Below are 144,179 nucleotides of genomic sequence, written 5' to 3'. Positions count from 1 at the left end.
TGTTCCTTATGTTGTAACTACGATCCCCTTCCCTTTCATGAATGTGACCTACCGCATTAGACTATTTACCGGATTTATTATCACATAAGCAACACGACGGATGCCACATGTGGAGCAGGATCTGCTTACCCTTCCGGAGCACCTGAGATCACCCCTAGTCTTTGGTGGGGTTCGTGTTGTTTATTCTTTAGTTTTATATGTTGTGTCATGAGTACTATTATTTAATTGTCTGTTGGTCTTTTTTTCATTTTTAGCCATGGCGTTTTCAGTTTATTTTCGATTTATAAGTTTTACTGTCCCTTTTGGAATCTTTCGACCCCTCTTTTGTAGCTGTGAATCCATTACGAAATTTTTGAGGATTTCCCCCCTTTTTTAAACTAAAAAGATTAGAAGTATTTAGCAAAATTCACAACTGACGGTACCTATTTGATGTCACAGTAATCTTGTGTATTAACCAACCTGTTCTTCGTTTCCTTGATAGGCCTACATTGCTCACTGATTGAAATTATGCTACTCCCACGATGCAGATATCTCCCCTCTATTTTTATCTATCTTAAATACAACAAATCTAAATACCCCCTTTTAGATTTTTCAATTGTTTAAGAATCAATCTGTGCAATCCGACCATTGGAATTTCATCACAGTTTAGTTGACCGAATGACAAACCCATCAAATTAATACATGTTTTATCAGCCAAAGACATTTTAATGAATGAATGGAAGAACTGAACCAGAAGATAGATAAACTTAACGTTCTATATTTATTTTGTCCTTTTTTCAAAAACTAAAATGATACCAAACATGCAATTTCAAAAACAAAAACTGCTCATTTTTAAATGTCATAGATTACATAACAATTCACACGATCTGTCAGTTTTCTCCCACACTTCTTTCCACGTCATAAACAACATTATGATAAATCTAGAATTAACCCAATAAGTATCCGAAAAATATTGCTAAATCTGATGTAAGAATTCTTTGTTTGGAGGGATTATTGTTGAAAATTATATTGTCATGTAGAATGAAACAAATCACCCATTGAACGTTAATTTTACGTCTTTTATTAAACGTGGTAACACGATAACGTAACCGGAAACGACCAATCAGAATTAACAACCTATCAGAATAATTTGTACTCCTACCTGATTCTCATACGTATTTCGAAAATTGATTAAAAGAGCATTTTAGTTGTATCTGAAATATGGATAATTTTACAAATTATTTCGGTTATTTCAATTTAACACATAGCCAAAGAAAGTATTTAGAGGAATAATAAGTTCTTTACAGCTGACCAGTACGTACTGTCGAAACCACAGAATTGAAAAAAAGAACATGTTCGTTTTGAGCTAAGGCTCCGTGTTTAAGACCGTATTTTGACCTGTTATGGTTTAATGTTTGAGTGGAGAGTTGTCTTATTGGCACTCATACCACGTCTTCTTATATCTATGTATCATGATAACAAAAGAAACCTACGAATCTACACATGTGCCACTTAAAGTTATTTTTATGAACCTGATAACACGCATATGTCAAATTTAAGTATCACAATTCAAACACTACTAATCCATAGGAATATCAAACTATCAGAAGCGATTACAACCACCTGAAATGAGTTCTTTCTCCGACACGGAATCACCTTATTATTTTGAACCATATGGAGGCCATGTAAAACAATGATTTGAGAGCATTTGATCCGTGTTGAGGGCCTCACTGTGGTTTTGAGATAACGAACAACAAGAAAAGCGTTGTTTATTTGCTTTTTGTAATTTTGGTGGTCATTTACCTTTCTGATGTCATGGGTGGATATCCATGGAGTTCCGTATTTTGGGGAATTTACTTTTACATTGATTGTTACATAAGACTTTCCGAATGAGCTATCTCAATACTAGTAGTTCTAGACAACTTTCTTATACGGTAATTTAAAAATATACTTTGAAAATATAATATTCAACAAAGATATACATGTAAATGAGAACTTGACGTGTATCTAGATTAGTTGGAGATAGTCAAGAAATAAACAATAAGAATATAACACGGCTGATAAAAAAATCAAACAAACATACATTGATATTAAAAACAAAAACGCTAACAAAAGATTTTTAGTTTATTGTATATACAGTATCTAGTATTCACTTTATCCTCTAATGATACTGATGAGTCTTATTTAGACGAAGCGCACGTCTGGCGTATTAAATAAGAATCCTGGTACCTTTGATAACTTTTTACACCACTGGGTCGATGCCATTGCTCGTGGACGTATCGTCCCCGAAGGTATCACCAGCCCAGTAGTCAGCACTTCGGTGTTGACATGAATATTAATTATATGGTCATTTTAGTAAACCTGTTGATAAAACTTTTGATTAAAAAAAAAAATGTATTTTCTTATCCAAGAAATAGATTACCTCAGCCGTATATGTCACTTCATTTTGGAATCTTGGGTACTTAATGCTCTTCAACTTTGTATTTGTTTGGCTTTTTAACTAGTTTGATTTGAGCGTTACTGGTGAATCTGATGTAGACGAAACGCGCGTCTGGCGTATAAAATTATAATCCTTGTACCTTTGATTACTATTATCCTCAATGAACAAATAAGTTAAATATATAGACTGGGGTATACAAAAAGGAAACAAAACACTGTTGAAACCTCCTATGTCCGAATCGTCCCCTCAGTATCACCAACACCAGAAAAGCTTTCCAGAAACAAAAATCCGATAGCTTGATGCGTTCATACCGAGTCCCGTCAAAAGTCCTACAACAAAATTAATGTAATAGCACACAAACGAATAAATGGAAAACGACAAATTAAAAAAGATAAAGATTGAAAACTTCAGCATCTAGAAACGATAAGTCGTAATTTCTTCTATTATTTGTCAAGTAGACATTGAATAATTATCATTTAGGTCTTGAAACTTTCCAATGAACTTTTGGGGAAAAGGACGAGACACCTTTTGTCAAAACTATGGCTAACCAATCGTTGCTCAGATGCTGAGGACGTTCTACAGAGTCTTAGTAGCAGAAGATAGCTCTTGAATATCATATAATATAAAAAAAGAAGATGTGGTATGATTGCCAATGAGACAACTATCCACAAAAGACCAAAATGACACAAAGATTAACAATTATAGGTCACTGTACGGCCTAGTTGAGAATACTTCGTACGTGGTTGAAGTTGGTCTATATATTGCTGTTAAGGTGAGGAAATCTATAAATTCAAATCTGAAATCGTCTCGTTTGTCATATATGATGGTACTGAACTGAAATTCGAGATATATATCTAGAAATGAGACAAAAGATGTTGTATCATTGGCTATTTTAATCTCTTGTTCAGGAGTACAAAATATATATTAATGACACCCTCTCGGAAAAGTTTGTATTGTTAATGGAAATAACGTTATCAATATACTTTTTCACAGGGTTTTGTGAAATTAAAGAATCAAATTTCTTGGATTAACTTTTTAACAAGGATCTGAAAAACTCCGATTCATATAAAAAAAATTAGCTGCGGAACCGTAGCTCTTAGGTCCTTATGTTATTTTTTGACTATTTGCGGACCGCAAATAGTCAAAAAATAACATAAGGACCTAAGAGCTACGGTTCCGCAGCTAATGAAAAATAAGAAAAGGTCAGCCAGCAGAGCTGCATTAATTATCAAGAATACAAATATGATTAGAATTTGTGTATTTAAAAGGTTCAGAAAGAAATCCTGACAACTGGGCCTGCTGGAAAATTCTACTCTCAAATTCAACCAATATGGTGACAATGACAAACTACTGCATACAGATCACTATAGTTCTTCGGTAAAGCATGTTTTATTTTCGAGTTAATTTGAACAAGGTATGCCATGGAGGAAAGCAGTGTTAATCATTTCTTTTCATATGGTATGATGGTGTAAAGAATAGAAAACTCAAAGGCTTTATGAACAGCGCATAACCAATGTTTAGATATACTCATCATAGATACCAGGACTAATTTTATATACACGTTACGTTTCGTCTACGAAAGACTCATCAGTAACGCTCGAAAAAGAAGCCAAATAAAGTACGAAGTTGAAGAGCATTGAGATCATAAACTCCTCAAAGTGTTGCAAATACAGCTAAGGTAATCTATGCCTTAGGTAGAGGCAAATGAAAGCAACAGTAGAATGCAAGTGTTCAAAAGTCATAAATCGATGGGGAAAAAAACAGGGGTAACAAACTAAAACCGAGGGAACACATCGATTATAAGAGGAAAACATAGAATCAACAGGGACACCAAAGTGCAACAAAAAACAATCACCAATCTATAAAGAAATCAACTATATTTGATACCAACTGCCATATTCAGTTAGTTTTATCAAATTCACGGAGAGCCATTTATAATGTTTCCTCCTCATAACACAGTCGATGCGTACGGAGCACACTCCTGTGTATGAAGTCAGTATATAGTGAACATGCACGAGCATAACGTATCAATTGAAATGTGTACACATCATATGAATGAGCAGGAAAATGGGAAATTGATACTAAAAATATTTGAGAAGTTAAAATCACCCGTCTGTCATAGATTCAAGTGTGACTTCGTCCATTTCTATTGTGGAAAAGATCAAGGTATTGGTAACCTGTACCCCTATTTTTGCCATTTTTACTCTTTGAGTATGTTTGTTTTGTTCACACATCGTTGACAATGTAATGGAATTTGATGCGACTGTCATATAAGTGAGAGGTTTAGCTAGCTATAAAACCAGGTTCAATCCACCATTTTCTACATTAGAAAATGCCTGTACCAAGTCAGGAATATGACAGTTGTTATTTATTCGTTTGATGTGTTTGGACTTTTGATTTTGCCTTTTGATTTTGGACTTTCCTTTTTGAATTTTCCTCGGAGTTCAGTATTTTTGTGTTTTTACTTTTCACTTGTATGTCAGTCGAATCAAATTCCATTATACTGAAAAAGATATGTGAACAAAACAAAAGACGTAATAGGTGTAAATGATAAAAAAAATCAAGGCGTACAGCAGTCAACATTGTGTCATAATCTTAAGCACCATAAAACAAACAAATATGCACCAAAGAAACACAAAAAGGCATATATACATAGCACATCAGCAAAAAAGGCAGACAATAATAGACAAATTTCCACAATAGCACAATAACAGGATGACGGAATGAGTACCGAGCCATGTCTTATGTATCAAAGAAACACAAAGGTCAAAAAGGCAAAGCAACTAAACAAAAATGAAAGACAAGATTACAAAAATTACCATAGAACAATAACACGATTACGGGCTGTATAAGTTCAGAGTCATGTCAAATGGATATATTAACAAAAACAGACTGAACAGTAAAAGTAATATTCATAAAGACAAATAAAAGAATACTATAAAACGTTTTAAAGATGATAAACAACGTCAATACACATAAATTAAACTTCAAGACTATCGTGTATTATTTGTGAAGTTGATACGAAATATTTATCAACATGGTCTTGGTACCTTCCGATGAATTCTTTGTTTTAGAAAAAGGACGAAAGTTCTTTGACATACCCCTGGTTCTTAAACTTTTTGATCAGACGCTGGTGACGTTTTACAAAGTTTACGTAGGAGCTGCGTACTTTTGAATACAGAATAAGTTGTGAAATATATATCCCATATGCAGGTGAAGTTGGTATATTTCTAATAAGGTGGGAGAATTGATACTTAAAGGAATAAAATGGTTTCTTTTGTCATAGAATCTGGTACTAAGATGACTATGTATGTCGAATTCGAGGTACAAGTCAAGGCAGAGAAAGCCGTGTTTGTTGGTTCTTTTCTTTTTTTTAGTTCTGAGGGATATATTGTTTGAACCCAATCAGACATTTTCGGATAGTTAATGGAAAGAACATCATCAATATACTAGTATGTAAATGTGAAATCAAATGATCAAGTTTCTTTGATCTTCTTGTTTTTGGCAAGTGTTTGAAGGAACTTCGAATCATAGAGTTAGACAAGGAGAGGCACACAAATCGTTTACATATGAATGACGACAATCTGTTGAAAAAGACTACCTCCAAATTCAACATATAGGTTGTCAATAAGAAACTCCAGCATACTGATCAATTGTTCCTCTGGTATCTAATACAAACAAGGTTAGTCATCAGATTTGGTGTTCAATGATTCAATAGTATCCTTAAGTTCCTTAATTTCGAGTACACTGGGATATAAGAGTTGCAATTACTGACTGAAATATAGGTTATTCAATGATAGGACATCATCAATGTATCCGAAAGTAAAATTAAAGAACTTTGTAAGGTGATTTTTCTTTTTTGTCTATAAGAATATAAGAATATAAGAATATTTATATTCTGAATGAATTCTGCTTTAAACAAGTGCTAAAACAAGTCGGCAAGAAGGGGTGCATATGTAGCACCAATTGGAATACCGACTATCTGTTGAAATATCAATCCTCAAGACTCTACAAATATATTTTTGATTAAAAGTCCAGCATTTTGATAATATCTTCACTGTATTTTCTTAAACATAATCAGTGTGGTATTGCACAAAATAAGAATTATTATAATTAAAAAACAAGAACTTTGTATCTACAATTCCCCTTTTTATAGAAAAATCTCTGTTTAATGGGATGGTGAAGTCGATATTGAGATTGAGCATGGGGTAGAGTAGTGCAACGCGTAGAAAAATCGAAGGTATTAATGTTGCTGCAAACTTGCCGAGATTGTGAACTGAGATTGAGCAGTAGATCTTTATTTCTCTAATACCTCTTTCACTGTGGACAAACATATAGTTAATCTAATGAACAATTACTTGTAAGATATACCGGAAATGTACCACTGTCTTCTATGACCATAACATCCATATCATGATATGACATCGGTGCACACACCAAGTGTGATGATATTCTGTTTGAATAAAATTAACGGTACCAATTTTTTTTTTGCACCAGATGCGCATTTCGACAAAACATGTCTCTTCAGTGATGCTCGTGGCCAAAATATTTGAAATCCAAAGCTTATAAAAAAGATGAAGAGCTATAATCCAAAAGGTCCAAAAAGTATAGCCAAATCCGTTAAAGGAATCAGAGCTTTGCATGAATGAGATACATTCCTTAATTTATAATAAATTCTAATATTTTGTAACAGCAAATTTTAATAACACAAAAAATCCGTATTTTCATTCCAGTACCGAAGTACTTGCTACTGGGCTGGTGATACCCTCGGGGACTAATAGTCCACCAGCAGAGGCATCGACCCAGTGGTAGTAATAAAATTAACGGTATCAATTTTCTTGCACCAGATGCGCATTTTGACAATACATGTCTCTTCAGTGATGCTCGTGGCCAAAATGTTTGAAATCCAAAGCTTATAAAAAAGATGAAAAGCTATAATCCAAAAGCTCCAAAAAATATAGCCAAATTCGTGAGAGAAGTTGTGCAAACGCATGTTCCTGAACTAGTCTGCAGCAGGAACACTGCAAACACGTGTTGCTGAACTAATATCATACGGGAACACTGGAACCACGTGTTTCTGCACTAACATAATACAGGAACACTGAAAACACGTGTTTCTGCACAAGCATCATACAGGAACACTGTAAACACGTGTTTCTGCACAAGCATCATACAGGAACACTGCAAACACGTGTTTCTGCACTAACATCATATAGGAACACTGCAAACACGTGTGATTGCTCTAAAATCATACATCAACACTGCAAACACGTGTTTCTGTACGAACACATGGTGGAAGTCCCTAATCAAATGGCATAATTAAAAGCTTAAACATACCAAACGAATGGAGAACAACTGTCACATTACTGACTTGCAAACACGTGTTTTTGGACTAACATCCTACAGAAACATCTAAAACACTTTTTTCTGGACTAACCTTCACCAGAAACACGAGAATCACGTGGTCTGTGACTAGAATTCACAAAGAACACTGCAAACACCAGCTTCTAATCTAACTTTTACGACGAACACTATAAACACATGGTTATGGACACACCTTCATCAGGAACATTTCAAACACATTATGATGGAGCAACGTTCATCATTAACCCTGCAAAAAGTTATTAAGGAGCAACCTTCATAAAGAACATTGTTTCTGTAAGTTAACAACCGTCAACAGGAACACTTATCCATTATCACATACGGACTGAATGTATAATTACAATTAAAAGCCATCATAAACTATTTAGCCAATGATAAGAAACCATACAAATTTCAATAAAGAAAGCAATCCTTGTCCAATTCGTTTTAGAGATCACCAAGATAATGGAGTGTTTAATGTCGTCTAAGCTGAATGAAATAGAGCCAACTTGTTTGTTAGGAGTGAAATAGGATTCATACTCACTCATCCAAAGAGAAGAATGACATAAATTCCAGCTAAAAATGAATAATCATGATAAGTTATCGAAAGGGACAATGTGTGCTTGAAAGAGTAATCAAATTAATCGATAGGATCAATGTCAGATCGGTGGAATAATCAAATAAATCAGTTGGGTCAATATCTGATCGATACAGTAATCAAAATTATCCATAGGTTGAATATTTAATCGATGTAATAATCAAAGTCATCGCTATGGTCAATATCTGATCGATAGAGTAATCAGTGTTATCGTTAAAGTGAATATATGATCGTTCGAATAACCTACGTAATCGATAGGGCTAATATATGATCGAAAGAGTTATCAATAAAATCACTACAGTCAATATCTTATCGATAGAATAATCAAAGTAATGACTATAGTAAACAACTGATCGATAGAGTTTTAAATGTAATCGCTAGGGTAAATGACTGATCGAAAGATTAATCAAAGAAATTGTTAAACCCAATTTCTGATCAATAGAATAATACAAAAAATCACTAGTGTTAATATATGATCGAAACAGTAACTTCAGTAATAGCTAGAGTCCTACTTTGGTCGATACAGTATTCATAGTTATAGGCATGATCAATACCTGATCGGTAGAGTAATCAAAATTATTACTAGGTTGAATATTTAATCGATGTAATAATCAAAGTCATCGCTTTGGTCAATATCTGATCGATTGAGTAATCAATGCTATCGTTAAAGTGAATATATGATCGATCGAATTACCTAAGTAATTAATAGGGTTAATATATGATCGAAACAGTAACTGCAGTAATAGCTAGAGTCCTACATTGGTCAATAAAGTATTCATAGTTATCGGCATGATCAATACCTGATCGGTAAAGTAATCAACGTAACCGTTAACATCAATATCTGATCGATGGAGTAATCAAAGTAATCACCAGGGTCAATAGCTGATCCATAGAGAATTCAAGGTAATTATATTGATAAGTATTCCCAATCTATTGATTGAAATAAAAGAAAGTGAGTTGAAAGTTATAAGTGGCAATACAAATGGCAATGATAACTGATCTGCACAATATATTTATGCTGTTGTGTTATACCAATAATGTTTGGTAGATTCCATATACGATATTAGAGTAAATGGCATGAGATATCATATTTAATGGCTGAAGCAAGATATTTGGATTCTTTAATAGCACCGACCAAAATCTAACCAAAGTACAATTTAAGCAGAAACAAACATAAAGTACCAGTTGAAGATTTGGACAAACATATACAAAAGCATACGCGCTAAATAAAAGAAAGCAAATTCATGTTAGTAATACGTAAGCATACGGAAAAAACTTCTTAGGCATGTCGAAGTACCATAATTCAGTATATTTATATATTAACTAAATGAAGGTGCATTAAGTGGAAAAAGGTAAATCATATTTATGGGCCAAATTTGCCAATTTTATCTGATAATGTGTCTAACCTTACAAAACTAAAATATTCTAAAATCTTCACTTAGCCATTAAAACATATATAACTTTGTAATTTTAAAAACATAAAAGTGTCACTTAAAAATTAAACGTTCTGTGAAGTTACATACTGAAGCATACCTTCATCCTATGATACATTTAATTATTATATATGATAGACTGATTTAATGTTTCAAACTTGAAATATCATTAGTCTATATCATAAATGTCGCCTTTGACCTTATAAGGAAATCAGCTGAAATTTTTTTATTCTACGGAGAAAATTATCATCTTTTATATAATTTTGATTCTAGGTTTAGATAAAAGTAGCATCAATTGACGAGTCATATTGGAAAGTTTAATTCTATGAAGTCTCTTTACTTTTCAAATGTTGACTGTCTGCGTTTTCAGTGAAATATCCAATATGCAGATGAACATAGCAATGATATTGTATAATTATTAATTATATCTTTTTCACTTTACTGTAATTGCTGGTGAATTCTCAGTAGAATATCATTCTGACAGAAGGCAATGTTTTGACATTGCATGATAGTATGACGTTTATTGTCATTATCTATATCTGATAAAAGAATTTGGCTGCATCCAATTTTGACTATGATCGTTCCTTATTAATGTTGACTAAAATAATTATTTTCAATATATTTCCTGTCATAATAGAATAAATGTTACTCATCGTTTGCTTGTTCACTAACCCCGCTCTCTGAAGCGGAGGTATACAGCGATTGCAATTGTGTTTGTCAGTTGCTGTTCGTTTGACCTTTCCTAAATGCATTGACTCGTGTTTCCACACTAGAATGAAAAAAAAGAGTTGAAGCTGCGTCCTTATATGTATTCATTACAACGCTCACCAGAATTCTCTATACCATAGTGCACCGTGGAATAGAATATGGTCAATGTGGTCGTCTTCAAACAGACAGTCAAACCCTTATCAAATTGTGTCGTCTGTTCGGGATGTACAAGTACGCAGTCACGTCCGGATAGAATGGCGACGTTGGGGTTCCGTATGTTGCCTGTTCGAGGCAAAACTGCTGTCACATTCCAATGAAATTACTGCCACGGGACGTAAAGCAACCAACAAGCAATCAAAGTAATCAGAACTTACAACTCTTATATTGTCAATTTCCTTTAGGCAAATCATGGACTTTGGCAGTTTATTTAGGGTGTCATTTTTGTATTCATTTATACTAAACCCTTTATTAGAATGTATTAAACCCTACACCATATAATGTTAGTGTTTTTCTCTTATTTTGTCTATACCTTATTTATTTTTTAGTTTCCCATAGCAAATAATCGACACGAGCGAGAGCTTTTCTAACAGTGTCCTAGTTATATTTTATATTAAGAAATGCTCAGTCAGCACTATGTAACCGAAACTTGTTCCCAGACAAATTAAAGTTATGACGGAGCAAAATTCATTAAAACAAATGGCAAAATATAGAATCTTGTAAAAGCAGACGGACAATTATAGAAAAAAATACAACAGCAAAATATATTTACGACATCATCCACACCGAGGATGTCCAAGCCAACAACCAATAACAATATAGATGCCATGCTTATTTACATGTCAATCTGGATCACAGGTTAATAACAATTTCCTTCTTTGATTACTCCAACTGATTACCTTCCAAACTGAGATATCGGTTACTAAATTACCGGAAGTGTAAGCATGCTTAATTTATCTTTGTAATAATTACGTCATGTTTATGCCAACTCGGACTTTTTTGACGTAGTTGTCAGAAAAGCATGTTTCTGTGTTTTAGAACATGTATATTTACTGATTACTTTCAATCTAAACTGATCAATTTGTAAAATGGCATTTAGATTTCGTACAGTTTTAAGATGACATTTACAATTACAGGGTGTGTTGCTTATTATCAAGAAAAGTAATTTGTTTAATTGGAAAATGAGAGAAAAATATTGACCGCGGAATGGTTAACCAATTTACCTTCTCAAGGGGAACTGAGACCTTTATTTTCGTTTCTTTTTTTTCAATGTGGGGAATAAAGGGGCCATGAATCATTATTAACTATTTTAATTGCATTTTATAGTTGTAAGTTAATTGTCATTACTGCACACTTATTGTATCATACATAAAAAGCAGTTGGTAAACATGGAGTCTCCAAATCATTTTGTTTTTGTTTTAATTAGAATGAAATTATGGATGTTCGTTGCTATTTTTCAAAATAACAAGCTTTTTTAAACACTGTAATAGATTAATTGTAAATTGATAAAGGAACCTAAAAAAACGAAACAATAAGGGGTACATGCGCTTGTTTTAGCGTATAAGCCATTGAAAATTTGGCGGGAATTGATTCTCTCTAGATTTTCCTTCAATTTAAAAAAATAAATAAAAAAATAACAAGAACTTTGTTAAAGTTAAAAATACAGCATTAAAACTATATGTATTGATATTAAGAAAAAAGTAGGGGTTTGTGGGTAAAATTTTGAAATAGCCATACTTAGAAAATAAAGGGCTGCGCTTTAGCGCATGATACGCCCGTTGCTCTTTTAACTTGTTTTTTATGCTTTAAATGAATTTATATGATCAACTAGAAATAGTGTGAGCCCTATCAAATACCCCCCCCCCCCCCCCAAATAATAAATAAAAATGCACAAAAAATTGGCACTATTAAGGCTACCTCAAATTTAACTAAGTTTGTTGTCTTAATTTATGTCAATAGATATAAACAATTTATCAAAGTTGCATAAAATTGAGCTTATGTCAATAGATATAAACAATTTATCAAAGTTGCATAAAATTTGTGAAAGTGTTAGTTATTGTCCCAAAATTTCAAAATCCCCCTTATAAGCATTAAAATTCATACCACGGAAATGTAAAATCTGAAATTTATAAAAATTGAAAGGGAGCTTAGACCAATAGATATAAACAATTCACCAAAGTTTCATGGACATTGGTGAAAGCCTTTTTGAGTTATTGTCCGAAGTGTTGAAAATCCCCCTTTTTATGAATAAAGCCCCATAAATCGAGAACTTAAAATCTGAAATTAAAAAAAAAACGAAAGGTAGCTTACGTCAATAGATATAAACAATTCACTTAATTAAGTTTCATGGAAATTGGTGAAAGTGTTTTTGAATTATTGTACGAAGTGTGGACGACGGACGGACGGACGGACGGACAGACGGACGAACAGACGGACGGACAACGGTATACCATAATACGACCCGTCTAAAAAACGACGGGCGTATAAATCAAGAGGATTCTGTATATCTGGAAAAACTCAAAAGTCAGAGAAGCGAACATCCTTGATTTTATATATTAATCATTGTCGAGCAATCCATAATCTTAGATTGACATCAAGTGGGTTTTTCAAGAATATGAAATTGTTCTGATTCATTCATTGGACGTTTTTGTTCATCTTGTTCATTCTTTTTTTTGTACTGTATCAGTGTGTGTTTCCGCGGAACACAATTTTGCCATTGTACATGTTACCGCAATTAATGTGTATATTACGCGTTGGTCATTTTTCTAAATCAACGAATGGATTTCGACGAAGATTTAATTTCTGTGTCATTTGTTCTCTTGTAAAGAGTTGTCTATGTTCCTTACGTCGTAACTACAATCCCCTTCCCTTTCATGAATGTGACCTACCGAATTAGACTATTTACCGGATTTGTTATCACATAAGCAACACGACTGGTGCCACATGTGGAGCAGGACCTGCTCACCCTTCTGGAGCACCTGAGATCACCCCTAGGTTTTGGTGGGGTTCGTGTTGTTTATACTTTAGTTTTCTATGTTGTGTCATGTGTACTATTGTTTGTCTTTTTGTCTTTTTCGTTTTTAGCCATGGCGTTGTCAGTTTGTTTAAGATTTATGAGTTTGGCTGTCCCTTTGGTATCTTTCGTCCCTCTTTTGTCTCGTTTGCGATCATATAACATCCTCTTTTTTTAAATTCTGGCAATGGCACTCGTGTAAATTTTATTTCATGTGAATGAATCCTTGACATTCTTTGCGTAGTAACATGTACATTTTACACTCCATTATTTAATGGGATATGCTTCCGCATTCCAGATAACTAGACAGCCTTTACTTTCTAGTCCATTTTATTTCGGGATTGGCTTCCGGATGTCATATCTCTAGACAGAAAGTCATTTAAAGATAATCAAAATAATGAAAGTCAAAATTTCACTAATTCATACATTAGAAAAAGAACAAGTTGTAGTTGGTGGAGTTCGTGTTGCTGAGTCTTTGTTTTATGTTGCCGTGTCTTATGTACTATTGTTTGTGTTTTGTGTTTTTTTTCCATTTTTAACCATGGTGATTCCCGTTTTTATTTTTGATTAATGAGTTTGTATATCCCTTTGGTATCTTTTGCCCCTATCTAAGAAAACATTATAAGTCACAGAAACACAAAACTAATGATAAGAAACAAAACAAAAAGAAATTGTGCTTTGGAACGGAAGTCACATCTTTCAATGCATTCATAATGACTTGTGTCTTAAAAGTCAAAGTAAATGTGTTTTTTTTTGGTTTTTTTTTTACATAATTGGTAAAAGACAACTCATGTAAGAGAAGAAGACTGATAAATTAAGTAAATACATATTCAGCTATTCAACGGACAGTATTTAATTATCAGTTCAATGCAGGGTGGTGACCATTAACAGAACACAAACTACACAAAAAGAGAAATTTGTAAAAGGAAAAAAAACAGAAACTTTGATGTTTGTTGGCCATTTTAGTGTTCATTCTATACAAATAGATGTCAACAAAGCTACGATGACCTATATCGTTGTTAATTTCTGTGTCATGTTGTCTTCTTGGTTTTTTATTTACCTTTTTTGATTCGAGCGGCACTGGAGAGTCTTTTTTAGACGAAGCGCGTGTCTGACATACACAATTTAAAAAGTGTAATAAAACATATTTAGTTCAAGTGTACTTCAAACAAGCCTAGCATAAGAAAGATGGAGACGAATCATATTCGATAATAATCTGATAGATAGATTGATTGATTGTTGTTTGCTTGCTTAACGTCTGGTGATGTATATTTCAACTACATTCAGGATGTGAGTACACAAATGGTATGTTCTGCAAAGACAAAGTAGGGCCGACTAGAATGAGGGACAGAAAACCTTGCTGCCACTGAGAAATGACCAGGACAATGAGCATAAATTTTACTTTGTAACATTAAGCGACCAATGCAGCCCCCGTAATCAGTGAGTTCGATAAAGAGCGCGATAAACATTATTTTCGGTGGAATTGGATCAAAAGATACAAATTTTCTCAAACATTTGTAATTATCCAAGGAGATACTCTATTAAATTGTTTGATTTGGTGAAAATTTAAATTTGACGCCGACTTATTCGTCATGGTCAATTTGTCTGCACCGCAATACATATAGAGACTGCATCATTGTATAGTCCGCTGTACAGTGTTAATCATTCCAAAAGTACTATAATAGTCCTTACTATCTCAAATTACCCACAAGCTGCTTTTATCGTATACTATTCCAGCGAACGATAAAAGTACTACTATACAAATGTTTTACTTTGTCGCCTCAGTTCTACTTTGTATAAAGTATTGTCGCCTGCTACTTTGAATTATTGTATATTTTCCTTTTAATCTACGCTTCACATAAACCTTGGGCATCACCAAGCTTCCGTCATAAAAGTAATTTGTTTAATGTGTACGTATTTGCGTATTATTTTCGGATTTATTTGATTGTAGCGAACTTTTGAACTTTTCTTCATACGGCGGTTTTCTTTTTAAAATTTAAATAACAGATTAGCAATCTAAATACTATCTCGAAACTTTCAAGAGTTACACTTTTAACTCTAGATTTAACGAACACTCAAGATTACCACTTTAACTTAAAGTTCGACTTTGACTCGAGAATTATGACACTTACGTTAATTTGAACTCGATTTGATTTATAGATAAATACAAACTTTATTCTCATAACACAAAAGATTACAAAGAATATTTACATATTAAAAAAATAAAAGTTGTTATGTATTAGCCATTATAAATTATTATATAGTATGGGTTTTACTCATTGTTGAAGGCAATCGTCAAGTGTCCTATCGTTGTTTACACTAGATCCGTGTCTTTTCATATCTGGTCCTAAGCCGTCCCGTTGGCAATCATACCACATTTACTACGAAAACTTTTAGGAATGTTGGTTCTAACTGCTCTTAACTTTGTACTTTATTTTGCGTTTTTAACATTTTTGATTCGAGCGTAACTGATGAGTCTTTTGCAGACGAAACGCGCGTCTGGCGCATATACTAAATTTAGTCCTGGTATCTATGATGAGTTTTTTTATGTTCATACTAATTAAACTCAATGGTCGGACACATTTCTTTATGTTTTCCCATAATGTTGTTTTACGTCCGATTTTTTTCATGATTGGTTTTCACCTTCGTCTTTTCCTTCTTTTTTCTTACCATTAACCTATGCATTTGCTGGCGTGAATGCATTTTGTTAACACGGAATACCACAAAGTACTTAGAGATTTAAAGAGAAATGTTCCTGTTTATCAGACACTTCAAATGGTAATTGATCTACGGTGATTGAGATCCTATCAAAATTATTTCTTGATTCTTAAAAGTGATTTTTATATTGAATTATGCAACTATCATCTAAAGTTGAATGGAGCAATTTTGAAAACGAAATCAGTAGATTTATCAACCAATCTTAGACATTGATCAGTAAAAATGTACTGAAATGCTCATTTTGAACAAAAAATTATTTTTTCAAGTACTAAAATCAAAAGAAGAAAGATGCAGACAAAGAAAGACGTTATGGTTAACTATCTCTCTCCATGGATAGAAGATTAACTTGAAACGAGATATTAATGTTAACTTATTCTATGTGATTAAAACATTCACTTAGAAAGAGTCCAAAAAAAGGGAAACAAACAATTATAATGTGCATGCGTCCGAAACAAATTTCTGAATTTGCCCTAATCAGGAACTCAAAAAACCGAATGATTGAAATACAAGACTGAGAATATATAAAAACCAGAACATTTGAAAGTTATATGACCAAAAGACTTAAAATAATAGCCAAACTCCAACCAAGATGTACTTTGGTAATAATTTCTAACTTCAGAACGTTCACTTGACTATTAGTAAAAATAATTTCAAACCAATCTATCCGAAACGAGAATAGAGTTGCTTTTGATGATTAATAATTTATATGTGAGCGTCATGTATCATAGTTTTATATAACCTTTTCTTACATTTAAATGAATGTACACATAGGCGCGTTAGTGAAACTCCTTGGAGCCAGAAAGGAAGTAGTTATTGGTTAATGATAACATTATTTGTTAAATATTTGCAGTGTCACAGTTCGCTTAAGGAAATTAAATTTGTAGTGCATCATTAAATAATCAATTGCCCAAAACTGTTTTATATGGTCTAATGTCTCCTCTATGCTTTTGAATTATTGCGTTTCATTTAATGTGTAGAGCAGACGTCCAAATTCGATCCGAGTGCATTAGCCTTATAATAAGCAATGAATTTCAAGTATTTCTGTACGTAAATATAGTACGAACCGCGATAACAAAATTAAAATTTTTGAACAAGAAAAGATTCTGTGGAACATTAAAACTGTCGTAAGAATGTATTCATCAATGAAATATTTGTTCCGTTTTATTGTTCCGAGGATCGATTTTCGATCGACCAGTCAACTCTATATTGTGCATCATCTTTGATCTATTGAATCGCTAAGTCATTTAGTGTCGTAACGAAACATTAAAATATCTCTTATATCAGAAATATCTTCATTATAACTATCTTGACTAAACATAGGCGAATCTTAACGTTGAAAGCTAAGTCAATAAAACGTTATATTAATGTATTTTAAATGTTTCACAAACCGTTGTGGAATTGGGAATTAAATACTTAGGTAGGTCATTAAAATAGCGGTGACATTTGTTCCTTAAGATGGCGGTGTAGGCGGGTTCCAGTCCTTTTGTTTATGGTGAATTGTTCTATGATTTGTAAATGATGAGTCAATTGCAAACGGAACATGCATTGAGATAATTGAGTTTAAACACCTGCAAGTTTGGATTCCTAAAAAAAATATGCATTTCCTAAGTAACCACAGAACTTCCAGTATTTGTAGTCAACATTTGGTTTCTATACTAATGTCTTCCTATTCAGTTCTGTGGAGTGCCAAAGTACACAAGACAAATATGGTCATAGCAAAGAATTCAATAATATAGCTGTTTATCATATTTGTTTTATTTGATCGTTTTCTACATAAATTAGTCTTCTTGTTTACATTGTTTTACATTTGTTATTCCGTGGTCTTTTAATGTTTACTATGTTGTATTGTCTTTGCTCTTTTACATGGCTATGCTATGACCTACAGTTGTTAACTTCTACAACATAAGCAACACGACGGTTGCCACATGTGGAGCAGGATCTGCTTACCCTGTCGGAGCAACTGAGATCAACTCTAGTTTTTGGTGGGGTTCGTGTTGTTTATTCTTCAGTTTTCTATGTTGTGTCATGTGTACTATTGTTTGTCTTTTTGTCTATTTCATTTTTAGCCATGGCGTTGTCAGTTCGTTTTAGATTTATGAGTTTAACTGTCCCTTTGGTATCTTTCGGCCCTCTTTTCTACCTCATTTGGTCTCTTGTGGATAGTAAATGTTGTCGCATTGGCAATGATGCAGTCTTCATGTTTTATACCTCAATCTAACGACTTTATTATCTTCCATTAAAATACCTTAAACATCTGTATCTAACATCGGTAAAATCGTATGTTCCCTTTTTAGTATTGACCTATCAGACGACATCAAGTTCGTTTCCAAGGAAACATAAAATAACATACTGGAACGACTTAAGTGTTCTGTTATTGGCTGATCTTTTGGCTGTCACCTGTTCCTGGTCATAAATCTGACATATTTATGAAAACCGAAATCGTGAAATAATTTTCATTTATTTTTGACACCACTTGAATACTCAGCATGATCCGTGTTTAACCTTCGATATTGGGTTTTTGCCTTATTATGTGATTGATGGCTGTAAACAAGACAGTTTGTCACAAACTTTTGTAAACATAGAAAGGAAGTAAAGTTCTCATAAATTAAGGTCGATTTAAGCGTTGATCTTATATTAAAATCTGGTAAAAGGAGATCTGTTATTAACTTGAGGAATCTTGTTTAGCCATTTTAACTGTTATTTTATGTGTCTTCAATCTATGTTGTAATGTGACACTATATTGTTTTGAGTGAGGGTGAATGTTGGTTCCTATTAAAACGTTTGAATCCGCTGTATTTGTTAACATCTGCATGACATAAGGTAGGAGGAACATGATGCTCAGTGATCGCTTGTTGATGCTGTTCAAAAGTATTTCTTCTGCGGTTTTTTTTACATAAATAAGACCGTTGGTTTTCCGGTTTGAATGATTTTACACTAGCCATTTTTGGGGCCCATTAAAACTTGCTGATTGGTGGGAGTCCATGATTTGTGTTGAAGACCGTAATTTGACCGAAAATGGTTTACTATTACAAATTGTAAATTGGATTGAGAGTTGTTTCGTTGGTTTCATTGGCACTTATACCACATCTTCTTATATCAATCAACAAAGAAACTAACACTAAACTATGTTTTAACTATAGAGTGATCATTTGTGTTTGTAGATCCTGAGGATGGTGGTACGAATACAAGATTTAAGTATACACTGTATGCCCGTGAATCCATAAAAGTTATTATCTTAAATAAGACAAAAATTGTACAAATGTTTTACCACCAGTGGCAAATAGTTCACGCATACTCATAACAATATTTGAATTCCAAGAAGGGAAGTTGAAATCAGCCCTTTATATTTAAATTGACGGACGCCAACAGGAGTTGATTGCATTGACCGTTATTGAATATTCGTTTCACGGATTATGGCGGATATGTTCCAAGAGTCGTAACTATAATCCCTTCCATTTCCTCCCGATTGTGACCCTACCCATCTTCGCTAGCCAAGGGTTACGATCCACTCCCGCTCTCTTCTGAAGGCTAGCGAAGATGGACCCTACCGAATTATACTTGTAACCGGGTTTAAACTCACACGAAAAACTCGGTGTGTGCTACGTGTGGAGCTTACTCTGTTTATCCTTCTTTAGCATATGAGATCGGCCAAATGTAAAAAAAAAATTAACGAAAAATAAATATTTTACACATCAACAAACGACAACCACTGAATTACAGGATCTTGACTTGGGACAGGCACATACATACAGAATGTGGCGGGGTTAAACATGTAATTGCCAGCCCCCCCCCCCCCCCCCCCCAAAAAAAAAAACCCAACATCCCTTACCTGGAACAGTGGTGTGATATTAAAACATAATAACGAATTATAAAAAACAGCTAAGGAAAACTTAACTCATCAGATGGATGAATAGAAATACATGTGAATAACAAAAACACACGGTAGACGTGGCCGGGTACTTGTATATCCCAACAACATTACAAAAAGACACTAAGCACTGATAATAATTTAATTTAACAAAAGATAATTTTTTTTTTATATATATTCAGTATCCTTTAATGTCCAGTGGAAAAAATATTTCTGACTAAGCCGGTGAATGATATACACACACACAAACAGTATTACAATGAAGTCGGATAAGGTGAAGGAAACATTTTTGGACGATTGTTATCTGTTTAAGTAACGTCCAGTGGGAAACATATTATGCATGTGCACCACGTAACAACTAAATAATACAGCAAATAGGTGTTTTATTTTACTTTCAGCGGGAACATGGGGCAACTATTCCTATATCAACATGAGGCATTGAATTCATCGTCCTAGCTATTCCGGCAAGACGTGGCTGCGTGTTTATACATCCCGCACACCAAGACGGACTTTTTGTTTTATCTTGGATTTTAATGCCAAGTGTTCAAGGATGATAAATCAAATATTATAGTGTAAACCATTATAATTTACATTATAACATACATTTTTTGGTCCCTTATATTATTATCTATTGTTGTGTTTTTTCTAATTCTCATGGTGATATGTTTTGCGTTTAATTTTGTAAAAATTCAGTTCGGGAATTTAAGAAATAACTTGTTGTTATTTTTTATTAATCCCTATTTCTTTCTCTTGGAAATATTTTAAACTACTCGATCGTGTCACGAGGTATAACGGAATCTATACAGACGTGGTTAATTAATTTGTCTACCTAGTATGCAGAAACAATTACTTTGGATTATGCCCCCTGCTTAATAATACATGTACTGATTTTTAGATAATGTATCAACACAATATAATTATTCTCATTTATTAATTATATAGATAATCATTAGTGTCATCTTGTTCTGACATATATTTGTGTGTAAAAAAATGGTGTCTGTATATAACTAAACTTTGCTAATCTATATGGGATAATTGAGTAGTCTCACAGCAAAAACGCAACACAACAATACATATATCCCTGCATTAAAGTTCGTATTTGAAATTTGATATTTTGAATTGTTTAAAACATTAAGCTGACTTAGAATGACTGTGAATGAATCCCCATTTGAAATTCACAAGATCACGGTGTAATTTGTTTTCATGTTTGTCTTATTCCGTTAAATCTGAAAGTTCCATAACACAAGAAAGTTTTTAATTTTTTGAGATATGAAATAATTTGAATTCAAAGTATTTTTGACTGGTAGTTTTACATTTATTTATTTTTTCGGATGCCACACAAAATATCCTAAGCTCCTATTTTCATTCTAATGTTCTGCTCCAAATGCTGCTGGTGATATTTGCTTTTATAACTTTGCATAGTGACTATTGCAAACATGTGCAAATGCATTGACACGAATTGTGTCATTTGCATAGAACTTGGGACTGTATTTCAAAACACTCAAATGATATTATAAAGTTCTCAACTAATTTTGTTTAAGATTTGAAGCTACATGTAGCTGTCTACATTACCAAGGCGGTGGCATATATTAGTATAAATCATTAAAACAAATTCTTGTTTTTCGTATTAATGGACTTTCACACTTATTCAAATTTGTATCACCTCTGCAGGTGATTAAATACATGCACTGTATATCACAATAACAACAATTGTTTCGAAATAAATAAGCTTAAGAGCTTACCACATGCACTTATGAATGGATCGTTATTTTAATTTTTGAGTACTACTTTAACAAGCTGAATAAGTGCATATAATTTGAAAAAAGAGAGCATTGCTCTGTTGAGCTATTGTATTTTATTTTTCTTTGATCTGTGTTTTGAAAACACCAAAGGTGCATGCGCCCAAAATAAATTTTGAGTACTCTTCTAATGAAATTGAGTTGTGATTTCCCTTTCTGGAGTGTGGCCATAACGTTAGCTAGAGGCATTAGCGCGGTAATCTTTATAATTTGATTAACCCATTCATGAGTATTGATAATTAAATTGTTTATTAATTAATATTGTGATTTTAATAACAATCACACAATATAAGAAATCAACATATGTTCTTTTGTTTGTTTCTTTAATCAATGTCTTTTTCTCACCTTTAATTAAACCAATTAATTAATTTACACCTGTTAGGTACTTTTACATGTACATGAAAATTTCTTCCATGGGAAAATATGTAAATATGAAAAATTAGAAAAAAATGTTTACTCTTAATTTTGTTTAACAATTGTAAATAAGTGATGTCATCATGAAATAAACAGTTGTTACTTGGTGTTTTAGTTGTTGTTCCCTCCCCAAAACCCCTCTGATATCAACCGGTCTGATATCAACAATTAAAAGAGATAAATCCAAACAAAATTAACAAATCAGTTGAAATCTATACAGAAAATATAAAAGATGAAATACCAAGTTTGCTCAAAATGTCGCGGCTGAATTTCTACATCCATCAATAAATACATCAAGGTTAAAGAACTGGAATTTCGGCAACCAAGACTTCATTCTCCAGTACAAAGGTTTTGCATTGGAGAAAACAGTACAATTTTAAGCATTTAATATCCAATTCTTTAGATTAACATTAAAGACGGAAAACGTTTTTAAGTAACAGAAGATTTATTATATTACCTTTATTGATAAATGCATAATAATTATAATTTACATTCTAAATGCACGCATCTCTGCGACCCCGATACCCCCTTCACGTACAAATAAGGGAATTTCTTCGACAAGAGAAGTCTTTCGGATATACTTTGTTTGACATGCATCTCCAACACGTAAAAACAATGTTTTTTTGTTAAAATTTCGAGTCGATCTTGTTCTAGTCTAGACGTCAAAAGAGTGAAATTTGCAGTCATTATCAAGTCAGAAAAACTTGCCACTGAACTGTTGACTACCTCAGGCATAGATTACCTTAGCTGTATTTGGAAACACTTTTAGGAATTTTGGATCTCAATGCTCTTCACCTTCGTACTTTATGTGACTTTTTTTTTTAAAACTTTTTTGGATTCGAGCGTCACTGATGAGTCATTTGTAGACGAAACGCGCGTCTGGCGTATATATAAAATTTAGTCCTGCATGGTATCTATGATGAGTTTATTTACTGTATCATAAACAGTCTAATTTGATCAAATGAAATTTTAAAATGACTGTCATCTTCTGATGTTGTCCATTCTCTCTAATAATACCTGCCTGTTACATTTCTTATGTATATATTACCATAATTATCAACATAAAAAAAATCGTTTATAAATTTCGGTCGAATATACATTTACATGCATGCTTGAATTATTTTCAAGTCTCAGTATTTTACAAATTCTTAAATCTAGTTTACAATATAACCTATTAACTCCCAGTCTTTCAGCAGCTGGGGAGAATTTCAAAGAATGAACCCAAGCGAAGTCAAAAGAAAAAGTTTTTTCCATAAAATTCATAATTTCAAATTAAATTTAAAATGGTTGAGATTTCTAAACATCACACAGTTTATTTGCACATTATGTAGTACGGGGCTATTAATCACGAACGACAACTCGGCATGAGTTCTATGAAGACTTAAATTTATTTTTAAAGATGTCGCGCTGAGACGTTTTATGTTTACTAAAAATGTATTTAATAAGATTGAGATAGTTCACGGAGGGCCATCGGATAACTTTTAAAAACGAAGTAGCATGGATGTTTAAAATTTTGTATTTTAAATTACTGCTTGTACTTGACTCATAGCCTAAGGCTTTCCAAGGTCTAGCTTCACGTCTACTTGCGAGTAGTATTGGTTGATTTATTGTTGCTTGCTTGAGGTCCAGTGACAAATATTTCACGCATATTTATGACGTGTTCAAGTAACAAATAATACTGGTACATGTATGTTCTGCAAGGTCGACCGTGGTGAAAGACAGAACATTTAAACCACCATTGAAAATAAGGGTATTATAAGGGGCTGGACACAATGTTTATTTTTCACCCAGAAATCTTGGAACTTAAACAAAACAAGGCATCATATTTAAAGTCTCCGTTTTGGATGGACGTGGCTTTGTATTTATACATCCCACACATCCAAATAGATACATTTTATATACCTCCACTTTAAAGAAGAGTATTACAACGGACTGGACGCAAACATTATTTTTTATGCTGAGAGCTTGGAACTGAAACAATACAAGGCATCATATTTAACGTCTCCATTTTGGATGGACGTGGCTGTGTACTTATATACATCCCGCACATCCAAATGTATTTTTTCGTCATCAACATTATGACATGCTATACATATAGAGAAAAAGAAGGGAAGAAATGAAGAAGATGTAATATGGGTTTATACATCTATGCTTTGAGAGAGAACACATTTATTCTTATTCTATCAAAATGACAATATTTTTTTTACACCCAAACCTCTGATTTCTACCACAAAATTTTACGGGGTGACATAATCATTTCGAATCGTGAATTATTTGAAAATAAGAGTTAGGAGGTACATGACCGTCGAGCCTTTTTCTTGAATGTAAACACAGATGACAATATTGTTTATAATCAATTCAACAGGGCTCGTGATGTTTAAATAAAACCTTTGTACAAAGTTTACTGCATATTTGTACAACTCTTAGATTATCTTTAGTCAAAATTTGACAAATCGGAAAATAATTACAAACTTTCGATGAAGCAATACAAAAATCTAGTTTTAGGAAATAGGTCGTACCCTGTGATATCTTTTCGTCAGAGGATGATCAGAGTACGATTTTGTAGTTTCAAACTACATTAGGCTTTGGAGAAATCTTTAAGGTGTATATGACAAGGTTTTCGATTTCTAGAAGTCGACACTCATCATTGACATATGCAGATATAAAGAAGTGTAGTAGAAACAACGTTCGATCTGGGAACATTATATATCTATCAAAGTATGTTTCCCTGGTTATATATGAACACTCTGAATATCAGAATGTAGTTCTAGCAGAGACATATAAATGTGTATATATGTCTCTGGTTGTAGTGTGTAACAAAAATGATTCAAACTATAGGCGTAGACATGGAAAAAAACCTCGTTAGCCGTCTATCGAACCTCCTCAGACAAACACTCGATTTTCTACTGTAGTTTATTTTTTCATATTTGCAATCAAGATTACAGATGGGGAATTGAAAAACATATAATAGTAATAGTTATTATAATTACAATAACATACGATGAATTCGTGTGATCTTAAAAGAAAAATTGGTTATTTACTCTGCAGATCATATCAAGAAAAATCACAAAACGAATAGTCTAGCATCCAAGTAATATATAATCAATTTATTTGTGGTACATTTTGATGTAGATCAGGAGAAAATACATATTTTGATATACATATTGATATATAGGAGAAGTGCTGCTTAAATGTTATAACCACAAATTGTTTAGATCGGGATCTAGGATATAAATTCTTTACACGAAATGGAAGGAATTATAGTGCAAATCATGTGATGTGTAAATGGTGATTTCACTTTTTATGTCATTATCTCAGACACCTAGAAATAAATTATTTTCGCATAAAATTCCTTTGTTTTGCATAAAAGAATTTTTGAGTGTTTCACATCGGGTCAAATGTATATAACGGATTGGACTCTAGGAATAGACAGTTGATATTGACACAGTCCATAATCTATATTTTGTATACACTATTAATTAAATTGGATGTTTTTAAGAAATCAAATGGATGTAAAATATAACACATTAAACATATTGAATATTTAAATAACTTTGTTTGAATGTGCGAATATTAACACAACGTGCTTGCCTCTGAATGAAAAATTCAATATAAATTTGCTATGCAAATATAACTGAAATGAATGCTAACTTTGTTGAGATCGATTTTAAAGGGATTAATATAAATAAGAACACTAAAGAAAGTGTTTCTAAATATACAATGTCGATTTTTCTCCATCACAAAAATGAAATAGTTGTTTATGATATGATAACGTTGTTTCATTCTAAATTTTAACAGACGTAATTTAAAATGTCATGCAATTCTCATAATTGATATTGTTTCTGGTGTACAATTATGAGATAAAAATCTGTCATTCATTCATATTTCTATAAATATTCACGGAAACTGTTTATCTAATTGTAAATCTATTGTATAATTACATTTTTACATCGACTTCTTAATTGTACTTTTACTCAATTTGTCGACATCCATTACCGGCCAACCATGACGGTGATTGTTTTCCGGTTGAGTTGAGCCAATCACGGGTCAATATTTTGTCAAGTGGGCGGAGCGATTGAGTAAAGAGGACGAGCAATCAAAACGATTATGTGATAAAGTATGTCCTTACTTTTTCTTTCATTCATAGTATACGATATCCTCAGTGAAATAGTTATTTATTTTTGTCAAATCGTCCGTGCTATTTCAGGAAACGTGTTGGTTATATAATCCTGAAACACAATATGTGATGAAAAAGAAGTAAAACTTCAATAGCGGAATAAGTGTATTTATTCGAAAATATAGCGATGGAAAACTATATAAATCACACAACTTTATCGAACTGAAAATGTGAAACTTGCAGGCTTTAACACAGAAACACTTAGATAGAAATAAGCTTTGGTATATGGAACTTGTGTAAATTGTGAAGAATATACTTCGTATGAAGAAACGTGATTCTTATTAAAAGTGCCAAAAGGATGACCCGTTTGGATATGAACACTATTTCTTCAGGATTTTGTATTCTGTTACAGTTTTTAACGTTTGTTGGTGGAATACAGTGGCTGTAAGTATTATGTTTTTGTATAATTTTCCAATAATGTTTTGAAACAATTTAAAGGTACTGTGGCTGCTGCACTTTTTATAAAAGTATTCCAATATATAACTTATACAACTTTATGTAGCATCCAGGAAGAAGCTGAACTGCAAATTCTTCGGGCATCTATATACATGTACGTTCCAGTTTCGAAGAAATCAGCATACATTTGACTGAAACAATGTTAGCTGAAATGCAAATAAGTTTAAGCATAGAAGTGTTAAATACTTACTAGCTTATATCTGCATTCCACAACTTATCTGAAATGATTATATACAAGCTGACATACAATTGATACTTTAATCTTTCAGGCATTAAAATTGAAATCTCTACCCCTACAGCTTTAAGCCACAAACTTAGATTTTATTGACAAGTTTTGCTCAGTTGTGAATAAAGAGGTGGTTAAAGCTTACAAATACCACAGAAAAACAGGTACACATTCGTATCTACTAAAACAAATATCATTTATTAAGAACGAAAGCTAGCCAGGATAAGAGATGTAGATATCAGTTTCTTGATTAATAACGGTTGACTTTGATATATTTTTATTCAGATAGTGTACATAGGGGTCAGGTTGTCTAAGGCCACTAAATTGATGTACCTACTAATGAAACAATGCTATTTACAAATGTGTTAGTCTCGCCGGTAGTCTTACATGTACTAGACAAACTGAGATAGAGAGATAGGATGAGGGAGAAATAGAAAAAGGGCGAAGAAAAGACTATCATCCATAACACAAGAAAATAGCTCCATTGATTTGAACGTTAAATTATAATGCATTTGAAAAAATTGAAAAAGCTAGACACTCATTTCTTCCTAGATGGAACTCAACTTTCTTTAACCTACTAGTACTTGAGTTGAAATTAGCATATTCATTCCGTACATGTGTTGGGTTTAAACTATAAATATGATAATGTACTTAATTTACAAGAGGTTTCGCTTGTTTTCACTGTTGGTTGATTATTAGAATTGTCTCGGTGTTTTTACATATGTTTTATAAAATTTCTCACACTTTTAATCTCAAACATATCCCACTGAAGATTTATTTTCAAATTAAAATTTATTAACAATGAAAATCAAACTTTAACCTGATTTGAATACATTTTTCTATCAACAAAACAGATGTGGGTCTTTTTAATAATTTTAAATTAACCCATTACTTTATGAACTTTTTGTTGAAATGTGCACCGTAAAATTTTACTATTCTTTCAAAATATTTTTGGTATTTTATCATAGTTTTGACAATGAAGGGTTATTGATAAGGGAGATAAATCAAAAGCTTTTGTTAACATTAAAGTAGAACTTAACATTAATTTAACAATGCTACAAGGTTTCCAATAAAGTTTTTAATTCCGCACTTAACGAAAGAACACCTCTTTTCGACGAACCACAATCAATGTCGTGAAGTCTTGATTTAAATAGTTGTTTGTTGATTATCGAAGTATTCTCCTTTAATGATATGGAGAAATTCTTTACATACAAAACTAATCAGAGAGCATGAATCAATGAATGTAAAATGGATTTGACAGGCTTATTTAAATGAAGATATTTCATCGAATTATCCCCCTTCAATTCAACACGTTATCAATAGGGCTGTTTGATATTGATAGTCAGATAACACAGAAAAGACTTCAAATTTTGTTGCTTTATTAAAATATAACAAAGGTACAGATGAATTTAGTAAAAATACAAACAATCGGCTAAACAAGGGCGTCGTACCAAAACTTAATGTCACTTTTTATTAAATACAGGAAAAACAGATTTTTTTGTAAACCCAGATGTGCATTAAAATTGTGAAATCTACTTGACGGGTTCTTTTCAAGTCTGTCGACCCACCCGACTTTATTTTAACACACCCTTGAAATTTGACAGTCAGAACTGGACGTTTTGGGAGAAACTTTTCATTAACTCATAAGATATTAATTAAATGATGTTTCAGTGACAATTTCGTATTATGAATAAAAAGTATGGCGACAGCGTCCCAGGCTCCAAATACAAATTAAAAAATTTACAGGCCCTGGGAAAGGCGGACGTGTGACATTTGAATTATTTGTATTTAAAAACTTTATGACTTTTTTGACATTACAAATGTTTGTGTTCAAAAGCTTAGTGCTCTTTATTATTCCGTTTTCATCCAAATTTCCTTCACTATAATAAATGAAAGTAACAAATGTACATTGACCTCAACAAGACGGCATTTTTGATGTGATAGTGTTAAAACTAGAAAATTTTGTGTAACACATTGTCCTAAGGATATTAAATGATATGAATTATGTTTTACAATAATAACCAAAGGCTTTTGATAAATAATATAATTAACTTTGTCAGTTTCTGTCATTAGATTTGAGTAACGAGTAAACAAAAACTAAACAGATAATAGATATTACATTTTGTTTAATTGTACATTTTCAATCAAATTGTATAACCAGAAGGAATTATTTGGCAGCAAACTATGTATCACTGAAATCGACACTTGAAATTTAACTATTTTATTTACCTTCAAGAAATGAAATCTTGACAAATCGTTTTTTTTTAAATACCAACACCTTTTTTAAAAGTTTGTCATCTTAATTTGTTACGTTTTTTTTTAAATATCACCCTTTTTGCCTTTCTTTTATTTTGTCAGTATCGTCTCGAGTTCTGTATCAAAATCATTTATTTATTGAAGATTGGTTAATGTTTTAAACATCCAAGAGTCAGTATTTTTATACACTTGACGATAGTGATATTCTATTGAAGATACAGTAATGGAGAATAAAATCTGACAACATAATGTTTCTACATTTGCACGGCCATAAAACGTATTTTGTTAGCGGTGATTGACAAATAGAAATTATATAAGCCTTGCAGAAAAATGTTTTAACAGACAAATCACAACTTATTATATGATTTAATGGTTTGGGATAACATTTGTAAACAGCTAACCATTTTGTCAGAACAGCAAATTGCACATTTGTTTGCAGACGACATATAAATCATAATTTATCCCGCCATTTATTACGCGTTTAATGTGAACCGAGGTGTCCGAATAGCACATTAAAAATTACTACTTGACAGTAACTGTTGTAAACATTTGTTGGTCATACATTTGGCAAACTATTGAAATAAGTTCTTCGTTTATCAGATAGTAATGGCGTGAAATTTGCTGACAATTTCATCTGATTGACAACACCAATTAATTATAAATAGATCTGACAAATTGTAATGCAACATCAGAGACACCCGACCTATTAACATCAACATGCCAAAGAAACAACATGTTGAAAAGATGTTAGATATGTATATACAATTCAACAAGTCCTTTTAAGATATAAAAAAGAAGATGTGGTACGATTGCTAATGAGACAACTATCCATAAGAGACGATTACTGTCGAACCGCTTTTTTTTAAACCGCCCATTCTCAGAACTTCATAATGTGAGGTTCCAGATTATCTATAAGAAGAGTCAAAGATTACTTACATAGTTGAATACTGTATACTGTCCTGATTTTCGATCTTCTAAACGGAATAGATTTATCAAGATCTTTTCATTATTTCATTTCATTACAAAAAATACTTTCAAAAATATTATTTGGCGTAGAATTTGATTTTCCATGATGAAGAATTTGAACTGGTTCCATAGCTCAAAATGACCCTTATAGACTAAAATATGGGTAGGTTTTGAGAGTGAAACAGAAGCTGAAACTGATATATCATCATCTGAACTATTTTGTATCGTTTCGCTTCAATTTGAAGTGTTTTGTTTGTTACTAGTATAATTGTAATTTCTTAATTTTTGTTTTTACAGGTCGTTGGCCAAAATGTCCAGTCTTTCAACTATACAGATTCCAGAAACATGTGATTCACTCGTAGGACTTGTTAAAAGACAAAGAAAAATTTGTCGTAAAAATATTGAAATTATGGACAGTGTTAAAAACGGTGCTAATAACGCTATACTAGAGTGTCAATATCAATTTAGAAATAGACGATGGAACTGCAGTATGGTGGAGACAAGAAATATATTTGGAAATGTTTTAAAATTAGGTAGGTGTGACCTCTATTTTATGTATGTTTCTTGTGTAAAAAATCACATTAAAATTCACAAAGAGTGATGTAACTGAGAGGCACATATAGATAACGAACAACAAAGTATCAGAGATACACAACACAACAGAAATGCCTTTGTTATTCAATTGATTTCATTTTCGTTTTTCTTTCTTTCTTATGCTTAAAAAGACTTCGTATATAAACGCTACACATAAATGTTATACGGGAAAATTACGTTACATTCATTTTTCTAACTGTAGTATTTGATTGAAAAGTTTTTCTAAACTTTAGGATTTGACAAATCCCACATACGTATGATTATGACCTTTAAAACAAATAAATACCAAATAAGATCAAAGGAAGAAGGTGTTGACAACATCTATCAAATAGTTCTTAAACGTCATGGATTTAGTTACATTTTAAAACAGACAGAATGAAGCTGTAAAAGCAACATTCGACTTTCATTGTTTTCTAAACCAGAATCAAATAGTTAGTTAATCGTGTAAATATTTGCACAATTAAACGACGTAAATTTGTAAATAGTAGTTGGGTGTATGCGGGGGAGTTAATATATTATCATTAATTTGGACTTTATTAGAGTTTTGTGGTCTTGTTTTTACAGTATTTCGATTTTGGATGATACATTCGTCATGAAAAGACAGATATATTCACAAATTCGTGAATTTGCAAATAGGAACACCTTACATAAAGCATAAGATACTTAAAATTTGCCATTTATCGTGTTTAAAATCAATCTATGTTATTCAGAATACACGATATAACTTGTATTCTAGCCATAAGCAAGAACGACGAATAGATTTTAGTCTACTCAGATAATAAATGCATTTTATATAAGACATATTGTATTTCAACTCGCCTTATGGCTAAGGTGGACTCATAATCCTTAACATATTAATACTTTAAATATTCGTTCAAAGTAAACGTTTAAACTAGAAATTACAGTTGTAAATTGAAGAGACATCCTGATTCATATAAAGATATTCGAGGTTGGTTTGCTTCAAAGAAATGAGGTCCTCGTTTTCATTAGAACAATAGTTTATTTGCTATTCTTGATGTCCCTTTTTTGCGTTATTGGTTTATTTTGGTTAACTGTATCGTTTACATACTATTTTGGTTAACTGTATCGTTTAAATACATGCTTTAAAGTTTCCTTTTATTCATATCCATCTTGATATTTTCAGGCACGAGAGAAGCATCGTTTGTGCACGCGCTGTCGTCTGCGGGAGTGGCACATGCCGTTACTAGGGCTTGTAGTAGTGGCCGCTTAACACAATGTGGTTGTGATAGAACAGTTAGTGGACCTAGTGACCAGGGATTTGAATGGTCAGGGTGTTCAGACAATATTGCTTTTGGAATAGCATTTGCAAAAACATTTGTTGACGCTAGAGAAAAGCGTAAAAGAAAAAACAATAAAAATATAGGAAGACAATTAATGAATATTCATAATAATCAAGCTGGAAGAAAGGTGAGTTTATATCGAATGTACTATCAAATATGTAAATACCATCCCTACATAACACATATTCGTACGGATATTTAAAATATATAACAGCTTTTTGAGTATAATAAACATTCTGGATTAGGTTATATATGCAAAGCTATCGTCTGTCACAAATGAAATGTACATAAGGTTAACACAATATTATTTTAACATAATATGAAATATATATTGAACTTTTGCAAACATCTGCACATCCTAAATAAACATGATTACTTATAACAAGATTTGTGCAACCTGTACGACTTTCTTTGATGAAAACTACTTTTTCTGAACCACAAAAACGAGGTTAAAATGTAAAAGTATAATATGAAGGAATTTCAATTCAGGCATTGAATTTGAACAAGTGAAGCACAATTTAATGGCCTCATGTCGATTTCTTAATACAATATGATTAAAGTTTAATACCACCAAGCCTTTATTAAGATGAGACTGGGCGAATGATTTATTAGATACCTGGACACATTACCCCCATCATTTTCCGTTTCAATCAAATTTGGGATGTTTCCCAGGTGGAATAATAATACGAAATCTAACATAAATCTTACGACTAATGTTAGAGGATACAATACACTCGATATATTTTATGTCATGATCGTATTGTTGACGATTTTTATTTACATGTAAGGACTTTACACCTAAAACCCACAACTGTCAGCCTGATGTCTATATTAGACAACATTTCTTATTAGTATACATAATACTCTCCTTTCCATTTAAATGCATTTCAAATAGATATGATAGATTATTTGTTTTTTAACAAATATAAACTAATATACTTGTCATATATTTATGAATAAAGAGGAAGGAAAAAGTATGAACAAGCACAATTGTCTACCTCTTTCTAAATGATTTTATATAGGATAAGTTTTGTTGTACAAACAAATAATTTTTACGAAAAATAACTTGAAACAAGGAACGAACAAAGAGTGCTATGAACGTTTCTGCTCCATCACAATACATCGATGCCATGCAAGAGGTTCTGAATGTTATGTTAGGGGCTTATTGAAATATTATGATGGTTGTACGTGTATATAAAATGACAATATACGCCGATTTGATGGGATGAAATGGACTATTTTATATCTTTGTAATAGCGTCAAAGTACTCGACGATAAATGAATTTGACTATTTTATATCTTAGTAATAGCGTCAAAGTACTTGATTACATGTTCCCCGTGTTTTAAGCAAGTAAGTTAATATTTTGGTGGCAGTCAATGCTAGTTTTGTTCCTAATGTACAACGCTGGATGATTACTTTCAATGGACCCGAATGTAATTTATATAAACTCCATTTCAAGTTACATTACTTCAAACTAACAAAACGTATAAAAACTGATATTTTAGTACGTAATGAAGCATGCAAAAGATTACTTTTTCCGATTAACTTGGCTTTTACGGGCAATTTAATATCAAAACAAATTTTAAAATTCAAAAAATTCAATTTTTAATGTTGAATTTTATTTCGAAGGATTGAAATTTTATTTTTTAGTAATGTCAAAAGTTAAGGTCTATACTCTCTTTAAATTTTAATGCAAGAGCTTTTTGAATTACGGGGTTGATTAGAAATTGTAGAATGTTTATATACGAAACACATATTTTTAAAATTACGACTTTACTATCCTTTCATCTCCGTCGTTCCATTAAAAATGCATCTGTTCATATAATTGAACTGCTTTATAAGAATTAAACAAATGAAGTTTATTTTGGAATGCTTAATTTTCGATGTAAGACTTATTTGAGCTGTCGAGTCATGCTCGTGAAACTGTTCGACTTTTGGACAATAACGGGGTTTTTTTTGCGCTCAAATACGTAATCAGCAAAGTAAGTAAAGGAATTTTAAACGATTACCATTGATCCATAAGTGCCTTACACATTTACTAAACTATTCAAATAAAAGAATATCTCTTAGTTAGTCTATATATATTTTCCTTATTAGACTAATCTAAAGATTTATGTCACATAGTTGTACCAACAGACTGCTTATTATCTAGTTTAAGACTGTTCCCTCGCACCCGATCGTATGTACACGCAGTAATTACATCGTAAATGATTCGACACTCATTTTCTTGAATATGGACGGATTATCGAGGTCCATTCAGTGTAAGGATTTACGACTTCCATTTTCGATCATAAATATTCGTTCTACAAACATACTATATAGTATCACATAGATACACTTCTTTTTATATTATAATTATCAAGAATTGCCTAGATACCTGAAGATACGTTTCAGTTCTATACCATTCATCATCTCCTGTATGTCTATTCCGATTTGTTGACAGGGGGATTTAACATTATGATAAAAATGCAATTTTGTCCCAAATAACAACGCCTCGCCAAGGCTGATAATGTCTTTTGTTAATGACACGTCCTGAACTATGCCTATTAATACTCTTTCAGAAGTTCCCACGACAAGTAAAAAAAACTTAAATCTTAAATATGGGTGAACTATTTGCAACTGAACTTTCAAAAAATTGTATATCCAATCTTATTCTTGAAATAAAACTGCAATTTTCTTGATTTTTTTAATGAGGTACTTGTCACTGGACAATGCAAACACATATATTGCCACTGGACTTAAACTAAAAAACAATCAAATCAAATTTTTGAAAAAACAGCAGTTGTCTTAGATATTGATCAAGTATTTGCAACTGGACATTACTTAAACTCAAATCAAATCAAATTCTTGAAAAACTAATATTAACTATAGACTAGCACGAACAGGAGACATATTTATGAAAGCTAATTATACAATTCTAAGATGTTATGATACCAGTCTTAGTTATTACGTTCACATCTTGATTGATGTCAGGTCACGTGATCAGGGTCAGTTTATGTTTGTTAGTAGTGAAATATTTATAAACATTGCTCAATATGTGTTGAAATGTAAATTCCAAAATTGTGTCAGGAATAGTAATTATGACACAGAAAAACGTCTTCATCGATTGTAAACACAAACACTGACACGCAAAACATATACTTTAGAACCTGCTGAAGGAGACAAAACACATGTGGTTATACGTCAATGAGACAGTAACCTAACATATACTTCACATTCCGTTCGAACTTTGAATAAAAGAGGGGTAACGTAATAGGACGTTTTTCAAAATCAAGATCTATAAATACGTTTTCACAAAATATGCCATGAATTATATATGAATGAGACAAACATTATGTGGGTTTACATCAGTGAGACAGCAACCTAACATCTACTCCACATTCCGTTCGGACGTTGATTAAATTAGGGTAACATAATACGACGTTTTTTTCAATATAAGATCTATAAATATTTTTTTACAAAATATGCCACGAATTATAGCAGTCGGTCAACACAACAATGTGACAAATAGTTTCGGATTAAATACATTTTTGACTTCCTTTTCAAGTGACCTTTCGATTCACACTTACATGCCAATCACTGCTGTAAGGAAATCAAAGTTAACAGTTATGGCAAAGATAAATTGATAGGTGATCACTGGGTTATACGTGTCGTATAGTTATTAATATGACATGCATTCGGTTAACATAAAGCATTTTGACATGTGTATTTTAAAAATTTTGAATTGCAAAATTATTAATAATTACTTTTGAAACAAGGCCTTGGTATTGAAATTTTTTTAAAGATATTTTTTTAGTTCACTTTAATATTATTGTTTTCATTTTTTTTTGCATTGTCACTTTCGATCAAAATGAAACTCATTGATATTGTGTAATGTTATTCTATACAATGAGTAATACCAGTATAGTACATTTAGAACGTAATGTTTAATTGAGAACTCAGATAGTAAAAGTAAAGAAATCAAAAATTGTTATTTATTAAAAAAAAAGTAACCTCTTGAATGTCGTGTGCACGGTGTAGTTTTAAGGGTATAACCTCATCCTTTATTCAGTGATATACTGCACTGTAATAAAATTGTCGTTTGCGGAAAATCCCCTCACTGAATTAAGTTGAAATAGGCAGCCAAAGAATCCGATCAAGATTTGCGAGAGTATCCTCCCTTCTAATGGATTAAGGACCCTTTTTAACTGTGGGTATATTAAGTTGGCATCGATTCGCAGTGAAGTCTGTTTTTTCAATCATCATTAAATCGTAATCATCATAGCTGAACGCCGTCTGTGTTATCAACAATAAGAAGTGTTTCTCTGGAGGTTTACAAATTCAAATATTTATACGTATAATTCTATATTTTTGGCACCATTTCTTAATTGTCAATCCAAACTTTCCTTATATTTAATTAATAATACAATTCTGGGTGCACTTGACGAGAAATTGAAAAAAGTTTATTTATACAATGATAAAGTATAAGCTGTTTTGGAAGAGAAATTAATAGAATCGGTATCACTTACTATACACAAAGAGAACAACGCCATCATATTTTGGAGTTTTCTAACGCTCATATTGCAACATATTATATTCAATGACCGTGATTTACAAGTAAGAAAATTCAATTTGCTTTTCAAAGGACGTATTTACTTTTAATTGTATTTTTTCATACTCTTAATAATTTTCAAATATTGCACCTAGCTAGCCAAATGTTTTCGACTTTAATTGATTAGTTGTTAAATCTTCAAAGGCTGAACCTGATTTACTTTATATTCCAATATAAACAAATTGCAATCTGATCATTTATTTTGTACCTTTATCTTCATATACTGTTACAAAGCACGCTGTTGCACTTCGTTTGAAGGGCAGCAGTCTGAGGAATAATATGTGCAAGTCTTGTTTCTAACTAAGAAGTGTAATAATAGCAATGAGGCTTCTGTTTGCTTGCTGTATGGGAGAAAGGTGGTGACATTTTTTTAAGTGTACATTTAGCTGTTACCCATTTGGCTTTTTCTGTTTATTATTTTTATTCATGAAATTCAGATCCAGCGGGAAAGGGTGGTTAAAAAGGAAAGCCGCATATTTACCACATTGTATAGCTTTTAATATCGATGCATTTTAAACATATGATTTAGAATTACACTTGTCTCAGCACTTAGAAACTTAATATTCAGTAATGACTATCTACTATCATGGCAAATCTCTACGCACTATATATAAAAATGTATTTATATGTTTTTTTTCTTTGGATACATTATAAGACACATAAATAACAAACTGAGGTCAAACTTTTACATATTATTTATATATTTACCTATACATATTTATTATAAATTATCAATATGACATATGGTAGAATTTTATCACCGGTAGCCAAAATCTAAGGTGCAAAAGAGCTTCAAGGTTATATCATATCTGTCAGTAGCTGTAAATAAACTATATGTAAAAAAAAATAAAAAAAATAGGATATGAAAAATGTTTCGTCAGTAATATGTCGAGAATTTATCAAAGAAGGTTTGATATCGTGTTTTGTTGTAATAAACATTTCAAACCGAAATGTTTATCAAATCAAGCATAAATTATACGAAACAACAGAATTAATGACTTCCGGAGTATTTCACTTCCATGTCTGGAAAAAGTGCTAAAACATGGTTGTATATTTGACCTATACAAAACACAAAGAAACAAATTCCTGTCATGCCATCCGACAAAATATAGTGCTGTCGTCGTGAAAATTACGTTGACCGCGCATTCATGCATACATAACATTTTTTGACGACTTACAAGACAGTGTACATGCTTTCGATTTTACATTTTCATCATTGATACTTTCTTTTGTAAGATTTATTAACGGTTTTATGTCTTTTTATTTCCAGAGTATCGAAAACAACATGAGAATAGAATGCAAGTGCCATGGTGTGTCAGGATCGTGCGAATTACGGACTTGCTGGCGAGCTATGCCAACCTTTAGAGAAGTCGGCTCCAAAATAAAAGAAAAATTCGACGGAGCAACAGAAGTTAAATTAGTTTATACAAACACTTTACCAAGACTTGTGCCTGTAAATCCAGAATTCAAAGCACATACAAGTTCAGACTTAGTTTATTTAGTTGCTTCTCCCGATTTTTGTGAACCAGACCCAAAATCTGGTTCTTTGGGAACAAAAGGCAGAATCTGTAACAAAAACTCCAAAGCAATTGACGGTTGTGATCTATTGTGTTGCGGACGAGGATACGAATCCCGGAAAAAGAGGATTGTAGAAAGATGTTACTGCAAGTTTCATTGGTGCTGTTACGTATCATGTCAGGAGTGCGTGCGCGAAGTCGAGGAACATTATTGCAAATGAAAGAATCAAAATCATCGGCTGTTAGTGGACTACAAAATTCACCAGAATGATATTACAGTAAAATGAAATCCAAACATTATATATCACGAGTCATAAAGTCATTTCCCGCACAAAGTGCTTGTAAAGTATTTACATGTATGCAATCGAAACAAGAAGAGGAGCTCCGAGTATGACAAGTATGAAGATGGAAGGAACATTGATCAAATGTCTTCTTTTTAAGAAATCTCAGGTTAATCAATTTCTTATCATTTACAGTAAGACTGAAAAAGGCTGTGATTATTCTGTGTACATTAACGAATATAAGGAAAGTCAAATGATTGAACTTTGTACGACTTTTGTACATTACATTCGTAATAATACTGTAAATGATACACGATATTACTTAAGCACATGTGCCTCGACAGTATGCAAATGTGTTTTGATTATGTTCAACATGTTATTACTGTAGATATTAAATACATGTGCCTTATTGTTAATGTATCATGTACGACTGTAGGTTGGTCTTCACCTTAATCATTATTAGCGTCGGTAGCACAGTAGTGGTTTCCTGTTAACACCTCGCGAAACCACTCAAGTGTAATCGACAACCTATCACTGTAAGTGCTATTGTCTGTGGTTTCACAGCTATCGCCAGTGTCACAACCGTTGTTTCGAATCTGCAATAACCATCATACCATATAATAGATATGTTAATATAAAATAGATACATTTTATATAGTTTCTATGTATGTAAAAATACTTATTTCTACTTCATATCAGTAAGCATTTATATATACTGTTGATTTCGATAACTTTTGTGACACTGGTGATGATTATTACTAAAAATGTTAATATTTATGTTAATTTATGTTAAGTATGTTTCAGCACACTGCCCTTTTCTTGCCTTCAAATTTCATTCTTTCCTTTATAGAAAATTAAATGAAAATTTCAGAAATTAAGAGTTTTGTTATAATATTGTATATTATCGCTATTTTATGCATTTTTCATTTGATCTTTTTTTGTGATAATTTTCATATCATGCTTCTCGCTTGAGATGGAAAAATTATCACTAGAAACTAAGGAGGCCACGTGGCGTTGCTAACGAAATTGACATTGAAATTTGAAAATTGACAACGTCGTCATAGGTAAAATAGCGATAAACAGATTATCATTGGTCATCTCAACTCGATTGCTTTTCTCACTTTCGCTGTACCAGCTCAAGCGAGAAAATCAATCTCGTTGAGATAATCAACGATAATCTATAAATATCTCAAGTATATGAAAAAATCTAAACAGTTCGATCGATTTTTAACAATCTTTCAATTTTCAAAATAAATGCAATATTAAAAATTAAAAGAGAAAAAGCATTAATGATAACATCTCGTAGTCCGATGCATTCATCTTTGTCATAGACAGAAATGCTAAACAGCAAAATTATTACCAAAATTTTGTTACACGAAAATTTGTATAAATTTGTATAAGAATATAGAATTTCATTTCATAAGTTGTATTCATTTATTTCATAGATGTTTAAAGGTTAACAGGGCCAAACAAAATCTCAGCATTTCCCAATTAAAATCAAAATGTATCATTATCAAATGTGCTGTTATATATTAGTATGTAGGTATATTATATACCTCTGATACATGTGATATGTTTTTGTTGTAAAATTGTCTCATGAAGTTAAAAAATATAGTAAAAATAAAATATATCTATTTTGTTATATTTGTATCTATTTCCTCCGTTGAGTATTTCGATTGACACTACTACTTGTATATATATGGAGGCTATTTTATTATCTTTGTTGATTATGTGCATCCAAAAACGATTTACTACAGAGAAAAACAAATGCTTGTAAAAATATTAGAGGGATCACGAGAACAAAAAAAAAAACCAACACCGAACACGTTTTTTTTAGCAAACCAATACAAAAACAGAAGAGGAGGGGAGTGGATTATAACTCTTAGCGAAGAGGTACAAAAACAGAATGAAATGAAAAGAGAACGGACTAAGAAATAACCCCACAAAAAGTCAGTTTCAATTTTAGTTGAAAAAGGGATAAACAAACATGGTTTCAGATTTTGGGTCGGGTTGTTGTGTCTTTGACACATTCTCCATTTCCATTCTCAACTTTATAAAAAGAACCGGGGACACAACATTAAAACAAAAGCTCAAACAAAATACACAATATTGCCTGGTTTATACATAAACAAACTGCTTTTGTTTATGTTGTTGCATTTTGTCATGTCGGACCCTGTAACGGATTACTTTACAGTGCCTGTTTTGTTCATTGTTGAAGGCTACATACGATAACCAATAACAATAAAATACACCAACGCCAGTTAATCTTGTGGATTGTTGTCTCATTGACAAATCTTCTTACTAGTATTTAAGTCATGCACATGTTTATGGCTTTTGTTGTATGCTACAATACCTTAAAGTAATGAAAGAGGTCAAGGTCACATAAGAAGTCAAGGTCACATTGGAATTCAAGGTCACATTAGTATAAGGAATACGTACCAATCTAGAAATGGCGCATAAGACATTACAGTGTTGCTCTCTTGTTCGTCCTATATTTTAAGTTTTGACAGGTTCTTATATTCTCTACACATATCTAAAGAAATCACTGAAGTATACATTTTTGTCAACTGTCAATGAAAGACATTTCAACGCGGACTTTTATGGATACTACCCGGCTTTTTACAGTCCCCGATTATCACGACGAATAAACATTAACCCATTAAAACATTTCACAAATACTTCCAAATCTAACGTCTGTAAAACCTTGGGGGATATCTTTTGTGAACTTTATTTTTGTTTTTGGCTTTAAGTCGTCAATTTAATTTTTCTAATACCGTTGTGTAAGTTATAATCATTAAAACTTTTTTTAAAGTTCTTTTATTGCGCATATTTTATCAAAGTTAACTGCTTTTGTTTTAGAAATCAAACTTTTGTAATACTATGATAGTAAATGGATGTAAGTTATCAACATTTAGGCGGTAATATGGAAAGACCTGATTGTTTCCACTTCAAACTTGAAAGAAAACAATAAAGCGAACACAAAATCTCCCTTTATTCATACCAACGCATTAAATTTTGATATTTTGTAATACCTAAGAAATTAAGTTACTATAATTTGTTGCTGTTTAAAACTTATGAATGTGCAATTTTATCTATTTTTCATGGATTACTGCATGCTTAAAGAGAAGATAAGTATTATGCGAGCAGTAAATAAGATTGGAATATTTATATCTGCATGTACGAAAGTTTGTTCTTTAGTTTATTGCTTGTAGTGTTTCCTTATCTTTTTACGGTTTTAAGAGACAACCGTTCGAGGTTTTTTTCACTGTAATAGTTGTAACTACATTGGATTTGGTCCCCCTATGTCATTCGGTTCAACGAGAACAAGAGAATCACACGAGAATTAAAAAGGTCATGATAAAATGATTCGAATTTAATCTTAAAGTAAAAAAAAAAACTTTTTTACTTTGAATCAATGATTTTAAGTTTATGAGTCAATTTGGATGGTGGAACTTTCCGTTTCGATCTTTAATATGTTAAGTTTTCATCAAAATCACATGGTTGTTGAAATAAAAAAAAATGGCATCCTTTTGCCTCAACATCAATCTTTCGACTTCGGACAATACAGAATTGTACACACTAAGACACTAAATTGTATTAAACGAACATCTTTTTGGGGACAATATACAATAGGCAGTGGAGAAAATCATGGATTTTTTAATCTGCTCAAGTTAAAATAAATTCATCATAGCAGTGGCGGATCAAGAAATTTTCATAAGTGGCGGCCCACTGACTGCATAAGAGAGGGGCCGCTCCAGTCACGCTTCAGTGATTCCCTATATAAGCAACCAATAAAAACCGGACCCCTGCCCCCTTAAATCCGCCTCTGCATAGATACCAGGATTGAAATTTTGTATTTGCGCCATTACACCAGGACACTAATACAAGGTTGCTATGTATTGAAAGGTCCTCTAGGAAGCTAAATTGGATAGAAGCAATACTCCGAGATGTGTTGACCATACGCATCCATTGATTACATTCTTATTTCTGTTCGGCAGTCCAATTGCTTATCAAGATCAAAGTTCCACCAATTTCATCAACGTACAAAACTATATTCTAATAGTCTATAAAACGCTTTAGTTTCAGTCTTGTCTGTCTTCACAAACGTAAATTACAGGTTGAAACATCAGTGAATCTCATAATGTTGTTTTCTCTAGATGAAATAATTTTAGCTAGAATTCTTAATTTGTTTACAATTGAATAATTCGTTTGCATCTTGAAGCCTACAGCAAAAGAGTTAGCACGCAGTTGTTAACGACCTTCCTATGTTTATTCAAGAACGATGGATTATGGATTAACAGAAATGAGGTATCAACGAAGAATAATTCAAATGAGTCTTGCAGCTGTTTCTTCTGGCTGATGCGATACTTTTGTAATGTTCTAACATGTGGAGATTTATAAATTACAAGAGGAAGATATGTGAATCTAGCTTATGTCTTATGTAAAGTCAAAAAGTAAAAGATATCAATGACAATGAAACATCCGAGATCTTGTGTATCTTCTTCAATTTTTGGTTTTTGATTGTTCCTAGGTATATTCCGATAGAAAGAAAAACGAAAAGACAAAAAAGTTTTTTTGACACCACACACGAACTATTTATAATACTAGAGGTGAAATTATGTGCCGGTTGGAAGTGTTCCTGCTCCTATACCTAACCAATTGTGTTCTTTATGACAAGGCATAATCCAATGATAATCATCGTGGAGAGGGCTTACATAGGCTATGCCTGTTGCCCAATCCAATTCAATTTATTTGAATAAAATCTATACTATTAAACGAGAAGACCTCATTTTGGGTGTCGCTTCTCTTCTTTCCACAATAAATTAATCATCATGCCTCTGTGTCCTATGGGTACAGTGCATAATCGCATTTGTCATCCGTTCATATGATTATTCGGATTGAGTTATTTTGGGGGGAAAACGAGAAAAAAGATGTCCGGATATGTTTCCGTCATTGGGCGAAATTTTAAGTCAGATTAGACTTCCGGTTTCCGTTTTTCTGTATACTTTGAACATACATTAATACTACGAATACAGTGTATTTTCTGTCTTATATCCGTCATTGGACGAAATGAGAACCCCAGTTTGCGTTTTTCTTTTTACTTTGAAACAAATACATATACTACGAATAAAGTGTATTTTCTGTCTGATATAATTTTCAAGTTTACTATCCACGGCAGTCACAGGGTTTATTTAATAGAGAGGGTCTGAATAATCAATCAATGACCGCTGTGGATCAATTATTAAACTGAGAATTGACTGTAAAAAGAAAAAACACTTTCGGGACGTCTGGAACGGGTGTTTTTAAGATCGAAATTTCAGGATTTACCATTTCGGGATCCGGGATTTCTATTTTCGAATTTCGGGATGTCGAGATATTTAATTTGTATAATTAATTCAGAACCTCAGGATTTCATGTTTTTAAGCCCGGGATATTGGGATCAAGGCCCCTCCAGAAATTTTCATACGCAGGGGCCCGTTGACTGCCTAAGAGGGGCCCGCTCCGGTCATGCTTCAGTGAATCCCTATATAAGTAAACAATTATTTTCCAGAAAAAGGGGGGGGGGCCCTTAATCCGCCCAGTCCCGACCCCCCTTTAATGAAATATCATTATATACAGATAAGCGCTAAAATTATTCATGTGTCATTAAAATTAATAGAGAAAAAACAAAAAAAGTTTTTTTTGTGGAAAAAGGAGGAGCCGGGCTAGAAAAACAATTGTCCTGTCCCAAATTACCTTTGACTTTTGAAACCTTTTCTGAAATTCTCAAGTCACTAAATGTTTTACAAAAAAAGAAGATGTGGTATGAATGTCAATGAGACAGCTCTCCACAAGAGACCAAAATGACACCGAAATTAACATTTAAAGGTCATTTTACGGCCTTCAACAATAAACAAAAGCCGATACTGCATAGTCTGATATAAAAGGCCCCGAAATGACAATGTAAAGCAATTCAAATGAGAAAACTAACAGTCTTATTTATGTGCAAAAAATGAACGAAAAACAAATATCACTGAACCACTGAATTACAGGCTCCTGACTGGAATGTTCATAATACATGTACACTAAATGTATGTTCATAATGAAATTAATAGAAAACAAAAAATGGATATTTTGGAAATAAAGGAGGAGGGTTAAAAACATTTTCCTGCCCCCAAGTACCTTTTAGTACTTTTGATACTTTTCTGAAATTCTCAAGTCATTAAATCTTTTACAAAATTCTTCCGACAACACTTTACATCCTTTCAAATACGTTCTGAATGCCCGCGATTTCGCGGGTGTGTTCTAGTATTGTTTAAACTAATGATAATCACATCCGGTGATGTCCTTAAAGATGAAATGAGACGACGGGTTCCGGTTACAACAAATGCTCTAAAGATGAAATGAGACGACGTTATAAGAATGAGAAAAACAGGGCACACCAAACACGTAATGTCACCCACACGAATTTAAACAATTTGCTATGACAAACACCGAACCCCCCCCAAAAAAAATAAAAGTTAGAAAAAAAGTATTTGATTAAAGTTCCGTGTTTTCAAAGATATCACTTTAAGACAAAGACACCAAATGCAACAAGAACGGTTCTACATAAAAATAGAGCAGTTTAACCTACATAAACTGTCGATATACAGTTGCAGAACACGATACGAAACATACATTTCTTCAACCCATTAAAACATTTCTTTTATTTCTAGTTCGGTGGTTTCTTCTGTTTCTAGTTCTGTGTTTTTGTTCTATTACTAGTTCTGTGGTTTTTTTTTTATTTCTAGTTCGGTTGTTTCTTCAGTTTCTAGCTCTATGCTTTTGTTTTATTTCTAGTTCTATGGTTTCTTCTGTTTCTAGTTCTGTATTTATGTTTTATTTCTAGCTGTATGTTTCTGTTTTATTTGTAGTTCTGTGGTTTCTCCGATTTCTAATTTTATGTGGTTTCTTCTATTTCTAATTCTGTGTGGTTTATTTTTTATTTCTTATTCTGTGGTTTGTTTTATTTCTAGTTTTGTGTATTTTGTTTCTCATTTCTAACAAAATAAAATTGTTCTAAACGACATTATCGTAAAGTTGGTATCGTTCTTAGTGTTATCTACATGGTAAATTTTTAAGCCATATGATTTTCCGAAATTTCATATTTATTTCGAAGCGTTGGAAAAAATTAGGTCGTCATGTGAATTCAGAAAATTAAATTCACATATCACATAGTTCATATTATCTGATTCATAAGTTGAAAATCAAATAGTGCATAACATTTTCACATGGTTATAATAGCAAGACTGAGTATTCATTGACAAATAAAAAGAAATAGGTAAATTAACTGAACTCATGCACTATGGAAAGAAATTTATTGAATATTGTTTTGCACAAAATTCAGTGGCAAATATTTTTCGTAAATACAGGACATCGATAATTTAGTTGTGAGATGGCTCTACATCCGGACTGGTATACATAAGTTAACGAACAGCGTCTGTATATCAACATGTCACGAATGGACCTTCTTAGTCTTTGCAGACAGATAAAAAAAAGTATTTTGAGTCAGGAACTATGAAATATGAAACTTCACCATTTGAATTTTAACAATGCGCTTGGTAAAATCAATGAAGATAAACAAAAACTATTCAAGAATAAACGTTTCCATGTATTGAATATGTATGCAATATTAAAGGAAATCTAGACAAAATGCTGGCTGTATTTGACATTGTTGTTCTCTTTTCCTTAAATAAACGAGTCAAATAAATTATAGTGAAGGTGTTGGTTAAGTAATCCTATTGTCTCTTCATTATAAAGAATAGACTTTCTTCAGCTATACATGTATATTGTAAACGTTTGGCCTTTCAATGAATGGTGATCAGTGGTAGATATTAGAGATTATAATTGCCAATGAGACAACACTCAACCAGATTCCAAAAGAAGTTATCAACTACAGAAAGTTGTACGATTTTCAACAATTACCAAAGCACATACCGCATCTACAAAGGGCCCGCAATGATAACTGTATAAAAAATCAACCGAGAAAAGCAACGACCTTATTTATGAACAAAACAATGAAGGAGAAAGTACAATAAACGACAACTACTGAAATGCAGGCTCTTGACTTTAATAGGACAGGCACATACAGAATGTGCTACTATATCAAATTTTGTTCTATTATGAATACATGTTCTTCCGTATGTACTTAAGAAAGTTTTTGCCTCTACAAGTTAATGATTGCATTTTTGGCTCGTCAAAATATCATGCTATTTTATGTTCTTACTTACACCTTTAAGTTGAGATTGTCTATTGCAAGAACTGGTAGAGGTTTCAACAGGTCAACCACAAAACTTTTAATCTTTTGTAAATTCATTTATAAATTGAAAGTTTCTTTGTTTTTTGACTAAGATTGATGTTATGTAACTCCCAATCCTAAGAAAGAGAACTTCTTTGTTGATTCTAAAATAGTTTGATTTGAAACCCACATGTACAATATACATCATACACATGAATCTTCATCAATTTGATTAGAAAAGTAAAAATAAAGGTGTACATTAAAAAGATAGTATAATCCTTTGTTTGAAATTCATTTATATACGAGTTTTAAGAAACTGTTGAATAATGATTTTCTTTTTGAATAAAAAAACGCACTGGAACCTGGTTCAACTTTGTAAAACATGCTTTGAGAAACGATACATGGCAGAAGTTAAGTACTATGTGTTTTTCTTTGTTGCAAATGTATATGTCATTTTTTTCCCCGACAACAATAAGGTTTCTAAGTTAGTGTCATCCCATTCAAAGTTGCGGGGTTCTTCGCGTGCAGAGAGCGAGGCACTTATCCAAATCTTGCTTTCGATATAGACAAAGCTTGCAACGCCTGCCTCAATTTGTGAAATACGACCAGAAATAAATCTACTGTGTCAAAAATGAAAAGATGCAAAATTATTTCAAGTTTCAATGTTTTTCTAATTTAAAACATAATAGAATTATTTGTTTTAGAGAAATCACTGATGATAAGATAAACAATTACTAAATTAAAAATCAAAATCATTTTCAATAATTTCAGTCAAGACAGAAATGCAACTTAATAAACATAATATAATAAATGAGCACATAACATTTATTTCTAAACGAAATAATGGTACTCTTGAGCGGAAAACTTCAAAAACTAAATGCACCAAACTTTCAAAATGTCAAAGTGGTTTCCTGGTGCCAAGAAAGGCCATTTTTTATAGCTTACTATACGGTATTTGGTTTTCGCAGGGTTATCCAAATTTGCTTATATATGTTCTTTTTTTCAGCAGCATTGTTTGTCTGGCATATACCTGAATAAAATAATCAAAGTGACTGAATGTGTACAAACAGTATTTCTCTCTCAAAATAATTAAAACATTTATGTCAGCAAACATTAAGATAAGATTTTTGTATAAACAAAATTCGTGACTACCCCTCATTTAAAGAATAATTAGTGCTTACAAAAGCAGAATCTTTGCAGGTCCTTTCAAAAGGAATGTGCACCTGCCGGTATTTCAACATTTACATTTCTTATACGTTTTGCTTTGAACTAAATATTATAAACAACATTATAACGTTTTAAATATAACATACCAAATACATAACGAACACTTTAGTGAAAATTTATGGAACTTATGGACAAAATGGCAATAAAGATAAAATAAACTTTCTTTAAAATTGTATCATTTTAAAAGATTTTTTGTTGTCATATTTGAGCTTTTAAGTGCAGTTCTCTTACGGCAAGCAAACAAACATTCGCCTCATTGCATATGATGAAAGATTTAGATAGCGAATGCATGCCATTTAATTTTCATTTAGCATCAATAATTTTGAATAATTTAACAATTTGTCATTTAAAAAGCATTTTAGAAGGTGCTTATAGTACTTTGTGCGTGTCATTTTCATAGCCCTACGCGATATACAAAATATGACATTTTGATAAAATTTATATTTATCCATAGATAACAGTACACTGAGAAGTGTTACATTCATTTCATCATTTGAATTTCAAATATACAAGAATTTAACTGCTATAAAAATCGTTTTTATTACTTTCGTTACATCTTCAAATCCGGTGGATTGGGAAAAGTGAGACGCTCCTTGCAACATTCTGAGTTGTATTAAATAAACTCATCATAGGTACCAGGATTCAAATTTAATATATACTCCAGATGCTCGTTTCGTCTACAAAAGACTCACCAGTGACGCTCGAATAAAAAAATGTTAAAAAGGCCAAATAAAGTACGAAGTTGAAGAGCATTGAGGACCACAAATTCCTTAAAGTTTTGCCAAATACAGCTAAGGTAATCTATTCCTGAGATAGAAAAGCCTTAGTATATCAAAAATTCAAAGTCTGCATACTTTAAATTAACCAGTTAAACGTTTATATATTTCAGTTTCTCTTACGTCCTAGTTGAACAGATCTATTTAATTAGTTATCCTGTTTAATATATATGGAACATATGGACCTATCATGCAAACAACTGCAACTCATGAATATAATCTACGTTGACACTAAAAGGGTTGTAATAACTAGGCGTTTTATATTTGTTGATAACTGTTCTTTCATGCTTTAATATTCGGAAAGTAATAGTATCAGAATTTCTTATATGGTAAAATAAATCCTATCAAAGTAGTCATGCAGCAGACTGATTTGCTATCTAAATAAAAAATATATGAATATTTGTAATTGAAAAAAAAGATAACACTTTATACATGTAACAAGATTTAGAAACCCTTGGTTTATTGTTACACAGTATATCAACAGTTTTTGACTTTGAACTAAGTTAGCTTTCAGTAATTGCATGTGCTCTTCTCTAATCTATTATAATTTTTGTCTTCTGTCTATTCATAAAGTTTTATGCTGTGATTTAGTCTGATGCTCGGTCCGTTTCTGTGTGTGTTACATTTTAGTGTTATGTCTTTGTTCTCCTCTTATATCTAATGCGTTTCTCTCGGTTTTAGTTTGTTACCCCGATTTTGTTTTTTGTCCATGGATTTATGAGTTTTGAACAGCGGTATACTACTGTTGCCTTTATTTTGTAACAATCCGATGAATCGGTTCCTTTCAAACTGATTTTTAAAGTTTGTTGTAAAGTTTTGCTGTTGCAACACACTCCCAGAATAGAGAAGGATTAAACGCTCAAAAACATGTTTCATCACGCCTCATTCCTCCTATTCTCTCTTTAGAATTGTTCTTATTTTGACATACCGAAGCCTTTTAAAGCTTTCTCTTCAATATGGGTTATGCTTAATTTTGAAGGCTATTGGCAGTATGGTGAACACATAGTGCTGAACGTGGTGTCAAATACCAATCATTCAATCAATTGATCTATAGTGGATACCACACCCTCTTATATTTATATAGCTGAAAGATGTCACAAATTTGCGATAATTTAGTTATATCTTAATTGTAAATGAAGAATGTATTATTTATTTTATTCATAGTTTATAATTGAAGTGATTTTACTGTGTATATTTCCATAACCCCTCTCACATTTTCAAGTCAGAAAAAGCAATAGATCATTATATGCTGTTCGTGAAAGCTATATAATACTTAATAATCAGTGCCCTGATCTTGCACTGCATTTTTTGCATTAAATGTATTTAAATTCAGAATGTTTATTAGTTATAATTTGACGTTATATCTGACAGTGACAAGCTCGATTCACGAGAAGCTTTGCAAGTGTTATTCTAATACTTAATTAAAGGCAAAGTTATCAATAAAGAAATTCCAAAATATGAGTTTCGATAATAGGTATGAATCAGTGTATTTGCGTTGAAATTGTAGATTAATACACGTGAACTTTTAAAAGATGAATACAACTTGTGATGCGCGTTTCCTTGTTTCACGTATTGTTTAGCTATAGAGTAGAAGGCTAGCTACAGCCACCTTTTGTTACATTAAATTTGAATAATTGAACGAACTCAGGAATATAACAGTTATTACCCATTAGTTTGATGTGTTTAAGCTTTTTTTTTGCCATTTGAATTTACCTCGGAGTTCAGTATTTTTATGATTTGTATTTTTATATCCTTCAAATGTCAATGAGATGTTTCAATGTCAAATAACTGTATATTTATATTGTATAATATCTGTCATACACATTTCTGTAGGGCTATTTCTTGCATTCCTAATTCAACTGCATAAATTGTCAAAACAACGTAGATTTAAGACTATTCAGTATTATAAAAATGCGAGAAGGTTTTATCACAACAAATACGTTTTGTTACCAGGCGTTTTCTGCACAAAACAATCTAGGTGAAATACCGATATTTGTTCGACAGTACCGACGCAAAGCAAATATTGCTGATTGAATAGACCCGGGTTAAGTATTCAGAACAAAGATTTGTCTTAGAATAATTCTTTCTATTTAATCAGTAATTTATATGTTTTGCTTCGGTACTGTCGAACGATAAATAAGTCAGGGTCTGATACAACTCTGTGTAAGATGTCAACTCCAGATCAATCAGATGCGTGTTTCTACCCGTTTTAAAGCTATTTTCGTTACTAAGTAACAATACAAAACAGTCATCAACAAAAATTATTGTTGTTGAAAAGTAAATAGATTCATTAACAAATAATTGTTCCGATTGCTTAGCAGATTTCAACGACCATCTCAAAACACAGAGTAAGAAACATGTGTTACCATCAGCAGAGACCACAACTATTTCTCTTTGGGGAATTACAGTACATGTACTATAAAGTTAAACGCAATTCCATTTATGTAAAATAATTTTTCAACTAGGTTTTGTATGGTGCTATGCAGCACGTGACGTTCCATTCTACTGGAGGTATAGTGTTTGTCAATAGATCTAACACTTCAAAGTGCGAACTTAATGAGTTTAGTACCTTTGATAACTACCACTGGGTCGATACCACTGCTGGTGGACGTTTCGTCCCCGAGGGTATCACCAGCCCAGTAGTCAGCACTTTGGTATTGACATGAATATCAATTATATGGTCATTTTTATAAATTTCCTGTTTACAAAACGTTGAATTTTTCGAAAAACTAAGAATTTTCTTACCCCAGAAGTAGATTACCTTAGCCGTATTTGGCACAACTCTTTGGAATTTGGGTCCTCAATGCTCTTCAACTTTGTATTTGTTTGGCTTTTTATCTGTTTTGATCTGAGCGTCACTGAGGAGTCTTATGTAGACGAAACGCGTGTCCGGCGTATTAGATTATAATCCTGGTACCTTTGATTACTATTATTCTCAATGAACAAACAAGTTAAATATATAGACAGAGGTATACAAAAAGGAAACAACACACTGTTGAAACCTCCTAAGTCCGAATCGCCCCCTCAGTATCACCTGCACCAGGAAAGCTTTCTAGAAAAATAAACCTATCGCTTGATGCGTTCATTCCGAGTCAAGTCCTACAACAAAATTAATATAATAGCACACATACAAATAAATGGAAAACGACAAATTAAAAAAGATAAAGATATAAAACTTCAGCATCTAGAAACGATAACTCGTAATTTCGTGTATTATTTGTCAAGTAGACCTTGAATAATTACCATTAGGTCTTGAAACTTTCCAATGAACTTTTTGGGAAAAGGACGAGACACCTTTTGACAAAACTGTGGCTAACTAATCGACTCTTACACAACGATTAGTTAGCCACAGTTTTGTACGAGTTCTTTATTTCCGTAATACCTCTTCCACTGTGGACAAACATATATTTAATCTAATGGACATTTCTTGTAAGATGAACCGGAAATGTACTGCTGTTTGTACTTACATGTATATATATATTCTTCTATGACCATAACATCCATATCATGATATGCCAACGGTGTACACATCACGTGTGATGATATTCTGCTTGAAAATTTGTGCAACCGCGTGTTCCTGAACGAGCCTTCACTAGGAACACTGCAACCACGTGTTTCTGTACTAACATCATACAGGAACACTGGAAACACGTGTTTCTGCACACTCCAGTCCTGTGTATGAAGTCAGTATAGTGTGAACATGCACGAGCATAACGTATCAATTGAAATATGTACACGTTTTTTGATTGAGTTAAGTCTGCCAATTGATATTTTATCGTATGTTTTTCTATGTTGTGATGTTATGCTATTGTTTCAGAAAAAGGGAGAAGGTTTGGGCCCATTAAAACGTTTAATCCCGCTACAAATGTTTGCACCTGTCCTAAGTCAGGAATCTGATGTACAGTAGTTGTCGTTTGTTTATGTAATATATTCGTGTTTCTCGTTTCTCGTTTTGTTTATATAGATTAGACCGTTGGTTTTCCTTTTGAATGGTTTTACACTAGTAATTTTGGGGCCCTTTATAGCTTGTTGTTCTTTGTGAGCCAAGGCTCCGTGTTGAAGGCCGTACTTTAACCTATAATGGTTTAATTTTTAAATTGTTATTTGGATGGAGAGTTGTCTCATTGGCACTCACACCACATCTTCCTATATCTACATCATACGAGAAAGCAGGGAAATTGATAATTGGGAAGTTGAAATCACCCGTTTGTCATAGATTTAAGCGTGAAGTCGTCCATCTAAATTGTGGACAAGATCAAGGTATGAAGTAGTATATCTTGTATAAAGGGGGATAATTTCAATACCGTATCAATTGAAATGTGTACACATCATACGAGAAAGCAGGGAAATTGATAATTGGGAAGTTGAAATCACCCGTTTGTCATAGATTTAAGCGTGAAGACGTCCATCTCAATTGTGGAAAAGATCAAGGTATGAAGTAGTACATCTTGTATAAAGGGGGATAATTTCAAAACGGAAAGTCCTTAATCAAATGGCAAAATCAAAAGCTCAAACACATTATGCAAATGGATAATAACTTTCATATCGATTTTTGACTTTTGAAAAGCTGTATATAAACTCATCATAGATACCAGGACTAAATTTTGTTTATACGCTAGACGCACATTTCGTCTACAAAAGACTCATTAGTGACGCTCGAATCTAAAAAAAGTTAAAAAGGCAAAAAAAAGTACGAAGTTGAAGAGAATTGAGACCCAAAATTCCATAAAGTTTTGCCAAATCCAGCTAAGGTAATCTATGCCTGAGGTAGAAAAGCCTTAGTATTTCTGTTGGGTATACTACTGTTGCCTTTATTTAGTTTGAATTCGACAGGGATCTTCTTGTATGCTTCATGATTTTATCTATCTTGAATATTTCATATTTCAGATCGATGGACGATGTCACATTTATTAAGTATTGTGTAGTAGATATGGACGACTATCAAGCGATAAGGTATTGCAGTAGTCATTTTGAATATTACTTTCAGTAGGTCTCTATTTCTCTAAATTTATCGAATGACCTATCCCATTTTCTTTTAAATGCCAACTTTGAATCATCTTGTTTTTTTCTGCTGTAGATTAATTGTCGCAGACCATATCGCGATCCTGACATAATCTTTCAATGTAACAAACCTACAAATTTTTGTCAAGTTGAAACAAAAATCTCCGCATGTTTAGACATCCTTATACCTCGCATTGTGTGACATTTCCAACATGTATAACATGGAAAACTGGAATTTAGTCGTTTTGCAATAACTATTTTATCTCTACAAAGAGAATCACATATGCAATAACAAGTGCATCATTTGTTTGTTGATTTTTATTCATCTTCATACTCATCTTTATTTGATAAAAGTCAAGAGTAGTTAACGGATGTTCTATAGAACAACTGAGTCGATTTGAAATAAACCAACCAAGAAATTAACATATTGTATGGACACCTGACTTTTATTGAAGACAATTTCTACGCCATACTAACTTTTCGACTCTGAAGACTCAACTGTGACGTCTGCACAATTTTTTAGAAGCCATAATCAAGTACGAATTTGAAGAGCATTGTGGAGCCAACATTTCAAATTTGTTTGCCAGCTACAGATGAAAATACAGATAAGTGAATATATTCCTGGAGAAGGAAATCCTTCAAATTTCATTGAAATTAAAAGTTGTGTAACCCAGTGTTTTACAATTATGACCATATCAATGATAATTCATGTCAATACACGACAACGGACTACTGGGCTAATGAGAATCCTGGAATTCCTCTGATGATCAATACATATAAAGTTATTTCTGTTCGAACCAATAAATGCATGCAATTGCAAACTATATTAACCATAATTTTGACATGCATTATGATGCAGTTTTACTAGTCACTGTGGTTTCTCTTTTTGCTGCTAAACAAATAATTATATGATCCCTGTTATCACTTAAATTATCACGAATCGCTGAAAAATTATACCTTGCTTATTTTTCTATAAATTCATATCATTGTCAGCTTGCCTTTGATTCGGGTAAATCTCGCATTTTCCGATTTTCTAAGCCACAAACAAATAAATTTTCTAACTGATCTTATACTGTTTTTTTTGTCGTAAATACTTTTCTTTATTCAAGTACAAAGTTCACGTTAAAGCTTTCATTTATTTTATTATTTTTTATTTGAATAAAGTGTTGTTGTTTTCCATTTAAGTTAAAAAAAAAACCAACATAACGTTGACATTTCACGACGAATACATATTGATATTTCACAAATATGGCAACAAACATTCAATTTGTAATTAATGATCACGCAAGGATTAAACATTTAGTGTTTATAGTATAAAAGCATGATATATAAATAAAGAGAATTGAGACCTGGTTGTACTTAAATCATAGACAACAGTTCCAGATATCCTTCACAATTCAAACGGTATTTAAAAATAAACACCAAGTAAAGCAAAGGTAATACGACTATTCGATGGTGGATTATATAAATTTGGTAAACAAAAGATGGTATGCTGAACTAGATTTTCCATTGTGACTTTATGGTTTTCACTATTCTCAATAATGAACACATCTTTTGGATATGACAAACAAACATTAACTTTATACTTGTTTGGCTTTCTAACTATTTGATCTGAGTGTCAATGACGAGTCTTATGTAGACGAAACGCGTTTCAAAATAAAAGCCTGGTACCTTTTGATACTGTTGGCCCTGATCTTTATTGAAAAACGATTATAACCCAAAGGTGAGAAAACAATAATCGATACTGTAAACCAACTTATTTTCGCTGAAATTTTTTTTTCGCGTTTTACCCTTTCTTGACCACTTCGCGGCTATTTGATTTTGCGATTTTCTGATTTACTTGATGAAGTTTAACCAAAGATGAAGAACTGGATCTTCCATCACTGTATTGGATACCTAAACTACATAAGTGTCCTTACAAACAACGGTATATTGCTGGGTCTTCCAAGTGCTCCACGAAACCTCTTTCTAAATTATTAACATCTATTTTATCAGCAATCAAAGACGGGCTTCAAAGTTATTGTGAAACTGCCTATTCTAGAGGTGGCGTGAATCAGATGTGGATACTTAAAAATTCCAAAGATCTTTTAGAGTACATACAATCTTACTATCTTTCATCTTTTAACAGTATTAAAACATTTGACTTTTCTACTTTTTACACAAGTATTCCACATTCCAAACTGAAAGACAAATTAAAAGAGTTGGTATTACTTTGCTTCATAAAAAAGAATGGCCAACGTAGATACAAGTATTTTGTCTCAGGGAGGGATAAATCCTACTTTGTAAAGAATCATTCTGATTCAAACAAAAAGTTCTCTGAAACCGATATTATCAAGATGCTTGATTTCTTGATTGACAACATATTTGTTACGTTCGGAGGACGTGTTTTTCAACAAACTGTCGGCATCCCAATGGGAACAAACTGTGCCCCTCTACTTGCCGACCTGTTTCTTTATTATTATTAGGCTGAATTTATGCAGGAACTTCTTAGGAAGAAAGATAAGAAGTTAGCAATATCCTTTAACTCTACTTCTCGAGATATAGATGACGTTCTTTCACTAAACAATTCAAAACTTTGGTGACTACGTGGAACGCATCTATCCCACTGAATTGGAGATAAAGGATACTACAGATACTGATAAGTCGGCTTCATATCTTGACTTACATCTAGAAATTGATAATGAGGGTCGGTTGAAGACAAAACTTTACGACAAAAGAGATGATTTCAGCTTTCCAATTGTAAACTTTCCATTTCTTAGTAGCAACATTCCAGCAGAACCTGCATACGGGGTGTATATCTCCCAATTGTTACGATATTCTCGTACTTGCATTTCCTATCATGATTTTCTTGATAGAGGGTTACTGCTTAAAAGGAAGCTATTAAACCAAGAGTTCCAAATAGTGAAGTTGAAATCATCCCTTCGTAAATTTTACGGACGCCATCACGAGTTGGTTGACCGCTATGGAACCGTTTCACAAATGATATCGGATATGTTCCTTACGTCGTAAATACAATCCCCTTCCCTTTCATGAATGTGACCTACCGAATTAGACTATTTACCGGATTTGTAATCACATAAGCAACACGACGGGTGCCACATGTTGAGCAGATCTGCTTACCCTTCCGGAGCACCTGAGATCACCCCTAGTTTTTGGTGGGGTTCGTGTTGTTTATTCTTTAGTGTTCTATGTTGTGTCATGTGTACTATTGTTTTTCTGTTTGTCTTTTTTCATTTTTAGCCATGGCGTTGTCAGTTTGTTTTAGATGTATGAGTTTGACTGTCCCTTAGGTATCTTTCGTCCCTCTTTTAATAAGGAAAGATCCAAGGTTTACATATTCGCGACGATTTATATTTGCGTTATTCTACGAAAGTCGCGAAAATAAGTTGGTTTACAGTGTTATTTTTGTTATTTGAGTATCAGAAAGTTGCACTTCCTTTTTCAGAGAGATATATAGATAGAGAACATTCACAATACATGCGGGGAGGTGTTAAAGGAATCAAATTTGTTTTAATAGTTGACTTGGATATAGAAATATGGACATATGAATGGTGTTCTCTCATGCATCTTAGTTGAAGACCGTACAATGACCTACAGTTCTTAACTTCCACGTCATTACGCTATAACTTAAGAGGGGAGCTTTAACTTGAAGCCATTTGCGAGTATAATCTTGAGTAACGATGATAATCCGTCGGAAGGGGATGATAAATGGCTGACCCGTGCAGAGTTCAATATCTCTTGCACGTAAAAGACACCATTGTAGATTTTGAAAAAAAAGCTGGTTAATGCCGCTATAAGGCAGCACTCGCACGAGCAAAGTAGAGAGTGATCTTTACGGTATAAGTTTAAATAACTTGTTTTTTATTCCACTATAGATAAATGTGTTAAACTAATTGGCGATGCGAGATATATGTGTTCCGTACCATATGAGTATTTGGACCATACGCGTATGGTCATGACCATATGGGTATATACTCATATGGTCACGTATGGTCCGGGTAATTAACATTCTGTTATTGCTTACTTTTAATACTTCTAAACTCCTCATATGGTATGACCGTCCATCTAAAAGACGCCACCATATAGGTTTATTATTATATTATGATAAAAAGATTAGCTAAATAAAAATTAAAAGTCATTTTATTTACTTGTCAAAACTATAATAAACACTTTTTCGGTATCACCAGCCCAGTAGCCAGTACTTCGGTACTGGCATACAAATACGGATTTTTTGGTGTTATTAAAATTTGCTGTTACAAAATATTAGAAGTTATTATAAATTAAGGAATGTATCTACCTCATGCAAGCCTCTGATTCCTTTCACGGATTTGGCTATACTGTTTGAACCTTTTGGATAATAGCTCTTCATCTTTTTTATAAGCTTCGGATTTCAAATATTTTGGCCACGAGCATCACTGAAGAGACATGTATTGTCGAAATGCGCATCAGGTGCAAGAAATTTGGTACCGTTAATTTTATTACTACCACTGGGTAAATGCCTCTGATGGTGGACTATTAGTCCCCGAGGGTATCACCAGTCCAGTGGCCAGTACTTCGGTACTGGCATGGAAATACGGATTTTTTGAGTTATTAAAATTTGCTGTAAAACATATAAGAAGTTATTATAAATTGAGGAATGTATCTCCCGCATGCAAAGCTCTGATTCCTTTTACGGATTTGGCTATACTGTTTGGACCTTTAGATAATAGCTCTTGATCTTTTTTATAAGCTTCGGATTTCAAATATTTTGGCCACGAGCATCACTGAAGAGACATGTATTGTCGAAATGCGCATCAGGTGCAAGAAATGTGGTACCGTTAATTTTATTATACCGATGGTCATTATTACCGATGACCATTGCTGATTTGTTATTACGGGTGAAAGGCAATAAAAAATTGAGAATGGAAATGGGGAATGTGTCAAAGAAGCAACATACCGAATATGTCGACCTAAATAATAAAATTCCAAAAATTTCTAAATGAAGTTACTGGAAAGTAACATAGTTTATTTTAAATGTCTTGTGAATATGGTGTATTGTTGTCATTTTGCGATATTTGAAATCTAGTAAGAGCTTCTTAAAAACAGCGTAGAGATCAGAATGGCCAAAGACCTCGGTATCACTGTACGCAGCTGCAAAAAAAGCTAGCTTTTCACTTGCAAACAAAATCTGCAACTGAAAATGATCTAGCACTACCAAGACTCGCAAATACAAAACAGTGTAGTAGTAAATGTCATCCCAAGCCTTTATGCAAGAATGTAATTAGCGATGTAAACTAACTATGGTATCAATACTTGATTTTAACGTAATTTTTTAATTATAAAATTAACAAAATGTAATGTGACTATCATTGCTTTTTTAGATATTTTTTTTTTGAACTATTGAAAAGTTTATCATGTAATTTTAAAAATTACCTAAATGGTCTAAATACTCATATGGTCAGGCCCGTTAATAACCAACGAGTATTATACTCATATTGTCCGACCATACGCGTACGGTCGGACCTTACGCGTATGGTCGGACCATGTGAGTATACGCATATGGTCATGACCAAACGCATACGGTCCAAATACTTATATGGTCCAGAACATACACATTTATATTCACGTCGGTTAGAACAGGGACGTAAAACCAATCAAAGATTCATTGAGGGTCTGTACGTTGTCTGTTGCAATGCAATACTCTACTTTTCTGGTGGCAGAACAACGTTCGTCCTGATTGACCAACATTGCAGAATCTGTCTTGTGGATTTATTATGAATTTGTGTTCGTCGTGAACATTCCTAAAGCAATCTTTTTCAAAAGCAAAGAACTACCAAACAATCAAGTTTCTCATGTTCAATCTACCAAACTTTATTAGGTAGCTGAATATTGGGTCCAGTTTCATTTCAGAAACTGTCATCAATTTAGGTGAACAAAATTCCACTTATAAACAGAAGCCAGATTGATTTGATTATCCATTTCTGAATCGTTAATTAAACATTGTTTTCTCTGATTGAAGCCGGACTGAAAAATAGACACTTGGAATGTCACTAGATAAATATGGTAGTTTAGATAGAGACAATAAGTTTGCCTTGGAACAGGAAACTTATTGACCCCTCAATAAGTTGTTGCAAGAAGGTTTTTCATAAGTGCAGAGAGCGTGTTAATCATTTTACATGAAGAATCGAATTTTACGTCTGACTTCGCATTTCCAATCGAATGTTGCTGCGTATTTTTACACCCAATTCACAAAAACGGAAACCCTTTTAAGGTAAAGGGTTTTCCTAACTAACGCAGAAGACAACTAGGGATATAAATTCTTTATTTAAAGAGGAGGATCGCAGTTAACTACTATAATCTAATCTTCACTTAGGCCTCCAGAAATGAGGATGACCATATTTGCATACCCAAGTCAACCGAAACAAAATGAAAGCACTTAGCAATTTTCAAAGTTTACTTATGTATACTTAAGTCAATGTATAGTACTCTATTAACATCGCAGCATCTAATTTACTGATAACCATCAACTAATATTCTAATTCCCTCTTGTTATCATTTAATAAATCTAGAGAGAAATAGTACACTTTTATTAAAGATTACAGATTAATACAGGGATTGGTATTATAGACTTAGAAGATTTATATGTTTTCACTAAGAGTCCTTCTTCCGTGTGGTCAGTAAGTTGTTTATAAACTAATTCATTTTAGTCATAACAATTTAGATAAAGATACTGGACATCGATAAACATTGTTGATGAATTGTTGAGTTTAATGTCTTTGTATTCAATTTTTTATATTTTTGTACTATGCTGCAGATTTAATTGAACACTTAAAGAATTGGTTTGGCATGATAAATTATCTCTTGAAACGTGGAAATGTTTTCTATTTATTGTATTACTAGTTCGTTTTGAAGATGCGGTTAAAGTTACTATGTTGTTGTTATTTTGAATTTTGGTGCAATACAATATAATGTATGATTGAAAAGTACATTTACTTATAGTCATACTAATTGGATCTGTCCACTGATAAAAATAATAAAAAAAAGGGATCTGGGATATTTTAATATCTTAAGGTACATTCATGGAACTTTAAAAACCTACGTATTCAATTTAATTTGGCTTTTAAAGGAGTGTATTAGTGTGAGATCGAGTAGAGGGCATACGCCTCGCTTTGATTGGAAACTATTGTTTTAGTTTTAGTTAATCAAATAGTTTTATCAGATTTCTTCAGTGTTATGCAAGTTAGCAGCATAAAGACAATAATCCTGAACGTATGACCAAAGACAGCGAAGACAAAATACAAGGTATAAGAGTGTCTGTATTATTAAATGACAACTAGGAGAGTAACATCTACTAAAATCAGCAAATCGCATTCTGTAATAAACATAGTGCATACTTTTAGTAATATATATAAACTTATATTGAAAATTTGATTGAACAACCTACATGCACTGATACTAGAGATTGAAGACAGAATTATACAAATGTTAAGAACAAGCTCTTAATGTAAGTAACACAAACGACATGAACTTTAAAACTTATGATACAATAATGAATTTGTATAACATTGTAGCCAAAATTTTCACCATAAACATGATTAATCTTGATAGTCTTTTATTCCTGATTCTAATTCAGTCAGCGCAATTCCAGTGGTAATTTGTTATTGAAGCATATTTGATCAATGATATAGAATTTTTTTATCAAGATGATTTCATAATTTAACAGTTGTTTTGGCTAGGTGGTCGATTCAAAAATGAAAATTAAAATAAGTATATAAATGTCATAAATAGATAATTTCAAAGTCATTAAAATATATATCTTTGAGTATTCTTAGTGATAGTACATAACTTAGTTATAGCGAACCTCAAATTGAAATCTACAAAATCTGTAATATCACTTAAAGTAAAGGTGAATATACCATAAGAATGGGAAGGGTAAAATAGTATGTTTTATACAAAGCTAACGCTGCAGCTTTTCGATTAAATCTTGTATACATAGATGAACGGATAATTATCTATACGTAAGATAGTTCAGAGCTGATGAAACAAGACGTACTGAGTTTAGAAATACTATTAGAAAAAGTAAAGTCAATTCTGGTATTCAAATGATCGTACACAATAATAATAAAACATTCCGCAAACGATAAACTTTCGGAGTTTGAAACATGAAAACACGCGCAGGTCGTTGCTCATAGAACATATTTTTTTCTTAAACGTCATCGGGTATAAATAAAAATCAAGAACTCTGTGAAATCCACAATTTTTTTGGAATAGAAATCTGCATATATGTGAAAGTAGGAGCGGCAATGTGTTAGAATACAAGACATAGGAGACAATAACTGAACATAACTTGGACGAGAAGGCAACCTAAACATATAAGATGTCACCTGTAAACAAAATCCATTTGGTTGGTAATGAATGATATTTTAGTCTTTGAAACATCATATTCTGATTAGTTACTGGCTTTGAAATTTCTCTTTCAGGATTACTGCGAGTAATCTCTATGTCTATGTCTTATTTCTATAATGTGTTTTTTTTTCAGTCCTTTTTTTATTGTATTTTGTGTTTTTGACTATCTGGTGAGTAAGGGCTCTTAAACTTTATACTTCTATAGTCAGCTTCAATCCTGTCATATTCTGTATTTCACAGTCCTAAGTCATGAGGCTGGAATTCAGTGCATGGCAATCGTGCGTTGCTGTATACCACAATTCGTATTCGTTTATTATTTTGTGCATAAATCTGTCCATTGAATTTCCTCTTTCGAATTGTTAGACCTTTTACATGTCTGAAAGCTTATACCTTGCTCTTTGCAATAGGTTTTGTCCGTTGTTAAATGCCTTACGAGGGAAAACAAACAAAGTATTAGATGCATGATTTTTTATTAGTTGTTATTAACTTTGAACTAGCTGTCAATAACAGTGAGTACTCTCAGATCTGTACTTATGGTATTTTTTGTTGTTTGTGATGATGGATACCCTGTCATGTCCTGCCTGTGTTTTGTTCGATGTTTTTCTTTGTATCGATCTAAAGATAACTTTTTTGCACTTTAGTGGAGGTCATTTTATGGACTTAAACGGAAGTTTCAGGACTTTAGCGGCGTTATGGACTTTAACGAAAATTTGTTGTGGACTTAAGTGGTGTTGTGGACTTTAACGGTGCCACATAGTTAACAAACTTGTTTAACTTGTTTAACAGCGCAAACTTATGTATGTTTATGTCCCAAGTTAGGAGCTTGTAGTTTAGTGTTTGTTGTTATTTGGTGTCTCATATTTGTTTTCGACCAAAGATAGTTGTCTCATATGCAAATATACCACATTCCTAACTCCATTTCATTTTAGTTGTATCCCAACACAAGATATACTATCTCAATGTATTAGGAAGAGATAAAGACTAAGAGGAAAAGGGGAACATCAATCATTGTCATATGGAACAAAATACATGATAAAGTCAATATGGAATATAGCTAAGGCATACAAACCAGAACTTTTTTTTATAAGTCTTATACTTCTTGAAATTCGCAACGTTTATTTAAAGTTTCTAATCTTGAAGCCGGCGTAAATGGATAAATTGCCTTTATAAAACTCGCTTCTTCCCAGACGACCAGTCAGCTTTTACATTACGCAACAGTTTAGTCTTTAACAAATGTTATACAATGTTTGGTTAACATGAAGGATATACAACAAATTGACTCCCTAAAAAGATGCAATTGTCTGAATCTGTTGTTAACTTGGGAATTGTTTTCCTTTGATTTTGTAATGTCTTAAATAAACAGCAATATAAAGAGGAAATGAGGTCATGGAAAAGAATTGATATATTGCAATCTTGGGATATAGTGAGTCGAAATGATTTTTAAATCGCAAAATTTATCATATTGCCACCTACAGATTTGTCAGCTAGCTACCAAAATAGTTATCCATCATTGTTTTCATGATATGCATTTTATGATCATTCCAACAGATTTAACTAATGAGCCGTAGATGATTATTAAAATCATTTTAGTTCTATGCCTCATCAAATGAAATTGAAATCCTTTAACCGACTTTTTTTTTTATTGTTATTTCGGTACTTCTCTATTGTTGTTCATTTATAAATATATGTATATAAATTATATAAAGTGCCTAGAAAATCAACCATTTACAGTAAGTTGCCACACTTCCTCTTTTTAATTCCTTTTGTAGGGCTAGTTTTGTGATGAGAAAATTTATATATGTATATATAATTGTAAATTTATATCTGCTGACATTAAGTTGTCTTTAGTTTCATGGTTTAATAAACTGAAACTTGTATTTGGTTGTTGCTTATTCAATTTACAACCATGGCTATTTTCAACACAACATCAAAACTAAAAAAATATTTCGTTTATTGTAGGTTCTACATATTGAAAAGTACGGAATGGACTGAAGGCAGGGAATTTGGACTGCTGCTGATCCTAAATAACACCCCTACGGACCCTTTGGAGGTTTCGATCAGCCATTGCTACGTATGCCTACATGACACATAGCCAAAGAGAAGCTTTTCGTCACGGATCAGACTGCAGGTACGGACATTAAGTCGAATCGACAATTTTTGTATACCACAGTCACTAATTTAAGGGATTTATAAAAAGTAAGACACAATTTTTTATCGGACAGATGACAAGTAACAATGTATCAGGTTTGAGAAGATTTGTACTGCTTCCCCATGAAGTACTGATAACGCATTTTTATTTTTCAAAACTGTTTTCTGTTTTGGAAACAGAAAAAATAGATGTTGCTTCGCATTAAGACTATGCCTGGTTTTTATATTTTAAAACTTAGCGCACTACATGCAAGGATGTGTATAGTAAGACACTCTTACTATACAAATCCTTGCTACATTTTAAAAGCTTGACATTTACTTGACCAAAATGTGAACGCAAGGCTTAAGTTTTGTTGCACAATTAATCCATGTAAATATCGCTACATTTGATTGTACAACAATGAAACAAAACCAGGTGTCCTTTCATCAAAATTTTAGCGTAAACTCTTACACATAGTTGTTATTATATTACATAACATTAGAAACATTTAAACATTGAAATAGTTTCTGGTTATTCCAAAATTTGTCAAGGACGTCTGCATTCAGTATCCAATATCAAATTGATACATTTAAAATCTAGCGATACAGGTTTCTGCATACTGCAACAAAAACATATACATCACACCTTAGATCTGGTTCAATCTCACACTGTTATATTGATCAACATCTTGGATGTCAGCCTACAGTGCAGAGAATTTCAATTGTTTGCCAGATATTTTTTTCAACACAGAAAGATAAACCACAAAAGGATTACAATAAGTGTAATATTATGTTAACTGTTGCTTTCCGTTTTAAAATACTTGAGACATTAGAAAAAAATCCTATACAACTTCCTTTTTAAAGCATGCGTGTGTACATCTACATTTAACATTAAAAAAAGCGTATGAGTTACATGGTCTATGCTTTAAACGTGTTAAATCAATAAACAAATTGTTTGACATTTCTTGGGCTGAAAAAAGAAACAGAAGATACGAAAAGGATACAAAAAACATGTCGAAGAGAAACCGATAACAAATAGTAATAAAAACAGTCGATAACTTATTAAAATACGAAAGACTACATAAAACTACAAATTGAAGAAGAAACCCCACAAAACAAGCCGAGAGAACCTCGGGTATTATAGAATAGAATCCAGATCCTGCTCTACCGTGATGATGAAAAACCCGTGCATCATTGTGTTGAGCATGATAAGTAAACATTATAAACGATGAAAAAAAGGCAAAAGTGTTACTACAAGAATAAGAACATATCCGTGGTCATCCCAGACACATATTCCACAATAGTCAACTAAATCATGTCGGGGTACATGAGATTTTGTTTTTAAACTGAAGACTTCTTACATCATTTCTACCATTAGGAGAGAGAAACCTTATTAAAGAATTTCTGATAGAAATTAACTCATCATAGATACCAGGATTAAATTTGGTATTTACGCCGACGCGTGTTTCGTCTACAAAAGACTCATCAGTGACGCTCGAATCCCAAAAAGTTAAAAATTCCAAATAAAGTAGGAAGATGAAGAGCATTGAGGATCAAAATTCTTAAAAAAGTTTGCCAACTACAGCCAAGTTAATCTATTCTTGAGGTAAACTATCTATCATTATTGATATGCAGGCACTGTTGCAAATTAAGTTTCTACAACACTGGTCATATATGAAAAACTGTGTAGGGACATACAATATGTAACTTTCGAACTCAGGAATTTAAATACTCTAACAAAGAGACCACAAAGGCTGACAAGGTATAACAATATGCCTACTAAGCCTATGCAGCAGTTAAACAGCATGTATAAATTTCAACTTGCGATATGTTAAATCCAGGGAAGTCGACCAGCCAATACTACCACTGACGTTAAGATCAGAGACAATCTACCAATCATTGTCATAAAAAAAACCTGCTTTGATTACTAGCACCTGGGCTGAGACACATCTTTCAGCATTCCGTAAACTCAGGCACCCGACCTAATATTTTGTTAGATACAAACACCACTCCTTTATAGGATATTTTAACACACAAGATAATCATGTTTCTCTTACCTTCGTTAACTGCAAGCTGATTGCACACAGTTTATGTATAGGCATATCTTTAATCACATAAAAAGGAACCGTATACTCATATTTAACTTTAACCAACTATGAACAATTTACTACAACTTTATGACGAAAGCCACTTGGCAGATATTGTGATATCAAATTTCTCTAAAGCTTACGAAACGGCCCCGCACAAAAGGCTGTTATCAAATCTCGAAATTTCGGGTAGTGGTGGGCCAATTCTAGATTTGCTCAACAAGTATCTATGCCAGGCCTCGTAGATGATGTTTTGTTGGTGTAGCATCAGCTCATGAAACAGTACTTGGACTGCTGCTTTTCTTATGTAACATTAATACATATGACGTTATACCTTAACCTGATTAATTTCAATTCCGATGATTCGCCGACGATTGCCTACTATACAGGAAGGGCCGAACACAACAAGACCATCAACAACTACATATTGATATTGTATCATTGGTGGAATGGGTCTCTAAATTAAGTATGAGATTTAATGCTAAGAATATAACGTGATGAGCGTCAGAAAAAAAATCATCTCATTTCTACAAACTAAACAACACCATCTTGAAACATGTACAACAGAATATGATGTTATGATATCAGATGATCTAAAATGGGCCATTCACTTTGATAAAAAGGGAAGAAAGCTATCTCAACTCTGTGTTTCTTGTGACGAAACCTCTGTCACCGTCCAAAGAATGGCAGGAAACAAGCCTATATAGAGAATATCCTGTCACTGCTAGAATGTAATCAAGGACATTGATGCATTAGATTGTAATTACTATTTAGTGACTACAAAACAATACACATTGAAGATAAATTTGTACACAACAAAAGCCGTTGTTTCAAATAAATCTGACCAACAGTCTCGTCTGATTGGAATAGAATACCAGACATCCTCGTGTGTGCCACGACAATAGATAACTTCTGTTGCTATCACATCGTTGGGCTAACTTGTTGCGTTATTGTGCTACTAAGTATGGTATTTTTGTATTCCCAAAGGGGAGCAGCATTTGGTTACCCTTCTGGAGCATCTGAAATCACCCTTAGTTTTTGGTAGGGTTAGTGTTGCCTAATCTTTATTTTGCTATGTTGTGTTCTATTGATTGTTTGTTCTTTATTTTAGTTATAGCGTTGTCAGTTTATTTCTATCAGTTAAGTTTGAATGTGCCTCCTTTCTTTCATTTTTACCAGTATGATTTGTCTATATCCCTTTTTGTGATTCTTTGTCACATATTTTGTTTGTTTGATAGTTATTAAGTTTATAACACATTTATGACGTTTTTACCTATTGTTTCTGTTTATTTTGTGCTCACATCGCTTTCAATATAGTTTAATCTTATGCGAAGAAATTGTCTGTACTTCATATGACTATGTTGCTTGGCAAACCAGATCATAGGAGTATATTATGACAACTTTTTAAATGATGATTGTGGTCAAGTTTTATTTGACAAGAGGAAATTATCTTTGTAAAATAGACAAGAATGTTAGAACCAAAGTGATGAGAATAGCTAACTTGATACTTGGGTAGGTGATTTGAGTCCAGCTTCCCTGTCATACATACAATGTACCAATACTTACCTATCATTATTGCTCCCATTTAATTTTGTTGAAAAAGAAAAAAAACTTCAAAAATTTACACCAACAAATACACTTTATTAAAAAATATTTGAAAAACATTAATATATTATAATACATTTAATACAAAATAATATGAAATGATTCTTAACATGATTATTAAAAGATGCATTTTGGACTGAAAATGAAAAATGAAAATTTAATAATACTCAAAAGTATTAAAGAAATAAGATTGGTTTTGTAAGAAAATTTCATTTCCTGTGAATTTGATAAAAAAAATTATTCTACTGATTATATAATATTTACCAATTATTTCATTTTTTAACCATGATTTTAACAAGCTTGCAAGTAGGAAACTTATTAACCTGATTAATCAAGTCTTTATATTCCAATTAAACATCAATTGCTACATCACTTGAGAGACAACTGACCAATAAAAGGCGCAGAATCATTCAAATTTCAAAAGATTCACGGAAAAAAGTATTTGAAAAACAACTATTTTCCTACTAGTGTATACACTGTACAGTACATGAAAGCAATTAATTGTCAATCTTAATAGTCATGTTGATTTTGCATACAATTCAAATTGATATCTAATGTAACACAACATGTCTACAGATTCTTAAACTGAATAAAGGGACACAACTCAAATGCACTCCAATGGTACATGTACTATAAATCATCAAAATTTGACACATATTTAATCTTTTATATTGTAAATTGTAGTTTTTTCTTAATAAAAGGTTATAAGAGTTTCATTTACATTCGCAATAAAAATATAATTCATGACTGAATATAGACAACACATTTTTATATAACAAAATGATGCATGAATACGTATAAAATTAACAAATGATTAAAACAATAGAACAAACATTTTCTACATAAAACACATTAAAACAAAATAAAAAAACATGAAAAAATAAGCTACTTAAAATACCATCTCCCTTCAGAAATTTAATAAATATCAATTTCAGAACTATAAATTATGGCAACTCAAGGGAGATAACTATTTTGTTCATGAAAAAGTAGAATGTTAAAACAATTGTGTTTTCAAAATCAAAAGCCAAATTCTCACTAGAAGAGGTCTATAAAGTCATTTTAAAGTTGTTTAATTTGCAATTAGATTTTTAAAAATTATTCAGTTTAAAAACGATATCAACACAGAAATAAAAAATAAATTTGGTTCTAAAAATTGCCAGTGCAATATTGTATACAGAAAAATACAACATTTTATTGTAATCATGTTTTTCTCTCTCTCTTTTTATATATACATATATAATTATTTCCCCATGTATTTCATTGTCTACTGTTTCTCTATAAATTATCAAACAGTATTTTTTTAAATCGAAATTTAAGTCAGACATCATGTATATTACCAGGATATCATTCAAACAAAAGTAAAAAAAATATTTCTACAAAATATCACAGTCGTTCACAATAAGAGATTTAATGTTTACAATGATGTTGTCAAGACAACTGCCAATATTATGCCAACAAAGATCAAGAATGGTAACCAGGTCTTCAAAAATCCACAAGTACTGAAAAATAAAAATAAAGTAATAACATGTAGAAACAAATTGATACTGAGACTATATGCAAATAAAACAAGAATGTGTCCCAAGAACACAGATGCCCCATCTGCACTGACAGACAAATGGACAGACGACCAAACAGACAGATGATAGAACGAATAGCCAGACGCACAGACCAGAAAACATAATATCCATAAATGGGCCATAATAATCTTAGTCCGGAGCTTGTTACAAAGTTCAGTGGTTGATTTTTGCTGGTGTGGTTTATAGATGTTGTTTTTTTTTCATTTCTTTTATAGGTTAGACGATTGTTTTTTTCCTGTTGGAATTGTTTTCCACACATTTTGGGGCCCTTTTAAGCTTGCTGTTCGGTTTGAGCCTAGACTCTGTTTTGAAGGCCATACTTTGAACTATAATGGTGAAGGCCATACTTTGAACTATAATGGTGAAGGCCATACTTTGAACTATAATGGTGAAGGCCATACTTTGAACTATAATGGTGAAGACCATACTTTGAACTATGATGGTGAAGGCCATACTTTGAACTATAATGGGGAAGGCCATACTCTGAACTATAATGGTGAAGGCCATACTTTGAACTATAATGGTGAAGGCCATACTTTGAACTATAATTGATAACTTTTTACAATGATACCCATGACAAAATGGTGTTCAGTAAAATAACATATACAGGTAACTTTAAATATAATAATTTTGTTGTTAGAAGTACAGAAATACTTTTTTACAAAATAAATTTGTTGTTCATAGTTAGAGAAACTAATTATATATATATAAGTGAATATTTGTCTGAATACTAAATACTTAGGCAGTATTTCCAGTTGTGACTTTTGTTTTCTCTCAAAAATGTGGGAATTACAACACCAAAAGTCCAAAACACATGATTCAAGACAGTGTTAAAGCTTACAAATTATATCATTATGTAAGTAGCCCTCATTGACATCTGCAGAATATATTCATAAATGTATTTATGAGACTTGCCAACTTACAACAAGTAAGTGACTGTACAATGTACAACAAGTAAGTGATTGTACAACATACAACAAGTAAGTGACTGTCCATCTTACAACAAGTGACTGTCCAACTTACAACAAGTGACTGTCCAACTTACAACAAGTGACTGTCCAACTTACAACAAGTGACTGTCCTACATATTCTATAATCAATAATTCCTTTGCATAATATTGTAATAAAAATAATAAAACTTACTTTGTGTATTTTCCATACAGTAACATATAAAAACAAAGGTTGACCATATTGAACGATGTTTTACCATTGTATTTCATTGTGTTCAGTGCCATGGCAACGTGGGAATGGCAATTGTCACAAAATAAATTATGCTGAAAAAGAAAAAAAGTAAGTGATTGATTTTCAGATATAACCAATAAACATGATAAATGAGATGATAAAAGGCCGTACTTATTCCATAACAAATTGTGTAATTGCAAAATTTGGTATCAATTCAAATAAAAAAATGTTCACTAAAGTGTGAACTGCTGCTTAACCATACAGTACAAACAGGACATACCACATCTTCTTTTTTATAGTACAAATTGGCTATTTTCAGTCTATTTTAACTTCTAATGCAAATGCTTGTTAGTTTGCCAGTTGTTTTTAAACTGTGTTTAAATGTTTAACCAGTTCAACCGTAATGATACAAATAGACCAGTCTTAAAGGTAAACCTATGGATCTTAACATATTACTTTAATTAACAATGATTAAAGACTTTCATCTATAAAAGAGTGGTTGATTATTATTCCATTTAACATTTTCAATATTGAATTTTTTTTTCAGATATGATGAAAAAATCACAAATTCAGTATACACAAAGCCATTGAAAAATATGATGATTTTATGTCCACTAAATTATCTGTAACACTGTTAACATTCATGCAATCCACTATATAAACAGAATTCTGAGACACTTCACTTTAAGGTTAATTTGATAATTTCCTTAATTCATGAAATTGTAAGTGATGTATTTCAACATTTTAATTTTCTAATATTCTAAACAAAACAAGTTATTCTGAACTTTTATAAAAAAGAAAGATAGAAATAAAAATACATAAACGAGAAAACAACCAACCAAAATAATGGAGTACTGTGAATTCAGACATTATTGCCATGTTTTTATTATTGCGATAAATGCAAAAGGGAATCGCAATAGCTCAAACCTGCATTTTAAAAAATTTTGCTATGAATTAAACAGGATTTTTCTAAATATTGCAAAAATTAAAATAGCATTTAGTATAAAATGACAAAAAAGCAGTAATCTGGTAATAAATATTTTATTAATTTACAGTATTTATAACTTTAGAGATTAGGTAAGTTATAACACCTACCATCCTGTGTTTATACTCTTCACAAGAGTCCATCACACCACGATCCCAAGCTTCTTTACCTTTGTTTACTTTATCCAAGTCTAGCTGCCAATATCTGATAAAAAATAATTTAAAAATAGTCATATCTTTTAATTATTTTTCTATTTTAAACTTCAGTCTTGCTTAATACTTATTTGTTCATAATTTAAAGAAATACTACTAAAACTTTAGCATAATGTTTAATCTTTGAAGAACAAGAAAGAGAGATATAAAAAATCTTTTAAACAAACACCAAGAGGTGAATTATACATATAGATTTTACCACTGCATCTAGTGTGATACAATATTTATCCACTCAAGACAGTTAAATTTTTAAATTTTAAACGAGAGTCTCGCTGAGCCTTTTAAATATTTAAAATTTAACTGTCTAGAGTGGATAAATATCGTATTATACGAGATTTGATGGTAGAATCTGTTTCTCTAATGATATCCAAACAATATATATGCAGGCAAATGTATTCCTTCTTTTTGAAAGATCTGCAAAAAGATGTGTTCTTTCTATGTGACGTCATCAGACATGGTCGCCTTTTTTCATGCCGTTACAATAGGAAATTCAGAGGAAAGCAAGAAAATTTGACATCATAATCAGATTTTAACCAATGAAGAACTGAGATCAAACGAACCACACGTTGATTAATTTTTTTTTATACAATGGGTTCAGAAAGATAAATTGACGAAGAATTAGAGAAATGTAAATCCAGAACCTTTCCTTACCTATTAGGCATATTTAATTTCATGTGTCATTATATGACATAACAGAGCTTTCCTGAAATGTGTTACAGCTTCTTATATGAAATTGTATAATAACAATATTTAGGGCAATTACTATTACATGTATTATTGACTTCTCAGTAAGAAAAAATAATGTAAAATTCACTTTCACTAAGCTCAATACTTACTTTACAGGGTTTCCAAAAGCCATGTCATCTTCCTAAAAATAAAGAAAAATAATAAAATAATCTTTTACATATCAATTACAGAGATACATAATATTTTGAAACAATTAAATATTCTAATATCATATGGAAACAAAATTGATTTTCAATAACATGTGAGTAACCTATTGAAATTTGAATATTAGTTTTTTTTTTATATCTACAATTTCCTTTCAATTGCAGTTTCTTCAACCAACAGTTGGTATTTTGAAGTGAAAAGTATAAGTAATATTTTTGTTTAAAATGTTTAGTTTAAGGTCACATTAGGACACATTTCTTGATTTTTTAAGCTCATTGAAAAATTTACCGAGACAAAATAAGGACCAGCAAAGTCTCTTATAACACCTGCACTTGTACATATACCCATATGTCCGATAATTGGAAACAGCCATCTGAAATAAAGAGAATAATAATTTTACAAATGTAATACAAACATTTTCAATATTTTATATGGGACAAAGCCCCCAATTATGGTAGAAAAATAAAAAAAAAATCAAAAAAAAAAATTGGAAAAATTTCCTGAATTTTTCATTCTACTAATGAACTCAAAATCGTTAACTTTTTTTTCAGATGTACTTCCTGTTCCAGTTTTTCCCACATTCATGCAGAAATCTACTTCCTTTTCCAGTCTTGTTTGAATGAGACTTTGAATGAAACATATATTTATCAGTCTAGTAAAATATAAGAATGGAACTCAATACAAATTCATTTTGAATTAATTGTTTGATATGAAAAAAACGTTACCTGATGAAAGCGTTTCTTTTGTTTACATTGAATATGACGTCATTACTTTAAGAAAGTCACAGCTAAATCCCTAACAACTAAACCAAAATCGGGAACGTTACAGTATTTCTGTTTCTTTTATCAATATGTTCATGATGTTTGAATATTAAAAAAAATAATGCAAACAGACTTCGTCCCCATTCACAGGTTATGGCCTGCCTCATCATTTTGCTCATATTATTGTTAAACATAAGTTAGGTCTGAATCTAACATGCTTTTATATTCATGTACATGTACATAATGACATCAGATTGGGTAAATTATAATATTGTGGTATCATTCATAGACCACTATCATGACCATAAAGCCTTCCATCTCAACAATTAATTAAAACCCATACATATACAGTTTGTACATGTGTAAAAACATCATTTAAAAGTTTGTTTGTTGGCGCTTATGCCTTTTTCAATAAAAATCAGTTTAAGGTGGCACAAGAAGCCAGAGATCCTGTATATGAAGAGGAACACAGGATTTCTTCAGGTAAAATGTAAACTACATGTAGCAACACTTGTCAATAATTATTGGAGTCAAACCACCTTTCACCTTTTTGGCAGTTTGAATTCAACTGCTCAAAACTTCAAAGCTGACAGGCTGGTGATCATGGTGATGAGCTGCTTGGACCACTCAGTCAGTTTGAAGTAGCTCATCGGAAAAAAAACCCAACCACATACTATGATGATACATATACATCTAGATATACATTTAATGTTTGCTTTAACCCTCTTGCTGCCGTCCGTTTTTCAAGATTGCATTTCATATGCCGGAAAATACGACAGCTCAACGTCCCTGACGTTACATGCCAAACAAGGACGTCATTCGATATATGACGTCACGACATAATGACCACTACATTTGGGACCCATTCAAGAAAAACATATCCCTGTTTAATCTTCTGTATTTTAATTGAAAGAGATACAGCATTGATGAGAAGCTTGCATAAATTTATCCATGGACATATGTGTCCCTCCGGCACTGCAGGTTTGGACACACCCTCCGGCAGCAAGAGGGTTAACAGACACCCCCCTTTTTATAGTGAGTGTAAAACGAAAATTACAATGAAGCTTACGTAATACATGGTAAGGGTGTCCAGACAATGCAGTGCGGAAACCGCTGTTTTTCGGTGTCAATTTTTTGACTGCCATAAAGTGGCAAATTGCCAGGCATGTTGATCGCAGTTTTTTCTTGATTTTCGAATGTTTTGGTTTCAGCCATTACAGGGATACTACACAGAATGAAGGAAAGTATATATTTTATTTGGTTATATCATCGAATAAGATATGAAATGTTTTGTTAATTTTATTAAAAAATATATTCAAAACGAAACTTTCAAAGACATTCAAAGGAAAATTATTCTTGATTCAAAAATTTGTTGTTGACTAAAAATATAACAACAAAGTATCCCAAAAGGGAAGGGAAAAATACCAGAAACAAATGCGAATACGGATAAGTTTGAAATCCGGATTGTAGTTCAGTAAAGCATATTTATATATCTTCACTTGGTTAGTGAATAGCTGTGTTTGGCTGCATTATGTTGCATACATTCGAATCCCAGTTTCTCAACCCAATTAGCTCCTTTATTTCAAAATAAAATTTACAATAAGACTTTTCAGTATCACTTAATCCTAATATATACTGAAAGATTCTGCTTTTTTTTGGTTTTCCAATGAAACAGTTACTACTGTCTAGTGATATTTCCGCATGATATCAACTGCCTTTAAGTTACTGATCGGTATGCTTCTATAGGCTATAACGTCCAAAAACGTCTTCCTGAAGAATGTATTTCGTGGTTGTCGTTGGTGGCTATTAGATGTATTATGCACAGGTGAACTTCTCAGAAAAAATGATTTCCTATCATATACCTTAATATATGTTATATTAAGGTATATAGGATTTTTTTTGTTGAGACAAGTGCCTGTGGTATTATGTTACTCGTTTGCTGCTATTATTATAAATGCAACGTTGATTATCTCTTCTGTTTCGTTTTTATAACAACATGGAACGTAACGGGGCGCCGAATGGGACTCTTGTGGTTTTGTACAAAATTCAATTCTGTCATAACAAAATCATTTTTGTCTTACAAAACTATGTGCTACAGACTTGTTTTGTGAGAACTTCAATTTTGTGATGACAAAATTCATTTGAGTAGACAAAATTCATTTTTGTAGACAAAAGTCATATTTGTCATGACAAAGGTCAATTTTGTCTAAAAGGTATGCAAATATAAACATATTTATAAACATATTTGCATACAAAATTGACTTTTGTTACCTGATATGGAAATTAAATCACAAAAGTCAATTGTGTGAGGTAAGATTCAATTTTGTGAGGCAAAATTGACTTTTGTGAGACAAAATTAACTTTTGTGAAACAAAATTGACTTTTGTGAGACAAAATTGACTTTTGTCAATTTTGTTGAGACAAAAGTCAATTTTGTTGAGACAAAAGTCAATTTTGTTGAGACAAAAATCAATTTTGTCAATTTTGTTGAGACAAAAGTCAATTTTGTTAATTTTGTTGAGACAAAAGTCAATTTTGTTAATTTTGTTGAGACAAAAGTCAATTTTGTTAATTTTGTTGAGACGAAAGTCAATTTTGTCAATTTTGTTGAGACAAAAGTCAATTTTGTCAATTTTGTTGAGACAAAATTCAATTTTGTGACGACAAAATTCATTTTTGTGACGACAAAATTGACTTTCGTGAGACAAAATTGACCTTCGTGAGACAAAAATCAATTTTGTCAATTTTGTTGAGACAAAATTCAATTTTGTCAATTTTGTTGAGACAAAAGTCAATTTTGTTAATTTCACAGAAACCAAACTAAACTAATTTGAATACAAAATTGACTTTTGTCGCCCAATTTTCAAATTAGGTAACAAAAGTCAAGTCTGTGTAACAAAAATGAATTTTGTCAAGACAAAAGTGACTTTTGTCCGCTGAAAGATAATTTTGTATAACAAAATTTTAAATTCGTAGTATGATACAAATTTTGTTAAACTGAACTCATTTTTGTTCGTACAAAATTGAGTACAAAACCACAAGAGTCCCATTCGGCGCCCCGTAGGAACGATGCATTTAAAAAAAATCAAAGGACAATGTGACAAAACAGAGACGCAAACAATTATAGCATGAGCAACATGACGGATGCCACATGTGGAGCGAATCTGCTTACCCTTTCGAAGCACCTGAGATGATCACCCCCAGTTTTTGGTGGGGTTTGTGTAGCTCAGTCTTTAGTTTTCTATGTTGTTTCTTGTGTACTATTATGTATCTGTTTGTCTTTTGTCTTCAATGTAGCGAGAAATCCCGCACCCGGAGGCGTCCTTCAGCTGGCCCCTAAACAAATATATACTAGTTCAGTGATAATGAACGCCATACTAATTTCCAAATGGTACACAAGAAACTAAAATTAAAATAATACAAGATGTTTGATTTAAAAACGGTAAGTTGAATTATAGAAAAAAAATGTCTGCATGCATGTCAATACTATATTTCGGTATACCAAAGGTCATATTTTCTCAGACTACGTATGACATTTTTATACTTAATCCATAGTTGTGGACTGCATGGTGATATTCTAAACTTGAAAACATGAGACATAGAAATAAGAAGATGTGGTATAAGGGGTCATTATCATAAAACATTCAAATTTCTTACCCTACCAATTTGTCTTTTTATTTGGTTATAACAAAAATTAAACTTTTTCTTTTGATGATTTTTTTTTATCCCAATCATTAAAACATGTTTGTATGTATGACATGTATCAAATTGCAATAAAAAGTGATAAATCCTAATAACAAAAAAAAAGGATTTATAGTAAAAAATAACAGTTAATTCTGGCTGTACCGAAGGATGTTTTTGTAACATCTCATACTATAAACTGTATATATATTAGTGTACCACAAAACATTCATATCTAACATATGCAAGTGTTATTTTGATATATTTTCATGTCTGACTTAAAAAGACCAAACACATAGTTTTGCATGTTTTTTTTTATAATGATCCTTAATTGTCAATGAGACAACTCTCCATCCAAGTCACAATGTAAACCAATGGTCTAATCTATATTTAAAACAAAAGAAATAGGGCCTTTTCAACAAGGTTATACTTTTTATTCTTATGTTGTGCTGAAACACTACTGTCCCTAGTTAAGCAAAGTAGTAGCTTGCAAAACCACTTGTCACAACACCGCCACATCCTATATATGTCTATTCTGTCATAACACCGCCACATCCTATATATATGTCTATTCTGTCACAACACCGCCATATCCTATATATATGTCTATTCTGTCACAACACCGCCACATCCTATATATGTCTATTCTGTCACAACACCGCCACATCCTATATATGTCTATTATGTCACAACACCGCCACATCCTATATATGTCTATTCTGTCAAAACACCGCCACATCCTATATATGTCTATTCTGTCACAACACCGCCACATCCTATATATTTCTATTCTGTCACAACACCGCTACATCCTATATATGTCTATTCTGTCACAACACCGCCACATCCTATATATATATATGTCTATTCTGTCACAACACCGCCACATTCTATATATGTCTATTCTGTCACAACACCGCCACATCCTATATATATGTCTATTCTGTCACAACACCGCCACATCCTATATATGTCTATTCTGTCACAACACCGCCACATCCAATATATGTCTATTCTGTCACAACACCGCCACATTCTATATATGTATATTCTGTCACAACAACGCCACATCCTATATATATGTCCATTCTGTCACAACACCACCACATCCTATATATGTCTATTCTGTCACAACACCGCCACATCTATATATGTCTATTCTGTCACAATACCGTCACATCCTATATATGTCTATTATGTCACAACACCGCCACATCCTATATATGTCTATTCTGTCACAACACCGCCACATCCTTTATATGTCTATTCTGTCACAACACCACCACATCCTATATATGTCTATTCTATAGCTAATACGGGGCGCCGAATGGGACTCTTGTGGTTTTGTACTCAAAATTCAATTTTGTACGGACAAAAGTGACTTTTGTTCAACAAAAATGAGTTCAGTTTAACAAAATTTGTATCATACTACAAATTTGAAATTTTGTCATACAAAATTATCTATCAGCGGACAAAAGTCACTTTTGTCATGACAAAATTCATTTTTGTCATGACAAAATTCATTTTTGTTACACAGACTTGACTTTTGTTACCTAATTTGAAAATTGAGCGACAAAAGTCAATTTTGTATTTAAATAAGTTTAGTTTGGTTTCTGTGAACTAATTTGCATACAAAATCGACTTTTGTTACACAAAATTGACTTTTGTTACACAAAATTGACTTTTGTTACACAAAAATAACTTTTGTTACACAACATTGACTTTTGTTACACAAAATTGACTTTTGTTACACAAAATTGACTTTTGTTACACAAAATTGACTTTTGTCTCAACAAAATTGACAAAATTGAATTTTGTCTCAACAAAATTGACAAAATTGAATTTTGTCTCAACAAAATCGAAAAAAATGAATTTTGTCTCAACAAAATTGACAAAATTGAATTTTGTCTTAACAAAATTAACAAAATTGAATTTTGTCTCAACAAAATTAACAAAATTGAATTTTGTCTCAACAAAATTAACAAAATTGAATTTTGTCTCAACAAAATTGATTTTTGTCTCACGAAAGTCAATTTTGTCTCACGAAAGTCAATTTTGTCATCACAAAAATGAATTTTGTCGTCACAAAATTGACTTTTGTCTCAACAAAATTGACAAAATTGACTTTTGTCTCAACAAAATTGACAAAATTGACTTTTGTCTCAACAAAATTGACAAAATTGACTTTTGTCTCAACAAAATTAACAAAATTGACTTTTGTCTCAACAAAATTTACAAAATTGACTTTTGTCTCAACAAAATTAACAAAATTGACTTTTGTCTCAACAAAAATGACAAAATTGAATTTTGTCTCAACAAAAATGACAAAATTGAATCGTGTCTCACAAAAGTCAATTTTGTCTCACAAAAGTCAATTTTGTCTCACAAAAGTCAATTTTGTCTCACAAAAGTCAATTTTGTCTCACAAAAGTTAATTTTGTTTCACAAAAGTCAATTTTGACTCACAAAATTGAATCTTACCGTACACAATTGACTTTTGTGATTTAATTTCCATATCAGGTAACAAAAGTCAATTTTGTATGCAAATATGTTTATATTTGCATACCTTTAAGACAAAATTGACTTTTGTCATGACAAATATGAATTTTGTCTACAAAAATGAATTTTGTCATGACAAAAATGAATTTTGTCTACACAAATGAATTTTGTCATCACAAAATTGAAGTTCTCACAAAACAAGTCTGTAGCACATAGTTTTGTAAGACAAAAATGATTTTGTTATGACAGAATTGAATTTTGTACAAAACCACAAGAGTCCCATTCGGCGCCCCGTAGCTAAGTCATGAGCCTGTAATTTATGGATTGTCTTTGAGTGCAGCCTTTTATTCTTTAGGTTAGTTTTCTTCATAAATCGGGGATTTTTTTGGTAAAAATTTTGCAATGCTGGGGCCTATTATAGATTACTAGTATATACAATGTAAGTTTAGCTCATTGTTGAATGCCACACGATTACCTGCAGTTGCTTACATTACATTTGCGTCATTCGGCCATTTGTTGAAAGTTGTCTACCCGGCCACGTTTACTGGTATTTTTTGTCTATCTGATGAGTAAAGCCTTTTTCAACTGATTTTTATAGTTCGTTTTTATGTTGTACTGTACTGTTATACCACTGTCCCAGGTGAGGGGGAGGGTTGGGATACCGCTAACATGTTTAACCCCGCCATATTATGTATGTATGTGCCTGTCCCAAGTCAGGAGCCTGTAATTCAGTGGTTGTCGTTTGTTTATGTGTTACATATTTGTTTTTCGTTAAATTTTTGTACATTAATAAGGACGTTAGTTTTCTCGTTTGAATTGTTTTACATTGTCTTATCGAGGCCTTTTATAGCTGACTATGCGGTATTGGCTTTGCTCATTGTTGAAGGCCGTACGATGACCTATAGTTGTTAATGTTTGTGTCATTTTGGTCTTTTGTGGATAGTTGTCTCATTGGCAATCATACCACATCTTCTTTTTATATCATAGGCAATTATATATATATACCACATTTTCAAAATTTTACTGATGATATGCCATTCCTAACATTTGACCAATATGTGATAAAGCGATTAAAGTTTCGAATGGATGACAACTATCCATTCTTACGAATCCATACATATACGTATAATTTGGAGTTTTTGTGACCGTAAACATGTTACTAGTATGTTGATGGAGATGAAGCATAATCCATTGCAAGACAATCATATTAATTAATTGACATGTGATGCAATAATAGAGAAAAGAGGAAGTGGAACATATATCCAGTGTCTTTCTTTCGCCAGCTCTGTAATATCTTATTGAGGAAACTAAAACGTTAAAACAGACTAAAATGTTAAAACCCCAATTTAAAAAAAAGTTATATCAACTATTATCAAACTCTTATTGATGATAAAATAAATAACTCAAACGAAAATAATAAAATATATCTATATGAATTTCTTAAATCTAATATAAATAACCAAATGTAATACTACCTATCGCAACCAAATAAAGAAACAAGAAAAATGTTAACCAAATTTAGAATAAGCGATCATTGTCTCTTAATAGAAACTGGACGATATGATATACCAATTAAAATACCACGAAATGAAAGAAAATGTAAAATATGTAATATCTTAGACGATGAATTTCATTTTTTTTTTCAACTGTAAAATAAATAAAAATAAAAGAGAAATCTTTCTAAAATATTATATACAAATATTTAAAATTTAATACACCTAATTTTACTGATAAACTCGTGATAATACTAAATCCATCAACACCAAATGATGTAAAAGCAGTTGTTTCTTTTATTAAAGAGTCATTTGAACATTATGTTTGATTATGTTTGTTTTGTCAATGTATTTGCCATAACCAAAATTGGTTTTTGTATGTTTTGCAAATAAAGAATTATATAAAAAAATACTGGAATTTTGTTACATAGAAATGAAGAAATTAAGATATTAAGCAAACTTAAATTTATTTTTAGCAAGTCTCAAGTTGGAATATTTGTAAAAAAATAATCGATGCAATTGTTTGTATTCTTTTATGTTTATTTTTAAATGAAAGTGAAAGTAACAAAAAACACAAATCAGCAATCCGGATTTAAGTATCAGATGTGTGACCGGCTTGATGGAAATATTGAAACATCATCGATAAAAGGTATCTTCCATTGTTCTAACTTCTACAATGTCAATGTATTAGACCAATAGCTTATCTACAGACGTCAGTTTTCCGATGTAAAGTGTACATGGACTGTTTCTCTAAGTTGACATCTTCTGCTTCTAAGCCGATATACCAGTTTCTTATGTACCTTTCTCAAGAATTTAACCCTGAAACGTCTTGGAGGTGTAAAATCTAATGCTACAATGAAGCCAAAAATTAATGTAATCAGCACAATTCCGATAGTTCCAAGAAATCGAGAAGAACCCCTGGAATCGGGAGCACTCGTTTTTGCTCTAAGATAGGAGGATAATGTTGATTTATCAACCTTAAGTTCTTCAACTATGACCTCAATCGTTGTCGAGGTTATATTAGTCAGGACTTCCTTATCTTCACATTTACAAGCAGAATTTTCATCTGAAAAAAATAAAACAAAAAAATTAACTTGACTTCCTCAGTCGTCCTCAGATGTTTACCTCTACGGCATATATATGCAGTATTTCGACATTCGAAATATTTGACGAATTTTTAATTAACATAACTGTGGGGAAAATAAGGTACCCCGGTATAGGGGTAGAGTTTCGTCCTCAGACCTGACACATTTGTGTATTGTCCGCAGAACTTTAGCAAAATGTTTACTTCTCAATGACGATTACATATTGCCATACATTGCATTTTCCACATGTATTACATGTCCACCAAAATATGTATCACATGTCCACCAAAATATGTTCTACATGAACCTCCTAATTAAATATGAAGGTCTTGATTGGGTTTTCAACTCTATATACACACGATTGCCTTGAAGTATAAATTGGTATTGACGTTCTTTGTCATCTTAGTAACGCTTTATAGTATTCTTTTATTTGTCTTTATGAATATTACTTTTACTGTTTAGTCTAATTTTTGGTGACGTGGTTCTGTACTTATACATCCCGTTATTGTGTAATTGTGCTCTGGTAATTTGTTTGCATTCTTGTCTATCATTTTGCTTATGTGCTTTGTCTTTTTGCGTTTTTTTGTTTCTTTGTTACGTATTTGTTAGTTTTTATAATGATATAGATTATAACACAATATTGTCTTCTGTACCTCGTTTTTGTTTTACATTTTTGCCTATTATGTCTATTTGTTTAGTTCAAACATCGCTGTCAATATGTTAGAACTGTATGCGACTGTCATACAAGTGAGAGGTTTAGCTAGCTATACAATCTCTGTCCAAAGTAAGGAATATGACAGTTGTTATCCATTCGTTAGACGAGCTTTTGGTTTTTGCCATTTGATTTCGGACTTTCCGAACGGTTTTGAATTTTCCTTGGAGTTCGGTATTTTTTGTTATTTTTACCTTTTTCTCTCATATGAAGCCATTTCCCCACTATTTTGTAAACCACCAAGACCCTCAAATATAGTCAGTATGTTTTAATGACTTTTCCTGGCCATGCAATGTCTAGTGCATCTACCTGACAAAGAACGCCGGTTTCCATAGAACAAGGAATTGCTCTCCATGTAATCTTTTCCTCGAATTTTATACCAGCACATCCAGCATATAGAAAGCCGTACTGAAATAGTCCACTTACCTGGCCACTTAATATCTAGTGCATCAACCTGACAAAGAACGCCGGTTTCCATAGAACACGGAATGGCTCTCCAGGTAATCTTTTCCTCGAATGTTATACCACCACATCCAGCATATAGAAAGCTGAACTGGAATAGTCCACTGTCGTTGTTGTTATCTAATAAAATAGTTAAATGGAACGTCTCAGTCGAAAATATACATTAACATTTTGAAAGTTGTTGATATCACAAAACAGCAGAAGAAAATCAAAGCATAAACACATAGTACGTCATTTTTTTTCGTGAATACCTCCGCAATTTTTGAAAATCCTTGAGTCAGACGCACAGATTCATGCATGGTATACCGCTATATATTTTTTTCGTTAATTTCACTACTATAGCCGGGTGAAATGGCTATTCGACTAAATGTAAATCAAGAAGGAAGATTCGCTCCTTAAACTTTTATTTCAGCAGTCCGGCAAGACCGAACAACAAACTCCAAACTAAATGTAACGTAACATACACACAATAACAATATATATATATAAGCACAAGCAATTAAAGGATTAAGAAGATTAACAGATGACAAATTAGAAATAACAATAGATTAAAAGAGTAATTAGTGTCCGACACGTATTTGAAAATTATAGTCCAAACTGTCACAGAGAATGAATAATGAAATAAATAGAGTAAATGCATTTAAGACCTTTGTCCAAGATTATGACATATAATCCGTGTAAAACACTTATGCCTAAATTTACGACAAAGTCTAGAATAATTAAATACATGCAAAACCTAAATATATTAAAACAATTGAATAACTAAAATGTTGTTCAAAAACTATTTCATTGCACTGTCCAAATTGTCCGGTCATATATTCCCGCGGCCTCTGAAGACACGACCCGGGTCTTAATATTATGTTCATCTGAAATTGTTCCGAAAGTTTCTTCTGTGATTGTGGCGTCCTCTGTATCGATAGTTTTGATTTGAATGGTTATCTTGTCTTGTATTTTTCCGAATATTGTCCAGTTCGTCTTCTAGTGTTGTGATTTTATTCAACATACGTTCTTTGTCGCGCTGTAATTGATATTGCTGGTCGATGGCTTTACATCGTTGATCGTATATCCGAGAATGAACTGCTTTAAGATCCGTATTGCGTTCCTGTAATTTTTCTATATTTTTTTTATCATCTGCACCTTGTTTTTGAAATTTTTCTAAATTGCGAATTACACTGTTATGCTCTTGTTTCAGCTCTTTGAATTTCTTTTCGTAATGAACACTTTTGATTTCAAACTTCACTCTCTCTGAATGCACTCGGTCGTGCCTGAGTGTAACGCTATCAATGAATTCTCTATCATAATTAAAGGCGGGAAAGAAATCCATCAGTTCAATAGTGGTAAGTTCCGCACAAGGAAAAATTGACATAGCTTTGTTTTCTTTGAATATCCTCATCCTTTCTGCATCGCGACGTAATTTCGATTTAGATTTTACTTTAACAAGTTTCACGTCCGGTTTTCTATGAAAGTTACACATTCTGGCGTAATGTCCAAAATTTCTGCACTTATAACAAAATGACGTTTTTGCTATACATTGTCTAAAATGAAATTGGTTGTTAACAGTTTTTCCACAAAACTTACATAGGCAGTCGTCCATATGTTGTGTTGAGTTTCTGGTCTGAAAGGTAGCTCCATTATCAGACATCTGGTATCTCCAGTTTCGGCCAAAATTTCTGGTTCTCTGCGTATCCATTTTTCTGTTTGCTGGGGGATCAGCTTCACAGGTAGAACAAGGTATCCGAAAGATCCGTTGCCCGGGTCCTCCACCAGATATAGCCGGGTGAAATGGCTATTCGACTAAATGTAAATCAAGAAGGAAGATTCGCTCCTTAAACTTTTATTTCAGCAGTCCGGCAAGACCGAACAACAAACTCCAAACTAAATGTAACGTAACATACACACAATAACAATATATATATATAAGCACAAGCAATTAAAGGATTAAGAAGATTAACAGATGACAAATTAGAAATAACAATAGATTAAAAGAGTAATTAGTGTCCGACACGTATTTGAAAATTATAGTCCAAACTGTCACAGAGAATGAATAATGAAATAAATAGAGTAAATGCATTTAAGACCTTTGTCCAAGATTATGACATATAATCCGTGTAAAACACTTATGCCTAAATTTACGACAAAGTCTAGAATAATTAAATACATGCAAAACCTAAATATATTAAAACAATTGAATAACTAAAATGTTGTTCAAAAACTATTTCATTGCACTGTCAAAATTGTCCGGTCATACTACCAAAATTTTGTACAGGCAAAATGAACCAAAATAGAACACACCAAATCTTCAAAAGATCCACGTTGGCGAGGTATACTGCAACCTTATATTGAGCACAATTTGTAGATTTTAAAAGTATTAATAAGATTTCTCTGAAATTTAACGATTTTATATGCGTAATTGCTCTTGTTTAATCGATTTTGAATATAACATTATTAACGAAATCCATATATTTTGAATGCAAATCATTCTGAAACACATTGCCCGAAAAATTAATGTATGTTTAGTTAAACGACATGTATTTGTCTAATCATTTCTAATATATAGAATATCATAAAATGTTATTCATTTTTAATTGTAGCTTTCCTCTGAAAATGTCTAAAAGAATCAAGACATTAGCTGATTTAAGTTTACAAATTAAATAATTCGGGATGAAAGAAAAAACAAAAAATATAAAATATTTACTGGGAGTCCAATTTGTGACGTCCTCTAGTTTTGAATCATCTAACCAAGTCCAATTTTGGTCTGCATTCGAATCTTGCAATCCAATCCAAAACGAGGCTAGACTAAAAACAAATCAACTACATGTATTATTAATATAAATAAGATGTGGCAATTACTGTGCCAATGGAACAGCTTTTCATCAAAGACACAAATAATAATAATTATAGGTCAAAATACGGTGGTTTGTGCTTTTTCTGCTCTTTGGTCGGGTTGTTGTGTCCGACATATTCTCCGTTTCCATTCTCAATTTTATTCAAATAGTAGTACTTTCATTGTTGCAATAATATTCAAACTTCAAACCATTTTGTCAAACACTGATAAGAAACATGATATTACATGCGTTCTATAAAAAGGTTTTGTTCTCTATTAAAACATATACTAATTCTCTTGGCAGCCTTCATATCAGAGTGTCAAATTAGTGAGACCTATATTGACTTATAATTCTGAAATAACATATTTGGACTCGTATATATCATATTTAAAAGCTAAAAAAAAAGAGCTTTGGTTTCTGGAAAAATTGTGCACCCATTTAATTTTATTGACAAGACTCCAATAGAAAACTTGCATCTTGGTTATTGCAAGTTTACCCTTGGCACTAACAAAAGTGCCTCAAATTTTGGTACAAGGAACGAATTGGGAAGACTGCCTATTGAATGTCATATAAAAACCCAAACTATTATGTATTTAGCAAGGCTTTTCACCTCAAATTTGGATCCCTTATTACATGAATCTTTTCAATTAACTAAAACTTTGGATTCTAGTGGCACCTATTCGTGGTTCACTTTTGCAAGAGATTTTCTTTCTGAATTTAACATTGATATAGAAAGACTAAAAACCTGTGATAATTTAAAACAATTAAAAAATATTAAAAGTTATATTAAACCCCAAATAAACTCATACTACAACAACCTGTTGATAAATAAGTGAACATCTATTGATGATAAAAGTAAATTAAATTTTTATTTTAGCACTTGAGCCAAATCTATTGATCAAACCTTACCTCTCTAACCCAAACTTTAAATTTAGAAAATTAATTACAATTCTTAGAATCAGTGACCATTCATTATTAATTGAAAAAGGGAGGCATTTTAAAATTCCTCGCGAAGAGAGACTTTGCAAAAAATGCAAAGTACTAGATGATGAGAAACATTTCTTAATAAATTGTTCTCATAATTCAAATATTAGATTAACATATTTTGATTGCATTAACAGAGAAAGAAATTCATTTGCTAATCTCACTGACAATGACAAAGTTATATATATATATTTAACCCATCAACACCAACACAAGTGAATAAACTAGGATCCTTTATAAAAAAAAAGTCAATGGAACTGAGGACAGGGGACCCTTTAATATTTACCTGAATTTGTGTATATATATTGAGTTACTTAGTTATTGTCTTTATTTGTTTTTGTTGTTGTTATATTATGTCACAAACTGTAAAGTTTATATGGCAATAAAACTTTGAATTGAATTGAATTGAATTGAATTGAATTGAATTGATATAAAACCCATACATAATGGTCTGTGAACGACTTAATTTTGAAGGAATGTGCAAACACAAATAATCCGAGCCATTTGTTTTTTATTGAAAAATATGATAGTTTAAAGAGAACATTCCAAATGTCTTCCATTATTGAAGACTGTATCTTACTCTCAATTTGTTACTTTGGTTGTTGTGTTGAAGTTTTGTTAACTATAAATGCATTTTTATTTAAACCAAAAGTTCACCAAGAAGAAGCTGGCTGAGTATTTAATTGTGTATGCAATCCGTATGGTCGCTCTTAATAATTTGTTTTTCTCAAAACTGATTTATTTTACTTTCTCGTTGAACCTTTGAATAAATGGTCAAAAGGTTAACATATGTGTTGGTGTTTAACTTTGTCTGTTATATTGTCTAGTATTTTGGGGAATCCTTCCATTCTGCTTATATAATTATGTTTTACACACTCATTTTGCCCTGCGCTCTATGATGTGGCTTCCGTCCCTTCAGTAGTCTACCCCTCATTCCGTTCGTTATTTTGATTCACAGTCATTATCTTAACAGCTGTACATAGTTTTGTGAAACTTTTACAGAAGTTTACTCTTGCATCTTTGTTTCGTAATATAATGTTTGGTATTAATGAAGAATGACATAGATTTTAGTAATATCCGCACACTACGGGACACATTTATATCTGTTTCGTCCCCTTACCCTCGGATAGACCTTAATGAAAATTCTCAGATTCGTAGCCATGTTGCCATTGTCTTTCTACTACTATTTTTTTTTAACCAGGACACTTTTGACAGATTTCCCTCCACAAATATTGAACATTTATACCTTGTCTTGGGGGTTCAAATCTTATAACCTTCCTAATATAAGAACGATGACGTGATATTACTGACCATTAGATAACTCTCTACCATACACCAAATAATTAACTATCGGTCAACGCGTATCATTCAGAAATAAGCAATACCTATACCATAAAACTGTACAAAATGTTAACTGTTTCTTCGGTTTCCATAATAAAATAATGTAGACTATGTCATTGTGTTATGCGTGTGGACGTGTGTTATTACAATACAATACAATATTTTTATTCCAAAATTAAAGGGCCCATTAAGGGCATACGATACAGTTACAGGGACGGTTATGATGTTGCTAACGTAATTTGTTATTTTCGCGACGTCCAACTGTGACATATCGGGAAAAGATGCATTTTTCGACTGATTTTTATCATTCAAACTGATTTAATTTGAAAACGAGTTCATGGACCCCTAATTTTTAAAACGGCATTTTGTTTCATTTTGCAGGGAGATTATGTGACTCAAATTTTATTAAACTGTAAATAGAGGATTTTTTTTTAAATTTGATAAACATGCAGTAAAAAATGACGTTTTTTCCTCATTTCATGAACATTTGATAAATATGAGTTATTTCTAAATAAAAAGTTGCATATTTTTTTAGGATATTTATAAAATACAGAAATCACCGATTATTTAACAAAACAAATTTTGTGTTTATCTGTTAAAACACAAAAGTTATGTCTTTCTTTCGAAAAAGAAATTACGGCCACAAATCTGAATTTTGAGCAAATATACAAAATTTCGACCTCTTTTTACTCAAAAAGTAGCACATGAAGGTATATTTTTTATTACATATTTGATTTAATCAGGTAAAAAATAGCCTATTATATGCAAATTTTCATGAACTTGTAAATACAGGATCAAAACTGTATTGTATGCCCTTAAGAGCTTAACATAAATATTACAAAGTGAATAAAGAAACATAAAATAATAATTCTTCAAATGCATGAAGAAATGGTCAGTGGTCAAGGGGAGATAATTTATGGTGTGACAGACCGACTTAAATTAAGCTTTGCATGAATTTTAATGTGGTGACTCTGGTCAGAACGATTTACTTACTATGCGTAGGAATTTACCATATAACTACGCTGGTTCTTCGTCTTGGGCATAGCTATGTTCGCACCTGGTGGTTCCTTTTTACACATTGCAATTGCCTTCTCGAAAGTAGTTCCGTCTTGGTGGTTATACATAGGCTTATAACATTGACCATCATGTAACGTCCAACTATCATATTTGCAGGCTTTCAATCCAAAAACTGTATAATCATAATGCTCGTTGTATTTTTTATTAAAAAAAAATCAACTATGGATTTAAATAATGAATTTCTAAAATCATTTTTATGCATTTTCGTCAAATGTTTATAATATCGAAAATTAAAGATATGGAAAATCAAACTGATTTTCAATGGTTGCTGACATGAATATATATATATAAGTAAGACTCAGATCGACGTCCGGTCTCTAATCGACGTCCGTTCCTCAATCTAACGCCACAATAAGATAACATTCCTATTCGACGGCCAATTTTATGTCTATATAATCAACGTCCAATTTTTTAAAAAGTAAATAAGGTTAACAATTTTCCAACTTGAAAATATTTGTTAATTTGGTTGTCATGGTAACCAAGTTTCCCTTCTTGCATCCATCTTTTCAAATGTTTTTTATTTAAGTTGAACATTATAGATTGAAAGATCTGGTATATACTTTTTATACAGTTTCCAGAGACTCTCAAAGACAGGTCTTATTTCTCCTTGACATACACTTACATGTATGTCATTTATTAACATGAATAAGAATGACACACTACTATGTAGGTCGATTCGATTAACTTCTTATGAAGATAAACTTTAATATGCATGATACCTATTCGGGTTGAAACGAATCTATATGGAAAGTATGTTTAAATATTTGAACCCTACAAAACATGTACATGTATAAGTGTAAACAATCAAGTCCAGTAATTATTTTTTTATTGACATTGGACAAACTGCAATCAATCGGGCGTAACTTAACATTAATACATGCCGTCACATTTGACGTCGATTTGGACGTCGATTTGAGAAGCGGTCGCCGATTTGAGGAACGGACGTCGATTAGAGGCCGGACGTCGATCTGAGTCTAACATAATTTTTTTTTAATGGCAATTTTTATATACAAGTACTTATATTTATAGTTATTTGATCAATTTAAACAGCAAATTGGAAAACAAACTTGTTGGTTAAATAGTATTGCGAAATGACCGTCGATAAACCCATGCAGTCATGAGCACAACACACAAGCAGACACACAAATAAAAACACAATGCTATAAACACTGGATATGACTCTTGTTATACTGGAAGTTTTTGTATATAAGTAAAACTTATTTTTATGCCCCATTTATGTGCATTATGCTTTCTGGTCTGTGCTTCAGTTCGTTTGTTCGTTATTCCGTTCGTCTGTTCGTCCCGCTTCAGGTTAAAGTTTTTGGTCGCTCGAGGTAGTTTTTTTTTTAAAGAAGTTGAAGTCCCATCAACTTGAAAAGTACACATATTCCCTACGATATGATCTTTCTCATTTCAATGCCAAATTAGTGATTTTCTCCCATTTTCACGATCCACTGAACATAGAAAATGATAGACTAGTGCAGATGGGGCATCCGTGTACTGCTGGGGACACATTCTTGTAAATTTATAAATTAAAGAAGAAAAAAAAATGCAACTAGGAAAAACGTGTAAGTCAATTGTTAAGTACTGCGACAGAGCCTTTCGAATAAGTCATGGACACAAAAACACAAGTTAAAAGACACACAAAAAGAGCAATGATATGAATACTTACCAGTACGACGGCAATAACAAATCACGACCAAAAATCGGATTATTGAAATATGTTTAGACATCATCAATCTGTTTAACCCACTATGCTGCCAATAGTTGAAAATATTGTTGACATCGAATACGGTTGAATTTTCATGCGCATGTCTTAGGGATGTGTCGTGACAGCGCTAGTTCCATCCTTTTTCTAGATAGTTTCACAAAAGAATAAAACATATCGATGATTAAAAGTTCTTTGTTTCGTTTTGTAAATTATTCTAATCCGGCGGTATTAAAACGGATTAAAACACATTGATTGGTAAGATCCAAAGATGAGATTGAAAGAGAAAGACGATAATTAGATAACTGGCTTCCCTTTATTTCCTTAGTATCAGGTAAGGACAATAAAGTTACTTGGGATGGATCTTTAAAAAAAATCACCAGAATGTTCGAAAAACAACTTCAATAGCTGATAGAGCAAAGAGACTTAAGACCTCTTCCTAAACATATATATCGTGTCAATGAGTGTTTTCTTAACCATGAGTGTAACGCTTATTCAATGACATGTTTTTTCTTTCTTTCCAAGAGTGTATCAAGAATTCAATAATAAACGCATGTAGATATATGAAGATGTGGTATGAGTGCCAATGAGCCAACTCTCCATCCAAGTAACAATTTATAAAAGTAAATCATTATAGGTCAATGTACGGCATTCAACACGGAGCTTTGGCTCACACCGAACAGCAAGCTATAAAGGGTCCGAAAATTACTAGTGTAAAATCATTCAAACGGGGAAACCAACGGTCTAATCTATATAAGACCGAAAAACGAGAAACACGTATAGCCCACATAAACAGATGACAACCACTGAACATCAGATTCCTGACTTAGGACAGGTACACACAATTGCGACAGGATTAAACGTTTTCATGGTACCAAACCTTCTCCCTTTTCTGAAACAATAGTATAATATGACAACATAGAGAGACACACCATAAAATATCAATTGGAATAACTTAACTCAATCAAAAAAGGTAGAAGCACAAATCTAATGTGTCTTTATAGGTTTTTTTTATTAGCAAGAATGTAACTTCAATGAAATGTGTTTTTTTTCCAAAATTGTAACGAGTACTTATATGGATAACTTCAAATGGATATCGGGTAGTTGTCTCTTTGACACATTCCCCATTTCCATTCTCAATTTGATCTAAAGTAGATGGGATTGGCATGGTCATATATAATATAAAAAAAGAGATGTGGTATGATTGCCAACGAGACAACTGTCCAACAGAGACAAAAAATTACATAGAAATTAACAACTATCATAGGTCACCGTACAGCCTTCAACAAGGATCAAAGCCAATACCACATAGTTATCTATAAAATGTCCAGAAATGACAATGTAAAACAATTAAAACGAGAAAACTAACGGCCTTATTTATAACACCTGTTATGATTGAATATAGATTTCACGCCATTAGATCTCGACGAGCATTGGTTGTAGCAGGGTTCATTGAGATCGACTCGATATCCCGGATGTTATGGCGTCAATCCAATCAAATTTGCACGTAAACATATTCAGAGTAGGGGCCTTGTACTTCCAGTAATCTAGAGACCTTAAGCTTACTCTTATTCAAATGGAACTCTAGTCAGAACTCGGGTTACAAAACGAGGCAGGTTTAGTACAGTTACAAAACGGTGACAAACAAGATGAGAAAAGAAGAGTATATTAATATAGAATAACTGAAACTTGTATTTTGTCATTTATAAATACTTTTCGACTGTAAATACTGTCGAGTTATTAAATGGAATAGAAACTTTATAATTTCTGATCTTTGAGCTGCTTTAGTAGCACGTGAATATGTTAAGCAAATCCATTACGACGGGCAAAGGTTTTTAAAATGAGTATAATATCCTAGTAATTAGAACTTAAAATGAATAAACACAAAAGTCATTTGTTCTAAACCCCGTTGTTGGCATGATACGGATTATGTTCTTCTCATATCTTTTATGATGATATGATACTAAATAAACCCCATACGGGACGGATTGTGATGAAGACATAATCATTCAATCAGTTTAATTTGAGGTCTGGAGCTGGCATGTCAGTTAACTGCTAGTAGTCCTTTGTTCATTTATGTATCATTGTCATTTTGTTTAGTTTCTTCTGTTACCTTCTGACATCGTACTCGGTTTTCTTTTAAACCGAGTTGTTCTGTACGTATTGTTGTGTGTTTGTTTTATTCTTCATTGGCTAGAGGTAAAGGGGAGATATGATCTAAAAAACATGTCTTACCCCGCCACATTTTCGCGCCTGTCGGAGGTCAAGAGCCCTGCATGGCCTTTGTTAGTCTTGTATGAGTTTATTTTTTGTTTCTTTATATATTTCGGAGTTAAGTATGACGTCCATTATCACTGAACTTCAATTTAGTTTAGGGGCCAGCTGAAGCACGCCTCCGGGTGCGGGATTATCTCGCTGCATTGAAAACCAGTTGGTAGCCTTTGACTGTTGTCTTCTCTTTGGTCGGGTTTGTGTCTCTTTAACACATCCTCCATTTCCATTCTCAATTTTATTAGAAGTGTTTTATCTAAACATGTTCCGATCATGTATACAGTTGTTCATCGTTGACGTCCATAAGAAATTTTATAATTCAGCTCGAGTATAGGTTTTACCTAGATTGGGGAAGGTTGTTCACATACGTTTTCGCACTGATTTTATAACTTTAATAAATCTGAGTTAACTTTGACGAATCGAATGTGGCCTGTTTGAAGACAAACTTTCTGTCCCTTGTCTTGTATATCCTAATTTTCCAGTGCAGTCCAAATTTCTTCGACCTTTTGTCAATTTGTTCTCATTCCAAAAATGAAATATTCACCACTAGATGGGAAGCAACTTATAATCAATCAACATATTTCACAAATAGTTCGAAACAACATATACACATCACACATTCAAGCCAAGAGGATATGGGGGGGGGGGGGGGGGGGATATCTAAAAAATAATTTAATATTTGGTTTTCTTGCAATTTACAGTATTAAGTGCCAGTCTGCCTAAGAATCAGGCAGTGGTGAAAACATGACCAAAAAACCCCACTCAATTTGACATTGCTTTCAGTTCATAATATTTAGTTATGCACAAAAATAACATTGATTTCCATTTTCTGTTCTGGTAATAGAAGATACATTTTGGTTGAAATGCACTAGAAATTAACGAATAAGGGGAGATAACTCTGTAATTTGCTCTCATTCTAATCAATTTTCTAACCAAGTTATTTGATATTTATTTACCAGACACACACAAACGAAAGACTAATACGTTTTAACTCAGGCTGATGGTTAGTATTAATTAGCATAATTAGCTCGGTGGGTTTTTTCTAATCATGTTTTAATTTTTACCTAAATTGCCTGATTCTTACAAAGACTGGCACTTAATATGTAGTTCGATGAGATCATATGGGATACCTTCGAGACCATGAAATGAAATAAGACCATAAAAAGAATAACGAAACCCATCTACGGTTATCTTTGACTGAGCGAGTGGCAAATTAAATTTGAAAAAATCGGACTGGTTTAATTACAAAAATTTTCATTTTATGATTTCGATAATGTCAACATGGTCAATTTGTGGGTACATGATATACAAATCTTTCGAGACAAGATTATAAAGATTAAACGTTTACCTTAACCGGGGAAAATGTGCTGCTCTATATTTTTTTGCCGTTTTTTGTTGTTGAAATATAGCCTTTTAAGGACAAATGAAATAAAAATAGAAATGATTTTCACATATATTTACTTCAAATCTCCTTACCTGTAACTGATTTCCTTTTAAGGTTATATCTGCAGTCATATAAATAAACATAGACGGTGGTATATACTATAAATAATGTTGTTTTGCAGAAAAGAAAGTGCACACATAACAGGGCCAAAATGGATATTCTTGGATTAATAAATGTACCAGGATGGGTTCTGACAGTAACCATGCTACTTATTACATTATATTTGTAAGTACGGATGCATTTTAATGATTTTTTTACTCAATGTTTCGTAATATGCATTTCTGTTATAAATCATTTTATTTGTAATTTTTACACAGACACATATCAATATGTGTAAAATAGATTTATAGCAAGTCAAATTACATGGACGCTTATCCATTGTAAATGACGGTAAAGTGACCTTAGCATTGTGTGTTTTTATCGCTTCACATATATGGACACCAATTTCAAGAAATATAATCAGCAGCATCGTATTTAGACATTGGGAATCATACCACATCTTCTTTTTTTTTTTTTATATTAGACACACTTTCTTATTATTTATAAAATTAAGGAGCTATGGTATAACTACAGAGTTCAAATGAAGTGGATGAAGCAATTATAAGCACCCATACGGCCTTCAAAACTATTTGGTATTTTTACCAACATACCCATTTCCGGCAATTTATAATTTTTACCGGTCATTATATATGCTCCTGGTCGATGTGAGGACAGAATGAACAGCAAGTCATGATAGTTACTTTGAAATGCTTCGCTAGACTTAGTCATAAGCACAATAAATATACCAATAACAAGTTGGTGTGTATTTACTGCAGCTGAGATATACAAAATTACAGCCGAGCTACGAAACTGCAGTTCATTCGTTCATTGTAACGCAGCATGTATAGCGGCCAAAATAAATACATAATCTAAAATAGTATTTTTAACATACGATTACGTCATTAGATATATATTTCGAAAACACTGAGATCAATATCTGACTCTTAAATTTAGGGTAAATTTAAATTTTACCAGATATTATCTTAAAATTGTCCAAATCTCTTATATAATTCTTACATCTAAATATGATTTCCAGCACAAATCGACAGTCTGTCGAATGTGTTACCTATACATGTTAAATTGTTATTTGGTATTTATAGGTATTCGCTATGGTATCAAAGCATTTGGAGACGATTGGGTATATCAGGACCACGACCGATACCTTTTCTTGGCGTCCTACCTCTTTATATGAAGCAGGTAATTATATTTTTTGGTAATTTTAATATTGACCATGACATTAACGATGGTCATCAGTGATGTAGAAAGACACATTACACAAAACAATATTAGATTTTTTTTTAATTAAAATCAAATACATCATGATTTGCAATAGCAATATAAGTACAAGTATTAGCCTTTCAAAAAGTGATAGTCGTCACTCTTAGCTGAGGTAAATGGAAAGTGCTCTCGCTTTGTATATTAATTCATTTACTAGAATAGCCACGTGCATCAATCAACAATTTTACCACACACGTGAGGTCACACGTTATGAAGTAATATATCGTTTAACGTTCTTGTTTATAAAACTCCAGAAGATTCGGCTATTTATAGATAAAAGTTACCTGTGTACCAATATCATGAATATGCATGATTAATGACCAGGCAAAATCTAATTGCTAAAATAGAGAGGACAAATGCATATATGCGAAATTGAATATCGGGCATTTCTCTGCTGCATGCAACTTAAAAATATGTACACACACACACGGATTAAAAATATATCCAGTGTACCCATAATAGAAAATGACCCATATGAATGAATAAACATTGATGCTGGATGCAAAAAACAGTTTAATAAAATTTTAACGTTACATTGTTATTGGTTTAAAAAGATATTTCTTAGTTCGTAAATAATAAATTTTGTCTGAAAAGAAAATGAAACATTAAACCTCATTAAATCAGAATTTTTATTTGTGCTATACACGAAAAGAGGGGCGAAAGATACCAGAGAGACCGTCAAACTCATAGATTAAAAATAAACTGACAACGCCATGGCTAAATAATTAAAAGACAAAGGACAAAGAGACAAATAATAGTACAGATGACACAACATGGAAAACTAAAGACTAAGCGACACGAACCCCACCAAAAACTTGCAGACCCTGCTCCACATGTGGCACCCGTCGTGTTGCTTATGTTATTACAAATTATTTCACTCAAAATCATGCCTTCTTTATTGTTAATTGTATAGGGAATAGCAAAAGGAGACCTACAATTAGTCAAAACATATGGATCCGTTGTGGGGTAAGTTTCTCTTTTGTGTAGAACCTCTAACCTTGTGGTGTATAACCGTTAACCTTGTAGAAGCTAAATTAATGATATAAAAGAGGGGATACAAGAGGAACAGTCAAACTCATAAATCGAAAATAAACTTACCACGTCATGGCAATTGAGTTTTGATATGCACTCTTATGTCATCAAGAAATTGCAACATAGATAATTTAAAAATTGCCTAGTAAGTAATCTGCAATGCAACCTCGAGGTTCAGTTAAAACAAACTGTTTATCATAAGATATAAGTTAAGCTTTCCAATTGTGAACTTTTATATATGCAGATTACATTGTTCTATGAAGATTTGAGCCATGGGTTTCTAGTGGTAAACTTGAATTCATTTAATCGAAAATTTTACTGATGCCTTTAGGAATTTGTTTACGGTATGGAATATTATTGTAACAGATAACATATGTGTTAAAAATGTCGTAGCCACAATCCTGTCCTCTTTTCTGAGAATTGAAGCATCAACGAATGACACTTATACACGTTATTCTACTAGCAACGAGCAGCACGACAGGATCCAAAAAGTGCGCTGTAGATATCTACCCGTTCTGGCAACCTGAGGTCAACTTAAGTCTTTATGAGGTTCATGATGTTCTATGTAGGGTAGTGTAGTCTGTTCATTGTGATTACGTCGTTTTGCCATGTTGTCGGTTTCTCTTCGACTTGTAAATTTGGATTAGCCTTCAAGATCTTTCGCCTTTTAAGATTATAAAACGGATCTATATTTCAGAAATATCAACTTTTGAATGAAGCGAGATTCATAAATATTTTTGAATATCGCATATTTAAACATGATTTATACATAAACATATTTTTAAGGGGCCAGCTGAAGGACGCCTACAGTGCGGGAGTTTCTCGCTACATTGAAGACCCATTGATGGCCTTCGGCTGTTGTCTGCTCTATGGTCGAGATGTTGTCGCTTTGACGCATTCTCCATTTCCTTTCTAGAATTTACACATTCAGACCAATGAAATTTCACAAATAATCGTACGATCGAAAATGATTGTAAGTTATATTTTGAAAGTGTTCATGACCACTCTCACTGTGATCTTTTATAAACACGAAACAAGTATGAAGTAATTACGAATTGAGCCATTAATTTAAACAATATTTTATTCAAATAAATTAAATTGGATTAGGCAACAGGCAAAGCCTATAATGCAAGCCCTCTCCACAAAACAACATACAATATATTACATTCAAAGAAAGCAACACATACACAAACATAATGACAAAACAGAAATATTTTTTTCAAAAATACCTCCTAGCTGACTTGAATGACGTTTCAAATAGTTAACTCAGATCAAAAGTTTGACCATTTTAAGAATGCTTCAAATTGTTATCTCAGAAAAATAAGAAAACAAGAATGTGTCCCAAATACACGGATGTCCCACTCGCACTATCATTTTCTATGTTCAGTGGACCGTGAAATTAGGGACAAAACTTTAATTTGGAATTAATATTAGAAATATCATATCATAGGAAACACGTGTACTAAGTTTCAAGTTGATTAGACTTCAACTTCTTCAAAAACTACCTAGACCAAAAACTTTAACCTGAAGCGAACGGACGCACAGACGGACGAACGGAGGCGCATACCATAAACATAATTCCCCTCTACTTTTGTAGGTGAGGCATAAGCGGGGCATACAAATAAAATATTATAGATGATTGTTTTTTTTTTAATATTCTAGGTTATAAACTCCAACATTGATTTAGAGGTATCACATTAAATTAAATGGTCTCCAGTCAGCTATTTAATATAATAAATTAAATAACTCATTTTTAAAACAACATAATTGATATCATGTATTTATTTTGAGCCATTCTTAAAGCGCTGAATGCATTTGTTTTTTTATTTTTTGTATCATATTAGAATATACCAAGGTCACCTGCCAGTTTTGTTAGTATCTGATCCAGAAATGTTGAAGGAGATTTTCATTAAAGACTTCTCCAATTTTACAAATAGACCGGTAAGTTTGATATTATATTCATTATAAAAGCAAACCTTTTCGTTTGATGCTTCTTTCTATGTGCACCATCACAGTTATGATTAGAGCTACATGTATAAACTACCGTCAGACACACGAAGCAAATAATGTAATTTTTATTTGATAGATGCTTGTGTGCTTTTTTGTAAAATTGTTTGTTTTAGAATTGTAACACAGTGATCACTGCTATACCAATATTTTTACTATTTTATTTATTATGTCTGTTATGTTCACACATCGTTGTAGCTATATAACGGAGTTCGATGACACAGTTGTCAAAGTGAGAAGTGTAGCGCTATAAAACCACTTTGAATCCACCATTTTCTACATTTGAAAATTCCTTTACTAAGTCAGGAATATGACGTACAGTTCTTGTTCATACGTTTGACGTGTTTTGTCATTTTATTTTGCCATGCGATTAGGGACATTCCGATTGAATTTTCCTCGGAGTTCAGTATTTTTGGGACTTTACTTTTTTTCTAGTCTAAGCAAGAGGAGCATGTTCGCGTCCTGATTTAATTTGCCGGTTGACTTTAAACATCCTTGCAATATCATGTTAATAGGACAGTCATACTCTTAACGACATAACATTGTCTTAGGTTGCTTCCCTTCTAACAAAAGAGAGAAAAATAATACCAGACCGACCTTCAAAATCATAAGACGAAAATAAACTAGCAACCCCATGGATAAAAATGTAAAAAGATCAACAGACAAAGATTATTACACAACATAGAAAACAAAAGACTGAGAAACACGAACCACTGCAAAACATTGGGCTTATCTCAGAGCAAATGAATTTAACATAAATTAAATAGATTTGTGAAATGGTACACTTTTTTTAAGATTTTTAATTCCAAAGAGAAAAGGATACAAATGTCGATCAAGATTTAGAAGTAAAAATTTGAAGAAATTTTGACTTTCAATTGTTTTTTTTATATCTCCGATTATAATATTGATAAGCAATCAAATCAAAGACAATTTTTAATTATATAGACAACGAAATATGTAACACTTGTCCTGTTTTTGTTTTCAGATTCCATTTAAGATGGCTAAAGAGAATGCTAGTGGTGTTGCTGCCGCTTATGACAATCATTGGAAGTTTCTCCGCAGTACAATATCACCTACTTTCTCATCCGGGAAATTAAAACTGGTACTGAAATATAACATTCACAACCAGTACAAAACATATAGATACCAAGCTCCGAGGAAAATTCAAAACGGAAAGTCCATACTCAAATGACAAAATCAAAAGTCCAAACACATTAAACGAATGAATAACAACTGAATGTTTTATATCCTCAGTTTATAGTGTTCAAATTATGTTTTTACAAATTCTGTTTAGGGATCATAGAACCTTTACGTTCCTTTCGTCTCATCTACAAAAGCCATCGATATATCTTGTCATTGCCATATTATTATATTTAGTGGTCAGCACAAAACATACCTTACATTTCATTGCTCTGATAAATCGAGTAAGAACAAATGTCGCCCGAACTTCATTAAGAGAACGACCAATTTTACGACCGGATGCGTCGGCAGGGGTAGCACCTCAAATTTATGCACACATAATCGACATGCTTAATGTCACAATCTTGAAAAGGGCAGATCATACAACTATACTGGTAACTAAATACCTAAGACTTCAAAACCAAATCGCTAGTGAATTTAGATACATACATATTAAAAAACGAACTTCTTATGCAATGAAATCGACAATAACGCTAGAATGAGCAAGAAATATCTGAAATACATGAGACCAAACGCAGGCTGAGTTATTCCTTGACCTTCGCGATCGACATTGTATTAGTTCTTATAATCGTTGGGTTCATCTATAAATTATGATTTCACATTAGTAAATATAATTATGTCTTAGAAAAAAAAATCAATAGAAGTTTAAAAATTGTTTTAAAGACCTTTCTTTTTGAATATTTCAGATGGTCCCAAAAATTCAAAGATGTTGTACCGATCTTGTTGAAAACATTCAACAACACAGTGAACAAGGAGAACCAGTCGATATGAAAGAGTAAGTTTTAGACTAGCTTTTATTGAAGAAATCGAAAAGTTTAAATCAATTTGTCTGAAACATAATATATATTTTCGTAATGGCCAGGCATTCGTAAAGTCTCCGATTTTGTAAATTATGTGGTTTTTATTGTGAGCTTGCTAAAACAAATGATCCAGGCGCGGATCCCAACATTTTATAGGGGTTCATGTAAATTATATAAATTGGAGATTTTAACCATATGTCTTCATACGAAGCTTTATTTATCTGGATTAACTGTATCCTCCACTGTGGTCGGTCTATACATTGCATGTTCTTGGTTCAGTCATTCATTTAAGAATTGAATGCTTTTTTTGTAACTTCATTAGGGTGTAAAAGCGTTGACTGTGGTACATTTTGTTTGAAGCGCGGAAGCGCTTCATTCTAAAAATATGCGCACGGTCAACGTTTTTACAATTTTATGAAGTTACAAAAAGTTACTTATAATTACATTTGATATATAGGATCATTAACACACGAATTTTATCAAGTTTTTATTTTATATACATGTGCTCTTTATTGTGGGACCTCGTGTCATCATAAATGATACATTGTATTGTGTAATGAAGTTGATTAAGGAATAATGCGAGATTGCAGTGAAGCCAATCAAAATGACGTATAATAAGGAAACATACATCTAATGTAATTATTCATATATATATTTTCCTTTTGAGATTAGTTACAAATAAATATAATGTGGTGCAAACATTTGCAACGAGAGGGAGAACACAGTAAACATTCATTTTTGTCAGGTTTCTGGTTGATATTTATATTTTTTCCAGAGTATGTGGAGCTTACACCATGGATGTTATTGCTAGTACTGCCTTTGGTATAGAAGTTAATTCAAAGAAAAATCCAAATAATGCATTCGTTAAGCATGCAAAACAAGCAGCCCTTGGACAGATGTTTAAACCTCAACTTCTTATCATAAGTAAGTCAATTTAGTTTACGGTCTATCATTTCATATTAAAAAGGTTTGCTTTGAAAAAAAGCAAACCCTATATATATATATATATATATAAGCAGGCATTTCGTGTTAGTTTTATAACACTCCGTGAGCAGTGTTTCTGTTTCGTTTTTGATGACAATAACAGTCCCTAGTTTTTGCCTTGGTTGACGTTTATTCCACTTCGTAAATATGATGAGATGTGTAATTATCTTATACATTCATATATTGTATTAATATATTATAAACAATGTCCAGAATATTCTAGATTTCTAAATGGTAAATTAGCAAATCAATCTTATTAGCAGTTTCCAATAGTACTATCATCTCTTAAGGCATTGTTCGATATCCATATATACAGGCTACATTTGGTGTGCATTTTTTGAAGATGACAAAACTGTGAAATGTTATTAACTACTATCTCAAGGAAAGTTGACAGTATACAGATAGATTTCTATACATGATACAATGTTTGTGTCGTTCGTTTTCAGTTTGGAATTTTAACATTTGTATACTAGTGTACCTGTACAAGTTATTCCAGAAACACATTATGTGTGCATATGATTCATAGCTTTTAAATTTATTTGCCCGACTTTTAAGCCAACAAATAGTCAAATAGCTTAGAAAATATATACCAGAAAAATTGTACAAAAGTATCATTACAAAAAGCATGCATATTTTTAATTTCCTGTCTATCATGTTAACAGATAAGCGTTTCAATTTTTTTTTTACAAACTATTATATATTTCTGTGTGAGATATTTTAAGCACCTTTTACACAAATGTTTGTCTTTTGATTTGATAATTTTCTGGTGTATTTTTTAATGTTTGTAAGCTTATGTTTTCTATATATTTTTTTTCAGTGATATTTCCGTTTGTGAAAAATTGGTTCACGGTTCGTTTTGCAGATAAAGAAATTGGAGAGTTCTTTAAATCGGTTGTAGAATCTGCAACTGAATTAAGAAGAAAGGGACAAGAGGTGTGTTGTATTTAACTCATACACTAAATATATTTTCAAGTGTTATCTTTTGCATATATTTTTTTGTTTGTTAAATAATGTGAATTTTAAAACGATAAGACTTCAATAATCCTAAGAACAATTGTTTTTATATTTTTAAGGTTTACAACGATTTTCTACAGCTGATGTTAACAGCTCGTCGTGATGAAAATCAGTCTGCATACTTTACGACAGGTGATCTTAAAGAGTTCAAAAACAGAGGTAAAACTCGTTGAGCCTTTTCTTTTTAAAATAATACACTCACTCACGAAATGGGTTGGTTATTGTAATGAAATGTTCCTATTGTCCTATTGTCCCTACATTTGTTTTTGTGACTGAATAAAATCAGATTCTGTTTTAAAGTCTGATCTGATATTCAATATGGAATTCAATAATTTGGAGATGTAAGGGCAAAGCGATATTCATATCTGTTGGGCAGTTACGTCTTGTTTGATGATAAAATTAAGAAAAATAAAATACCGATCTCCAATCGAAATTCCTAACGGTAAGTTCTTTATATATGGGCAACATCAAGGATACAAACACATATAACGAATTGGAATGCAAAGCAACTGTCATATTCCTGACTTGGTATAGGCGTTTCCATATGTGAAAATTAGTGGATCAAAGCTAGTTTAATAGCTAGCTATACTTCTCACTGATACTAGTACTGTTGATTCATTATTATTCGGTGGCTAACAATTTTCGTGGGTTTCGTGTGAACAGATGAACCAAGAATTCAAATATTCAACGAATAATATATTTTCAAATGGCTTTGTATACAGATATCGGCAATACCAGGAAATAAAATATCCACGAGAATGAAGTAATACAAGAAAATCGATACCCTCGAAAAAGAAATGAATTCACAGTACGTTGATTTGTTGTTGATGTGTTTCTGTTACAAAGCGGGAATGGAATTTTAGTGTAGCGATGTAGGGATTCGCTACACTGCTTTGAAATTTCATCTAGAAGCTTATAAAGTTGAGTAGTATGGTGTTAGGCATGCTCACATTTGCTAAATTATTTTTTTAATGTTCTTTAGTTTAATTAAAAAACATTTCAAAATTCATGCAGTGTAATAATTATTTTTACAGGACTTAACAACATGGAGTTGATAGAAAATGCTGTCACATTTTTCATTGCTGGTTATGACACAACAGCCAATACTTTATCTTTTGCCTGTTATTGTCTCGCAACTAATGAAGATGTTCAACACAAATGTCTTGAGGAAATAGACAATATTCTTCATGGTGTAGGTATTAATTAAGAATGCGTTATTATAGTAATATTGTTATTTAATAACCAATCATACTTTGACCATATTTTTAATATATATATTGTCTTAAATCTAAATATTGGCATGGCATATTCAAGAAACAAATTTTCAATGGAGACATGGATGCATTTCAAAGCTATTACTTATTTCGAAATATTTTTCAAGGAAAAAGGTATTATTTAAAAAAAACAAAGCCACAAAAACTTCCCCATTTCAATAAAGAAAAATGAAACAAAAGTACGATGTATGTTAAAACAAAAATGAAAACAACACTTATTACGTTTAATGCTTCCGAACCACTTTTCTGGATTTGCGTTCACCATCGACGTTCAAAGCCGAAAAAGCCAAGGGTGTTTATTGAATTAAGGACCGAAAATCAAATCAAATTAAATTAATTGATTTAAATTTGAGAGTCTGTGCAAAAATCTTGTTTTAAATTTGAATTCACATATAACAGGGAGGTGTAAACAATAACTAAAATGAGTAACTAGTATACTGGAAATCATATTCTTTTTTTCTGTCATTAAAAGTCTGGATGCCATATGTCTAAACGTAACACAAACAGCTTTAATTTGTTTTGAACTGCTATATTCTTATTTTATCTACATATTTTATAGAATATATCAAAGAGTTGGTTATAACTTTAAATTAAAGAAAAAATAAATAAAAATTTATGTACGTCAATATTGATATCTGTCAAATTGATGTCTTGTAAATATTTATAAGAACACGACAGATGTTGCTTGAAAGGTACTCATACTTTTTGAACTTCAAGTACAAGGAACCAAGAATATTGAAAACAACTTATCAAGATTACAAAAAGTATGTATGACACTCATCAAAGACGCTTGAATCAAACAGACCAATTGTGTCACGAACACGTCATTGAGTCATCTACCTCTAACAAACTAAAATAAATATATTAAACAATTATCTGTTTTTAAAGGAAAGTCCGCAGAAAGAAGACCTTTCAAAGCTAGAATATTTGGACCGATTTTTCAATGAGGTACTTCGTCTCCATGGCGCAGCATTAAGGTCAGTTAAACTGTAGAAGTACATCTATTAAAATTTATTTATTATTCAAAGTTATGTTGGTAGGGCTTCTTTGGCCTAGAGGTCCAAGTTCTCGAATTACTATATTACTAGCCTTTATACTCTGAGGTTGTGAGTTTAAACCAAGCATTGGACAGCAGCACTCACCTCCAATCTTTATGGACTAGAATTGTAAGTTTTCCTACCGAAGGAATGTCTGTTGATTTTGGAGGAGTTGAATGTTTGTGGTTGCTGTGATATGCTGTTCTGGTTGCTATTTTTGATTTTTCGTCCCCGAGGGTATCACCAGCCCAGTAGTCAATAATGTGGTCATTGTTATAAATTTCCTGTTTACAAAACTTAGAACTTTTCGAAAAGAAAAAAATGTTTTAACCCAGGCAGAATACCTTACCTTTGACTGTCCCTTTGGTATCTTTCGTCCCTCTGTTAGCCGTATTTGGTACAACTTTTTGGAATTTTGGATCTTCAATGCTCTTCAACTTTGCACTTGTTTGGCTTTATAAATATTTTAATATGGGCGTCACTGATGAGTCTTATGTAGACAAAACGCGTGTTTGGCGTACTGAATTATTATCCTGGTACTATTTTGACGATACGATATTCCCTAATCAAATACGTTCCCAGATTAATTGAATTTTGGTATGAACGTATCTTGGGTAACAAGACATTATAAATAAATGTTGCAATTATAGATAACCGTTAAGTCCTTCAACAATGAGGATTGTCGACTATTTAATGCTCCTATATGAACAAATATGAACAATTCAATTGGGAAAACTAACGGTCGAAAAATTTAAAAACAACATACGAAATACCATCTTCGCTAGCCAAGGGTTACGATCCAGTCCCTTCGTTTCTTTGGCAGTTTTAGCCAACATTTGTGATTAAAATGCTGCACTATTTACCTCAAAAGAGTCGCTCCCTTTCTTACATAACCATTCTTGATCAATGGCACTATAGAAGCTCTCTTCCCTTGAGTGGAGAGGTGTAAAAATGTCTAGTGTTTAAAAATTTCGTGAAAATAGATGTCGACAAGCCAACATTTGCTCTAGAAACATACCTAGGCACTTCAAATAGTTAATCAAGAACTTTAAAATTGTCATCACTTATCGTTGTATGATTTGGGGGTAAAAATGGTTGCGCTAGTGGCTATTGTTTATATGCATTTTCTACTTTCACACGTGATTATCTTAAAGGTGCTTTTTGATTGAATGCAGCCAGTTACAACTGCGACCAATATAAATAAATATATCGTGTCTTCGATCTTCTACCTTAATCCGCCATGCAAGGATGTATATAAGGGGACTGGATCGTAACCCATGAGTAGCGAAGGTTACGAAAAACAAATATATCTTTCTTCGTTCTGTATATTAGTATTATCCATTATTATATGAAAGACGAGTTTTGAGTACGAAAATGTTTTTGAAAAGTCATCTCTATGTTAAGAATTACTCAATCTTTGTTTGTCATTCATTCATTGTTATCATATATAAATGTGGTCTTATTCGTTACCGCTACTAAAATTATTCTTTATAAAGATAAATTACATTAACAAATTATTTTAATGCTAAGATTGGTTAGGTTGTTATTTAAATTTTTAATAGATTTAGTCGAGAAGGAAAGCAGGATATGACCGTCAAAGGTGTTTACATTCCAAAAGATATAGACGTTTCTGTACCTATATATGCCTTACACAGAAATCCTCTTTATTGGCCAGATCCGGAAAAATTTGACCCTGACAGGTACGTATGTATTTTAACTTTAAGTTAGCATTATTATTTTTATATATCATTTTGGAAAAGGGTATTTGACATGTACTGGTATATATGATCGCTTGACATAAAATTTAATGTTTGAAAAAAAATTATTAAAATTTTGATCAACTCATTATAGATACTTGGGATTGAAGTCAAACAATTTTGCACAGACCTCGGAACACAAACATCATGCTTGAAACATGAAATCAAACTCGAAAGTTTTATAATTCAAGGCCAGAAGCAAAATTCTATACGTCAGACTCGAGTCTCTTCTTCAGAATACGAATAATAACGATCGAATCAAAAAATGTTATTTGCCAAATTTCGAATTTGTATTTTGCATATGTTAAGATAGTTTAAAACGCATATATTAATATAGCGCAAAACATTAATTAATGTAAGCTTACACATAATTTTGGCGTGGTTTATCAGTGTTATAAGTTCTCTCTGTATGTGTGACTCTTATGGTTTGTCCCTTATTTAAAAGAGATACACCTGTCAGAACTCAGCTTTGATATTTCTGTTTCGAAAGAACGACGCTACTTTATAATGTGAAGCAAATATTTTGTTTAACGCGATTTTCGTCTTCAAAATACGACTTACGCTTGAATAAAATTTGTTATTATTGGCTAAATTGCTAAATTCCGAATTAATATTTTGCATCTTTCAATATAATCATAGTTAAAACAAAGCATTTAATATAGTTCAAAAACATTTATTTATACAACTTAAAACACATTTATCAATATTGCGTAACACATGTATTATTAAAGAGGGGCGAAAGTTACCAGAGGGACAGTCAAACTCGTAGATCGAAATAAAAGGACAACTCCTTAGCTAAACATGAAAAGACAAACAGACAAACAAAAGTACACAAGACACAACATAGAAAACTAAAGGCTAAGCAACACGAACCCAACCAAAACCTGGCGGTGATCTATTATTAACATAGCTTAAAACACATTTATTAGTATAGCTAAAAACACATTAATAATATAGCTATATTTTGGACAATAAACACAAACGTTTTACTTTATGAAATGCAGTTATCTAGCATGTTACACTTGTATAGTTATGTAATAATTTCTACATTAGTTTTCTGAATGAAGTATACTCAACTTGCATTGCAGATTCACTAAAGAGAATAAAGCAAAGAGGCCTGAGTATGCATTTGTTCCGTTTGGTATCGGTCCAAGGATATGTATAGGAATGCGATTGGCCTTGTTAGAAGCTAAAATGGCATTGGTATTTATGTTACAGAGCTTTTCTTTTTCGCCTTGTGACAAGACAGAGGTAGGTTTAATCAGTTACCAAAAGTATCAGGCTTATAATGTAATACACCTGACGCGCGTTTCGTCTTCATAAGACTCGTCAGTGACGCTGAGATAAAAAAATGTAAAGCCAAACAAAATTGAAGTACAAAATCGAACAGCATTGAGGAACCAAAATTCCAAAAAAATGTGCCAAATACTGCTAACGTAATCTATGCCTTGCATAAGTAAAGTCCTTAGTTTTTCATACTTTTGTAGACAAGAAATTTGAAAAATAACCATAAAATTTATTTCCATGTCACCGACGAAGTGCTGACTACTAGGCTGGTGATACCCTCAGTATATGTTTTCCTTTTCTAAGACTACAAGTAATCAATTGGTAAATATTAGACCGAAAATGCATTTAAGCTTCTGCCATGAATTAATTGCAATTTTGCTTTTAAATTGTACTTTTCATATCGGAGTTTTTTACGGCATATCTTTATGAATCAACTTTTAACAACTTTTCCTTTATTTTCCTTTTGTTTTTTTTCATAATAATAAATCTTTATTTTTTTAGATCCCAGTTGAAATTGAATCTGGCGGAATAATTCGTGCCAAAAATGGTATTCAATTGAAAGTAAACAAGAGACAGTAACATTACACTGGATTATTTTATGCAAATTTCAGATACACTCTTTTGGTTTTAATATGAGAAAACTACTAGTGATATGAAAGAAGTTACATTAAGACATTATTTTTGTTTGTAGATATCTACCATTTATACACAATAATTTTATTTTATTACGGTGATAACATAATCGAATCAAATACGCCTCGAACTCGACCTCGACCTTTACTAGTGTGAAAAAAACAATGAACATCTTTTCAGAGCATAGGAGTTCATTTGTCATGTTGTTTATTTTCGTGGTAATGTTTGTTGGTACAATTGCGACTATCATAAAAGTGAGGAATTTAGTTACCTTATTCACCAGGTTTAAACCACAACTTCCTACATAAGGACATGCCTATACAAGTAGTAGGAATATGACAGATGTTTTCCATTAAATACATTCGTTTGAGCTTCTAAATTTTTAAAGGACTGTAGCTCCGTTTTTAATATCACTTGCAGTTCAGTATATTTGTTATTTTATTTTATATTCGGCCCTGGTTTCTAATGTCATTTTTAGACTAATTGACTTATTGCGCCATGAGTAGCTTCTATGATTAACAGTTTTATAAAGATGAAATAAGTGTTTTGAGTGCCAAATTACAAGCCCGGTATCTTTGTTGTTTTATTTTTTAGATTGTATGAATTATATTTTTTTAATACACATAAATCACTTAACTGGATCTAGCTGTTAGAAATTTTACTGATTTGGTGTAGTTTATAAGGCAAAATATAGAAAGATTAGAAGATACCAAGAGAATAACCAAAAAATACAACATTGAAAGTATTAGTACGTGAAAAAAAAGAACTTTAAAATATCTTACCAATCTCTTGTGTCTTTGAAATGTGTGTGTGGTGTATATGAGTTTGTTTTCTTTGTATTAACAAAATGTCTTATCATTAATGCTGTAATATATGTAAATACATTATCTTTGTAATAGTTTTTATATGTGTTACATTGAGAATGCGTCAAGGTAATTGAGTCACCATCTTTATATACAGTAAATATTATAATTATCATCATTATCATTAACCAATCTTAGAAGGCTTGCAGTACTTGTAATTCTAGCTTGGCTGCAATCCTTATTGGATGTATATATGTTAGATAAGTAGTCACACTTACGTAAACATTTGTATTACGTTTCTAGTTGCTGTGACGACACGTGATATCACGTTACGTAAATCTTCATGAACTGTACCGCCACTTATATTTCTGCTGTATATGTGTTCTACTTGAAACGTGTCTTTAATATCTAGTTTGTCGCATGTAATACTTCTCAAATGGGCATTTATGTGTTTCGGATTGTGCGTCCGTTTATCTGTCGCGCTGCATGTTGAAGGTTTTGGTTACAGTTTTTCGTCAAGGTAGTTTTTGATGAAGTAGAAGTCTAATCAATATAAAACTTAATATATATGTTCCCAGTGATATGATCTTGATAATGTTTTGACCCCGATTTCACAGTCAACTGAAAACAGAAAATGAAAGTGCAAGTGGGGCATCCATGTTCAATGGACACAATCTCTTTTAAGTTGTAAAATATATGCTAAACTAACTCATTTCGAATTACAGTATTTTTCTAATCATTTGGGTATACATTATTAAAGTTTGGAATCTGTCATTCAATTGAGCTCACATTTTGTAAACAAAAACAAATCCTAGGTCACTGTCCAGATAAAGGAAAATAATCTGTTGGGTAACCATACGGTCGAACATTTATAAATTGGGAACAAAAATATATCCCCGGCTACAACGAATCACAGCAAAGTTATTTAGTAATTTGTTTAACATTTTATTACCTCATACATTTGTCTTGTGACACTTTAGACTCATTTACTGTTGGGAAATTTGTAAGAGCCAGTTTTTAAATGACACAATAGCTGCATTTTCATATCATTCCCTTCAATTCCCTCCCGAAATTTTCAGTTCATTTTCTTATTCAATAAGAATTGGGATTTCACAATCACGATGCGGACTATCTTATATCATTTTTGCAAATAATCTATGCAGTTATCTGAAGTTAAATTTTGTAAACGTAGTAACACTTTATCTAAAACGATTTATCTAAATGTACAGAACACTACAAACATGAATAAGTTCTTGATATTTCAATTTTAGTCCAGTCAATCTAGCATAAATTTGACCCCAACCCAAAAGTAATTGTAACAGAAGATTTTTAAACTTTAATCTTTAGCATTATACCCCTAATATACTCAGAAAAAAAGTCCCATAAAATCTAACTTGAGGAAGACAAAAAAAATCACCATTTAAAATTCCTATGGAGATTTGCATTGAAAAGGGAGATAAATAAAGGCAACAGTAGTATACCGCTGTTCAAAACTCATAAATCCATGGACAAAAAACAAAATCGGGGTAACAAACCAAAACCGAGCGAAACGCATTAAATATAAGAGGAGAACAACGACACAACACCGAAACGCAACACACACAGAAACGGACCAAGCATCAGACAAAACACCACGAGAATAACAAATATAACATGATAACCAAACACATGAATTTGGGATAGACAAGTACCGTGCCACGTCTTATCTCAATATCTCAAAAATAAGAGGAAACACAAACGACTCAGAGTTAAAATGCAACACACAGAGAAACGAACAATAATATAACAATGACCATCTTCCTGACTTGGTACATGACACTTTTAAAGGGGAATAAAAGTGGTGGGTTGAACCTGGTTTTATGGCATGCCAAACCTCGCACTTTAATGGCAAAGTTAAATATAACATTTAAATGACAACATAATATTACAGGACTACAATACAAATAAATAGGAGAACATATTAGACAAAGAAAAACATGATTAATAGATAACAAAAAGCATCAGGTTTAAAATTCAATACGCCAAAAACGCGCCTTGTCCACACAAGACTCACCAGTGACGCCCAGATATAAAAGATCGAAAGAGAAAAAAGTACAAAGTTGTACAGCACTGAAGATCAAAAGTTGAAAAGGTTTCGCCAAATACAGCATTGTTTTTATGCCCGGGATAAGAACATTCTTATATAGAACAATTCATGCTATTGCAAACAGTAAATTTTATCAAATGAATATGAAAGAGATATACACAAAGAAACTGAAGTATTAACTAATTACAGAAAACTAAACCTGAATACATAACGCCTAGATATAAAAGATCGAACGTGAAAAAGGTACAAAGTTGTACAGCACTGAAGATCAAAATTTGAAAAGGTTTTGACAAATACGGCATTGTTTTTATGCACGGGATAAGAACATCCTAATTATATAGAACACTAAATGCTATTGCAAACCGTAAATTATAACAAATGAATATGAAAGAGATATACATAATGAAACTGAAGTATAAACTAATTACAGAAAACTAAACCCGAGTTTATCACAAAATAGACACACATCCGCTTCAGTCCAGGCGTCAACGTAATTAAAAAAATGTGACGTCACATACGATGGCGAAAAGGCAGAAACGTTATGCCACATTTGAATTTATGAAATTTAGAAACAGCATGACGTCACATATGAAAAAATATAGATAACTCTTGCAAAAAAAGGCAGAAACATCAATACAAATTGACACAAAATTATAAATTTACCGCTTCTATTCATCAGAATGCAGTGATTTTTGATTTTTTTAGCAGTCTTTACAATATAACAAACAACTCTAAAGGTGTTTTCATATCTTATATCAAGGAATAATTTAGATTTTGTAATTCATTAGTTGACCATTTATCGAATTTTCAGCATGTCACAGCAAAGAATCTCAAATTTAACAAAAATAATACAGCATGTATTCTTCTTTTTGTGGTTTAAAGTTTCTTTAGATAAGTAAGTTGCTGAAAAAATATAATATACAGATAGAAACAATACTAAATCTTCACATTATTTTTTCAAAATGGTAACAAAGCTTCAAATTTGCAATTTCTTTAATGAAAAACGTACGAAAAAAATAAAACTACGCATAACACTTCGGTTTTGTACATTTCATGAGCAGAAGATTATATAATTTATTCAAATACAAACTTACAACCCCATCAAAGTCATGAAAGTATCATACTTTATATAAATTTCAAGCAAAACAACCAAAAACAGACAAAAAAATACCTGTTTTTTGCAAGAGTTATCTCCACTTCCAATGTTAATTTCCATAGGAAATTAGAAATGCTGGTTTTGAGTTTTCCTCAAGTTAGATTTTATGGGACTTTGTTCTGTGTATATAAAGGTATAAAGGGTATAATGCTATAGATAAGAACTAAAACATTTTCTGTTGCAATTAGTTTGAGGTTAAATTTAGTTTGACTGGACTTTTTCTTGAATTTACTTTGAAAGTGTAAAGTTATTTTCTAGTGTTATCGGAATTTGAACCTCTTGTAAGTATCCAATTCTTTCAATATATAAAACGAAAAGGGCCAATTGCACAAAGGAATTTATATTTCTAGCTGCAGATGTAATAATGGTTGATGGTCCAAATAGAGCACATATTAGTATGTTATAAAGACAAAACGGTCAAAATTTCAACGTTCCTGCTATCAATTAAAAAATGACAGTTGAATTACTTATAACTGTAATGACAAATAAACTATGAAGTATGGTTATTTTAGCAAATAGTAGAAAACAAGTTGCATTCACAAGTGACATTTTATATCCAATAGCTTATCGTCGCTTGGCTTCCAAATGTCGTATATGACTTTTTTGGCTGAAATTACTTTTTGACACAAATGGTCTTGTCGTGAGAAAATCTTTGATATTCCAAAACAGCATACAGTTACACCAATCAATTATTTGAAATAAGACATGTTACAAAATTGCCAATCTCACTTGTTTGTAAAATTTGCTTCCACAATGTTGTATGTAAACTTGAAAATTGTTGTATAATGACGTTGATAATCAAATTAATACTAGTACATTTCTATATTTTTGTGAACATAAATTAAGTTTATGGTAATCCAGAAGTTTGAAAGTTCTTATCTCACGACCATTTACAAAAATGTCCAAGTTCCCATACGACATTTTAGAAGCGGGAATTTCGATCAAATTTTCAAAGCCTGTTTGTGAGATTTTACTTTTTGAAAAAAAATGTAGTTTACAATATTTTGGAAGCCGAGCAACGTTATGTGTGTTTCTAAAAATTTGAGAGTGCATGGTATTGTCAATAACTCATAATGATAAAAAAAAATAACAAGTATGAAGGTTTTCGACATGTTGTCAAATTGAAAATAACCCGTTATAAATTTCGTTTCAAACTTAAATCCCATCTCACCTTTTTAATAGAAGAAAAAACATGTCAACTGCAGTAAATGACAACACTCAAACAATTGTATCTTTCATGACACTGTCGCATGTAGATTGTAAAAAGTAAAATTCCGAACATCATTGAAAATTCAAAACGGAATCTAGTTATATAGATAGCTGAACCTCTCATTTGAAAGTTCTTATTTCACGACCATTTACAAAGACCAAAGACCTTTTAGAGTACATACAATCTAACTCTCTTTCATCTTGTAACAGTATTAAAACATTTGACTTATCTACTCTTTACACAAGTATTCCACATTCCAAACTAAAAGACAAACTAAAAGAGTTGGTATTACTTTGCTTCATAAAAAAGAATGGCCAACGTAGATACAAGTATCTTGTCTTAGGGAGGGATAACTCCTACTCTGATTCAAACAAAAAAAATTCTGAAACCGATATTATCAAGATGCTTGATTTCTTGATTGACGACATATTTGTTACGTTCGGAGGACACGTTTTTCAACAGACTGTCGGCATCCCAATGGGAACAAACTGTGCCCCTCTACTTGCCGACTTGTTTCTTTATTATTATGAGGCTGACTTCATGCAGGAACTTCTTAGGAAGAAAGATAAGAAGTTAGCAATATCCTTTAACTCTACTTTCCGCTATATAGATGACATTCTTTCACTAAACAATTCAAAATTTGGTGACTATGTGGATCGCATCTATCCCATCGAATTGGAGATAAAGGATACTACAGATACAATTAAGTTGGCTTCATATCTTGACTTAAATCTAGAAATTGACAATGAGGGTCGGTTGAAGACAAAACTTACGACAAAAGAGATGATTTCAGCTTTCCAATTGTGAACTTTCCGTTTCTAAGTAGCAACATTCCAGCAGCACCTGCATACGGGGTATATATCTCCCAATTGATACGATATTCCCGTGCTTGCATTTCCTATCATGATTTACTTGATAGAGGGTTACTGCTTACAAGGAAGCTATCAAAACCAAGAGTTCCAAATGGTGAAGTTGAAATCATCCCTTCGTAAATTTTACGGACGCCATCACGAGTTGGTTGACCGTTATGGAATAACCGTTTCACAAATGATATCGGATATGTTCCTTACGTCGTAACTACAATCCCCTTCCCTTTCATGAATTTGACCTACCGTATTAGACTATTTACCGGATTTGTAATCACATAAGCAACACGACGGGTGCTGCATGTGGAGCAGGATCTGCTTACCCTTCCGGAGCACCTGAGATCACCCCCTAGTTATTGGTGGGGTTCGTGTTGTTTATTCTTTAGTTTTCTATGTTGTGTCATGTGTACTATTGTTTTTCTGTTTGTCTTTTTCATTTTTAGTCATGGCGTTGTCAGTTTGTTTTAGATTTACGAGTTTGACTGTCCCTTTGGTATCTTTCGTCCCTCTTGTATGGCAGTCGCATATAATTTTATTATAATGATAACAACGTGTGGGCAAAATGTAACGGATTTATGAAAGGACAGACACAACTTAAGATATATGGGGTTTCTAAATTATAATCCATAGAAGTTTTTAATAATTTGCCATAATGCAGTTTATATTATGCTTTTTTTTTTAAAAGATAATAAAAAGAACGGGTCACCGGGCTTATTTTCATGCTACACTGTGTTCAAAATTGACAAATTTTGTATAGATTATGCATGGAAACCCCAATTTTCTGCAATAAAGCATAAACTACACCATAACATTTTGAGATAAAATATGAGAAGATAGCTTTAATAGTATGCTTTCAGTTAAGGAACAGATTAAAATGGTGCCACCAGACCCGTTTTCTTGCTACATAATGAAATAGAGAAAATCTTAAGTACATTAATCTGAATTATCTGCCCTTGCATTTGAGTTGTCTCCCATCATGTGGCAAAGTTTGAAAAAATTTGATCAAACAAAAGTTTTCTGTTTTTTTGTGAAATACAACGTTTTCCATAAATATGATAAAACCTTTCATTTTCTATATAGCGGTGGAAGTTCTAACACATGAATTACCTACTACTCTAAAAATTTGTACATTCTATTAATGATCCAGACCTTGTTTTCTTGTATTTCAAAATCCAAGATAGAGAAAGACACCCTATCTACCTTAATCCTTTTGTGTTATTCGATTTTCATACTTTTTTGGCGACATACTGTCTGCTTCACATTATTTAAATTTTCCTTCTTTTTGTAATTATCTTTTTTCTTCTTCACAAATTATATAAAAATATCGATCATTTTATATTCCTGTGTGATGATTAATAAGCTGTCAGCGTAATACTTATTAAACATGGGAATAATTATAAAAATATCAAGCTTCAAAGGTAAATATCTATTGACACATATGTTATTCAGTGATTTATAAATTATAACACTAAAAGAGGGATAGCATATACCAGCGGGACACTTAAACTCTTAGATCTAAAATAAACAGACAAAACCATGGTTCAAAAAGGAAAAGACAACCAAACAAATAATAGTACACACGACACAACTTAAGATTTAGCAACACGAAGGGAAGCGGATTGTAGTAACGACACACAGAACACATATCCGATATAAATGTGAAATGATTATTCCATAACGGTCAACCAACTAATGATGTCGTCCGTTAAATTCACGAAGGAATGACTTCAATTTCTCATATGGAATACTTGGTTTAATAGCTTCCTTATAAGCAGCAACCCTCTATCAAGGAAATCCTGATGGGATCCGAAAATACAATAAAGTGTGGGAAAATTGGACACACGCTTTTTCTACTTTTTTCAGTTATATACATTTATATCCGTTTTTCTGTCTGTACCGCTTTAGGTTAAAGGTTTTGGTAAAGTTTTTGGTCAATGTATTTTTTGAATTCTAATCAACTTAAAACTTAGTTCACATGTTTCTTATGCTATGATATTTCTAATTTCAATGCCGAGTTTTTACCCCAATTTCACAGTCCACTGAACATAGAAAATGATAGCGCGAGTGGGTAATCCATGTACTATGGACACATTTATTTATTAGAATTTAAGTCCTGTACTTAAATTCAGTTATCACGGTGCGCTGAACTATTACATTGGTTGGTTATTAGTGAGTTTAAGAAAACTCAAATTTCATTGGTGGTTAGTGAACCATACAATTTGACGTCACGATCCTTTTTTAATTCGGGTCCAACAGGAGAGGCTGCTTTTAAAATAACTTGTTTTTATCAGAGGAAAATTTTATTCAACAAAAAATTGTCAGGGAGTATTTTATGTTTTATAATAATTTTTGAAAGGAATTGTTATAGCTGTACGCACATTAACGAGGATTCGTGCAATAAAAGACAATATTGACGTTAATTATCCAAAAACAAAGATACATGTACATGTGTATGGCGACCACATGGCTGAAATAAAAAAAAACAAATTTTATTTTTTTCTCTTTCAAAGTTAATTTTATTTAATTTTCTTTAAGTGCCAACAGTTTGGTTTAGATTTGAGTCTCTTTCAACAGGGAAAAAGTAAATGTTTACTTTGAAACAAGGATACATGTAACTGACCTAGTGAAGCACATGGCGAGCACATGGTTTATTGAATTTTCTTTCAATGTTTTTTCGTTGCCGTTGCTAATTTTCAAATATAATAAATGGTAAATAATGCTTCTTGGTAACATGTTAGGACTACCAGAATTAGCAAAAATATTCAAGTTATCTGGCGAGTTGAAATAACCTTTCGTGTGTTGGTTTGCGAACTTGAGCCATGGCAAAATATTCAGTTCGTTGATTGTGTCCATTATCAGGTGAAAGGAGAATATCATCGCGGCTACACGCCCACATAAATGTGTTTCAATACTTGAATTTATAAGACGCGTCCTGGTCCGCATACTTAATTTAGTTATTGTTTATTTACACACTTAAATGGAATGTACCCATAATGCTTTGTATTGTTATTATACATGTAGTTCGTACTGAGTTCTATCACTTAAAAGCTGAAGCCAACTTTACAAGGTGTCAGATGTGGGAACGTGTGCATTACATGTATGCATATTATTTGCAAAACTTCTGTTCGAGGAACAAGAATCCACTTAATAATTAAAAACCAATTGTTCAGAGAACAATTGAAAGTCTTTCCACAACAAAGAAATTTGGATAAGAAGATAGTTTCTTCATACTGATGCGATTAATAATGGTTTAATTATATTTTTGAGTGATATAAGGGAGATAATATGCTACTTCCGGTGAAATGAATGTCACTTCCGGTCTCATATGAGAGCTTTTTTTCACACTGATTCCAAAAATATATAGTTGCTATATACTTTTGTATGTAGAATGGGAGATAATTGGCCACTTCCGGTTTTGTGGAAGTCATTTTTAGTCTTCAGTAATCAGTTTATGTATCTATATGACGAAATATAAGGATTCTGAGTACTTTTATATGTAAAAATTGCAAAAAAACCTACTTCCGGTTTTCCCAAGGTCACTTCCGGTAGTCATTGTTCAAGGTCATTTGTCACCTAACCTTTTGTAAAAGGTCAAATGCCTTTATAATGAACTTAGTTGAAGTTATAATCAAATAACCTCATATCAAGACATTTCAGGGGCACCAACTCCTATAAGATGCCATTAAATTGTATAAGACTAAATGTAGCATATCTTCATTATTATTAAGCAGACATTTTGCACTTGTTCTTTTATATGTATCTTTTAAGGTGTCGGAGGAAATGCAAAAACAAGCAAAAGTCACAATTGAGACCTTGACCTTGACCTTTGACCTTGACCTCATTTTCTAAGTCAGATCCTAGGGGCCCAAATAAAAACATTCCAGGGTTATACGGTTAACTGTTTATGAGTTAAAAAAACATACCGACAAATTTATTTTGTAAAGGTAGATAACTCCTATAAAATGTCATCGAATCGCTTCGATCCAAATGAGCCAAAAATTACTGAGGATGTAATGAACAATTTGTAAAAGGAATTTTGTGGCTATCTTTTTTTGTTACAAAGGAGATGCACACAGATGATAAACAGTGAATAGGGAGATAACTCTTATAAGGAAAATGGTTAGCTTTAGCAGGGTAAAATTTAAAAGCGCATAAACTATACGATACCATGTGAGAAATATCTAAGCGACATATTGCGAAACAAACATTTATCGCAAGAACAAATTTGGCGGAAAAAAATTTTAATAATAATCAGAAGAAAAACAATAAGTCTTTCCACAGAAAAGTGGAAAGACTTAATAAATACACTAGTCTCCGTTGTTTCGCCTTCTATGAACCGGTGTACATGAGGTCAATTGGTACTTTTAAAATGTAAACAATAACATCAAGTCAAATAATTATCGAATATTGGTGTTCCTGATGGATAATGGAGTACAGAGTTACATGAAATTCACACAACCTTATTAATAGTACTGTCTTCTTTTAAAAAATAAACCGGTCACAGCCTATTTAATTTAATTTAGCTATTTTGTGATACATGTACCTCAGTATTTTGCTTCTATATATATATATTAATTACACATGTGTGATATTTTCTACTGGACATTTAATCAAGCAATAATCAATCTGGATTAACCGAATATTCAGACAGTGTTTTTTGTTTTTAAATTCTAGTTATTCTTTTAGGAGTCATGTCAGCACAGCTCAGGCGGTCAGCCAGGAAAAGGAAAAATTTGCCAATAGTGGCTGCTGCATCAGCAAGGAAAAAGGCTAACCAGAGAGTACCGGACACTATGTCAGTAACTGCACCACAGTTGCCTACAGTTGATACTGGTACACCATTCATACCCGTTACTAGTTCTACTGGTACATACCCAATGTTGTTTTCACAGACAGGGGCAGGCATATATACCAGTGCAAGTACAGGGCCAGTCGATTTGACGAGCACAGCTAATACCCTTTTATACTCAAGAGTACCACTACCAGACCAAAGAGTGTGTAACACTGTAACCAGTCAAGATCCTCCAGAACATTCCTTAGGTAATACTAATGGTGCCTCAAGTTTTACAATGCCATTTAGTACTTTTGATCACCCTATTCAGATACCCAGCATGCATGCTAATATTGCTTTTAATGTTTCTCAAAGTATTAGAGAAAACATTCAGAAAAGTGAATTTATTGATTTAGGCATTTTGTTGATTAACAATACTCAGCAGGCTACACAAAAGCTTGTTTTTAGAGGGGGTGAATTTATTGTGCAAACAGAAAATATGCAAAACAAAATTGGGTCTATTGACCAATGGATATCAGCATTTATCATTTTTGTTAGTGTATATTGTACTGTGCATTCAGGTAGATTACAAGATTTACTTAAATACATGTCAGTTGTACGTTTGGGTTCAAAAAGAAATCCAAATAATTTAGGTTGGAAGTTATATGATGAGCAATTTAGGTTGCGCAAAACACTGGATCCGGCAAGTTCATGGGCTATAGTAGATCCAGAGCTTTGGTTATTATATATGGCTGATAGTATTGGCACACAAAATTTGGAAGTAGTTTCTTCTGGTTACAATACATTTTCTGCTAATAGAAATGTGAATAAAACGTCCAAGTGCTATGCCTTTAATTATAACGGCGAATGTTTCAATTCATTTTGTCAATATAGTCATGCATGTATACAATGTCATGGTGTTCACTCAGTTATAAACTGTCAATTCACGCAAAACAATTTGCCTTCGCAAATAAGACCAAATCAACAGCCAGCAGGGATACCAGAAGATTTAAACATAAATTTCAAACTATAATTGGGTCCCTTATAGATACATTTGTAGTTCAGTTGCCCAAAGTACCTAAACAACATATCAAAGAGGTGTATTGGCCTTTAATGAGTTCAGAAAATTGTTTGGTTTATAAAATGTATGGCCAATACCTTTGTATGAATTGTGCAATTTATAGCTTATTTGTTTCAAGCGTTACTCGCATTCCTCTATTAAGTGTTATTCAGCAGGGATAAGTTTTTTCAGTAGATTGAATGTCTTGGGCGATTTTACTCAAATTTATTATAAAAATGATGGAGGGAGTTAACCGGTCAAGGCCAAAATTAGGTATTAAAAGATTGCCTATTTCCAAGAATTACTTAGTTAATAGTTAAAATTCTATTGTTTATTTGTTCCTCCAGTTATGCAGTTACGTTGTTTAAAGGTTGTTTTAAGATCCTCCAATCCTAAATTTCTGGTCGTACATGTAGGTGCTAATGATTTAGGGAATATTAAAACTGAAGACTTAAGAGAAAAGTTGATACAAGCTATGACCTTTATTTCAAAGGACTTGCCTGACACTAAAATTGTGTGGTCCCAAATGTTGCCTCGTTTAAACGGAGATATTCTAAAGTGTAGATACAGCCTATTACAGGGTTAATAAGACAGTAGCTAACTATATATTGGAATCGGGTGGTTATTGTTTAATATGCTATCAGACATTTCTAGGACTGAAACATGTATAAATCTGATGAGGTGCATTTGTCTGTCATAGGAAATAACAATTTTTTTCAAGGTGGTCTTTAGTTTTTCATGCATAAAACCAATGGTCATGTTTTCCCCTCTACTGATATATAAGTATGAAATATGTTGTTTTGTTTTGTGTTTTTGTCTCCGTGATATACATTTGTAAATACAATATTGTTACCTAAGACAAACTTTGTATAATTGATCTTGTGTGTAAATTTTTACTGTAGATATATACAGTTTTTTGTTTTGATTTTTGTTTTGTTTTTTTACGATTTATTGAGCAACTTTACTAGTACATTGTAGTTACATGTAACTTGAAAGTTTTCTTTGATTTTTTTGTGGATGTATTTGGCTCACAGCTTGGCAGCGAACCTCCATTATATGGCGGTTGACAATGAATCATTATTATGTTTCACTGTCAATCTGGCATAATTCGCTGCATCAAAAAACATTTTGTTTTATGAATAGAATCATTTACTACAGATCTAGATGAACAATGTAAGGGTTTCGATCCATCACCTGTGTTCCCACGGTGATTTCCAAATTGTTTTAATCCTATCTTCAGTTACCATTATCTGTGGTAGTAATTTATATATATATATATATATATATGACAGTACGGTTGCCATAATCAGCAATATGCGGGTAACCTCATTTTTCAGTTATATACAACATGTATAAATTATGAGAATAATAATATTAAAGGCTGTGGCCAAATACTGCCAATTTGTTGTTTGGTCTTACTAAGCATCTGGGATAATAGAATTTAAGTCCTGTACTTAAATTCAGTTATCACGGTGCGCTGTACTATTACATTGGTTGGTTATTAGTGAGTTTAAGAAAACTCAAATTTCATTGGTGGTTAGTGAACCATACAATTTGACGTCACGATCCTTTTTTAATTCGGGTCCAACAGGAGAGGCTGCTTTTAAAATAACTTGTTTTTATCAGAGGAAAATTTTATTCAAAATCCCTCCCTCCTCCCAAATGTATATTTATTGTAAATACAATGTTTTAGAATAAGATACTGCCTGTGTTGTAATTTATAATTTCAGGTGATGTTTCAGTTGTCAATTGTTTGAACACCTATATGTATTTGGCCATTGGACAGACAGGACCTGAGAAGAATTCTATTGAAGTTATCAAACCTTCCAACAAAGAGTTTTGAAAGACTTTGAATTTATTAGGCCTGTGATTTGCATAATTCGCTGCATCAAAAAAACATTTTGTTTTATGAATAGGATCATTTACTACAGATCTAGATGAACAATGTAAGGGTTTCGATCCATCACCTGTGTTCCCACGGTGATTTCCAAATTGTTTTAATCCTATCTTCAGTTACCATTATCTGTGGTAGTAATTTATATATATATATATATGACAGTACGGTTGCCATAATCAGCAATATGCGGGTAACCTCATTTTTCAGTAATATACAACATGTATAAATTATGAGAATAAAAATATTAAAGGCTGTGGCCAAATACTGCCAATTTGTTGTTTGGTCTAACTAAGCATCTGGGATAAATATATATTGCGGTTTGATAATTAATAAGTTGTCAACATAATACTGATTATTCCAGGGAATCAGTTATAAAATATTAAGCTTCTAAGTTGGATATCTATTATCGCATGTTTACATGTAGATTGAAATGAAATTAATGATGTATTTATGATGACACTCAAATGTGCAGAGAAGATGAGACAAACACATGAAGGAAATGAAATATTTTTGAAATCTACAAAGTTAATTTACAGAGAATCTAAAGTACCGAATCACTAATTATTGGGCTGATGGTACCATCTAAATATTAAAACATAAATCTATATACTGTCCCCTGTGTATATAACAAACGACCTACCGGAATAAACGCTAATCTTCACCATACTTTGTGACTGTTGCCGTATTGATTTTGTGTAAAACATGAATATATACACAGTATACATGTACCATGGAATAACCAAACGTATGGGATAACGATACATTTTACAAAAGGTAAACATTATATATATAAGGGGCAATTGCAAATTTGAGACAAACGACACAATGACATTAATTGTATATCAATTTTGCATATTTTACTATAAACACCTTTTATCAGACAGATACATTTATCCAATGAATTTATACGGTTAGACACTGTTGTGATTTTTATGCTGCAGTTCGTGCTATTTAGTCTATCGTTCATTGCGTGTTGATTTGTTCACTTTTTCACTTGTCATCGATTTTTACTTCTCATATTTCCTTTCGCATTTTATCTGTTTCATCGATTTTTTACACTTGTTGCACGTCAATGTCAACATAACCTCAAAAACTAATAACATGAGGGGCGATTCAAGCCTTCTTTAAAAGGGTGCAAACTAGGATATAAGGGTGTCCAAGTAGATGTCCCCATTCAAATGCATTGATCGTAGAAAGGTGGCTCCAACACCCAGAACCACCCCTTCTGGATCAGCTACTAAACATCTTTTAAAAGATAACCAATAACTTGATGAACTTGACATATTCAAACAGAATGGTAAACTTAAATGGCTTTGATTCTTCTTTTGCATGGTATCCTACATCTTTTCTTGTAGTCATACAAATATAAAGTTATAGCGGACCCATGATCCATTTGTTTTGTTTCCAAAAAAGAATATCGAGATGTATATATGACAACTCGGACCACTTTTAAAACAACTCGGATCACCATTAATAATCTACCTGTTCAGTTCAAAAGAATGCTTGGACCACTTAGAAAGGTTTGAAAGATTTACTACATGTACTAAATCACTTTTTAAAGAGGCGATTTAGCATTTAAAAAATGAACATATACATGATTACTTTTTTATTGCATCTAAATAATTTTTTGGTTTATTTAACTTATGGATGCATTTGTTCATGTGATCGTGACTGAGTTTGTAATTTAGCAACTTCATTAAAAGCATCGGAAGGGATATTTTGATAATAAATAACATTAACTTACTACTTCAAATACATGGTAAAACCAGTAAACTCATCAAAAACAGTTATACTAAAGTATTTATTGTAATGAAACTATGAGATGATTATCCTAATTGATGTCGTTACAACATTGTACAATGGTGAGCTATAATAAAACATAATATAGACCAAGTCTTTATCTTAACCTTTACTGTTAAAAACATATTACGCAATGATTTGTAAATCAGTATACTTTACATTTTACCTGTAATTGACAACCTTTTAGGTCATATTAGCATTGATAACATATATGTAAAGATAGCGGGAATACTAATATATTAGATTTTGAACAGAACACAGAGTGTGATCGTGCAAATGGACGTTCTTGGATTTATTGACTTGCCAGGATGGATTCTTACTATTATCATCTTATTAATTACATTATATTTGTAAGTACACATGCGTTACGTTACTATTTAGTAAAACACAGTTCGTTATAATAAATTAAGCCGAAGCATGTATAATTTTGCATTCACGCGATATGTTTCATGGCTATAATATGCATATTCCATGAAGGAAAGTTACTTGTGAGACAGTTTATTTTCATACTTCAAGCATTGTTAATATAGAACAGTGCATAGACATCTAATTCTATTTAAAACCGACATAGAGCATGCAGAATGATATGTACGTTTTGTCGAATTTAAGTATATCAACACCTCCTTTTATACATTTATACTTTAAATTGCTTTCTAGCAAACGGAATTGTCGTTATTTTTGTATCTTTTTGTTGATTTATATGATAACTAAGAAACGACTCTATTGTACATTACTTTGCGAGACAGTATACATTAACAATATTAGGTCAATGTCATAAAAATATAAACTTTTTTTTTATATGAGGCTGAGAAACTGGGGAATGGAGAGTTTCAACCGAGTACCTCCTTAGTTTTATGTCGTATTAAAAAAAGTTTATATTTGTATGACGTTGACCTAATATTGTTTTTATACTGCAAATATAATTAATACGTTGTAAACCTTTTTATAATTGAAACACAAATTTCAAACTGATTTTCATCCCTTTGTGAACCCCTGACTGTGGAAAAAAGTGTTCAATGATGAAATTGACATTGCACAAAAAATAACATTGTTACTATATTAAGAAAATGAACACAACTAGTTGCAGTTTAAATTCAAGTATTATTGAAGTGTCCATTCAAGCAAATATGTTGAGTTACTATAACATATAGTAAGAAGTCCCTATTACACAAGTGCCCTTGATCATCTATAAAGGCAACAGTAGTATACCGCTGTTCAATACTCATAAATCCATGGACAAAAATAAAAATCGGGGTAACAAACTAAAACCAAGGGAAACGCATTTAATATAAGAGTAGAACAACGACACAACACTAAAATGTAACACACACCGAAATGGACCAAGCATTAGACAAAATCCCACGAGAATAACAAATATAACATCAAAACCAAATACATGAATATATTACTTGCAGTTCGATGTGATGTTTTCCCCCGCACAAGATATGTTCATGACTTTGAGTTAGATGGCCGAAAATAAAAAAATAGTCTTGTTAAGAAGAAATAATAAACGAATGTACAGATGAACAACTAAGTATTACAAATTACAAACTTGAAGAAAAGAGGCATTTTTTTTCTTTTTAATTTATACATAAAACTCTCTATTTCCAAATCAAGAAAGGTTTGTAATAGACAAAATGAATGATTGCAATTAAAATATGTAAATGAATTGATTTAAGGTTGCGCATCGTTTTTACCAACAACATGTATCTAAATTTCTCTTTTCATTGACTGAAATTGTATTTTGTGCAACTGTCATACAAGTGAGAGGTTTAGCTATATTTAAATCACGGGTGTTGTCATTATTTGCTTAATATTGAAATTGGAACTGCCAAGTCAGAAACAGGAGAATTGTTTTTCATTCGTTTGATGTGTTTGAGCTTTTGATTTTGCCATTTGATGAAGGACATTTTGTTGGAGTTTTTTAATTTTGGTATTTTATTTTTGTATAGCAATCTCAAATGTTTATTGGTATTTATAGATATTCGTTATGGTATCACAGCCTGTGGAGTCGATTGGGGATTCCAGGACCAAGACCAATACCTTTTTTGGGAATTTTACCTCGTTATAAACAGGTATATCATTATCATCATTTAAAAAATTATTTGTAGACAATTATAAAATAAACCAGGTTTTGAAGATGTTACGCTAGATGCGCATTTTATTTACAAAACTCGACTATGGATCTCGTTTGAAAAATTGGAGACTAATATCAGAAAAGAAAAAAAAGGAAAGCATTGCACGCCAAAAAAAAAGATGTGAAAATAACACCTAATGTCATTTAAGCCTGAGGGTAAGTAAATGTCTTCAATTTATTTCAAAAGATTTTAAACGGAATAACTACAGAGAAAAGAAAACGAGATAGAAAGAAATAAAGTATCTTTTTTTTATTATAAAAATATCAAAACAATTGTTTACTGAATAAATATATATGGGGTCAGTAAATTTCATATGAGGTGAGAGCGAACCCATATGCAATTTATTGACCCCATATATATTGTTTTATGTCAATAGCACACTGCGTAACGAATTTATCTACCTACTATATTAACATGTGGCATTTAGACTAGTTACCTATCAAAGTGATGAAAATTAATCTACAACATAATTAACCTACTTCGATTGGTCAATAAAAAACAAATACCAACTGTAACAACTTGTAGACTTTGTGTTTTCTGCATTGATTTTAATCGTCGGTCACGAATTTCTTCGTCTGTTGAAATCTATAAGATTTTCCTTAAATGCATGGTTTTTTTTACAAAGGGACGTAACACCACTTCTAATCGTGTATTAAAAATAAACCACGCCTACTAACCCTTAACACGGTATTCACGCAGTTGATTTCAACCTTTCGTATTTATAGAAATGGATTGTATTCATTCCACTAGCCAAAACACTAATCTGGAGCTTAAACTATAGCAAAACATTTCAACGATTGACCGAACAGCACAATAATAATTATTTGCGAATAACGAATAAGTAAGTTATCAGTATTCTTTGGTCTTTTTTTGGAGACATATACAACTAATGTTTTGAATGCAATTTATTTTCCTATATAAGTCAACTTTGCATGATATTACTTTTTACAGGGATTCGCAAAAACGGACCTAGAACTAGTTAACACGTACGGGTCAGTCGTAGGGTATGTGTTTTTAATAGTTTGTTTTAAACTTTTTTTCATGCACGAAGATCAACAATGTTAATTATATAATATAATGTATTATCATGAAAAATAAAACAGTTGGATAATATTAATGTTTCTAAATCGCAATTTCAATTGTTATCAATCAAATGAAAGAGGAAATCATCACTATTATTTGCAAGTATCATTTTTTTAAACTTTTAATATTCACTTTTTTATTTTCAGCAAAAAGTTATGCAGTAAATAACTAAATAAACTGGCTGTTTGAAAACAATACCTTATTATTTAATTCTAAATTCCATATGAAACCGGTGTACGTAATGAAAAAACGTAGATGACATCACAGTCACATGACAAAATTCTATCTATGAGTTGATTAACAAATCACTGTCAGCCAATATAAGAAGATACGTTACATCCAAAACTAAATTATTTCTGTATAGTATAACATATATAATTTTACAGAATTTACCATGGTCACCTGCCCGTACTGTTAGTATCTGACCCAGAGATGGTGAAGGAAATATTCATAAAAGAGTTTTCCAATTACACCAATAGACCAGTAAGTGCTGTATCATTACATAAGCCGTACCGAGTTTTATGCATCAGATGCGCATTTTGACAATTCATTTTTTTTCAGTACTTCTCCTGGTCAAATAAATTATTGAAAATCCAAAACCCTGACATACACGTTGAAGAGATGTTTAAATAAAATATAAAATATAGTATAAACAAGTCCAGATAAGGAATCAAAACTTTGCATAAAGGGATATAGTTCTTAATCTTATAGAATTTTGAACTTTTTTAACAGCATATTTTAATGAAAACAATATCCGTATCCTCAATAAGGGCAACTGACAGTAGTATACCGCTGTTCGAAAGTCATAAATCGATTGAGAGAAAACAAATCCGGGTTACAAACTAAAACTGAGGTAAACATATCAACTTTAAGAGGAAAACAACAAAACAACAGATACACTGAAGTCTGGACGTACTTGTCATTTCATTTAGCTAATCAACTTAAAATATAAATGATAATAGACCTTAGAAGTATCACAGTTATTACCCATTCGTTTGATGGGTTGAGCTTTTGATTTTGCCATTTTATGAGGTAATTTCCGTATTGAGTTCAGTATTTTCGTGATTTTACTTCAAATGTTGGAGTTAACAAAAGAGGGACGAAAGATACCAAAGGGACAGCCAAACTCATAAATCTAAAACAAATTGAAAACGCCATGGCTAAAAATGAAAAAGACAAACAGAAAAATAATAGTACACATGACACAACATAGAAAACTAAAGAATTGCTCCGGAAGGGTAAGTAGATCCTGCTCCACATGTGGCATCCGTCGTGTTGCTTATGTGATTACAAATCCGGTAAATAGTCTAATTCAGTAGGTCACATTCATGAAAGGGATTGTAGTTACGACGTAAGGAACATATTCGATATCATTTCTGAAACGGTTATTCCATAACGGTCAAATAACTCGTGATGGCGTCCGTAAAATTTACGAAGGGATGATTTCAACTTCACCAATTGGAACTCTTGGTTTAATAGCTTCCTTGTAAGCAGCAACCCTTTTTCAAGAAAATCATTATAGGAAATGCAAGAACGAAAATATCGTATCAATTGGGAGATATATACCCCGTATGCAGGTGTTGCTGGAATGTTGCTACTTAGAAATGGAAAGTTAACAATTGAAAAGCTGAAATCATCTCTTTTGTCGTAAAGTTTTGTTTTCAACCGACCCTCATTGTCAATTTCTAGATGTAAGTCAAGATATGAAGCCGACTTAACTGTATCTGTAGTATCCTTTATCTCTAGTTCGATGAGATAGATACGTTCCACATAGTCACCAAATTTTGAATTGTTTAGTGAAAGAACATCATCTATATAGCGGAAAGTAGAGTTAAAGGATATTGCTTCTTTCTTCCTAAGAAGTTCCTGCATGAAGTCAGCCTCATAATAATAAAGAAACAAGTCGGCAAGTAGAGGGGCACAGTTTGTTCCCATTGGAATGCCGACAGTCTGTTGAAAAACACGTCCTCCGAACGTAACAAATATGTTGTCAATCAAGAAATCAAGCATCTTGATAATATCAGTTTTAGAGAATTTTTTGTTTGAATCAGAGTGATTCTTTACAAAGTAGGATTTATCCCTCCCTAAGATAAGATACTTTTATGTACGTATGCCATTCTTTTTTATGAAGCTAAGTAATACTGGTAGAATTGATTTTAGTTAATTTGTAGGATCTAATCCACTATTGAATAGATCTTACGAACACATCTCCGCACAAAATTAATTTACTTAATACAAGTAAAAATATCATTTCTATAAAATATTTTTCATTAATTTATATATGTTGTCAAGATAATGGATTTGCTGCGACTGTCATTCAAGTGAGAGGTTTAGCTAGCTTTAATACCAGGTTCAATCCACCATTTTCTACATAAAAAATGCATGTACCAAGTCGGGAACGTGACAGTTTCTACCCTTTCATTTAATGTGTTTGAGCTTTGAATTTTTCAGTTGATAAGGGACTCTCCGTTTTGAATTTTTCCTCGGAGTTCTGTATTTTTGTAATTTTACTTCTTTTCTATATATGATGAGACTTGTCCTCTTTGAACTTATCTTGATATGTATGTTATTTGCTATAACCGTAACTTCGCAGATTTTATAACATGTGTATATGGCTTTTTATTATTCTTGTTATGTGCATCACAATTTCACAAACTATTTTTAGAACACAGCGAAAATCATTATAGTAGTTTGTTATCTAACGTCATTTGAAAAATATCACATGATTATCAGGACCAATACACAATTAAATGTTGATATGATAGGACTATGAACCTTGATTTGAACTAGCTTTAAACGGTGAGCCATATAATTTGCAAGGTAACATCCTCAGGAAGATTTGTCACCGTACACGGTTAAATGGTTTTTACTTCGAGTCGACCAGTCTTTGTTCTTACTCATGTCATGTGCTTAGAAACGCAGAAATTCACATTTTCAAGTTAATAGCTTAGTCCGGCATGAGCAGGTTTCGAAATCTCAAAACGAGCAGCCTAATGTTAGACCGCCGAGACACGTTTTAACTCTATCTTTACCTTATAATTTACAAAGTATGCATGCCAAATGTACTTACTATTACTGGGTATTTTTTTTTTAGATCCCATTCAAGATGGACGAACATAGTGCTTTCAGTATCGGTACTGCTAAAGATAATCATTGGAAGTTTCTCCGCAGTACAATATCACCTACATTCTCATCCGGGAAGTTGAAACTGGTAATGGTTTATTTTGGTACTGAAATAATATTTATACCCATTTCAAAATCTAATATTTTCTACCCTCATTATAGTGCGTTCCTTGCTTATTCTTATAAACGATAATTTAACCCTTGTTTTTGCCTCAATGCTGCTGATCTTCATTAGAAAAAAATCCGTAGTAAATTTCTTCTCATCCTGGAAATTTAAACTTGTACAGCTGGAAATTTTAACTGGTAACGTTAAATTTTCTACATATTCAGCTGGAAAATTAAACTGATGCCTTTGTATTTTCTGCATATTCAGCTGGAAATTTCAAAAGACTAAGGATAGTTTAAATTCTTATTTTAGCCTTATTTTATAAGATCCTGAACACTGCTTAATCAACGTAATTAGTAGCTAAGTAAAGAAAAGAGGGGAGTAAGATACCAGAGGGATTGCCAAAATCATTGATCGAAAACAAACTGACAATGCCATGGCTTAAAAAAAAAGACAAAAAAAACAAATAACAGTTCACCAGACACAATATAGAATTGCAGACTTAGGAAAACGAACTCCACCAAACACAGGGGGTGATTTCGGGTGCTCCATAACAGTAAGCAGATCCTGCTCCACATGTGGCTCCCGCCGTGTTGCTTATAATGTTACAAACCCGGTAAATTGAAGTCGTTTTCAGAAGACGGATTTTGTATGGTTTTTTTTTATACATCACGATAATATTGTAGTGCAGTTAATAATGAAAATATAGTTAGATATGCCGAAGCTATTTTTGTTTATAAGCAAAATTTTCTGGAGACCTAAGCCTGAAAACGCATAAATTGACTTATTTTTAAATGATACTTAGCAGATTTACGGTGGAAGATTATTTTAACCATATTTTTATGAAATAATCAACAATGACGGTTATTGTTTAAAACAACCTCAGGATAATATAAAAAAAGAAGATGTGGTATGAGACAACTGTCCACAAGAGACCAAACTGACACAGACATTAACAACTATAGGTCACCGTACGACCTTCATCAATGAGAAAAGCACATATCGCATAGTCAGCTATAAAAAGCCCCGATTAGAAAATGTAAAACAATTCAGACGAGAAAACTAACGGCCTTACTTATATAAAAAAAAATGAACGAAAAACAAATATGTAACACATAATCAAACGACAACCACTAAATTACAGACTTGGGACAGGCACATACTTAAATAATGTGGCGGGTTTAAACATGTTAGCGGGATTCCAACCCTCCCCTTAACCTTGGACAGTGGTATAACAGTACAACATAAAAAAGAACTATCAAAATCAGTTGAAAAAGGCTTTACTGATCAGATGGACAAACATACAAGTGGACGTGGCCTGGTACTTGTACATCCCGACAAAAAAAACCAGCAGGAACAGATCTAAGAGTACTCGTAGTTATCTGACGCTTAGTTCAAAGCCACTAACAATTAAAAAACCAAATCAGGCATCTAAGACTAAACTATCAATCCGTAAAAATCCAACAGCCAATGAATTAAGTGTAAAGACGTCATAAACAATCATAAAAATGTTTCAGTTGCTAATCTTGAGTACTTATCTAATAACAGTTGTGTTTTGATGATAATAAGATAAATCGAGATAATACGGGATCAAAAGGGATCTCATTACTGTTGATTTTTAAAATTTCAGATGGTCCCAAAAATACAAAGGTGTTGTACAAATCTAGTTGAAAACATTCAACAGCAAAGTAAACAAGGAGAGCCAGTCGATATGAAGGGGTAAGATATAATAAATTATCATTTGATTTCTCCGAATGAAAGGAAAACGCTGTGGAATGAACACATACAATTTCGGCTTATACGTTTAAAGATAAGAAGCAGAACATTTATGTGGAAGTGCACGAAAAACATAGTAGCAATTAGTCACAAAGGTACCGGGATTATAATTCAATACGCCAAACGTGCGTTTCTTCTACAAAAGAATCTTCAGTGACGCTCAGATCAACATAAAATTGAGAATGGAAATGGGGAATGTGTCAAAGAGACAACAACCCGACCAAATAAAAAAACAACAGCAGAAGGTCACCAACAGGTCTTCAATGTAGCGAGAAATTCCCGCACCCGGAGTCGTCCTTCAGCTGACCCCTCAACAAATATATACTAGTTCAGTGATAATGAACGCCATACTAATTTCCAAATTGTACACAAGAAACTAAAATTAAAATAATACAAGACTAATATACTTATTAAGCCAAATAAGTACAGAGTTGAAGACCATTAAGGACCCGAAATTACAATTTACTCTAATGATTACCAGACATTATTCGTTTAAGCATCAACAATGATAAATTTGGTTCTTTCAAGTGTTTCATTTGTACAGCAATTTCAGTAAGCGAAGTTTATATGAACTGTATTTTTAAAAGATTTTAATTTCATTTCGAAACGAAAAATAAAGCTTATTTAAAAAAAAATCCTCATTTTTCCTGTTAACGTTATTTTATAGGATGTGGTTCACATTGTTTCTTTTTACACATATACTACATAAACTATTTTAATTTCAAGAGTATGTGAAGCGTTTACTATGGATGTTATTGCCAGTACTGCCTTCGGTATCGATGTTAATTCACAGAACGAGCCAAATAACCAGTTCGTAAAGCACGCCAAAGCTGCTGCTCTCGGTGAAATATTAAAACCTAAATTTTTTCTTATAAGTAAGTATTTTTTATATAGATGTATTGCATTCTGGTTATTTTGGTGTTCAACACTTTGGGTTTGAAACGTTGAGTTTGGATATTTTTATGCTATTCGCATCGGTCGTAAGTTCCAAATCCCCAACAAAGTCTAACGACAGTTTGATTCCAAACAGTTTCATTTATTTGTTCAACAGTTTTATTTATTTGAATTGATATCTAATCATTATTTACATGATTTAGTTAATTTAATAAATATGTATGGCGTTCTTTTAAATATGTTATATACGTATTTATTGCAAAAAGAACAGTATTACAGAAAATACTACCTCATTTCCTCATCTTGAATATGACAAATTCAATCTGATTTGAAGGCCTAGAGGCATTTTACAGTAATTCTAGAAAATCATGTTAGCCACAAGGAAGTCTGATAATGTAATTTGCACCTTCCTAACCAGTGGCCTACTAGTACACATTTGAGTGCAACACAAATAATTCGTTTAAGTGTTTGAGTAGGTCTTTGTCGTCCGTTAGATATAGTCATTACTAATTGTAATCCTTTGCTTATTTTATACTATTATTTATATCGAAGAGTGTCTGCAGTAAGTTCACATTTGCGTTGTCAGTCAGGTTAAATAAAAAGGAAATTGGGAATGAGTCAAAGAGAAAACGACCAAAGGGCAGAAAATCAGCCGTAGGCCACAATGGGTTTTCAACACAGCAAGAAAATCCTGCACCTTCAGTGGTGCTTCAGCTTACATATAAATGTGTACTAGGTCAGTGATAATGGATGCCATACTCAACTCTAAAATATAAAAATGAACACAATTAAAAATCGTACAAGACTAACAAATAGTAATGTTTTGACTAGTTTGTGGTACCTATATCGAAAACCCTGGTATAATAATTTTTCAGTTATACTGAGATTTATTTCGTTAAAAACCATTGTTAAATACACCTTCTAAAAATGGATAATTAACAACGATATAAAAAATCATCTCTTTTATCATAAATTTTGGTAGGTAGCTTCCCGTTTAAAATTAATCAAGATCTATAAAACGACAGAATTCATTGTCAGTATTAGTTTTATTTCATGTTCGTTTATCAGGATAATCTCTTTAATGTACATACTGAAGTCATCATTATTGAGAGCTAGTATATCATCCAAATATACATTAGTATTATTAAATTTGTGTATCAAATATTGTTTTTATGTTGTCTTTTCTTTCATTTCAGTGATGTTCCCAATATTGAAACATTTTTTCACGATAAGCATCATAAAGAAGGAAGCTGTAGATTTTTTCAGATCGGTTGTAGAGTCTGCAATTGAACTAAGAAAAAAAGGACAAGAAGTGTGTACAATGCTTTTTGATACATTTGCAATTACCTGTATTTTTGACATTCTACCAATTATGTCTGTTTGTTTTGTTCACGAATCGTTTCCATATAATGGAATTTGATGCGACTGTCATACAATAAACTCATAATAGATACCAGGACTAAAATTTTACACTTATGCCAGACGTGCGTTTCGTCTTCAAAAGACATATCAGTGACGCTTGATTTCATCCCTTTAACTTTTGTTGTCGTTATTGTATATACATAGATTTAAGAAAATGTAGCATAAAGAAGCAGATTAATTCAAACATAGTTTTTTGAATGTGATAATATCGATTTGGCAATACTAAATGTTACTTCCAAGTCCGGAATATGTCAGTTGTTATCCATTCGTATGATGTGTGAGCTTTTCATTTTGCCATTTGATAAGGGACGTTCCGTTTTGAGTTTTCCTTAAAGTTCATTTTTTTTGTGATTTTACTTTTTTTTTATATCAAAAGTGATTTAGTATATTTATACACGATGTATGATTGTGGTTAATATTATGTATGTTTTCAGGTTTATAACGATTTTCTTCAACTAATGTTAAACGCACGACATGATGATAAACAATCGGATTACTTCACGATTGGTGATCTCAAAGAATTTAAAAACAGAGGTAAATAAAGACAAATAAAGTAGGACACCGCTGTTCTAAATTCATACATCGATTGCGAAAAAAACCAAATCCGGGTTACAAACTAAAACTGTGGGAAACATATCGTATATAAAAATAGGAGAACATCGACACAACAGAAACTCTATAATGCAACACACACAGAAACGATAGTAGTCATTTTCCTAACTGGGTACAGGTCATTATAAGAAAAAATAGTCGGTTGAACCTGCTGTTGTGGCTAGCCGGACCTCCCATTTGAATGGCAAACTATATGAGTCTAAAGTTGATCATACCTTCACTGAGAAAGCAGTTTACAGGAATAATCTTTTCATTTGTTCTCCCAGTAGTGATATTGGTTTAATATCCCCTGTAAATGGCGTTATTTTTTATTTGGTTTCTAACTTTAAAATAATAAGTTTAACGACGTAATATAAAAAAGAAGATGTGGTATGATTGCCAATGAGACAACTATCAATAAAAGACCAAAATGACACAAACACACAAACATAAGCAACTTTAGAATTACATAGCAGTTATCTAATCATTGAAGATACTAGGAATATTTTGCAGCCCCCCCCCCCCTTGAAAGTTAATTGTTCATCAATGCACGATAACATGTGGGGCATTCCTTTAAAACAATGTTTGAACATTTAACAAAATCAACATCGGTCATGAAACATACAAACAAATATACATACAAGGACTCTATTTGTCAATCACGGCGTCCCAAATCAGCAAAATAATTACAATACATTTCTCATCATCAATATAATATAATAGTAAAATTGATATGACCATGATTAGTTTTGATTTAATTGATAACCATTTCATATCAAAGTAACTATAATTAATAATTTGGTATAATAAATGAATTTAAAATGATCAATTACAAAAATAAGAAGATGTCGTTTGATTTTCAATGATACAACTATCCACCAAAGTTCAAATAAAGTGGATGTAACAATGAGAATCCTCATACCATATACTCAGCTAAAAAAGCACCGACATAAAAAAAAAACATTTTGTGGTCGTGTATTGGTATCATGTCGTCGTCTTCATCGTTATCGTCCTCGGCTACGAAGACATTTGATTTCCTGACTATAATTTTAGTATAGAATAATAGAAATCTATGAAATTTACCTTCCACGTTCGAAACCAGAGAAGGAAGGTCGATTGATTTTGAGGGTTATTGTACTAACAGTTTCGGAATTAGGTGCTAAAAAAGCCCAAATTAGCATCTGTTTTAGTTTCCAGACAATAACTTGAGGAACAGTGTATGGATCTCCCTGAAATTGTACCACAAGTTTCCATACCACATAGTCATGGTTATGATTGGCTCTGCGGAGGGGGAAGGTTATGGCTCAAACCATGTGTATCAAAGGGTTCAGCCTCTATCCTTTGTTAGTATCGTATGAATTTTAACATTAGTTCCTTGTGTATATTTCGGAGTTAAGTATGACTCTCATTATCACTGAACTAGTATACATTTTTTGTGTAGGGGCAAGGGCGCGGGAGTTTCTCGCTGCATTGTAGACCCATTGTTGTCCTTTGACTGTTTACTGTTCTTTGGTTGGGATTTTGTCTCTGTGACAAATTTCCCATTTCCATTTTCAATTTCATTCAGAGGAAATAAATGTTCATATTCAGAATCGTTTATTAATTTTTAACGTTTAAAAGTTACCTTCTTTACTATGTTTTTGTTATAAAGAAATGTTGTATTGTCATGAGGTGATAAGCTGTCAATTTATTCTTCGAAGTAACTGTATTGAACGCTGTTGAAGGTGTATTAATCTAAACCATTATAATGTATATCATTTTCTATTTTAATACTTTAATAATGTACTTAAATGGGTTTTTTTTGTTACTTGTGTTTAAGTGTACAGCAAGGAACCATACCATAAAAGGAAAGCTGTGGATGAGTTTGGGGGTAAAAACTAAAAAGATGGTAAAATGCAATTTAGGGAATTTATTTTTCATGTTTTTTTATTCTTATATTGTGTCCTCTGATGCAAAAGCTGTTAAGGTGTGACCTTTACGATCGTATCAGGCTGCACCCGGCGAAATATTTTATTTTCTGATGCATAAAAAATGAAAATGGTGATGATATTGAGCAATATTTATTTTTTTAGTAAAAATACATTACCAAATAAATTTCAAAATGTACACAAACATAACGCTATTTATTTTTTACAGGGTTGAACAATAATGAAGTGAAAGAAAATGCTGTGAATTTTTTTGTTGCTGGTTATGATACAACAGCTAATACATTAGCTTTTGCCTGTTATTGCCTAGCAACAAACCCTGATGTCCAAGACAAATGTTTGGAGGAAATAGATAACATTTTTCATGGTGTCAGTATTAATTAAACATCACATGCTCCGTTTGCAAACATCAATTACTCTACCGTCTTTAAACGGTTCCGTCTATAGTTTTGACATTAGCAGAAACCAATTAAAAGTATTACTAGTATAAGGAAAACTGACATTATATGAAAGTAAAAAAATACAAAAAAAAATACAACAGAGAAAGGTTAATTCTGGAAACCTTTAACATTTTGGACCTATTTTCATCATAGGTTGATTAGGTTGCAAACACTATGAATGTGTTGGTTAATAGCTGTCAATAAACTTAGATAAGATACAAGATGTTTTGTCTTGCGTAGAAATAGGAAAGATGTGTATTTTTTACGAAGTTTTACAAAAATATATATATATATGTAGCGGAATCTATAAAACGAAATGTATCTTGTTTACCTCCCTTAACATTTATCTATTTCATAAAACTAAACATAGTAACTGTGTTGCAAATATCTTAATATCTAAATATAGATTATGTGAATTCAAAATATAGCTATTGTTTTTGCAGCCCTACATATAAAGATATAGTACAAATATTCAAGTATATAAATACCTAACAGCAAATGTCTTGTATGCATCTGATGGACGAATTTTGCTTGATATATTTTCATCCTTTTTTCATACATACATGAAAACTTTGGCATGAAAGTATATGATTATGTGTTGCAGGAAAGACCACAATTCGAAGATCTTTCCAAATTAGAATATTTAGATCGATTTTTCGATGAAGTACTTCGTCTTTATGCTTCAGCGGTGCGGTAAGTAAACTTGCAAAATATTGTTTCAAATAAATGTATTTGCTGTTGAGTTCTTTTATAATAAAAAAAGAGTCATTGTTATAGAACATAGAAGTTCAAGAAAAGAGGGACGAAAGATACCAAAGGGACAGTCAAACTCGTAAATCTAAAACAAACTGACAACGCCATGGCTAAAACAAATTATGCACGTGTTTAGTCATTTTTACTGAAAATGCATCTTTAATTTTCAGTTTCTTTTAACCAATAATATTATAGCCGAATGTCACTATTTCTGTTATTTGACTTAATATATTCAATACCAGTCGTTGGCTTTTTGGAGAATATTTAGATAATTGTGAGTGTTTTTTTTCTAAAATGTTTATAGAATTCAACGAGGAGGAAAACAGGATATAACAGTTAAAGGTGTTTATATTCCAAAAGATGTAGACATCTCTGTACCTTTGTATGCCTTACACAGAAATTCTGTTTACTGGCCGGATCCTGAAAAGTTTGACCCTGACAGGTATGGATATTTATGGAAATGATTATATTGCCTATTATGCACACAACAAAATATACATGGTGAGGGATTATGCTAAGTTTACATATGGTGAAGACATAATTATTCCATCAGTTCAACTGAGGTTGGGAGCTGGCACGACAGTTACTGCTAGTAGTCCTTTGTAATTTTTTGTATCATTATCATTTTGCTTAGCTCTTTTGTTACCTTTTCTGACAATGGACTCGCATTTCTTTTGAACTCGGTTTACTGTCAGTATGCTTGTGTTTTTCTTTATTCTACTTGGGCTAGAGGTAAAGGGAGAGGATTGAGATACTGTGCATTCAGAAATTATTGCGTGCATTTTTTATGGCGATTTTCGTATTTTTTGTCTATGATTTAAAATTTTGCGATATTGAGTAAAATCCTGCTTAATTCATATGAAAAATTTTAAAATGCGAGTTTAAATTACAACAATTATATCCCTGATGCATTTTTCCCAATAGTTTTTGAATTTACAGTATCACAAAACATGTTTAACCACGCCACATTTTTGCGCTTGTCCCAAGTCAGGAAACTCTTGCCTTTGTTAGTCTTGTATGTTTTTTTTTTAAATTTAGTTCATTTTTGTAGTTAGGATGACATCTATTTTCACTGAATTAATACACATTTTTATTGAGGGGTCATCTATGGGTTACCTCCGGGTGCGAGATTTTCCCGCTGCGTTGAAGACCCATTGGTTATTATCTGCTCATTGATCAAGTTGTTGTCTCTTTGACATATTCCCCATTTCCATCCTCAATTTTATATGCTTTTTGTTGATTATTTTGTCTTTGTTATTGTATTGTTCTCAGCTATATTTTTAACAAGGCTTTTGAAACATCGCGTCAATATCGTCTTGACTATGAACATCTTCCTAGGCCAATTGGCAACCTTGGCTTTATCAAGAGTCTTTCATATGAGGCTATTTTTGTCATATAGACAAAACCCGTTTGAATGGTGTTTCCGTTTTAAAAATTAAAAAGCTTTCTATTCAAAATATATGAGTAATGTCTTATTAGGGGTGGTGGCTTTGTTTATTTCAAGGTAATCCAATAAAACAATCCTTGGTGAAGTTATCTCATCTTAAACGTGACAAGCCTGCATATTAAGTCTTTAACCAAGAAAAAAGCAAAACAGCTTATCTGGGAGGTATTCCGTCTACATGCAACGATAAAGCAAGCACTGTGTAACAACCCCAGGAAAAGCTGACGATGAGAGACGCTACCTGACATAAAAAATATAAAAAAGAAAATAAGGTATGATTGCATATGAGACAACTTTCCTAACGTGACCAAAATACCACAGAAATAAGCAACTTTAGGTCAATGTACGGCCTTCAACAACGGGAAAATCCCATACCACATAGTCAGCTTTAAAGGCCACCGAAATGACAAATGTTTTAGATTTATGAGTTTGACTGTCCCTTTGGTATCTTTCATCCCTCTTTTAAACAATTCAAACGAGAAAAGCTTCATGTTATATAGTATTGGAAAGCTTTGTTGACAATATAGTCTATGCAGTTGAATGCAGCGCATGCTATGACACGTTATCACAAAAAATTATGTTCAAATACCGCTGAAATGGCTAGGCGAAGAAAAGAAATTGCTTCCGAAAATTGAAGTTACTGTAGCACTGTTGATTTATGCTGCTAAATTTCCGTGCCAAAGTATATCATTTTCAATATTCCTTAATTTGGTTTTATTTGTTTATACAATTTCGTATTTAATACCATTATAGTTGCATAAATCTTGAGGTCTATGTCTATAAGGTTTACGAATAGTTTTTTTTTACTTAAAGTATTGCACGCACTAGGCACATATCATACATGTTCGAACAGTATATATTAAAATCCATGTCTACAACTATACATAGCATAAATTATTATATTGCGTTGATAAATATTACCAACTAGCGCTAATCATTTAATTTTAAGTTGTGCCATTAGATCTTATCTAGTGTGTTGTTAAAAGACACTTGTTATTACGCGTTTTTACTTATATGAATATTAATTCCTAAATGCTCTTCAACTTCGTACTTTGTTTGACCTTTTTTACCTTTGTTTTATTCGAGTGTAACTGATGAGTCTTTTGTAGACGAAACGTGCGTCTGGCGTATATATCAAATTGCAATCCTGGTATCTATGATGATTTTATTTTGTAGGTTCACAGAGGAGAATAAGGCAAAAAGACCAGACTGTGCATTTATTCCATTTGGTGTTGGTCCAAGGATATGTATAGGAATGAGATTGGCATTGATGGAAGTAAAAATGGCATTAGTGTTTTTGTTACAGAACTTTTCTTTTTCGCCTTGTGACAAGACAGAGGTAGGCTTAATCATACTATTTATGAAACGTGTTTGGTTCATATATTTGTGACATGATTAACTATAAAAATAACACACAGTTTTCTTTCTTGATAACATGTAGAAATTTGCTTTTACATTTCAAATTTTACGACTATTAGAAGTCTGTATGATTAAAATTGTTGGAATTTTAAAAAAAACTATACAAACATGTTATAAATAAAGATAATACTCAAACTGACACAGTCCGTATAATTGCCCCCTTTTGGTTGAATAAATCGGAAATAACGGGATGTGACACATTTGAAAACGATACAAACAACATACAAAGCACAATGATGTAGATAACGTCCAGTCTAAACACGAACATCAACGTTGAACATAACCTATGTAATTTATCATAAAACGCTCAATTGAGATCATTCTAAAAGACTCACAAATATTTTGCCCGAACCAATATACGTTATAAAAAGCTACCAACATTAATCGATAGACGAAAGAGTAAAAACCGTGTATATATATGTTGACAAAAGTACAAATTATAGAAATAATTGCATTTACTGAAAGCTGGTTCAAAATTCTAATTAAAAGAAATAAGGCCATATGTCCTCGGACATAAATTTAATTCCAAACACTTTTTAAAGTAAAACTAAAAATCCTAGTCAAATAAGATTGGAGTCGAGTGTAGCTGCCCCGTGCAGGATTCGACCTCACAGCCTCGGTGTTTACCGGCCAGTGATATAGTAGTTCGATTACTTGGAAAACACGGTCAACGATAACTGCATTAAAATATTTTCCAGAAATGTTTTCGCTATTGACAATAAAATCAATTAAAATACAGAAAAGATATTGTTAAGATATATCCGCCATGTGATATAGGTATCAATTAGAATTGAGTTTTATTTAAGTTTACTTTCATTCACCAATTTCATAAACGCATACATTGATCAAAATACATTACGTATGTGGCAAGACCCTGACAACCAATTCAACAAGATACTAGTCTGTACAAGGTCATGCTTACATCATAAATACATGTAATGATAAGTCAGATTTGATGGGTATTTCGCATGGTGACAATGAATTATTCAAACGGCTGGTATAGAATGAAAAACATTTCAATACAAATAATTTCTAGCATTTTTTTTATTTTTTCAGATCCCCATTGAGCTGGAAACCGGAGGATTAATACGTGCAAAGAACGGCATTTTATTGAAAATCAATTATAGAGAGAAAACTAAAACTTTTTAATGAAAGATTTCAAATTACTCTATGATATCGGTTTTAAGATATAAATAGTGATATGCAGAAAGCTATCCTCAACATTAGACGCTACATTTACTACTAATAGAACTGCTTTTATTTTTTCACTGATTTATATAACTGTAGACGTTCCCACGTGTTAGCCCTTAGACCCAAATTACCTTTCTTCATGAATGGCATTACTTAAAGCGACAGATTACGAGACTTTCTATTTGTCATGTGCAAAAAGTGTCAGGAAAAAAGGTTAAGTGGATTTCACTTGGCTCTGTCTCTCGTTACATGAAATAGTGGTAATTTTTGTACCGTCCTTAGGTATTTTCCATTATGGTATCATACGTCTTTTTTAATTATATTGTTTAATTTTTCTTACAATTTTACCCAGTGTATATTTGGTATTTAGTTTGGCACAAATAAAGGTTAAATGTGTTTTTTGTGATAATTAAAATGGTCTGAATCGTGGATTGTATCAAGCTTCGTTTAGATTTTAATCCTGAGACATTTATATCACAACAAAGGGAAACCGTGTTTTCCTTGTATTTCAAATTTTGATTTACTGCTATTTCG

The 144,179-nt window shown here is 32.2% G+C and overlaps 6 protein-coding genes across 7 annotated transcripts; 4 read left to right on the top strand and 2 right to left on the bottom strand.

Moving 5' to 3' along the window:
• Positions 1-26,394: 26,394 nt before the first annotated feature.
• On the top strand, positions 26,395-40,336 carry LOC134693438 (protein Wnt-4-like). The gene is made up of 4 exons (XM_063554262.1): positions 26,395-26,889; positions 30,707-30,942; positions 32,148-32,431; positions 38,167-40,336. The coding sequence occupies exons 1-4, from the start codon at positions 26,804-26,806 to the stop codon at positions 38,632-38,634; spliced, it is 1,074 nt and encodes a 357-aa protein (XP_063410332.1). The 5' UTR covers positions 26,395-26,803; the 3' UTR covers positions 38,635-40,336.
• A 29,029-nt stretch (positions 40,337-69,365) lies between these two features.
• On the bottom strand, positions 69,366-75,045 carry LOC134692927 (transmembrane protein 222-like). The gene is made up of 6 exons (XM_063553567.1): positions 74,837-75,045; positions 73,295-73,379; positions 72,952-72,983; positions 72,014-72,107; positions 70,880-71,010; positions 69,366-69,658 (listed from the first exon to the last, which is right to left on the bottom strand). Exons 1-6 carry the CDS (start codon positions 74,980-74,982, stop codon positions 69,574-69,576), a joined length of 573 nt encoding a protein of 190 aa, XP_063409637.1. The 5' UTR covers positions 74,983-75,045; the 3' UTR covers positions 69,366-69,573.
• A 7,035-nt stretch (positions 75,046-82,080) lies between these two features.
• Positions 82,081-91,750, bottom strand: LOC134693636 (uncharacterized). The gene is made up of 5 exons (XM_063554476.1): positions 91,599-91,750; positions 89,843-90,038; positions 86,395-86,495; positions 83,664-83,819; positions 82,081-82,506 (listed from the first exon to the last, which is right to left on the bottom strand). Exons 1-5 carry the CDS (start codon positions 91,660-91,662, stop codon positions 82,154-82,156), a joined length of 870 nt encoding a protein of 289 aa, XP_063410546.1. The 5' UTR covers positions 91,663-91,750; the 3' UTR covers positions 82,081-82,153.
• A 3,655-nt stretch (positions 91,751-95,405) lies between these two features.
• LOC134693432 (cytochrome P450 3A21-like) lies at positions 95,406-110,591 on the top strand. Its single transcript, XM_063554256.1, has 14 exons — positions 95,406-95,574; positions 96,489-96,585; positions 97,580-97,632; positions 99,543-99,639; positions 100,691-100,807; positions 101,592-101,680; positions 102,481-102,629; positions 103,507-103,622; positions 103,763-103,862; positions 104,738-104,895; positions 105,866-105,954; positions 107,577-107,714; positions 108,860-109,022; positions 109,560-110,591. The coding sequence occupies exons 1-14, from the start codon at positions 95,501-95,503 to the stop codon at positions 109,635-109,637; spliced, it is 1,518 nt and encodes a 505-aa protein (XP_063410326.1). The 5' UTR covers positions 95,406-95,500; the 3' UTR covers positions 109,638-110,591.
• A 7,349-nt stretch (positions 110,592-117,940) lies between these two features.
• LOC134693430 (uncharacterized) lies at positions 117,941-121,940 on the top strand. 2 transcript variants are annotated; one of them, XM_063554254.1, is made up of 2 exons: positions 117,941-118,909; positions 120,499-121,940. In XM_063554254.1, exon 2 carries the CDS (start codon positions 120,504-120,506, stop codon positions 121,614-121,616), a length of 1,113 nt encoding a protein of 370 aa, XP_063410324.1. In that variant the 5' UTR covers positions 117,941-118,909; positions 120,499-120,503; the 3' UTR covers positions 121,617-121,940. The 2 variants fall into 2 exon arrangements, with proteins under 2 accessions (XP_063410324.1, XP_063410323.1); XM_063554253.1 differs by lacking the exon at positions 117,941-118,909 and adding an exon at positions 120,154-120,281.
• Positions 121,941-124,221: 2,281 nt separating this feature from the next.
• Positions 124,222-143,917, top strand: LOC134693431 (cytochrome P450 3A8-like). Its single transcript, XM_063554255.1, has 15 exons — positions 124,222-124,314; positions 125,595-125,690; positions 127,322-127,415; positions 128,430-128,482; positions 128,948-129,044; positions 131,656-131,772; positions 133,421-133,509; positions 134,293-134,441; positions 135,657-135,772; positions 136,317-136,416; positions 138,610-138,767; positions 139,443-139,531; positions 139,896-140,033; positions 142,212-142,374; positions 143,511-143,917. Exons 2-15 carry the CDS (start codon positions 125,617-125,619, stop codon positions 143,601-143,603), a joined length of 1,530 nt encoding a protein of 509 aa, XP_063410325.1. The 5' UTR covers positions 124,222-124,314; positions 125,595-125,616; the 3' UTR covers positions 143,604-143,917.
• Positions 143,918-144,179: the final 262 nt, after the last annotated feature.

Source organism: Mytilus trossulus, chromosome 12, assembly GCF_036588685.1.
Source record: "Mytilus trossulus isolate FHL-02 chromosome 12, PNRI_Mtr1.1.1.hap1, whole genome shotgun sequence".
NCBI lineage: Eukaryota > Metazoa > Mollusca > Bivalvia > Mytilida > Mytilidae > Mytilus > Mytilus trossulus.
The sequence above is the reverse complement of the archived record's forward strand: the minus strand, read 5'-3'. Positions and strand labels throughout refer to the sequence as shown.

Bases quoted from the DNA above. Each gene is read 5' to 3' on its own strand.
- LOC134693438 (XM_063554262.1), top strand. From the start codon at position 26,804: ATGACCCGTTTGGATATGAACACTATTTCTTCAGGATTTTGTATTCTG. The intron at 30,943-32,147 runs GTAGGTGTGACC...TGATATTTTCAG, and splicing joins TGGAAATGTTTTAAAATTAG to GCACGAGAGAAGCATCGTTT. The intron at 32,432-38,166 runs GTGAGTTTATAT...TTTTATTTCCAG, and splicing joins ATAATCAAGCTGGAAGAAAG to AGTATCGAAAACAACATGAG.
- LOC134692927 (XM_063553567.1), bottom strand. From the start codon at position 74,982: ATGGCTGAAACCAAAACATTCGAAAATCAAGAAAAAACTGCGATCAAC. The intron at 72,984-73,294 runs GTAAATTTTTCA...CTTTATTTTTAG, and splicing joins CTGGTCCTTATTTTGTCTCG to GAAGATGACATGGCTTTTGG. The intron at 71,011-72,013 runs GTAGGTGTTATA...TTTCTTTTTCAG, and splicing joins AAGAGTATAAACACAGGATG to CATAATTTATTTTGTGACAA.
- LOC134693636 (XM_063554476.1), bottom strand. From the start codon at position 91,662: ATGATGTCTAAACATATTTCAATAATCCGATTTTTGGTCGTGATTTGT. The intron at 86,496-89,842 runs GTAAGTAAATCG...ATTTGTTTTTAG, and splicing joins ATGGTAAATTCCTACGCATA to TCTAGCCTCGTTTTGGATTG. The intron at 83,820-86,394 runs GTAAATATTTTA...CTATTTTATTAG, and splicing joins CGTCACAAATTGGACTCCCA to ATAACAACAACGACAGTGGA.
- LOC134693432 (XM_063554256.1), top strand. From the start codon at position 95,501: ATGGATATTCTTGGATTAATAAATGTACCAGGATGGGTTCTGACAGTA. The intron at 99,640-100,690 runs GTAAGTTTGATA...TTTTGTTTTCAG, and splicing joins CCAATTTTACAAATAGACCG to ATTCCATTTAAGATGGCTAA. The intron at 109,023-109,559 runs GTAGGTTTAATC...TTATTTTTTTAG, and splicing joins CGCCTTGTGACAAGACAGAG to ATCCCAGTTGAAATTGAATC.
- LOC134693430 (XM_063554254.1), top strand. From the start codon at position 120,504: ATGTCAGCACAGCTCAGGCGGTCAGCCAGGAAAAGGAAAAATTTGCCA.
- LOC134693431 (XM_063554255.1), top strand. From the start codon at position 125,617: ATGGACGTTCTTGGATTTATTGACTTGCCAGGATGGATTCTTACTATT. The intron at 135,773-136,316 runs GTGTGTACAATG...GTATGTTTTCAG, and splicing joins TAAGAAAAAAAGGACAAGAA to GTTTATAACGATTTTCTTCA. The intron at 138,768-139,442 runs GTCAGTATTAAT...TATGTGTTGCAG, and splicing joins TAGATAACATTTTTCATGGT to GAAAGACCACAATTCGAAGA.